This window comes from Triturus cristatus, chromosome 7 (genome assembly GCF_964204655.1).
Source record: "Triturus cristatus chromosome 7, aTriCri1.1, whole genome shotgun sequence".
NCBI lineage: Eukaryota > Metazoa > Chordata > Amphibia > Caudata > Salamandridae > Triturus > Triturus cristatus.
In genome coordinates this window covers 650,266,819-650,410,997 of record NC_140590.1, presented here as the reverse complement: position 1 = coordinate 650,410,997, position 144,179 = coordinate 650,266,819, and positions in this window count along the sequence as shown.

Below are 144,179 nucleotides of genomic sequence, written 5' to 3'. Positions count from 1 at the left end.
GTCCCGCAACAAGTATAGACAGTATGTTGTAAAGGGAAGTTAGTATAGTTGCCAATAAGAGTGAATTAACGGAAAGGCGCTTGTGCCTGGGAATCGTGGCAACACAGTCTGGTCTTATGACAGGGGTGACTCCAACTGATCCAGTTGCCTCCCCTTCTACTCCTAGCGCGCAGTCTACTACTTTGAGTACCCTACTGCCTTCTGCTGCCTCAGGACTCAGCTTTAATAATGAGTACTTATCTAATGCACCTTGTAATGGAGAAAGTACTGTTGATCCCCATTAAATTCGGATCCAACTACAATTTCTGCAGCCCTATGGGCCAAACGCAAAAGGAAGATGGCCAAACCCACTTGTTCAAAAAGGAAACAACCTCCTCGTGCTAACTTACCTCCAACTGCCCTGAGCTCGTGGATACAGGGCCCCCCATTCCCCTTAAATACAGATATTGTCGAGTCTACTGTGGAGCCTGCTCCTACCAAGGCATCAAACCGAATTTTTTTCACTCAGACGGATGTTGTAATGTGGAATAAGTCAGCTATGGAGGAGCAAGCATACGTCCCGCTACCACACGGAAGGTGATTCCGTGTGGTAGCAGGACGTATGCTTACTCCTCCGTAGCTGACTTATTCCACATTTCAACATAGATCTCAGCCATTCATATGCCAAGGGCCTTGCTGAATCTCCCGCCAGGTGCCACTTAGAGGTGCACACAGCCAGAATTAGGTCTGGTCCAGACTAGGCTGTTACCTAATATACACCCCCCACCCCCCCCCCCCGCACACCAAGTCCTGATGAAGACCCGTAGTGACTACCGAAGGGAGCACATTGTGGGTTGAAACGTCGACGATACAACAAGGCTCAGACTGACCAAGGCCCTGCATACCAAAAGGAGCATTAATAGCAACCAGGGCTCATGGTTACGAGTCTGGCCATCAAAAACCTTGTTCTTTCCCTTGTATATAAATCCTGAACCACCTTGTATATACTGCACAAATTGTTTTTGCACTTAGGCACATATGTCACATGAGCACTCTTTATTTCACCTATTGCGAACAGCCGTTTTTTGTACCTTTGAAAAGATGAATACATTTGAATGAATTAATTCAGATTAAATGCAAAGTTGATATGCACAGAACGTGTTATTGTGATTATTCGTGATAACGTTGTACATGTGTTTAGGCGTGTGTGATTTCCAGGGCCTATGAACGGTTGGGCTATGCGACAATTAGTGCGCTGAGGAAATAGCTTTTGAAAACCCGACAGAACCAATTTTTGTTGATTCATCAAAGTTTGGGCAATAAAGCTCCTGGCCCTGATGGGCTCCCTATTGATCTCATCAAACATAAACCGGAGTTTTTGGCGCTCCTTTTATTAAATGTTTTTAATAATTTAATCAATGCCACGATTCCGAGCACATGGTCTACCAGCATTATCATCCCAATTTTTTAAAAAGGCGATAGATCCAACCCAAGTTGTTATAGACCGTTCTCCCTGATTGATAACACCTTGAAAATCCTTGGGAGAATCCTGTTTAACAAGATTAGGTTATGGACCGAGGAAGAACACATTTTAAATTCCTGTCAGTTAGGTGTTAGAAGTAAAATAGGTAGAGTTGAACAGTGCCTAAACCTCAACTTGATCATTGGCAAATATACCATAGCCCAGAAATCTCCTATTTATTTGGCTTTTATGGATCTTACCCCGACCTTTGACTATGTTAACAGGTCACGCTTATGGTCGATTCTTTTAAAATATGAGTTGGATGAGGTTTTAGTTAATTTTTTAGCTTATTTACGTAGGGAGCTGAAAGCTCGGGTGAGGATCAGTAAAGGCAGGGAGGTTTCAAAGGACATCAATCTTGGTAGAGGGGTCAGGCAAGGGTGTGTCCTGGCCCCTCTCCTTTTCATTTTATACATTAATGACCTTCATAACTCATTCATTAAACTTACTAATGATGTTCCCAGAATTAATGGCAACATACTTCCCGCCCTACTGTACGCTGATGATGCGGTCCTAATGGGTCTCACACTCAATGCATTACGCACTTTAGTTCGGGACTTTGTAGATTTTATGACCGGCTTAGATCTTTGTACCAATTTTAAAAAATCGTTTTTAATGGCTTGTGGTCCGAAAAAGCATCTTGTCAATACAATCTCTGTAGGTTCTGAATGTTTACATCGCACCTGCACTTTTCCTATCTGGGGTTGGTATTCGCAGACAATAGTTCTGGGGTTGATCATGTGGCACACAGTAGGAGCAAGTTTTCAAAAGCCATCAACTCAATCCTCTGCCTCTCGCAACTCAAAAAGGCAGAGGTGGTTTTAGCTATTACCAACAGTGTATCCCCTCTGCAACATACGGTGCTGAAGTGTGGGGCTTCACAAAGTGTAGTTGCATTTAGGGTGAGGAAAATAGATTTTGCCGCAAACCCCTGGGGGCCCCGATTTCTTCTTCACAGTATGTTTGCCACAAGGAATTGAAACTGCCATACTTTGAGGACTATATCAGGGCTCGTCCAGCTACATTCTGGCTCGTAATCTGGAAAAACCCGGCAGCGACTCTCACCAGAGATGTAATAATAGACTGCCTCAAATGTGAAAAGGGCAGGGACATACCCTGGCTTGCCGCTGTAAGGGATAGCCTAAACAGCGTGAATCTTGAACATATCTTTTTAAACCCAACTGATATAGAGCACATAAATAAAAAATCCCTTCAGGAGGCTTTATACGCACTGTATGGTAACGCAAGATATGAAAAGGAGGCTCTTAAAACCTCCGTCACCAGGTATATGTCCTTAGTTGACGCATCACACTTGTCATCACACTTACCATCAAGTTACCTTTTAAGACCATAGGTCGTTGGGAGAGAGGATTGCTTTTTCACTAAAGGGCAGGTAATTTGAAATGTTTACTTTGTTTCCCTTTAGGGTGCAATGCCAACCTCGATCGATCAATTGCCATGTCCCTGCGATGATCGTAGTACCCAATCTATGTTACATTTTCTATTTTTCTGTAACTTTTATCAAAACTTTTATCAAAAGTTAGGCAGCCTACATGAAAATCCTTGAGCTGGAAGAGGATGATTTAATTTTTCGTGTGGGATCTTTTCTGATGGCAGCAGTTTGTGTGCGTGCCTCAATCAGTACCCACTGAAGGCTGTTTTCATTAAATGCACTGATTTGTAATTTATGATCATGGTTAAAACATCTGGATTGTCGTCCTAAAATGTTAACTATTACATTTGTTGAGACAGTATTAATGTGCATCTTATAATTCCTTTTTTGGTACTGTATTATGTAGTTGGACTGTCATTTATTTGATTGCACCTTTATAGTCCAATGTATTCTTTGCTGGTATTTGATCTGTGTCCACAGGTCCCTATTGAGAATCTTTAACCTCTTTATGACGCTGTTGCTTTTTCATCCTAAATGTATTTTTATAGTCTAATGTATTTCTTGCTGTTACTTGACCTGTGCTTTTATGGATATATTTCTATCTGAATAAAGATTTAATTGATTGATCGAGTACTGGAATATTTTATGAGTGTCCTGTCCGAGCCCATGGCTTCAGCAAATTGATGTGGAAATCATGCTTTAAAATACTTTATTCGATCAGAATGTATTTAAAAGATTTCTCTGGGGAGAGCCTGTCTAGAATAGGCCTGGGCGAAAATTTCGTTCCGTTCGCGGAAATTGCGATAATTTGACATTTTCGCGTTCCGCGGTGAGCACGAAAATGTCAAAATTTCCGGTTTCCGCAGCTTGGCGATAATTTGCTTCTTGCTCGCGCTGTAAATTAATACCTTCTCGCGCGATCGCCTTACCTGAATCCCTGCGTTCGCCGACAAGTTTTCTTGATCCGGTCGCGTTCTCCATGAGATGTTGTATTGTTTTTAGCCATTTGCGCTGTCTCGCGACAGTTCGCGCCCGCAGTGACGTCATGTGTCGCGCGATCACGTCTTTCTTCTCGCGATCATGCACCGCGAGACAACTCAAAACAAGCAGCCACATGGGTAAGTTGGCGACCCGCAACCATGCAGAAAATCTCGCGAACATGCCGGAAAAAAACTTCCGCATCTTCGCGATATTTCCGCTTGTTTGCGATAATTTTAAACATTTTCGCGATAATTTGCGAAAGTTAATTTCGCAAATTCCGCCCACCCCTAGTCTAGAAGAAGTCTGGCTGCCTTGTTTCCATCACTCACTAGAATTCAGGGCAAGAATTACACCCCACCACTTTCAGAACTAGTGATCAGAATTCCCAAAGAATCGCAATGTGCACTTCGTGAGCCACAAATCCATCTGGTATTTTAGTAGATTAATGACGGAGAGTTTGCCAATTAGCACAGAGCATTATTTCCACGCGCAAAAACCCTTGTACAAGTTGTCCATAGATATGTGTTATCAGCCAGTGGGCTAAACGCGCAAAAAAATGCTTCAAGTCGCTCGATGGAACCAAATCTTCGCCTCAAAAGAGAAAGGGATCTGTAATTACGTTTTCTTCGCTACTAACTTCCGGGGGAAACAACTTCAATATTTTACACCGTGGTAACGTGTGTAGTTGATGTCAGTAGTGTTTTTCTTTACGTTGCGGAAACGTTGCAGTAAAATGGCTGTCGTTTGTTTCACCGGGGAAGGGGTGATGGGGGACCGGAAGTTGAGAGCTCTCCTCTCCCAACAGTAGACAGTAGGGCTGTGGAAGAGGCAATCATAGGCAATCGCTGGTTTTCTGACTGACTCTGTCCCAGCCCTACCGTCTTTTAAGAGACACTGTCCTGTCAGGCTACCCCCCTTAGAGCCCAGTCTACCTATGTCCCCCTGCTTTCTACCTCAATAGCCCAAGTCATTTCCCTCCTCAAGCGCTTGTGAGCTTCAAAGTCCAAACTCTAAATGGGTCCAGGGAGGCCTATTGTCCAGGGAGCTTCATTAAGCCTGGGCCCTGGAGGAATCACAGTGCCAGCCAACTGGGGTCACGGAGGTCACGCAATGTGACCTCTTTTGTCTCAGCATCCTTCAGGACACAATAATGTGATGAGCACTTAGGAAAATCAGAGGTATTGTTAAATTAGGTACAAGGCACTAGACGACTGCAGCAGCAACCCACATCTGCTCTGAATGTGCCTCTGGTGACTTGGGGTGAGACCCCCCCAATGTTATGTGACATTTAAAGACAATGACTCTAGCTGACAATCATTTGCCTCAGGGGTGCCCACTGTAGGTGCAAGAGGGCTGACTCCATGTCAGATTTCCAGGATCCCTATTAACCTGGCAAATAAGTTCTATTTAGATTCACTATGTGCAAATACATTTTCTCTGGATATTCTGAGCACCTGACATGCATCTGACCCTCCTGGGCCAAACATGGACACTCCTGACTTACAAATCCCCGATTATGGCGGGTATTCAACAGTCAAACGCCTGTGTCGCCTTTCGAACTGAAGTGGGGAAGTTGAACATGATTTGATAATAACGAACGGACGAAAAGAAGAAATAGCGAGAAAAAATCGTAGCCCACTGTGGGGAAAAATAAGAAATCACCCCTCCTTAAAGTAACCAACACTAGATCATAACACATCCTCTTCCAAGTGCTTCGAATGTCTCATTTATTCCTTCAAAAATTATGTCTGCCCCTCTTAAAGGAAATGAAGGGATTTGTTCCAGATTCTGGGTGTTGCCCCCAAAAAGGACAGGTTGAATGTGTTTTGACGCCGTGTGTGTTAATCTTTAGCCCCTGGGCTTGGTATTGATAACGGATGGCAAGTTTGGGGTGTAGGTGCACGAATGAAACCGAACCCCATGGTCGGATTGGGAAGGCGGGCACTGGGGCAATGGTCGGTATCTGAGGTGCAGCTCAGCTTTTAGAACGGCGTGGTTGCAGATTTGAGCTGTGTCTGTGCTGGTCTGATGCTGCCAGGGGCCCAATGGGGCCCCGAGAGGCCTTTCCGGAGGCAGATGGGCCTCTGTTACCTCCCCTTTTACAAAAGGGTGGAGGGGTTTGAGCAGGGCAGGGGGCCTGAGCAGAAGGGGCCTCACTTATATTCAGGTGTGTTTCACCATTGTGAACTGATCCGTGCATAGAGTCCTGGCAACATTTGCATTTTATTTTATCTCAGTGAAGTTAAGAAAACCTGCCTCTTTTAGAGGAACCTCTCTCCTTCTTTTCATAATACTTAAAACACTGATGCAGTGTTTTGCGAAAATGTGCAATCTGTAAATGTGGGGCACGTTTATTTTTTTAGGGTGCATGGTCCTATTTTTGATTTCAATCCAACCCTGTGAATCCCCGAATGACTGCTTGTTATAACAGGAGATGCCTATCTCTCTCCTCACGCTACAGACGTTGTGATGAGGAAATCTCCCACCCCCACGAACCCTCCCATCCGCATCCGTCCCGTCCCGCTGCCTCTGTGTAAATGCACCCCGCTCGGATCTCGGTCCCCAGATCTCATCATAAAGTCCAGGCTATTACAAATACCGGTTTCTGTCACCTAATGCACTTGGTTTGAGTTTTTTCACAATTATGTCGTTTTGTCTACCAAATTGAAAAGCACTCTAATGTCGACTTAATAACGGCTGGAGTAGTGCCATAAAAAACCTCTAATAGGTGGATGAAAAAAGCACTGTATGTGCTCCGATGAGGGCCTTGAAGGAGCCCCAGCCAGCAGGCGGCGCTACAACGAGGCATTCAGTCCATGCATTGGTGCGGACGCTGGCTTCAATTCGCTTCGCACAGGGGAGGGCGGGGGCGGGCCCTGTGCAGCACAGCTCTTTATCCACCGCTCTCCTATCGAAGGTGGGGTCAGATATCTGGATGGGCGATGCCCCTTTGCTGGGATACTGATAACGCACTAAAGCCTGTTGGCGGGTGGGTGGGGACTGAAGGGGTATTGTTGTAAGGCTGATATCTGCTCGCTGAAGGGTCAGCCATTACAGTCGATGGACATCCTTCCTTATTTTGTCATTGTATTTATAGAGCGCTGTACACCCCTGTCCTTAGCTAATACCTTTTGATTTTAGGGAAACAGACAGGGAGGCAGGCAGATCGATATGTAGATAGACAGACAGACCAGACAGAATAGATAGATAGATAGACCCAAAAAATGTTTTTGCCTTTAGTCAATGTGTTTTTGTGTTGGTGACAGCACAGCAGCCCCCCCCCCCCCCCCCACACCCCCTCCAACAATAGAAAACCCATAACAAACCTCAGAAGTATTGAGAACGCCAAAAGGCTGTCAGTCAGTCCCATGCCTATTGGCCTTGCTGATGCTTGATGGAAGTTGTTTCCGTTTTGCCGGGAGAGCACTGCCATTGGAATCAACAGGGGTTCATCATTATGCAAGGAGGATGCTGGTTTAAGGCGAGCAGCCCCCTAGAAGTGGCTGTGGTTAGCCATGTTTACAAGAGTGATGTGTGCAGTGAGGACAGCCCCCTAGAAGTGGATGGTGGTGAGCCATGTTTACAAGAGTGATGTCTGCAGTGAGGACAGCCCCCTAGAAGTGGATGGTGGTGAGCCATGTTTACAAGAGTGATGTCTGCAGTGAGGACAGCCCCCTAGAAGTGGATGGTGGTGAGCCATGTTTACAAGAGTGATGTCTGCAGTGAGGACAGCCCCCTAGAAGTGGATGGTGGTGAGCCATGTTATAAGGGTGATGTCTGCAGTGAGGACAGCCCCCTAGAAGTGGATGGTGGTGAGCCATGTTTACAAGAGTGATGTCTGCAGTGAGGACAGCCCCCTAGAAGTGGATGGTGGTGAGCCATGTTTTAAGGGTAATGTCTGCAGTGAGGACAGCCCCCTAGAAGTGGATGGTGGTGAGCCATGTTTACAAGAGTGATGTCTGCAGTGAGGACAGCCCCCTAGAAGTGGATGGTGGTGAGCCATGTTTTAAGGGTAATGTCTGCAGTGAGGACAGCCCCCTAGAAGTGGATGGTGGTGAGCCATGTTTTAAGGGTGATGTCTGCAGTGAGGACAGCCCCCTAGAAGTGGATGGTGGTGAGCCATGTTTTAAGGGTGATGTCTGCAGTGAGGACAGCCCCCTAGAAGTGGATGGTGGTGAGCCATGTTTACAAGAGGGATGTCTGCAGTGAGGACAGCCCCCTAGAAGTGGATGGTGGTGAGCCATGTTTTAAGGGTGATGTCTGCAGTGAGGACAGCCCCCTAGAAGTGGATGGTGGTGAGCCATGTTTACAAGAGTGATGTCTGCAGTGAGGACAGCCCCCTAGAAGTGGATGTTGTGAGCCATGTTTTAAGGGTGATGTCTGCAGTGAGGACAGCCCCCTAGAAGTGGATGGTGGTGAGCCATGTTTACAAGAGTGATGTCTGCAGTGAGGACAGCCCCCTAGAAGTGGATGGTGGTGAGCCATGTTTACAAGAGTGATGTCTGCAGTGAGGGCAGCCCCCTAGAAGTGGATGGTGGTGAGCCATGTTTACAAGAGTGATGTCTGCAGTGAGGACAGCCCCCTAGAAGTGGATGGTGGTGAGCCATGTTTTAAGGGTGATGTCTGCAGTGAGGGCAGCCCCCTAGAAGTGGATGGTGGTGAGCCATGTTTACAAGAGTAATGTCTGCAGTGAGGACAGCCCCCTAGAAGTGGATGGTGGTGAGCCATGTTTACAAGAGTAATGTCTGCAGTGAGGACAGCCCCCTAGAAGTGGATGGTGGTGAGCCATGTTTACAAGAGTGATGTCTGCAGCGAGGACAGGCCCATAGAAGTTGAAGAAGGTGAGCCATGTTTACAAGAGTGATGTCTGCAGCGAGGACAGGCCCCTAGAAGTGGATGGTGGTGAGCCATGTTTACAAGAGTGATGTCTGCAGCGAGGACAGGCCCATAGAAGTTGAAGAAGGTGAGCCATGTTTACAAGAGTGATGTCTGCAGCGAGGACAGGCCCCTAGAAGTGGATGGTGGTGAGCCATGTTTACAAGAGTGATGTCTGCAGCGAGGACAGGCCCATAGAAGTTGGAGAAGGTGAGCCATGTTTACAAGAGTGATGTCTGCAGTGAGGACAGCCCCCTAGAAGTGGATGGTGGTGAGCCATGTTTACAAGAGTAATGTCTGCAGTGAGGACAGCCCCCTAGAAGTGGATGGTGGTGAGCCATGTTTACAAGAGTGATGTCTGCAGTGAGGACAGCCCCCTAGAAGTGGATGTGGTGAGCCATGTTTACAAGAGTGATGTGTGCAGGAGGACAGCCCCCTAGAAGTGGATGGTGGTGAGCCATGTTTACAAGAGTGATGTCTGCAGTGAGGACAGCCCCCTAGAAGTGGATGTGGTGAGCCATGTTTACAAGAGTGATGTCTGCAGCGAGGACAGGCCCATAGAAGTTGGAGAAGCTGAGTCATGTTTTAAGGGTGATGTCTCTAGGGAAGAAAGCCCCATAGAAGTCGTTGGATGTGAGCCATGTTTATAAGCGTGACTTCTGCAGAGAGGACAACCCTATAGATGCCAATGGAGGCGAAGCATGTCCTTAAGGGGGACTTCTGCAGCGAAGACAACCCCATAGAAGTCGAGGGAGGTGATCCCCGTTCATAAGGGCAAGGTCTGCAGCGAGGGTACCCCAGTAGAAGTCAATGGAGTGAGCCATGTCTGTGCTCTGTGCTACGAGGCCAACCCACAGGAGTCGATGAGGTGAGCCATGTCTTTAAGGGAGACAGACGTCTGGACCGCGGGCACCCCCATCGAAGTGAAACGGGCGAGCCTTGTCTATAAGTATGCCATCTGCCGCGAAGACAGCCTTGTGTCGGTCAATGGAGGTTAGCCATGACAGACCCCGGAAGTCCCGTGCGAGTCAGGCGCGCTGTTTGAAGCAGTGACGTCTGCTCGAGCAACGACGATCCTATTGAAGTGTATGGAGGTATATTACTTTTGGGAAAGAGGTGTGGGTTTTAGGAGGGTCACCACGATGGGTGTGTCGCCAACCCGCAACAATGTTCACTGACTCGGGCCAGGCAGGCATGTGTCCCAAAAAACCCATTCACTTAGGTAATACAACGTAGCAGGGTAGTACAATGGAGAGCCCAGTGTCGGTGTTCAAGCCCCTCGAAGCTTCAAAGAGACATGACTGGAACATGGTAGTCGTGACACCAGGGCCTCCCACCAGAGCTAGCCGTTCACTGGCCAGGCAGGCGGACACCAAACAGGAAAACTATTGTATCACACATCAAAGCCTGCACCGAGTGTCTGGGAACAAGAAGGCCTAGTGTAACAACAAGTAGGTGTGATTTGTGATGGGATTTTAAACCCCCCAATTTCGCAAGAAGAAAACTAAAAGGGTCTCAATGCTGCCTGGAAAACTTTGGATGTTGACATTGTGGAGGGCGCGGCAAGTGTGCTTCGCTGCTGGTTTCACGGTGCTGCTCTATAAACCCTAGTGTCTCTCCCCCACTCCATGCGCCCCAGCCATCACAGCGCCCAAGGCCCACGCCCAGGGCGTGCCCTAGCACCCCGACACCCCGGTCCATGATCAGTCTGGCACTTTAAACAGCAGAGGGGCCCCTCCCGCTGGGAGCCGGGCTGCAGGCGAACCATGATGCGCAGGTCCGGACCATGCCAGGCAGTCGTGCAATGTATGGGCGCTATAGGGAAAAGAAAAGCAGTGCTCTCACATCAAAGGTCATTGCGTTGTTTAGACCATAGATCTAAATAAACATTTCTTTGATTGACTGACTGACTCTCAAATCAAATATTCTTGCCAAACAAGAAAGATAGCTCAGCAGGTTAGCATTCGAGACTGAGTGAGGCAGGGGCTGCCTTTTGAGTCACAGGCTCGAATGAGAGAAGAACTAGTTCAGCCTTTCATTCTTCAAATGTTTAGAAGTCGACCCACCACCAAAGCACAGTGGAGCAGTACAATTCGCACCCCTCGACTCCGACTTCACACCGGTTTTACGATCGGTGCCTGTGCCCTGACTTCATCAACGCCTAACTCCAAACAAGAAGACGCTGGTACGACTACGGCACTCCTTTCATCCACCCGGAAGGGAGACAGCTTTGGGGAACAGGACAGGCCGCGCCTCTTAATACAAAGCAGCTGAGGGATAGCCCAGTGGGTGCAGTTCCTGCTGAAAAGCTTTGCTGTGTGATGTGCAGATCTGGGCTCGAACAGCTGACTCTGGTGACAACTGACGTACTGGTGGCCACAACAATGACGCTGGAAAGAGAAGCGCCACTTCAGCGCCAGCGCCAGCGAGCAATGCAACTGCCTGCGATCATTTTGTACAGAAGACGTGGTCTTTTTATGTATTCTTTTATTGTATTTATTTTGTATAGTGCCCACAGACTTCAGAGCCTCTAGCTCTTAGGGTAATGGCTGCTTGCATTATAATACGTGTCTGTTCCACAGGCTGCAGGCGATGTAATTCGCAGTGTCACACATGATCTAACCCCACAAAATAATAAAACAAGCTATTTAAAAATAAAAAATCTGCCTTTGCCACTTAGTGGTGCCCCACGAGGCTCTCGGGACTGAAAGGCAATTCTGCCTGTCACGTGTTGTTTGTTGCACATTTGGAGTGTCACCTATCTCTAGAGTCCCCAGAGCCCCACCCCCTCCACAAAACGTTAATAATAAAAGTACAGCCATCTGAGAGCCGCGTCTCCCTTTCAAAGCGAGGCTGCCCGCGCGGGCTATTACCCTCAATTACCAGTTGCTGTCCACTCTTCCTAGCTGCAGGGTTAAACTGTGAGCACTTCCCTTTGAAGTCACGATCCTTTTATCTGTGGCTGGACTCAGGAATTTAAGAAGAACCGTCATAAACGGGGCGGACACCAAATAAAAGGTGTGATCCCCTTAAAAGGGTCCCTCGGCGGGGGGGGGGGGGGGGGGGGGGGCGCCGTTTCCTGTCACAGCGCTCCCGAAAAGCCGCCAGCCATTTCCAAATAATCACTAAAAAATAAAGCAAATGTGATAGTTTAGGGAAGAAAGGAGAGGGTGGGAGCGCAGCATCAAAGCCGGGGGTTAAAGGAGGGGGGGGGGGCATAATGAAGCAAAAAAGATACAAGTGGATTGCGCTCTATAATCACTCCTTTGATGTCCGACATGGTACGTAACACTGTTAAGGGGCTTCGGGTTTTCATTCACTTCAATGGGTGAGAAATGGCTGGTTAAGGGAAGGCCCGCCCCTCACAGGCTGCTTCGCGGAAGGGAAAGTTTAATTTCGCTTTCCTCCTATCAGTGAAGTTAAATTGGCCCTCCTGTGTTTTTTTTTCTCTGCTTTTGAAGCCTGGGATTTTTGGCAGAGCGGATTTCGTGGCTCTGCCCTGGAAATCTGGGAGAGGGGTTGCAGGCAGAAGGGAGACTGCTGGGTGAACCTAAAGTGCTTCTTTGCTAGACTTTTTAATCCAATTTTTAACGCCTGTCCGAGAAGAAGATTAAAATGTCGGGAGGGTGTTTGGTCACAACAAAAGAGCCTCCAAAAATGTCTAATAGAATCGAGTGAGGAGACAGAGCAGCTCCCAAAACTGCGAGAAACACAGCAGACTTAAAGGGACAGTTGCAGTGTGGCACCAGCTATCGGACAGAAGGGTCGCCTTCACCCAGACCTGGTCTGAGCGCCAACCATCACCCACACGATAAGCCGTGCAGTCCATTGGTACAAGCCTAGATGGGTGGAGGTGATGTTAATGACGTAGGGCAGTGGGCAATGGCAAAGTGCGCCTTTATTAATGCAGTCGAGCTATTGTCCGTGAAAAGGAAAATAGTTAAATGGGTTGATGCACCCGTTGCGTTCAATCTGCAGTTCACATGGAGGAGAAATGGCCTCCGTTCTGAGCTGCCGACTTTGGAACAGAGGAACTGCAACATCCTTTGACTCGGAACAGATCACTTAATCTCTGCGTAAAGAAAAAAAAGTGACCTTCTGTACTGTAATATGGTGCTCATGTAAAGCGCTATAATGTCTTCGGGTCATGTTTGCGCTATATAAAACAGCAAAAAAATACTGGGTGGGATTACTCAGCCATTCATCACACAGTGGTTAAAATATCGAGTACTAATGAGGTGGGTGATAGGAAGAGCAAAAAAAGTGCAATCAAGCATTTTATATATATATATATGATAAAGTACCCCTGCTGTACATTATAAGGGTATTGCATGTCAACGAGGAGTTCCATTACCATATAAAGGAACAAGACTGAACGCTGAATTCCTTAATAAGATTAAGAAACTCCAAGGTGACTTTCAAAGTTTTTATCAAGTACAGCAGGGGGTGCTTTATTCCATATAACACTTGGTCACACCATCACCTTTCCAACAAACCACTTAAATCCTTGGTACGGTGCACTTTCATATGAAAAAGAGAGAATGTTTGGAAATACAAAGTATATAAATGGAATCTCTAGTGCAAAATTAAACACAGCAACAAGTTGTTAGATATTTGTTGCACAAAGATATTAGAATCAGTTTAATGTAAGTATTTTTTACAAAAAGACACAGTAGCATGCAGTGTCATCTTAAATATTTATCGGGGCCCGGGCAAGACATATGTTGGGGCCCTCTGTTCGTAACAGCTTTACATTTTATAACCAACGTTTCTGCTAATTGTAGCCAGCATAATGCCAAACAAAATGTGTTTCAGACAAAAACAGTAGCAATATGTCTTTTTGAAGACCTCAAAAATTGTTACATGACACTGGGCACAGTGAGACACAGGTAAAGATATGCCGAGAAGAAGAAAATAGGTTTAGATATACAAATAGACATAGGTGAAAATGAGACATATAAAGTTTAATCTCAAAATATGGCCCATTGGAAGGTGGGGCCCCTGGGCAATTGACCACTTTACTCATGCCTTACAACAACTCTGGTAGCACAGAATGTGTGGAAACATGCAGATAATATTATAACCCTTCTATAATCAGCTAAGGAGTGCCAAAAATAAACATGTATATCTCTGTTCTGCTTGTCACCGTACAGCTAGAAAAACAGATTTGAAGAAAGAAAAGTAATATGTACTTTAAACAGCTACTTTAATTATGTGCCATGCCCTGACCTGCCTTGCCCCATGGCTGCTGACTCTAGCAGGAGGCATTTTGATAACTGAACTCATCAGCATGAACTTATTATGGTTGAGTGGCTGCGTCATTTCTTTACAATAGGCAAGTCGCTGATTATAAAGAAATTAGAGACAGGATTTTTTATACAGAGATTGCAGAATCCCATGTATTATAAAGAAATTAGAGATGGGCTTTAGACTAGAGATTTCAGAATCCTAGGTATTATAGGTACATGCTTCCTGTGCTCTTTTGTGGAATCCATATATAACCCGTAAAGTACTGCTGGTACTCATGGTGCCACTCCCAAGGTGCCCCTATTGAATAGGAGGGCTAAATATGGGCATACATTAGCCTTGGCATGGACCTTGGGGCGAGGGGAAGTCTTGAATGGAGACGACTTGTGCTAGAAATACCACGTCCCACGTGTCATTTTGGGGTGTGTACCTCTTGCTTCTTCCACAGGTGGAGTAGCCCAAACCCAGTTTATTTCATCTGTACCCTCACACTGCTTGTCTCTCTTGACAGCCTGCATTAGAACCTTTGCCACTGACCCCTGAGGTCAGAGGTAGCAAAGGCAGTGCCAAGGGCACCGATGGGCAGGCTAGAGGCGGCAGCTGCTACTCCTGGCCGACCTTAATCGACACCATGCCCCTCTTGTCCATCACTCTAGACAACACCGCTGTTCATCTGTGCACGCCCTGCTGCTCGCTCCATGAAGTACCACAAGTGTGTTAGATGGCATACACATTTATTTGTTTATTAGTGGTGGGAACTTGTCTTGCACAAACGCTGTACACTAGGACGGGAACAGTACATAATAGATTGGCTGGTAAACAAAGACTAGAGTAAGCGATGGCGGCACGTCTCATAGACGCTGTTGGGTAACCAGATTTACAGTCCAGACAAATGATCATCAACATTCATAACTATATTTAACAAGAAACAAATACTGGAATGTACAGAATTACAGTGGCTAGATCAGTGGCATTCACTTATTCTTTTATAATTAGGGCTCCCAGTTTTCAGTTTTTACTGCTTTTCACTGATTAATACAGACAGAATACTATCTGTTTTCTGTCTGCATTTATTTTTAAATATGGAAAAATACAGAAAATAGGTCTTCTTTGAATGATTCTCACTACTGTCAATCACAGTGCCAGGTCAGAAGGCGTGAAGCTTGACAGGTAGGGCAGTCAGAAACAAAGAAATACAAATCTTAATGGAGCTTAATTAAGTGCAGATATAAAGCTGTTGACACTGTTCTACAATGCAAATGTTTTCAGGGTATTGTAATGTACTGTATCAGCCTCATCCCGCTGGACATTCAAATATGAGTCTAAATGTATCAATTAAATAAATATGGGAATACACAAACCGCAGCTTCATTTATACACTGCACACAAATTAAACATTGATAAATACAGATAAAATGAGCAAACAATTATTATGGATAAATACAGATGGAAATGTCACAAAAAATAAATACCATAAAGCCAGGATCCCAATTAATAATTTACAGATCATGTGGACGCCAGGAAGCTTTATGGCGCCGAGGAGGATGAATGATAACGTCCAAATGAAAAAAACAGAAGAGGAGGGATTCAGGGCTAAAACATTCTCAGTCCTTTTCAATTCCAAATCAAAGTCATTCCACAACTTGAATCGAAACAGTGCAATAATCTCCATAGACTCTTCCATGCCTTACACTACATGCCAGCAACCAAAAAGTATGCCATTGTAATATCATTGGATATGCAGCAAGCATTTGATTCCATAGACAGAAGCTATCTCTTTTACACCCTGTAATCGGTGGGCATTGACGAGGTGTTTGCATGCTGGTCAAGCTTCTGTATAGATCTCCTACTGCGCACATTAAATCAGGCAGTCTAATTTCACATTACTGCAATGTGTGAAGTACCATAGCCAGGCTAGCATCCACATTGCCACAGTGTGTAAAGTACTATCTATTGTCAGCCCAGTTTTCACATTCCTGCAGTATGTGCAGTACCAAAGCCAAGCCAGCATCCATATTGCCACTGTGTGTATAGCACGGCTTAAATCCACATTGCCACAGTGTGTATAGCCAAGCCAACATCCACATTGCCAGAGTGTGTAAAGTACTATCTATATTCAGCCCAGGCTTCACATTGCTGCAGTATGTGAAGTATCAAAGCCAAGCCAGAATCCACAATGCCACCGTGTGTATAGCACGGCCCGGATCCACATTGCCACAGTGTGTATAGCCAAGCCAGCATCCACATTGCCACAGTGTGTAAAGTACTATCTATTGACAGCCAAGTTTTCATATTGCTGCAGTATGTGAAGTACCATGTCCAAGCTATCATCCACATTGCCACAGAGTATATAGCCAAGCCAGCATCCACTTTGCTACAGTGTGTATAGCCAAGCCAGCATCCACATTGTCACCGTACGTATAGCCAAGCCAGCATCCACATTGTCACCGTGCGTATAGCCAAGCCAGCATCCACATTGCCACAGTGTGTATAGCCAAGCCAGCATCCGCAATGCCACAGTATGTAAAGTACTATTTGTTGTGAGCCCAGTTTTCACATTGCTGTATTATGTGAAGTACCATAACCAAGCCTGCATCCACATTGCCACAGTGTGTATAGCCTTGCCAGCATCCACATTGCCACAGTGTATAAAGTACTATCTATCATCAGCCCAGTTTTCACATTGCTGCAGTATGTGAAGTATCAAAGCCAAGCCAGCTGTAGAACCGGCTTTTGGAGACCCCTCCCGACTGGAGGGTCAAAGCCAGCGGTGCAGGGGACACCTAGAATCTACGGGTTCACCTTGATTACTCGTGCATTACCAAAGAGACCAGGACAACTTAGCTGTGGAGGAAATTTAATTTAATTTATTAGCTCGAGCTAAGGACAGGGTCCCAGAATGGTACAAAGACAATTCTACGTAGACTGCTGCTTCACCCCGCAGCGCACACATAATTATAGCACTAGCCACACCCTTTACACATCCAACAAGTTCCTCATCAGTCTCAGGTGGCGTAATCGTGGCCAGAGAGCGTCGGTCTCTGATTGCACAATATACACAGCCTCTTGCTTCAGCGCCCAGACGGCGTGGTCACGGAGCACAGCTGATGGTGTAAGAGGCTGAGTTACCAACAGTGGACAGGATGTGGCTAAGTCTCTGGCACAACTGGGGGGGGGGGCGAAGTACACAAGCAGCTTCTGGAATCGGAACAACTGCAAGGAGCGAGGAGGGTTAAGCAAGTTCTAACAGGGACATAGAAAGCAATCCTTCATCAGGTTGCAGAGAACATGGCAACACGAAATGGAGTCTCGGTGGCCATTTTAAGCATAGTTCAACACAGCATCCACATTGCCACCGTGTGTATAGCAAGGCCTTGATCCACATTGCCACAGTGTGTATAGCCAAGCCAGCATTCACATTGCCACTGTGTGTATAGCAAAGCCAGCATCCACATTGCCACAGTGTGTATAGCCAAGCCAGCATCCACATTGCCATAGTGTGTAAAGTACTATCTATTGTCAGCCAAGTTTTCATATTGCTGCAGTATGTGAAGTACCATATCCAAGCAAGCATCCACATTGCCACAGTGTATATAGCCAAGCCAGCATCCACATTGCCACAGTGTGTATAGCCAAGCCAGCATCCACTTTACCACCGTGTGTATAGCAAAGCCTGCATCCACATTGCCACAGTGTGTATAGCCAAGCCAGCATCCACATTGCCTCAGTGTGTAAAGTACTATCAATTGTCAGCCCAGTTTTCACATTGCTGCATTATGTGAAGTACCATAGCCAAGCCAGCATCCACATTGCCACAGTGTGTAACGTACTATCTATTGTGAGCCCAGTTTTCACATTGCTGCATTATGTAAAGTACCATAGCCAAGCCAGCATCCACATTGCCACAGTGTGTATAGACAGGTCAGCCTCCACATTGCCACAGTGTGTAAAGTACTATCTATTGTCAGCCCAGTTTTCACATTGCTGCATTATGTGAAGTACCATAGCCAAGCCAGCATACACATTTTCACAGTGTGTATAGCCAAGCTAGCATCGACATTGCCATTGTGTAAAGTAATATTTTTTTTTGTTAGCCCAGTTTTCACATTGCTACAGTATGCAAAGTACCATATCCAAGCTGGCATCCACATTACCACAATGTATATAGCCAAGCCAGCATCCACATTGCCCCAGCGTGTATAGCCTAGCCAGCATCCACATTGCCACAGTGTGTATAGCCAAGCCAGCATCCACATTGCCACAGTGTGTAAAGTACACTGTCAGCCCAGTATCCTCATAGTGTCAGTGTAAGGTGCAGATACCAGGAGAGGCAACCCCGCTGTGCCATGTATTTGGCTAGCCATGATATTCTCTGTTGTCTGTGCGTGCCAGTTGCCACATCATTTCTCGTACGTTTTAATCAGGGCCGGACTGGCCGTAGCGGGCACCGGGCAATCCCCCGGTGCGCCGCACGGGTGGGGGCCAGTTTTGGGCCCCTGGGGGCCGTTTTCGTTACAGGGCCGTTTTTTTTGCAAAATCGGCCCTGTAACAAAATCGGCCGCAAACCGGCCCTGGCAACAAGCTCAGCGGCCCCCCCCCCCTCCCCTCCGAGGGGGGCCAGCCGAGCACTTTGCCAGGGCCGGTTGTGGTTCCCAGTCCAGCCCTGGTTTTAATACATTTTTCCTATAGCACCTCACACGACCTTAAAGGACATACCTGACACTTCTAGCCATTAAAGACGTGGAGGTGCACGTACAGACAGATGCAGCCTGTCACACGGAGCAGGAGCGCAAAATGGCTGAATAGAGAGCGACCTCAGAGAGGGCTGAGGGGATGTAGGAAGGGGAATATCTTCATGTGTTGGTAATCAATGTCCCGAGTTCGAAAATCGATTACGATTTGGAATGCGGGCAGTTTATATAAATACATTAACGCCCCCCGCGCCATAAATCACCGGTTCTCACGAAACGGAGAAGGAAACACCCGGCCCTTGTTTAATCCTTGCTTCTCCAATAATAGCGCGTGCCCTGCTGGGAGCTGAACTTTAACCCCCCAGGCTACCGAGCATTGCGAGCGTTAATGGCAGACGCCACAGACAAGGAGCTCCCTGCGATACTTAGGTTAACCCAATGCTAGCAAAAAAAGACGAAGATTATTTCAAAATGTCCGGTTTATAGCTCTAAAATGTAATCGAGAATTGAGAATTATATTCAAACTCTTCCTTCTGTGTGGGGTGAAGAGTAGAGCCACCTTTGATATGTTTTCGTGCATTTAATTTGTATCACAGAGGAGCACCCTAAAGACAATATTTGTACTACAGCAGAGGTACACCAAAAACAGATTTATAGGTGAGTGTCTGTGTATGAAAAGGTTGGATGGCAGTAATTAGGCTGTGGTGGAAAGAGGCGTGGGGAACGTAGATGGTATATCACTTGACTACACTGTTGCTTTTTACATGTTCACTTACACAGTTGTATATTTGCTCAAAATCACACTTCTCGTTCAGATGCTGGGATTATCACCCATTTCTTGCGGCATCAATCTTCACCATTTAGTCACTTGAACACATTCACATCAAGGCAGTCTTAGCAGTGGTGACCAAGGCCCGGCTAGCAGATGTGTCGGGGGTAAGCACTCGCCTGTCTTCAGATTTGGTGAGTCAGGGAGCAGTGGAGGGTGGTAGGTATTTTTTTTCTCTGACATGCTCCTTTGTACTCCCTCATAAAAGCACTTTTGCTTATTTTTCTTTTTCATACTACACCCCCATCTCTGCTCATTCTCATAGCTCTGAAAGTTTCCTTTTCCCCTCTTCCTCCAAGCCAGGGCCACAGCTATCAATGGTGCCGCAGGTGCAGTGGCACCGGTGCCCAGGGACCCACATAACCCAAATGATTGCCATATTTCATTCCTCAGCCAGTGTTCGGGGGTCAATTTTCTTTGCTTGCTCTAGGGCCCATTGTATGTTTGCTACTCCACTGCTCCAGGTCATATTCCGCTCCACAGACACGCCACAGACTGCACTGCTCCACCTCCTTATGGTTATAGGGTGGAAACTCTGATACAGTAAACACATTAATAGTACGCAATAAACTAGATTGTGCAGTCTGCTCTATTTGCTTCTGTAAGACTTTTTAGCCACTCCAGATGTAACAGTTCTGTAAGTGGTCAGCAGTTAAATCATATGCCACCCTATGTAGGGTGTTACTGACTTTCTCTAACAGACTAGTCTTACACACAGCTTGCAGTAACTCCAAGGGCAAAGGTACAGGGGCAGTATTGGGGCAGCCTAAGAGGCATGTGCCTACTTTGGAATCTGAGAAAGGTCAGTGGCTCTGCCGCATTTGTAGCATTTGTTATAGTAACTTGTCTCTTTCAGTTGGGGGTGTGGTCTGTAGAGGTCGGAGAACACAGGATCTCAGTAAAGTCTTTTTTCGTCTGCCCCTTTAATCTGTGCACAGGGTGGGTCAAGTAACCCTGCAGACAATTTACCAAGGGAATGCAGACCACCGAAGTACGGCAATCCTTCATTTTTTTGCAGTTCTTGTTTTTTTGTTATGTAGCACGCAATTGCAGCTCCTCCTCCGTGTCCTGCTGTATTACGGGTGGGCGGGGCTGGTCTCGAAGCAGGGAAGGGGTGGTTCACCCACTCCTAAGTGCGCAAGGACTGTTTGGTCGGTCCTCTCTGGCTGCCCAAACCAGTCATGCGCACTTTCCCCGTTATTCATTCAGGCTGCAGCGGCGGGAAAATGGAGGCGAAAACAACTAGGCTATAAAAAAAATATATCATTAGCCAATTTCAAGTGGGATTTAGAGAACATATATGTACAGTCGATCAAACATTCCGATTCCTTTCATTTAATTGGAAGACAGTGGATCTTCAAGGGGGTAGTCTTTATATTGCCTTTGTAGACCTTTGAGAAGCTTGTGATATGGTTCTTAGGAATAAGTTGTGGGAAGTACTCCGAGACCTAGAAGTTCCATTAGATTTCTTAGGATCTACTAAGGCAGCTGCATTCTGATAACTATACCCAGGTCATATGGGAACCCAATGGGGAAATTACCCCTAGAATTGCGGTAAAGAAGAGGGTTCAATTCCGACTTCACCACCGCCATCCAAAAACAGCGAGAGATATTCCACAGAGTAAAATGACACTTACGCACACTGAACCTTAAATACGCTTAGTTTTTTCCAGCAAAACTGCAGCTTAGCGTAGGTGGCGAGGCACACATTTTCACACAGCTGGTGACATCTGGGAGTGGCTGGAGTGGAGGGGTTACTGCCTCCCGGACTAAGGTGTGCAACCTACAGAGTGCCCGAGGAAGAAATCGAGATGGATATGACGTGGGGCCCAACAGCATCTCCAATGAGATCCCAGGCAGAGACAAAACGAGCCAGGGTAGTAGCGGACATCCTAAAAGGCAGATCCTGGTGGTCACATAACCAATCAGCTTTGTTAAAGGATTCAGAAGAGAATACCAGTGACTCTGGGAGCTCTTTAGAAGGCCAGGAGGAGACTGATAGGCCAGTGGTCACTCCAATGACAGCGAACATGATTATTTTAATTCAGCTATTGCTCAGGTTGACCGATGGTCGACTGCCCAGCAGCCTCTGACATTACAAAGAATGTGGGCTGGTAAGACAACAAGACTAGCTATCCCTGGGCCCACCTGTTCCCACTACCCTTTGGACTCAGCTTCTTGAGCACAGAATTGTAAGTCAAATACGCAATGTTGTCAATGTTGATGTTGGGGAGGGGCTACAGACATCCCTGCAATTGAGGGGGTTGGGTAGTTTTGAATCCACAGTGCAAGTAGAATGGGTAAGGGGTGGGGGCGTTCAGAGGATGGTTAGAGGTGCATCAAGGTGCCGACAGGACAGACAGATATGGGCCCAAACCCGATAACCCGGACAATGGCCACATATCACCTAGTACACCTGGGTCTCGCCCTTAAGGTGCTATCCTTGAACATAATTAGACTGGGATGCAAATTGAAGCTGGAGCAATGTGGAAGTACTTGACATGACAGAACCCAGATATTATTCTCCTTCAGGAGACACATCTCACGGGGAGCACTTGTAAAATACTACACCACGGCAGGTACACCCTACTGGTACATGCAGGCTACTCACCGGGTTCGAGAGGGGTGGCATTCTGGCTCACCAATCGCTTTCCCTGAGGGTGACCCACACATGGACACACGAGATGGGCTTTCAGAATGCAGTATGTGGTCAGTGGAATAGGTTGAGCCTGACTCTGCCCACTTGGTACCTCCTCCCAGTTCTGTTGATCGGGGGAACCTTAATCTACCTCATCGTGGCAAAATCATGGGACAGTTCTGTTGATCGGGGGACCTTAATCTACCTAATCGTGGCAAAATCAGGGGACGACAAGATGGGACACATGCCAAGAGCTCAATAACTAAATATATCCGAAAGATACCAGCTACATCAAAAGGGGCCCAGGGGAAAATTATTTATAGACCACTAGGTTTCTAACCCCCTATTTCTAAATGTATTATAACTACAAAAAAGAAACCTATGGTCAAACTATGAAAAAAATCGAGAAGCACGTGAGTACCATTACTAGTGGAAATGAATCCCATCAGCCACCTGGGTAGCAACCCACATCATCTGGGATCCAGTGGCCCTTGCTGTGCCATCAAGATTGAACAAGGCAACAGCTTGAACGGGAAACTAGACTCTCACTCACGGTTTAGGATATAGTATCTATCGTAGTATAAAAAGATGTGGTATAATCGTTAGTGGTGGTGAGGAAAAGCAGTGCAGTGAAAAATGTGAATGTTAAAATCATCTACTGAAACAGATATAAAGCTTTAATGGTTCTGTTTGAGTGATGAAATAAAACCAGTGCAAGAGCTGCTTTGAAAAAATAACTGCTCACGTCCAGTTGGAAAGGAGGTCTACATGTTTCAGCCTATGGATTGTGTGGAAATCCGGCTTTCGTCAGGACCTTGGAGTATTTGCTACTGCTATATGATAATGTGTATTAACCCATTTGTGAAAAAACATCAAATGTGAAAAAAACACAATTAATGGAAGTTGTACAACCTACTTTGGTTGTGGAGTATACTATTCAACACTCTTTTCTGATTTTTTCAGGAGTGTTCATCCATTTCCTAAAAGTAAAAATTAAAAAGAAAATAGGTGCCAATCATAGTACAATCACCTGCTTCATTGATATTAACTGTGTTTATAGGGTACTTTCTCAACTCTTAGCATGATAATGCAATTCGCAATACACATTATGAGCCACCCCCAAAAAACATCAACCTGCTTACCCGTCACAGTACGGGCGCACTCTCCTCCTCACCAGGCATCCGCTCTGGAAAATGAGGCCCGCTCTGAATAAACATAAACGGGTGTAAAGTTTGTTGTAACAAATCACACATGTGTGTAGGATCAACTCTAATGAACACAAACACACCCTTTGTCAAACCTCAAAACAAGGGAAAGTAATAATGATGCAGCCCCAAGTCACTGCCTCTTTTGTTAACAATCGCAACGCGTAGTAAAAAAGACGGACAAGACCGTCAGTTGCGAAAGTTCAAAGAAAAATATTGATGATATCAAACAATGGTTAATTGTCCAAGAACACCCCCATAGTTCAATATTCTCTTGTTAAAAAGGGGCTCTACTAGCTATTGTCAGTTAAGAGCTCGTTGTTGAATACACGATAGCGAAACATGCTTTCAGTCACTGACTCTTCCATCGTCTGATGTTAAAGACGAATGTAGAGTTGGCAAAGCGTCAATAGATTGCGACGCCCGGTCAATAATTCCTGTCTGTAGAGCTGTATAGTAGACTAACCTGTCCGTCGGTACCCCGGTCTTGAATCGAGCCGGAAGGGGAGGCGACGGTACGTGTATGTTAATGGTTTAAATAAACCGGTTTGCTGGCGCCAACCTTCCGCATCAGAGTTGCGCGCCGGTATCAAAGCCTCATGGGAATTGTAGTTGTTACATGAAGAGACTCCGCCAATTAATCAGGAAATGCTACGAGAAAGTGCCTTTTCCACGGGATCGAAACGTGAGTCCCTTTTCATAAACGACTAGATGCACGCGGAAAAGGCCAGGTGCTCATAAACCATTGTGAACAACTGTATACACAAAACAGTTATTAGGACTGCACTGCTTTTCCTCACCACCACTAACGATTATACCACATCTTTTTATACTACGGTAGATACTATATCCTAAACCGTGAGTGAGAGTCTAGTTTCCCGTTCAAGCTGTTGCCTTGTTCAATCTTGATGGCACAGCAAGGGCCACTGGATCCCAGATGATGTGGGTTGCTACCCAGGTGGCTGATGGGATTCATTTCCACTAGTAATGGTACTCACGTGCTTCTCGATTTTTTTTTTTTCATAGTTTGACCATAGGTTTCTTTTTTGTAGTTATAACACATGCCAAGAGACCTTCCTGGGGGCCATGGGACTAGCAGACCTGTGACCGGAGGAACACCCAGAAATCCGGCAATACACCTATAATTACAACCAGATGCTGTCCATGTCTAAATTGGACTACTTCCTCACTCCAAAACACCAATTAGGCTGCTTCCAATATTCAAAGATGCATGCTCTGGGCATATCCTACAATTCAATTCACCACGGGCCGTTCTTCTGCAGACAGACATTCAGAGGTCAAAGGGGGAGTGGAACATAGACCCCTGGAACTTAACCTGGGAGACTATGAGAACATGACCCAATCTTTGCGGGAGAACTCAGGAACTGTAGACTTGGAGGTCACACTATGTGAGGCATACAAGACTGTCCTGGAGGGCTGCCTTATTGCACATATTACTAGAAAACAAAAAGAGAGGGACAAAGTAGTGGTGGCTCTTTAGGTGCAGTTGGGTCAGTTGGAGACAGATTATATACAGGACTCCACCCCATGTAGGGCAGGCCTGATTGAGACTGGGACATCAAGAAGCAAGGGCAATCTAAAGGACAAAACAAGGCAAGCGAAACAAAGTGGGTAATAAGGCCGGCAGGCTTTTGGCATGTCTAGCCAGGAAGGAAAAGGACCAGAGATGGATAGCAGAAATCCAGGGGAATCTTGGGACCAAGGCAGCGACAAGTCTTTGCAACAGATTTGGAAAGCTTATATCAGGCTAGAGGGGGCCCTCCTACGGACCCTTAATGACTCTGTGGATGAGGAGCAGGTGCCTACGTTACAGAGAGACTTGAATGAAACCATAGATGCAGAACTGTCTGAGAGGTTATTGGCCTAGGAATCAGCCAAATGAAAAGCAGAAAGCCTCTGGGACAAACCGGTTCCCAGCAGAATTGTTAAAGTGCACAAAACACACATAACCGGCCCGCTCCGGTTGATGTACACAAGAGCTCTGGGGGAGGGGACCCTGCCAGGACCTCCATAGAGCAACAATTGTGCTAATTCATAAACATGGGAAACCCAGAGTGGACTGTGGCTCCTATCGACCCATATCCCTCCTGAATTTAGAGGCAAAAATTATAGCGAAAGCGCTGGCTAATCGCCTCTTAAAAGTGATTGACACACTGGTGGCCCCTGATTAGTTGGGCTTCATGCTCTATAGGGTAACTAGGCACACCTCCATTGGCTGGTGAGCTGCCTGGTGTGCTGTAACCGTAATGCTAAGCCAACGCTCCTTCTCTCCTTAGATGCTAAGATGGTGTTTGACTGCGTAGAAAGGCCATATCTCATGGCTGTCCTCCAAAGAATGGTGATTGGTAAGAGGTTCTTGTCATGGATGAGGCTACTGTACAGAGACCCAGTCGCCAGGGCCAAAGTAAATGGAGCCTTCTATAGAGAGTTCTCTGTTGGCAGAGGTACCAGGCAGGAATTCGCACTCTAACCCCTACTGTTCGTGCTGGCGACGAACCCTTGGCATGCTGGTTGCGAACAGATGAGCTGCTGTGGGACCCCGATTGGAAAGATGTTGTTGCCCTAAACGCGTGTGATATACTGCTTTATCCCACAGACCCAGATCAGTCAGTCCCAATGGTATTGGAAATCCTGGAGGTGTTAGGTCCTTTTCAGGGCTGGGAATCAATTCGAACAAATGTATTGCGTTTCTGCTATCAGTGAAACCGACGGATGTGGACTGGCGGCGATTCCTTACATGGCAATATCGTGGGTTTAAATACCTGGGCATCTCTATAACAGAAGGTTGATACAAATTCCGGGAAGTAAACCAGAGGGAAATCCTGGACTCATACAGAAGCACAGCAGACCATTGGAAGATGCTCCCACTCTCACTCATGGGTAGAGCAGCTCTCTACAAGATGATCTACCTTCTGAAGTTTCTGTATGTACTACAGAACACTCCATTCTCAGGCCTGTTATTGGGAATGGAACCCTGACAATAGCATGAACATCCCTTATGTGGAAATCATTAGATGGAGGCATAGCCCTCTCTGACCTCAGACTATATTACTGGGCGACCCAATTATAGACAATCAACAATTGAAATTTTGCATCCCAACAGGAGTCCTCAGTTTTGGGACCTTGCACCTCCATCTGAAAATTCTACTGAAAAGTGTGATTGCTCCCAAATAAGTACTGTCCCCAAGAAGGCAGAGGAGTAGAAAGGGAGACGGCTTCCCTCCCTTTTCTTCCACTGTTTTGAGTCTCTATGAGCAAGGTACTCCCTGCCCACACCATCTTCCTGTGAACAGGAGAAGATAAATATTGTGTCTGTAGAAACTACAGTCCCTGCCTGGAAATAGAGTATGAGAAGAAGACTGAAACCCCAAATCAGTGTCCCACGAGCTTTCACTGACTAGTGTAGATTTACCTCGGTCTAGAGCGGGCAGCTTTCCAGTCTCGTAAGGAGAAATCACCTGGAAAGTTTGCAACATTCCACTGCAGGAGCTTAGGATAGTGCATTGGATGAGGAGAGGGCCAAGAGGGAGGCACGGAGGTGGCCCTGCATAAAAAGACTAACCAGAGGAGAGCCCAGCAGTAGCTACTGAGTGGAAGACTACCCAGAGAAGAGAACTTGTCAAGAAGCTATGAGTGAGATCACCACTGCAGCGCCAGCGGGAGACTGGCACTCTAAAAGACTGTGTCAACACATGTGCCCTGCCCAAGGTGTGCATGTACCCAGATGCACCCCCAGTCCCAACGTGGTGTTATACCCCCCCTCCCCCCCCCCCGTCCTGGGAAAATAAGTGGGGTTACCATTGTGGAACGCTTTTTACGGCCCCTAAATTGTGATGACCAACCACAGGTAAGCCCTTAACTACCCTAGAAAGGGGTTAGGACGGCTCAAGGGTCCCTTCCAGAGAGGGGCTCGACAGAGGGGAGGATACTTCTATGTCCTTTGTCTAGTTTCGTGCTGGAGCGGGTAGCCAAGGACTCACTGAACTGGCTCAAACTGGAATATTCAAGGAGGGCACCAAATGTGCCCTTCAAAGCAGTCTGTTGGTGCAGGCAAGCGTCCCCAGCCCATTTCACTAAGTCCTGTCTGGGAGGTGGTCACACCTCCCTGTGACAGGAAACCTATTTTTCTACCTTTCCCAGTACGGGCTCAGCTCAACAGCAGGAGGGCCGAATCATGTCTCTGGTCGGCAGCAGCACTAGCTTGCTGGCAGACCCTGGAAGGGTGTTACCGAGAGTACTGGGGGCTTCCTGGAGGAGCCCTCCAGTGCATGGATTCTTACAGGAGAAAAACAGGAGTGCTTGCTTTTGCCGTTTGGTGATGGCAAAACCTTGGTGGAATAGCGTATGTTGGAGGATTAGTGCACGGACTCATTCTCATGTGCTGTATGGAGCATATGTTAAAAGAGAATGATAAAGAGGGACAGGTCAATAAGCAGGTGCTACTTAAGTATGCCAGTTGTAAAGATATATTAGTCGCCACAGAATCAGTGTGGTTACACGAGCCCTGGGCAGATAATACTGTCATGAGAACAGGCATCGATCAGGATACTGGCGCTAACCTCAGAGATGGAGAGCAACAACCAGATGCAGATAAAAGTTTCCCATCGACACATAACACAGATAATCAGGGACACGCTCATAAGGGTTTCTATATAAGGACTAAGGTGAGGGGAAAAAAGGGCAAAAAAGATCAATGAAGCCCAAATTAGTTATGTAGGATGGAGCAGTTTCTTTAAAATTATTTACATTGACGAAGCCTCTTCCATACCTCTCTCTCCATCATAGGGCAACAACAGTCGGAGCAGATGGGATTTCTCACATTTACCTTTGCAATGCTTTATAAGAAAACCTGCCTAGAGCTCTCGTGCACACACTTCAGATGGTTCAAAGCACCTTCATGCCTCTTTGGTCAAAGGAAAAAAGGTCTTTTCTCTGAGACAAAGAACCTTTTACACTGGTGCCCTTCATAAGCCCAAATTACTTTCAAAGTTGCCTGTTTTATATTCAGATTTCATCAAGCTCTCATACCCAACTACTTAATATCCACGATCACTCCTTACATCACCTCAAAGTCTTTATGGAGTGATTTTAACCACCTCATTAGCGCTCCTAAATGTAAACTATGTTTCAAAGCCAAAAGCACTCCCCCCCAAAAAAATTATTAATTATCTGGAGCAAGCTCCCTAATGTTATTCAGACACTAATGTGCTCCCTGCCTTAAAATACCCACTCAAGGCACATCTGTCTGAGGTGGCATTGGTCACCAGCGCCAAATGACCCTATCGGAGGTGTTAGCGCCCTTATTATCAGTAATAATAGGGCCTTGCTATAAACAGTATAAAACATTTAGGCCAAGCTATAATTACGATTTTACTTATTTACAAGCTGAAATGCTTGTGGTATCAATTTAATACCATGTTCATAACATTTGTCTGGTCCTTAAGGTCTTTCTCGCCTGACTCTGTGGTACTGTGCTTGTTGACTTACATACTACAAACTGCAATTCACTAACTTTGTGTGTGTTTTTCACCTTCGAATTACCTATATTACGTGTGCAGAGTTTCAGCACACATAAGTATAGGTTTTAGTAGTAAATGTGGGAGGGACACAGGAGAGTGACTTGAAGAACGGTCAGATTTACTACAAGGGGATGGGATTAGGGAGGAATAAGAGGGGCTTAGAGAGGGTTAGGGAGGGGTTTAGGGAGATACGTCACTGACCCATGCACGAGTAATCAAATATGAATTCCCAGAGGTTGGAGACATGTAATTTACACTTTTGTAGTAGTTTACACACAGTTTGTGGATACCTAAAGTAGTAAACCTAATCCAAAATTTAAAGTGTAAATTTACTCAAAAGTGTAGGTTACCTATGTGAATCAGGCCTTAATTGTAGCCATCATTGCTTTGGAGAGAGCCAAATGTACTTACGGAGCTTTTGGCCTACCTTTGTTTCTTGGTTGCTGGATTATTGTATTATGCATGGTCAGCTAGGGTGAATTAGGCTTTTCATCGCTCTTCATTGTCCAGCAGTGACTACCTTGCTATTTTGGATGGTGGTCCAAAGACGACTTCCTTGCACTCTTGGGAGACTACCTTCTTTCAAGTTGCAGAGTGTTAAGGGAATCCTGAGAAGGTGTTTTTCAGATGTGCACAGGGAGCATGCAGGGGTGTAGATATCCAGGCACTCATGAGAAATCAACATTGTTATTTCGGTTTCATGGCGATGCAATGCCGAACTTCTTTCTGGCTACGAGCCTTGCTGCAGTGTTCTGTACCACTTGGAAAAAGGTGATTACTTGCTTTGACAAACAGGCGGCAGGAGTTGGTGGTAGTTGCTAAGACTTCAGAAAAGTCCTGAGGATGGATGAAAGGTAAGACACTTTGGAGTAGGCAATTCTAGTACTGGAAGCACTAACAACAAATCTGGTCTGGACATCCAAGCTCATTTTTGAGTAGGGATGACTTCCAGGCCTTTGACCTTGGCGCTGGGATAACCAACTGACTTGAAATGAGCTGCAATTTTATGTGCGGGATTAGCACAGAACAGGGTTGGACTGGGAACCCAAAGCAACCCTGGCAAATGTTGTCAGACCAGCCCTCATACAGTGCACAGTGAGTGACTTTGACCACTATAAGGGGGGGTTCTCCCTTCAAGAAAAATTGGGGGGAAAACGACAAAAATTTTGCATTCTTCAAAACATTTTTTATTATATATTCAATTGCATTCGTTTTTAAAGCATAGTAAATTATGTCCTTACAGTGCACCAGGACACGGCAATCTTTATTGTGGCTCTTCAATGATTCCCTCACTATACCTCTACACAGTGCCTCTCATCTCTCCATAGCCCCTCTCTCGCATGTATTTCATTTGTTTTACAGTGCCTCTTATACCAGTGTAGGGTTTCAGAACATTTTGCATACCACACACCTACAGAGACAATAAATCATTTGTGTGTAAATCAGTGTAAAGAAATGGCACATAAGAGAAAGGGGACTGAAAGGTGTAGGATTCACATGCCATCCATACTGGTATGCATTTGTTTAGAGTGCTTGGTGTGGAGAAGCACAAACTCAGGATTCAGAACGTAACACAGTGGGTAGGGTTGACTTTAGACGTTAGAATTTATTTCTACCCAAACAAACCCTTTTGGAGAAAATTAGGATGATAAAAGACTGGGAAAAAGCATAACTTTCTAACCTAGATTACGATTGCAATTTATGAACTTCCCAGTAACAAAAGAATCTCTATGGAAAAAGCAGTAACCGACTGAGCTATGCACATAAAATACTGTTATGTGATCTGCATAGTACACGCTCTTTGAGGCAGGCAAATTAACTCACTTCACTACCTTAGGTAAGTCAAAGTTGCCACTAGACAAAACTCTGATCAGCAGGTACATTAATAACCATAGTTATCTACGCACTTTTATGGTTGTCTGAAAACTGCTGGATATACAAGGAACTCTGCACTGCTTTTAAAACTGCTGCACTTCCACAAACCTCCCCCTTCCAGCTTTCCAGGGAAATGCCTGACGCCCGGTACTGCCAGTTCATCCTTGGCATAGAAGAATATTAGAGTTATAGGTTTCAGAAACAATATGCCATCCATGAAAAATCCATGACTTGATGTCACACCGGAACTTATCCCATATCTTAGACCTGATCTTCGCTTCTTCGATGGTAGCGCATGGGCAGAGTTGAGTGACGCTAATGTGGGTGCAGTAGAGGAACTTTGATCTTCAGGAGACGTTGAAGAGCACTGGTGGCTCATCAAGTCTCAGCACTTGTTGAATATGACGGATCCAATCTAAGTGATTTAGATCAGATGGATCATAAGTTTGAGATTATAATACCTGGAAAGCGAAGCAGATGTGTGTGGTCTTCATTGTTGGATTCCACATTGAATTCCACAATTTGTGAACAGAGATTAGTAGTAGTAATAGTAGTAGTAGTATTAGCAGTAGTAATAGTAGTAACAGTAGTGGTAAACATGGCACTTTTTACATTTTTAAGCATTGTAAAGAGATGTCATTTGGTAGTCAATGGTGCCCCTTTCCCTGGCAATTGCGCAATGATCTTGAAATAGATAGTATGTCAGACACAGAAGCTTGAGTGGAATTGTGGAGTAAGTTTTTTGTAGCACATTTGTGAAAGCACAACTATCGAGGCCGAAATGTTGTGTGCGCAAGGGCTGCCTAAAACCGCCCCCTGGACTATAACAGACATTTTTAAATAAAGAGTCTAAACTCATCTTTGCATTGAAAGACCAGAACAATGCAATTACTTCAATAAACACCAGCAAATGCAGCTGTTCTATAAAATTATAACATAACGTAGAAGAGGAGAAAATAAAGCCCTTGGTAAACATCTCCTATTGCGAGTTTATGGTGGAAAAAAATAGGAATTACACAAGGAATCGATTTTTACTATTCCTTTTTGCAAATGGATCACACTTTTAAGCACATTTTCCTGGAATAAATGTTCCGAACTTTGATGTGGGAAACTCTGTCGGTAAAATTGAGCGGTTGTAGTCAGTGCCTTATCTTGCTTAGATTCAAGCCTGTGGCCTGCAGATTACACTTACAGGTCAGCAGCAGGCGCTTAACTCTCAGAAGTATTTTAACTCCAAATCTCCACCACTTATTTAATCTCTACACATGGAAGAGATGTCCAGATACATAGGTGCGTTTTTTTGCTACGTGACATAACTTTCTGTAACTTTTCTGATAGGAGAAAAAGTTCACAGACACTTTAAAAGCAAAGTAATGTAAAAAAAAAAAAAGTGTCAGTTCTCCTTTTGCCATGCAGGGGAATACAGAGCAGGCCGCAGTTCTGACTGGCGTTGTCAGGAATCTGTGGCCCCCATAATGCATTCCTACATCGCAAGTCGAATTACGTTCCTGCTGTACTTTCACGTTTGGTTACAGATCTGTGGAATACACAAACACCACTGGCTCGCATCCACAACAAGCTCCTTTCGCACATATTCTTGGCAGCCATCTTTGGAAGCGGTTCAACATGCTTCATCATTTAAGCCAAAGTTCAAACGATTCGCTTTCGCACACACCAAAGGCAAAATGCACGCAATCTTTCGAAGATTATATCTTTTATTGGGCTAAACAAATATGTTGCTTGGGTACTAGGTATGAAAACGACAGAGCTCGTTTGTTGTAGCAATTAATCAAACTTTTCGTTGTATCTGACCGTTACAGAATTCCCTCTATTTTTAGGTCGAGCCAACCCGACTGAGCAAGCTGTCTGTGTTCAAAAGACATCCTGTGGACATCCTAAGATTATACAGGGCCTTGCAGGCCACACATTGCTTACCATTGGTTGGCTTTACTGCTTCTTTTATTTGCTTCCTTCTATTCAATGGCTTTTCTTGTTTCAGCCCATCCATCTTGCGGTTGTCCCTCAAGTGGAGCACAGCCTCTTTACCGTCTTTTTGACTGGCAGACTTCAATGCTTCCTTTACTTGCTTTTAGGCAACTAATTTGTACTTTCAGTTTAAGCCCTCCATGAGAATGCACGTGTTTTCCAGCTGTCTCCCTCGTGGGCTTTTCTCACACCCATGTTGGTCTCTCTCGCCCCTGTACGTCTCTCCTCAATAGCCCTTGTGTTGCTTCTTTGCGCCCATGTACTTCTCCACCCTTCAATCCACCTTGTTCTCTTTCACCCATGTGTTTTTCCCCCTGTGCACTGTGTTATTTCCCTAGCATTGCTACCAAGGACGGCTTTAGGGTGGTGCAACCGGTGCAGCTGCACTAGGCGCTGACCTCTGGGGGACACTGTATTTTTACAATAACTTAAGATTTAAAAGCACCTGCACCATAATTCCTTGTACCTTCAGCTTTCAGGCAGCAATAAAAATGTTAAGATAACTCTTGTGATTAATGTTCCTGCTAGGGAGCGAGAATGGAGTTTTGTCTACTGGCTGTTTTGACTCACCATAAAGTAGCACAGAGGGTTAATATCCCTGCCTCAAACAACAGCTCTGTATTTTATATGGATAGCTGAGTGGATTAATAAAGCCAACCTTTACCAGCGCTTTAAAACAAATGAAAGTGAGAGAGGGGCTATGGAGTGATGATGGGCTCTTGTACCGGTTGGTAGTGAGGGAAGCAGAGGAGGAGGTAATCGGGGGTGGGGGAGAAGCACCGAAAAAGATTTCCACACAGGGTGCCACCAGTACCAAAGCCGCCCCTGATTGCTGCTCCATCAGCCGTGGTGCTTCTCTCTCTACTGGTAGTGTTTCTTCACCCCTCCCCAACCTGCTCCCGCAACCTGCTCATGCGCTTTAGCTTTTTTTCCCAAAACAATCTTTTGCATTACTGTAGAACAAAGCAAGCAGTTTTTATTTATCGATCCAACTCTGGTCAGTAGAGCTGTGTCCGTTTGTAGGTGAGCGCCTGCATGTTGAACGCCTTCACACACCTACAAAATGATACAGCAGCCCAGTCATCGTGAGCTTTATGATTTTTTAAGCGGTAATGCTGTACACCATGGCTAAAAAACATTGGCAAAGACAATAGGTCTCATAGGCGTGAACCACTGGCTTCGCCAGTATTAATATTTTTGTTGTATTTTCCTCTTGCCAAAATGCCCCATTTACATAACACGAAAGGGAGAAAAACAATTAGATAATTGTGACACACCCTGATTTTTAATGGTTAAGAATAACGTTTGCAGTAAGGTGCATGGTATGTGGACTTGCTCTGTGTTTATTTTACTAACAGACATTTCACTGCCTGAAATACAGCGCCAGTAGCAGATGTTATGGGATAGGGGAGGGGGCTGCAAAAAAAAAAAACACACTTACCTCTGCACGCCGCCGTCTCTCGTTCATCGTCTCTCCTCCCTGAAGCAGGAAGCTCACAGGCCAATCACGACACTGCTGTCACCGGCATGACAGCAGGTCAGTGATTGGTCTGAACACCATAGTTCATCACACAGACGGGGACTGGCGCCCTGTGGATGTTCTCCACCCAGGTTGTGCAATACGGCGGGGTGGAGAACATGCTAAATGTGCATAACTGTCCAAGAAGGCCGGTCAAACCATCATGGTACTGAAGTGCACATATTTCCTCCTCCTCCTGCTAGCTGTGACGACAGCCAAGCACTGCCCACCCCAAAACAGGCTTTAATATGGAAGAATAAAACGATAATAACAACGTGCTGTTATCATGTTATTTTTTCCTTTTTTGCACTGCTGAAAAGCAGTTGGGCGAAGCTTCTCCGACGCAGAGTTGGAGTCGCCAATGGCTGCAGTTGGAGGTGGCAAAATGCTTATAGGCCTGATGGGGTGGGTAGTGGGGGCACAGGGAAGGTGCGCTCCTGTAAAAAAATAGAAAGCAATAATCACCACACGGCAAACATTGGCTTCAACAGTAGCAGCTGCCTACTATAGAGAGTGTTAAGGCGGGCAAATAGGAGGTGGGTGGGCGGACAAATGAGAGTTAGGTGCCGCTGCATGCGGGCAGATTACAGCAACAAAATTGCCAACATGCATTACATTATTGTAACTTTAAAATGGTAATGTAATGTATGTCAGCAATTAAATAAAAGAAAAAAATCAGAGTTTTATATAGCACAAACTTGACCCGAAGGTATCAGACCACTTTACATGAGCACCAGTTGCGTTACAGAAGCATTTCATTTCGTTGGGCACTGGAAGATTAAGTGATTTGCCCAGAATCACAGGATGTTGAGCGTCCCTGTCGGGACTCGAACCCGGTTATCCAGCTTCAAGGTCTACTGCTCTAGCCGTTAGACCACATTGTCTCCCCATTCAAAACATTAACATCAAAACATTAACAAAAGAAAAGAAAACTTACCTTGCGGGCACGTCCATGCTCCCATCCGGCGTCCTTCACTCCTTCAATGCAGGCCCCAGGCAACTTCCCTAACTAATCCTGGCACCGCTCTCATGCAGCATGAGAGCAGCACCAGGATTGGATGGAGCAGGCTCTCTCAGCGCTCCAAAGAGCACTGGAGGCCTTTGCTCGGTCTCATCCAGCTGTCCAAGACAGCTGGTTTGAGAGGTTTAAAGTGTGCATGTCTGGCTGGCCATCGCAAGACTGCAGGCCAAAGGGACATGCGCACTTTAAACATAAGTACTGTGCCCATGACTTCTTTCTCCTGCTGCCAGTCAACAGCTGCCTCGCCCCAGTCCTGATGCCCGGCTCGGGATCGGGCTATCGAAAAAAAAAAAAATGGTAATACATTAACTGAGTAACCATTTTATTTTTCATCTCTGGGACATGGGTGTCATTTCAATTAGTCGGGCGAGAGTGCGTCTATGTTTGCCCCGCAGTGAGATGTCCACAAATCAAGGTATATTAAGGTGCACTGGTCACAACTTGATTGCCTATTTTCTACACTTTGCTTCCTGGTCTCTGATTGGGTGGTTATATTCCTCCATTTGCCAAATCCTTATTTCAGTTTGTAAACTCCCCCCCCCCCCTTTCGGAATAAAAGGGGCGTCACTTTCAAGTGGATGAAAATAGAGGGGATTAACATCTTTCACTTGACTATGGGATGGGGAGGACAACCAAAAATGTCCCGCCATCTCAAGCTGAAAATTGATTGATATGGATTGCTATCAATCCAAGCCTGATTGCCGAGCAAGAAACACCTGAAAATGAATTAATGAGGCTGGCCATCAAACACCACAGCGAATAGGGGTTGGTGTGGATGGATGCTCCACCTTTTAACCTAGCGCCTGAAGTCCGACAGCCCTGGATCCTGTCATCACACAAACTTTGACAGACTCACTAGTGCTGTGCAGGTGGTCCATTTTAATTTTACCCTAAGAGGTTCAAATGTATTGTGCTCTACTGAACGAACATCTGTTGTCACCCTAGAATGTTTAACCAGGCAAACAAGATTTGAACAAGTATGAAGGTGTAGGATGTATTAAGAGATGAGGGCTTTCAACTTAGGCGAATCATCTGCCTCTGTACTTTCCTTAAGTAAAAACTCGAAAGAAGAATGTTTTTCAGCTGTCACTCAATATTATACAGAATCGCCCTAGTGGGCTGATTTAAAAGCCGACTTTTCACAGTATGCAATTTGTTCCTAAATAAAGTGTTCTAAACTATCCATGTTTTTTTTCTTTAAAAAAATATAACGCTCAGAGGCAACGTCGTGGGAAAAATGCAAAAACGATACAATTTTATCTGCCAAAATCAGGGGTTTTAATAGGTGTCACAGTTGCATCATATCAAATAATTTGATGACAGGAACAAATGTTGACAGGCAAAATAGAGGAAGGGACTCCAAGTTCCCAATTAACAACCTGCTCACACATGCAAATATACATTTGGGGTACTTGTAAAAGTGTCCATGTGGGCTAATTACATTGGAGGAAGTAAGCACCACTGAGCATGGTCATGTGCTAGCCATGGTGAGATGTCAGGGCACTTAAATGGTGAAGGGAGACCAGTAGGCTCCTTACTTCCAAAAGACATCAACACACTTTTAGGGGGAGATTTACTAAGATTTTGTCCTTTGTTTGCATCACAAAAATGGCGCAAATCGGTGCGAAATCTTTTTTTTCCAATTTACTTTCCAGCGCAAAACTTGTTAAGTGCTGGAAATAGCGGAAAAGTAACACGAAGCAGGGCATAGCGTTGCTTTGCATTACTTTGCGCCATGGGGGTTACCAAGGGTGGAGCATGGGCGTTCCCATGCAACCACCGAAAGTTTCTCACGCTAAACCCAATTTACTAAGTAAAGTATATTGTGTTTAGTGTCAGAAAACTGTGCCTAGGCACAAAGAAGGAGAAATGCTTTCATTTCTCCTTTCATTTCCGACTTTGCATGTGTGCTGCACTGTACAGCACGCATACAAAGAGGGAAAATGGTTGAAGTGAGTCTGTGCATAGTATGTTGCACTGGAAGGATTCCTTCCAGTACAAAACCTATGCTAGACTCACGGAGACACCCGGGCACCATTGCGCAAAGGTGTCTCCGTGGCGCACAGCAGCTGATTTCAGCGCTAGTGAGAGGGGAGGAAAGTGCCTTATTTTAGTAAATATGGCACTCTTGTCCTCTCTCTTTTTCACGAAGCGCAGCGCAGCATTTGCAGCTGCTGCAGTGCGCTACATAAAAAGTAGGTAAATCTCCCCCTTCGTGTTGATGTAACTAGAAACAACTATCCAACTGAATGTGGATGCTGCCTTATATCCAAGAGCCCGGTGACACTGATCATCGTACCCCACCATTCGGGGCACGGACAAGGGGCTCAGAAAAATGAGGCAAGAAACAAGGACCAGGTGCACGAGTCTCACCTACTCAACGAGCTTTAAGTGTTTTTAGTGTTCGAAACTCTACAGAATCTCAGGTTCTGGTAAACATTTTCAGAGGTCAGGAGACAGGACTGACAAGTAAAGGGGCTCAAGCAACAATGAGGCATGCAGAAGATTTCCCCCAAAAAACCCAAGAGTTGGAAGCTGGGTATAATGAGGGAGAGAGGTCTGCAGATAATGATGTATCACATTGGCGTTGCATTTATAGGCCAAGCAGCAAAGTTTTAAAAATATTTAGTTTGTAGGACAGGAAATTGTGAAGCCTTCCGAATTCAGAGAAACGCCCTCTTCTGTCCATAAGTATGTCTTAACGCAGCATTTTGACCCAGGCACAGTCTGTGTAGAAGATTAGCAGGTAGGTCAGCATGTAAAACAATAATCCGGGCTTGGGGTGACTGGTGCTGCAATCACAGGGACCAGGGAATTGGGAATTACCAAGGGCAAGTAGGAGAGGGATATTTAATCTGGGAGAAACAGGTCTTGGTGACATTCCTATTTGGCGGGTGATGATTATTCCATAGTCTAACACTACTCCGGAGCTAGCATTGCTCCAAGCTGAATCCACTCCACAAGAAGGAGGCGAGGCTGAAAATCACGGAAAACAATTCTTTTAGGCCTAAAAATGATAGCCGAGGGCAGTTGTTATTAATCCATAACAAATGCTATTCTTGGTTAATTTTTATATAAATTTGGTGTCATCTGCAATCTACTTCATGCTGAGCTTAACAGCTGCCTAACTTAATAAACAGAGGGGCATATTATCAAGGAAACGCGATAAATATCGCATTTCCTGCTTTGCGCAATTCTGTTTAACGCCGCATATCGCAGGATTTAATCGCTGAGATATCGCGTTATTATCAACGCATATCTCCACAGTGATCAAATCCTGCGATAGTGGCGTCAAACAGAATCGTGCAAATCGGGAAATGCGATAATTATCGCGTTTCCTTGATAATATGCCCCGTTGCCTCAGCCGTACAATCCACCTACCATGATAAGTATGGCTAAGTCAGTTTCAAAGCAGGCGTTGCAAACCCGCGATAACCGCGGTTAGCGCGGTTTATTTTATCTCTTTGCGGGTTTGCTCGAGGCTTGCTAATATTGCGCTGCCGTGTCAGCACGTATTTCCACTGAGAGATGTAAGGGAAAGCCTACTTTGCATGTCGTTAGCGATATTCATCGCTGACATGCAAAGCGGCAAAAAAACGGGCGCTATTGCCAGTAAACTGATGCTAACAGCTGTTAGCGACAGCTTGCTAATAGGGCGATAAAAATATCGCCGCTTTAAGCGGCGATATTGCCCTTGATAATATGACCCAAAGAAGTTAAATATATACTGAAATTGACAAGGGAAGTAGGAGATCCTTGGAGCACATTTGGGTACAATAGGCCAGACTTATCTGCAGGTGGCAGTTTAATAGAACAGATGTGCACCAAGCAGTGGTGGTGGTCAAGGCATTTGCTACTGTAAGCAGCCTGTCCAGTGAATGGATTAAAGGCCCGGCTGCATTGATCATATACAGGAGTACAGACATTTTTATATATTTCCATCCAGAACTGTTATGAGTTCTAAAAGGCTCCCTCTGAAGGAGATGTTCTTTTGCTGAAGTTGACCTAAAACACCAGTGACAGCCTCTTAGGAAACAGAAGCAAACTCCCAGAGAAAAATGGAACGTTTAGGCGAGTGGACACGTTCGGCAGAGGAAACCACGGCACCGCATTTGACAGGGGCCCTTTATCATTCCCAGTCAGCACTTGTCATCTAATGGAAATGAATCCAGGATAGAAAGCATGAAGCTTGTTACAAAATTGCTTGTGAGGAAACCCTCCCCAGAGGACACTGGAGAAAGCTGAAGCTAGAAGGCCACACTCTGGCTCTGCTGCTTACTTGATAATTCAGGACCCTTTTGTCATAGTATGCGGCCTTGGACAGATGTATGCAGCCGTCAATTGCTTTATTCTCAGCGCAGTGTTGTTTACACCATTTTCATAGAGATGAACGATATTGCCCCTATCCCATGCCCCCCCCCCCAAAAAAGGAAGGGTTGAACCATGGGGCATTATGTTCTTGAATTAAAAATGTAAAATGTTGATAAATGAATTCTTTTTGAGAGCTGTGGTGCTGTGGACCAATACTTGGGGCAGAGGGCTAGCCTTAGTAGAGAGGCAGAGAGTGAGTCAGGCGCATGCTTAGCTAGTACATTACGCTCCAGTACCAAAGTGCAATAATAGCACGGGTTCTAGATGCCCATTCTCATCTCCTTACCGAATAAAAGTGTCCAAAAAAGAAGCTCACCCTCCTTAGATATGGTGACCTCAAAACATGCATGCGGCCGGCGGTACTGACCGTGGATCCCTGGCGCCTTGTGGATCTGACAGTTCTGGTGCTGGTGGGAAGTGTGCGCCAGCTGGGGTATGGATTCTACAGAAGGTATAGAGGGATAATAAGGCCTTGATTCCTGTCTGTTCAAGGCTCTGATTTCATGTGCCGGAGCCCAGGTGCAGCAGTGACAAGGCCAGGGCCACAACAGGCAAGTCAGGTGTAGCAGCAACTAACCCCTATTTCCATAAGCATATGTGCAGAACCCAAAGATTCCACCTCGAGGTGGGAGCCACACACGCAGCAAGCATACTGCAATAACAGCACACTCAGAAAATGGGCTCTGACAAGGTTACCTTCCAACATGGTAGAGGTCACTCAAAGGTCACTCAAAATGTAAAGTGCTCTGAAGGACTTGACCCTGGACTTATAGACTTTTACATAAATAAAACTAGTACATCATATACCAGCTGGCTGTATGGAAGACCAAATGGTAGAACATGCCATCTAATAATGCTCAACAGAACCGTACAAAATATAAATGAACAACAGCCACTAATTTAAATCACCTTTTCATCGTCACTCTCTTAATTAAAACAATCATAAGATTTTTTGTTTCTAAACGCGTCAGCAAATAGCAGTCAATTACCATTTCTAAACTATATGAATTCCATGATGATTCCTTGTATTTCTTTTCAAAGGCATCTCCAAGGAGACCAATTAAACAATTTCAAATCTCATTATTCTTTCAGCTCAACGGGGAATTCGAAGCAGCCAAATACTTTTTAAGCATTGCTTTAAAAACAATGCCTGTGACAGTTTCTTCCTAATGCACGAGGAATGAAAGAGGAAACTGTAATAGGATAGGAAGCACAATTACTTTATCTCTGTGGAACAATATTTCAACCAGCATCAATCTATAGTTTGAAGTTAGCCAAATTGAAATCCAATTTTTGATGAGTGCTCTCCCTTATATTCTCTCTGTTATGACACTCCACGATAATACGTGGCCTTTTAGTCATTAGACATATTTCTGGCCCCAGCAGGACACAGATTTGTTATTCTTTTTATATCTAGGTATTTGTACTTCAAAAACGCCCTTTGTGGATAATTTGTGGCCCTATTTTGGCTACTAAAATTGTGGATTCACGGCCGCTACACACTTATGAGATGGCTTATGTCATTGAAATGAGGTATAACCATTAGAGCTCGGACTTCGGAACTCGGGGGAAAAGCTTGAATTCCACCTTAGCTCACCTTTGTGTGATTCTGGGCAAATTACTTTAGGCCAGATGTACGACCGTTTTTAGCGGTCGCAAATGGAAAATCAATCCCTTTGCGACAGGTAACAAGGGTTGCAGCATGTACAAACCTGATTTTGCGAGTCAGTAACCTATCACCGACTCGCAAAATAGGGTTTGTGAGTTGCTATTAGGTAGGGCATGCCAAGGGCGTACCTTCCTAATAGTGACTCGCAGGGGGATGTATGATTGTTATGCGACCGCAAATGCGGTCGCATAACAATCGCAGTTACAACCAGTTTCAAATTGGTAGTACGCCAGTCACAAACGGGAAAGAGTCCAGAGGAGACCCGTTCCCCTATGTGTTTGGCAGCGAAAAATATTTTGTAAGAGCAGACAGTGGTTGAACAGAAGGAAAATGGGCTGCATTTGAAACAAAAAGTTGCCTTATTTGAAAAGCAAATACAGATATGGTAGTCTGCTTTCCCCAGCAGGCCACCATCCCTGTCGTTGTAGCCCATTCCCAATGAGTCGCAAATTGCAACCTACCTCATGAATATTGATGAGACAGGTCATTTGTGACCCATTGGAAATTGCTAAAAGTGTCTAAGACACATTAGTACATTCCGTTTTGCGAATCGCAAATTGTGAGTCACAAAAATCGCAATTTGCAACCCGCAAAACGGAATGGTCGTACATCTGGCCCTTTGTCTCTTGTGTCTAAAAAAATGTGTAACCTAATCTGGTTTTCTTCTATAGTACTTTAATTACCCTTGGTCCAAGTTTACAATAGATTTCATAAAAATAACTGTAAATAAATGATGTCCAGATGGTGTCTCCTTCTAAATCCAGAGTATGCATTCACCTCTGGAGCCAATTGTCCTACTAGAAGTCTTTACCTTTTGCCTTTTATCTCTGTTGAGGGCAGGAATATATATTCAAACTCCAGTTTTTGCTGTGCTCCAAGTTCTAACCACATTGCATTGAGATGGCTTACTGAACTTCATCAAAAGTGGTGGTGGGCCAAATTTATTTACACCTGCTTAGCTGATGACATTTTAGGCCAGATTTACCAGTTTATCATGCAGCGCAGTGCAGCAGCCGCAAATGCTGTGCTGCAGTGCATGAAAAGGATAGAGCAGGAGAGCGCCATATTTACAGAAAAATGGCACTCTCCTCCCCTCTCCCTAACACCAGCACAGAAATGTACGGCTGTGCGCCACGGACACACCTTTGCATCATAGTGCGAAGGGATCTGTGTGAGTCTAGCATAGGTTTCGTACAGGGAGGATTACCTTCCAGAATACAATATTATGCTTAGACTAACTTTAAACCTTTTCCCACTTTGTATGTGTGCTGTACAGTGCAGTACACATGCAAAGTCTGAAAAGAAAGGAGTAATAAAAGCATATCTCCTTCATAGCGCCTATCTGAAATGGGCGCTACTTTCTGATGCTAAACCTTGTCTACTTTTTTAAGTAAATAGGGCTTAGCGTCAGAAACCTTGGGTGGTTGCATGGGAATGCTCATGCACCACCCTTGGTACGCCCCCTTGCTTTCAAGGCATTTTCCAGCGTAAACCAGGTTTTACGTTGGAACGTAAATAGGTGAAGAAATATTTTGTGTCATTTTGTGTCACTTTTGTGATGCAAACATGGCATTACATTTTATTAAATAGACCCCTTTGTGTACAAAAAGGGCACATGCTTCATGGGTGGGACGCCAGCGTTTGCAGTCCCGTTCTTGCCCCTTGGCCAGATTTGCCTTGAGAGTCAATCTTCACTGTTGACGTTTTAGTCAAAAACGTGATTTCAAAGCTGACATTAACTAGCGGATGTTGTTAAACTTTATAAACTGCATGGACTTAGAGGGTTCTGGGTAGAGCATTCCAACACTCCCAAGAAAGGCAGCCCTTCAGGGCCTACAGAACCCCGTCATTAGCGCTTTCAGATAGTGAGCTCTGGAGAATAGAGTCCAGGGGTCCTTGCCCGCTGATGCTCTGGCTGTGGGGCCTGGTCAGGGCTTCCCATCCCTCCCCAGGAGGGAAAGCCTCCTTGGGCTTGTGGACGTTTGTGCCACTTAGACCAACGGAGCATGGGAAGCCCACGCTAGACCTGCACCAATAGAGGGTACCTGGAGCCCAGGGCCTCAGCCCTGGCACACCTCTGGCTGGAAATCCTGTCAGAGCTTTTCACACTGCAGAGGCTGGGATAGCCTCACTCGGCCTACAGGACACTGCGCTGGGCACTTAAGGTGCCAAATGGAGATCTAGCCCCCCAGAGCTCTTGCTGGGGCCCAGTCAGAGCTTTCAGCCCTGCTCGAGCAGGGAAAGGGATCCATGCCAGCAGGAGTATCGCGGGACACAAAGGGTCAGTGCCTGCAGTCCCAGGCCAAAGAATACACAAAGGGCTTCTCCAAGCTCTCCATGGGACTTGCTCGAGTTTGATGCCATGGAGCAGCCAGCGCCTTGAGAGTTGGCTAAAGCCAGGCCTTAAAAGAAGTAATCTCTGCTCCATGGCCCGAATAGCAAAAGAGTTCCCCCTCCATTCCAGTCCCCCCCACTCAGATCTTGCACCACTCTGCCATGAGTAGGGACTGACACTCCAGTCCACCAGCCAAGGTGCCTTCCAACTTCCTGGAGACTGGGCCTTGGTAGCCGAAGAGGCTTAAGCCCACTACCAACAGCCTTCCTCGGGGCTGTCCCAGAAGCTATTTGTCCTTGACTATTAATCCTGGTGCTTATGGAACTCAGAGAGAAGACACAATTCATAGTTAGCTGTGCCGGCCGGCCCTCCAGCTATCTGGTTGGCCATCTACTAACCAACTGGCCTGGACCAACCAGCGACAAGATGGCCTGGGCTGACGACTGATGCAAGAGTGCCCTGCCCACTGGAGCAGCTGACCAGAGCGGCTGAGATAGGGGAACACTTGAACAAATGTATATGACCACATGGAGCCCTAGGTGAGATTGAACCTCCAAATGAGCACACAATTGGGACTTCCAGGGCAGCTCAGAATTCTGAACACTAAGTCACGTGTCTTGTTTGTTCGTTTATTTTTCCATGCAAAACTTCATCAGTGACGATGGTAGGACAAGTTTCGCACTCATCGGGCATGATAAATGTTGCCCAGGTGCAATTTTGCAGTTACAGAGGCATAATTGTGCACACCTATAATCAAAAGGCCCTCTCAAGTTTTTCATTCTTCTTAGGAAAGAAAGGTGGCATTTGACTTGGTGATATATGAGATTTCCAGGAGGACTAAAAGGTGTTAAGTTGACTTGACTTGTTTTGATTTCATTACCCTTTGATCAAAAGATATAGGGCTAGTAGAAAACACAGGTAGCACACATTCTGCATATTGATTATATGTAAAACATTGTTATTGCTTATTTTTCATACCTTGAGAGGTTTATTTCATCCCTTAAATTTATATACATTTTAAGAAGAATGTTGGTAATATATTGAAGATTTGAGTCAACTTTGTTCTCATGTGGGGTATTTATTGCAATTATATTGATTCCAGGGACTGGTTGGATAGTATACCTCCATAAAAACTAAGCATTGCAAGTTTCTTTTTGAAAATATGTGTGTTGGAACATTGGTACAAAAGAGAACAATGCAGGACAATAAAGTTTACATTTGAAACCCTGCCTAGTAGACCACAAGTGACCGTTTGGCTCTGTTTGGCTTCCAGTACGTGGCTAATGTTGGCCAAATTTGTATTGTATTTTAATTATATTTATATAGCCCTTACTACCCCTGACGAGACATTGAAGCGCTTTTTGGTGAACAGCACGCTATTCCGGAACCCAAAGAGGAATAGTGGTAGATTAGTAAACAGAAATAAGAGTTAATTGTGAGCGGTAAACATGAGAATCTGTTAGTTGGATTCAATAGGATGAAAAAAACGTCAGGAAGAGAGATGGCGAGGGGAGGTAAAAAACAAAAAAGACAACAAATAAGAGCAGATACAACAAATAAAGGAATCGGGTAAAAGCACAAAATGACACAAAATGAGAGCAATACGGTGGTAAGAGCAGGCGGGAAGAGGAAAAAACAGCGGCAAAGACAACAAATAACAACAGATACAACAAATAACAAAGGAATCGGGTACAAACAACAGAAAATGACACAAAATCAGAGCAATGCAACGGAAAGAGAACGGGCGGTGGGTGGGAGGCAAAAGTAGCAGCAAAGATAACAAATTACAGCAAAAACAACAAAAAACAAAATAATTAGGCAAACAGGATGTGATCAAAACTAAGCAATATAACAAAGAGACAAGTAGACCAGCAGCAGTATCAGGGAAGCAAAACTAGGCAGGCAGCAAGGAGGTAGAGAGCGATGCAAAATCTAAAAATTGTCAAATTCAAGGTGATAGAAGAACTGTGCAAAGGATGGTATTGGTGCACCCAACATTGCGCCTGTGCAAGAATAACTTATAGCAATCAAAATGGCTTTACACCGTGGAAAGGGTCAGAAAGGTCTGCATAACCCCACCAGCCCCAGAGAAAAATAGCTAACCAGACGATCAATGAAGTGGGCACATAAAAAGGTATCATATCACCAGGTCAACTGTGAAGCGCACAAGCCAAGAAGCAAGGTAAAAAAAGAATTACCTAGGTACATTTTAATGCAATGTGGTAGCAGTATATAAGACTGTACACTTCCATTATCTCTCACTAAGCACTGTTTCCTGAACAATTTAAGTGCACATGAGGGACGCCGCTCTCCTAAACCCTAGAAGACAGATTAAACTTGTGGAATCCCTTCACTCCCAAACTAGAGAATAGCCCAGCCCTAAAATGGCCTACACTTGCAGGGAAAAGCTTGTGCAACCTATCTGAAATGGCCGCCATGTTACATACACGAGCTGTGATGGCCACCAGCAGCTAGACTGTATAACTGTGGCATCCATAATGGAGTGGGAAGTCTAGCCATAGATAACAATATTGAACATGGAGCAAACTTTACACTCCAAGAGTCCTATAACCGCGCCCAGTGGACCTGAAAACTGGTGTGCCCAGTGTAAACAGGGAAAATGCACCCCATTACATCGAACGTGCACTGCCCCCAGGGCACCGCATTCAGGTGAAAAATGGAGCGGCTTTGAAGCAGCCGCTCCGTGTATCACTGTGCAGGCGTCAGCCCGCCTTCACTTTTAAAGGGGATAGAGATCCCTTTGCAGGCGGGCGCAGTGAGTTACTGCACCTGCCTGCAAGGGGATGTCTGAGGGGGATGTCGGGGAGGGTCCATAGGACCCCCCTTCCTCCCTCCTGAGGGATGCTATCAGGGGGTGCACTGACAGCGCGCCATCTTTTAGCTGTTAGCGCGCCCTCAACAGCTTCTTTGCCTCTGTGTCCGCTACGGCGCAGAGGCTAAGGGATTCCCCTATTTGCATGGGGCCATGCCCCCATACAAATGAGGAAACACCCTTTTGAGAAAGACAGGATCAATAGCTTTGAAATGGAACCTTAAACCAACCTTCTACTTGGATTCCTTTATAAATCTCCCACTAATTTCACAAATTCAGGTGCTTTCTAGAACGTGTGGAGCTAAATTAGTATCAAATCCTGACTTTTCATTTCATAGCTTTGTGAAGTTTTATAAAATTCGGGTTACTTAAAAGCTTAGACAGCTCAAGCTTGTAATTTGATTGTACGTATTGTATTGTATTGTAATTGCATGTATAGAGCGCTTACTACCCCTGACGAGGCGCTCTTTCGGCGAGTAGCACGCTACTCCAGAACCCACAGAGAATTAGTGTTGAATTAGTATAACGAAATATGAAAGTAATTTGAGTGGTTGATAGGTTAGTCAGTTATTTGGATTCTGAAGGATAGCGGTAGGATAGAAGAGGAAAGAAAGTTTTGTATGTATATAGCGCTTGTTACCCCTGATGGGGTGTTGAAGCACTGTTTTGGCGAGTAACACGCTACTCCTGAACCCATAAAGGATTAGTGTTGAATTAATATAGTGAAATATGAAAATAATTTGAGTGGTGGATATGTTAGTCAATTATTTGGATTGAGAAGGGTAGGGGAGGGATAGAAGAGGGAAAAAGGTTTGCGGAATTATATCAATCGAATTAGTGCAATTCGATCAATTGCTGCGCCAATTCAAGGATCCTTCCTGACTCTCGGAGTAATTACGTAAACATCTACACTATTTGTCATCAGATGCCCCTCAAAACCTTCCTAAACGGAGACAATAACACTCAAATTATAATGAAATACAAATTGAAAAGATAAAAATATAAAAAATCAGGCCTGGCCAGACCTTCTAACACCAGTACATTAAGGCCGATGCCATAAAATGGCATGACATTGTATATGTTGGAACACACAGTACACCCAATGTGTCATCACAGATGTATTTATCATTGCAGCACTATTAACTGCATTAATGTTCAATTTTGCTAATTATTTAACTAATGGACCTTCCTCCGAGGGACAATACATGGTGTTCTTCAATTAGCGAATGAAATTGGCAATGTTTCTCTGTCCCTCTCAATATTCAATTGTCTCTTGTGAGAAAGCCTCAGGTAAGGAAGGGCCTGAGCCAGTAATTATGTTGTCCATTTAGTACAATTTAGTTGGCTTTCGCCGCTCTCACTGTTTCAGTGAATGTGATAACATTAATTTTGCTCACATTAATACTTAAGTGTTTATTAACTTATAATTTCTTTTTTCATTCATAACTGTATTTACGGGTGGGATTGGGAGTGTTTATGTTGCTTTCTCTGTTGGTGGGAGGGATGTCCATTTGGTGAAAAGTATGGGGTAACACTTGTGGTGTACGTGGTGAGGAGAATCACTGTGGTGCAAGAGGACAAGGGGGTGGTTATAATGGTAAACAGCCCTCACAACGAAGCCGTCACCCCGCATACAATTACAACGTAGTCGTTACAACGACCGCGTTGTAACAACCCATACCATTACCCCGCAAGTCAAAACAACGACTTGCAGATGGGGGAGAAGGTGTTGAATTTAAAATCCAACACCTTCCCTACTGTCTGCACAGACTGGAGTTGGAATAGTAAATTATACTAATACAACCTCCAGCGCCCCCCTCGACAAGTCGTTGTTCCGACTTGCAGGGTAGTGGTATGCGTTGTTACAACGCAGTCGTTGTAACGACCGCATTGTAATTGCATGCGGGGTGATGGCATGCGTGAAAAGGAGGCATATTAGTTTATAATGCTATAAAAGGTGGTGTTTTTGAAGAAGCAACTTTGTTACACAAATATATGTGTATTCTGTATCAGGCTACTTGTGAAACAGGGCTGCTTCTTCTACAGACCTGAGGCAGACATCTTTGGTACAGGCAGTGCATTTAAAAGATTTGGCTTATTTGTGCATGAGTCCAGTGGTGTGAACTGTGCAGTGGCTTGAGCAAAGGAGCCTATTGTGGCGGATTATCAGTGAGAGGGTAACAGGCTAGGGTGTGGATTTTGTCATGGTAATATGGCAACTTACATACAGGGACAACATGAGTTCTGACACAGCAATGGTGATTTACACACCTTGGCAATGAGGATTGAAGAATGGCTGAGGTACTTTACATGCTAGGGCTCTGTAGATGTTAGCATGGATATGTTGCTTTACAAACCCAACCAATTTGAACAGCAATTACCTTTTTGATCTTGGTGATAATTCCTAACATGCTACTATATTAGGCTGAACTATGGCATATGTGAATATAGCTCCCTGGCAGGGTGCCATATTGAGCACCTACAATTAGCGCACTCTAGAATACTGGACCAAGACCCTAAAATAATTGTCAATACCTGAAAATATTTCAGTAACATTCAATTTTATAATTCCCAGTGGTAGCTGGTGTTGTGTGAAATTGGTGAGTAATAGTCACCCCAAATGTCATATAATAAGCAAAGGGCATGAATCTGACATCCTCCTGGTTAGGTGAGATCATTTTGAAAAAAAAGTAGCCTTATGGTCCAATTTACAACACAATTTTCACAAGAATTTTATAACAGGCCAAAGGTTCTCAATGCGCTCACGGAATATTCTAAACTTTTATCGAGGGCAATAAATTCAGACCTTACCCAGGGGCATTGAGGTTTAATAAAAGGATGCGTTGTTCTGCATAATTTCTGTACAATATATCTGTAACCTATAGGTGAAAAAGACAGCTCAAACAATGAACTTTCATATGGCCTATAGTATATAGGATATTTCTTCTCTTACATATTTCCCTTCCTTTCATATTTTCAAGAACAATCATTTGTTACCACTGAAAATCTCCCTGGAAGGGACTGGGTGAAAAAATAAAAACAACTATCTCACAATCCCATTGATAGACAGGAATGCTATACAGACTTTACAGAGCCTTACATAATTGCTTTCAGTCAGGTTATAGACACCTGACTTGGAGAACATAGAGGTTACTCCAATCACATAGGCTAGAATTTTAGGTAGAAGTTGTAACTATTACTAAAATATCACCCTTATCTACGTGTTTTAAAATCCAATAATTTTGGCAACAAATGTAGGCATTCCAGTATATGAAAATCTACATATTTTATTATGAAATATAGAAATTTTATTTGGGAAGAATACACACGATTAGGAGTGTGGCACTTCCATGAAGAATACAAATTGGAACTAAAATACAAGAAGTTCATATTTAGTAAATAAGTTTGGTGCCCAAACGTCAATCTGTGATAGCCATCAAGTACTCAAGTGCAATACTGCCACACACAGAAACCATCTAACCTGCATGATCAAGTATCACAATCTCACCCCGTGGATGTGCACAGTATGCCAAGAATTATCACCACTATGCCAGTGCCAACATTATAATGATGGTGTGCAACATCATGTCAGGGATGCCCACAACGTGCCAAGAAATACTACCATTATGTCAGGCCTAGCATTACACCAGGATGGCCACCATCATGCCATGGAGACCCAGAATAAACCAGGAATCATTGTACTATTATACTAGAGAAAGGTGCCATCAAAGGGTGGGTGTAGGTTTTTGGTTGGCAATGGTATTTTTAGGGTTTAGCGTGGGTATGAGTTTTTGGTTGGCAAGGTTATTGTTGGGATATAGGGTGGGTATGTGATTATGGTTAGCAAGGGAATTTTGTGGGGTTTAGGGGGGTATGGGATTTTGTCTGGCAAGGGAATTTTTAGGGTTTAGGGTGGGTATGGATTTTTAGTTGGCAAGGGTATTGTTTGGATTTAGGGTGGCTATGGGATTTTGGTTGGCAAGGGAATGGTTTATAGTGGGTATGGGATTTTGTCTGGCAAGACATTTTTTAGGGTTTTGGGTGGGTGTGGGGTTTTGGTTGGTAAGGTTATTTTTAAGAGTTATGGTGGGTGTAGGTTTTTGGTTGGCAGGGGTATTTTTAGGATTTAGGGTGGGTATGGGTTGGGAATTATATTATTGGAATTTAGGGTGGGTATGGGACTTTGGTTGGCAAGGGAATTTGTAGGATTTAGGATGGGGATAGGATTCTGGCTAGCAAGGGAATTTTTAGGCTTTAGGGTGGGAATGGGATTTTGGGTGACAAGGGAATTTTTAGGGTTTAATTCGCCAGTAGGTTGTTATAGTTAAGTTTCTGTGGGAAAAGAGTTTTTTGTTTTGCCAATAACTTTGCTGTCGTTTGAAGAATCTTCATGAAATTTTCAAATACCTTCCCATTTTAGGTTAAGGTGCTGTGTTGAAGGTTTCAGGGTGAACCGTCAAGCAGGGGCCGAGAAAAAATGAAGTTCCCAAAATTCATTTTCCGATGTTATGTCTAAAGGGATTTTTCCATCTTTGACCATGACTACTGCCCGAACTGCTGAACGGCATGACACTAAATGTGGCAGAAAGTTTCAGATGTTGGAAAGTGTGCTTTTGTCATTAGGTGTAAATCCATTCAGTAGTTTCAGAGATATTAAAGTTTTGAAAATATAGATATCTGGGGATGCGAGTCCTTGCAGTGGACTCGCGGATCCTGCTAAAATTTGATTGGCTGACAATACTTCAACCAGGAAGTGTTGGCAGCCATCTTGAGACTTGGCTTGAGGCATGTTTGCAGAGTGGTGGAGAAAGGGGCGTGGCCTCTGACAAGCAATCTAGCAATGCAGCTGTGTGGGTCTTACTGGAGGTAACAGGAGGAGTAGTTGGCCCCCAAGGACCCTCAAAAGCCAAGGGGGCTTTATCCCCCAACTAGAAGCGCACCACAAGGTGCATTTGCAGAGTGGTGAAGAAAGGGGGTGTGACCTTGGGAGCCAACTCCCCTTCCTGTTACCTCCCGTAAGTCCCACACAGCAGGATTGCTGAGAGGTTGTCGGAGGCCACGTCCCCTTTCTCCACCACTCGGCAAATGCGCCTCCTGGTGCACTATTAGTAGGAGGATGAAGTCCTCTTTACTCCTGAGTGACCTTGGGGTCCAAAAAGCCCTCCTGGTACTTCTGTAAGTCCAACACAGCAGGATTCCAGAGAGCTGGTCGGAGGCCCAGCCCCCTTTCTCTACCACCCTGCAAACACTAAACGCTAGATACAAAACCTTAGAAATTCACTGAAAGAAACAAAGGTTACAGGGAAGGTAAAGTTAGGAATTAACATTTAAAAACCTTAGAAATTCACTGTAAAAAACAAAGGTTACAGGGATATTATAGTTAGGTTTAGATTTCACTCATACAAAACCAGTGAAATTCAGCAGTAATTGTTAGCTGAGCTAACTGTAACTCGTGCCCCCGCAATGCACTGCTTATGACCTCACATATTACATCACTCATGAAATGGTCATTTTTGTTCCTGTTTGTTCGATATTCCAGTCTTTGCTCCACTTTGTCCTCTCCAGTTCTTGATTTTAATCTTCTGTGAAAGGACACTGTGGTTCTTTCTCAAGCCTTCTCTGCTCTGCGCTGCTTAGCTCTCTTTAGAGGCCTGGTAACTGTCTCCAGTCTCATCATTGACAACAGAGGTGTTCTATGTCTTTTGAGCTCTATTCCCCAATAGGTGACTCTTCTATGAGGGCACTTGCATGTTTACATTGGCAACTCCGTGAAGTGACGTAGTGGCTTCCAGAAGTGGTCGCCCTTAGTTAGGGGCCTCAAAGAAAGAAGATAAGAGAGCCTACAATGTACAGTCCTTGTCAATGATGTTCTATCACACTACACTTAGGCCAGGTGTCTTGTAGCATCCTGTATAGTAACGGGAAAAAACAACACTCAACAAATGAAAATCAGACAACGTAAGGCATAAAGGTGGAAAATAAAATGTATCATTAAACAAAAGAGGAAACAGGAATCCCTTCTTAAGGGGGAATCGAGAGGACAATGAAGATGACATAAATGTGATGGCTGTTTGTGAAATATGTGCTGTATAGGCTTTTGGGGTAAAACAAATACATTAAATAAAAATAAAACAGCTTCGGTATGACATGCTGCCACTCAGGGTCCTGGTGGTGACATTTATCTAACCACATGCACATTTGTTTTTTATTGGGTGATTAGGTTGGCACTTCAACAGTTGGAAAGTGTTCTATTCTTGGCGTCCATATTAAATTACAAAAGGCTGTTTTTTTCTGCGAAACCCTCCAAGACCAGAGCACTGTAAAGTTTTTGGAAGGTTGCCTTTCCTGCACCCTACACCCACTGAGTGCCTTTATGACTGCCACACTCCAACAGTTAGTCCTTCTTGTGTTTACAAATTCTGATGACACACAATCACTGGTCCTTTCATCTCTCTCAACCATGGCATGGGCTTGTTTTTGAGGGATTCCTGGGTTCCTATTTCTGAGTTTTAATCTTCAAGTATGTTCAATGTGTCTTAGATGTCTTGCAGTGGGAGGTCTCTCTACTCCTGTGTGCTCTTTTTACTTCTGGTCAGGAGTTCACCATTTGTTTCATGTGTTAGTGTGTTCGGAGAAATCACCTGTCTCACACAATAGAAATTGTTGAAATTAATTAATGCTTTCCCTGGGGGTGCAGAGTGGGGCTGAGGGTCCTTTGGTAGTGTTGTTACTGCTATGGCTATGGAGAGTGTTAAGATAGTTTGCTTTGCATGCATGTCTGAGGGTAAGTTTCTTCTTTTGTGATAGGTCAAAGTTGACTGTTTTCCTCAGGTAGATTTCAGGCTTCCAGAACTTAGTTATCCTCACCTGTCACCCCTGAATACATTTGCACCTTCTGAGAGAGAGGAGGTGGGGCCTTGGAGGAGGTGAGGCTTGTAGAAGGATGGGGCTTTGAGCCCATCACGGTCTAAGCAGCCATAAAGGGGCTTGGAAGAGTTGAGTTGATGCCCCTGAGGTAGTCTTTGGGCTGTTTCACTGGCAACGCAACTACTCCTACCGCCACGCCCGGGGAGAACTGCAGCTGTGCAAAGCCTCCACACATAGAACCTAGACACCTGCTCTGCGTAGGAGTTTCCAGATTCCTCTGTGTTCATCGTGTAATGTCTGATTTCCACCAGTCAACCATGTGAGACGCAGGACCACAGTGTGAATTAGCAGAACTGGGGCTTATGTAGAGTTACCCTGTGGCACGGTTCTGCTTTCAGCATGGAGGAGGAAACTTAGTGGGAATGGAACCTAATTTGGGACCAGATGTATTAGCAAACCGTTTTGCGATTCCCTAATTGCGAATTCTTGCAATTCACAATTAGGAAATCGCAAAACGGCATGTATGAAAGTGAGTTGAACACTTTCTGCGATTGCTAGTGGGTCACAAATGACCTACCTCATGAATATTAATGAGGTAGGTTGCAATTTGTGACCCAGTAGAAATCGCAGAAATCACAGTAATGGTGGCCTGCTGAGGTCAGCAGACCACCATCTCTGCGATTGCTTTTAAATAAAGCAATCTTTTTTTTGTAAAGCATCCTGTTTTCCTTAAAGGAAAATGGGATGTTTTACAAAAAAGGAAAAAGAAAAGATTTCCTTGGATTTTTTAAGAGCAGGCAGTGGTCCTACCACTGTCTGATCTTAAAAAATGTTTTTGCATTCATTCACAAAAGGGGAAGGAGTCCCTTCGGGACCCCTACCTGTTTGCGAATGGGTTACCACCGACTTGAAGTCTGTGGTAAAATTCGAATTTTTGCGAACGCATTCACGGTCACAAAACATTCATATATACCGTTACGATTCGGTATTTGAAAGGGGCGCCCTGAACACGCCCCTTCCAAATACCGAACCGCAAATCCATTTTGTGATTCAGTAACAGCTAACTGCGAATCTGCCTGTTTACTAACGCAAAATTGCTTGATACATGTGGCCGCTAATCCCTTTATAACCTCCCCACATACTTAATCATCCCCAGTACTTTCCCTCTTCCAAATGCTTATGACTCTTCCCCCTTTACAGCTTTACTTTCCCACGGGCCGAATGTGAATGCTGGAAAAGTATCTCCATATAGGAGTTCATTTCAAGGATACAAACTGAAAACATCCATGATGGACTGTGAGCTTTCTCCCTGCAAGTCAGGGACATTTTCAAGCCTTCTTGGGACAGTTTGGCATGGCTTGCAAGACAGACTACGTCAGAGGTGACACTGCCGGAAGTGTTGCCGGCCACTCACCCTAAATTGTGAGGCCAATCCCATACCATTTTTGACAGTGTTATTGCTTCCCCTATGCACAGTTCCTGTAGCAGGCCCAACATTGGCTCTGCCATTGGGAACACCATATCAATTATTAGCACCACTAAGTGAGGCAGCAGTATGGAGAGAATAGTGGATGGAACATCTAGTTATTATTTAAGTAGATGTTCCCCTTAGTTCCCTCTGTTCAGCAAAGCCTTTAATCTCTTTTTTATGCACAATATTTACTTTTAGTGTTATTTCTCCTGTCACGGAATTTTAAATAGCTTCATTGTAACAGTTTGGTGCTGCTTCTCCTATGGCACAAATATTTACAGTCGGTGCAACATTGTTTGACAGCCTTCTTACAGGCAATCTGATGCTACGGAAACATAGAGCATTAGGGGAGGGCCATCCTTGAAGTATTAGACAGTGTGCCTGGTTCCCCTTTCATCACTATGCAGGCAATATGCATGTAAGTGGTATTTCTATAGCACAAACCTGGCCAAAGGGAAGCAGAGCGCTGAACAGAGTGCACTACATGGAAACCCTTGAACTTTTTCAGCCAAAATATTTGAGAAATTGTGATATAACACTTATCGTTTGGACAAATTATTTTTCAAAACATTTTGGGTACAAGGGGTCACCTGAGGCTCTCTAGAGTAACTCACATACTTAGTGCATATCCAGCACTGGTATTTAAATATTTTCTAAAGCTGGTTTTGGTTCCCAGTCTGGTGCTGAATATGACATCAGACTAGTTTTCCAATACCTGGGTTTGTGTCACCAACTTACCCAAACCTGGTGTAAAGTGCAAGGGTGGGATTTGTTGTCCAACGAAAATCAGAATTTGCATTGGATAGTATCCCAAAGTAATAAAGTAATACAAAGTTGCGCTATGCGCTGCTTTGCATCAGGTGGGCGTTCCATGGGTGGTGCATGGGTATTCGCATGCAATCACCCATAGGTTTTGACACAAATCCTTATCTACAAACATTGGTTGGCGTATCGAGGAGAAATGTTTTCATTTCTCCACGTTTTTCTAACTTTGCATGTGTGCTGCATCCATGTAAAGTAGGAAAAGTCTTAAAGCTTTCCAATACAAAACCCATGTTTCAGAGAACGCACACACTCTTGATCTGTGATGTGTGCATTGGTGTGTTGTTGCCAAAAGTGCGCCTGCACTTGGTGGGAAAAAAAGGCACCGTCTGTTAGCAGATATCACACATTTTTCTCTCTCTCTCCTTTTGACTCAAGGCAACCCAGCAACTTTGGCTGCTGTACCACTTTGAGTCAAATGTTGGTAAATCTGGGCCGAAGTACCTTAAGCTGTGCTCTGTGGAACGTAGTATCCTTTCAGGGGAGTTGGAAGGATTTGGGAAATAAAGCTGAGAGGGGTGGCTTCCTCTGTCTGCAAGAATAAGCACATATTTTCGTCTGCCACATGACCCTAAATTGACAACACAACTCAGCCCAGTGTAACTTGTTCTGGTTCTATTGCAAAGCACTTTAATGCCCTCGGACCAGGCTTTCGCTATAAAAAATGCAGATTAACGACTGCAATGGACAATTTTTCGCTGTTGTGATATGAGAAAAAACACAATTCCTACGTTTTGCTCTGATACAAAGGCGAAGATGTATTAGGTGTTCATTTAACTTGTCTCTAAGGTTTGCTTGCTCACTGACGCCACCCCTTGCACGCATTTCAATTTCGTTTTATTGCGTTTCCTTTCACCACACCACACCCAGTGCACCATTAGCGCAGTGGCACCGGAGACCAGAGCCCTGAAGGGCCCATAGAAACTTGATTAATATATTTCATTTCCAGAAGGCTGTCAAAGGCGACTTTCCTTGCACCAGGCCCCGTGGCATCCTTGCTACACCACTGACCACATACTGCTTGGTTTTTTTTGCCTCCTACAGAAAACAAGCATCAGAAATGCAATAGGTCTCGCATTTGTTCGAGTTGGAGCGATTGGTATTGTAAATGTCAAAGTTTTTTACCTATGCAACAGATATGCCCTCCTCACCTTAATAAAATAAAGAACTCAGTTGTGTATGTTTTTATGCACTATTAACATAGCTATAAAAAAATTTTTTTAAATGTCCTTTCCATAATAAAACACTAGCCAATCCTGATTGGCAGATTAAAGTAATTAAAATCTCTTCCTGGCATAAAACGCAGCCCATAACACACTTGACATATTACAACATATGTTGTTTTGTTTCACTTATTGTATTGTATTGTATTGTATAAACTCTTATATAGCGCTATCTGCCACCCTACGGGTATCCTGGCGCTAAGAGACTGTAGTAACCAGGGACAGTAAGAAACGAAAGCCGATGGAACAAGAATGATGCGTTCTATTCTCTGCCAAAAAGCCACGTTTTAAGATCCTTCCTAAAACTCAGCAGCGTTTTGGCTTGACGCAATTTTTGGGGATCTGATTCCAGAGGCGGGCTGCCGCCGTACCGAAGGCCCTACCTCCCATCTTGGTAAGTTTTACTCTGGCAACAACTGCCAGACTTTGGTTGGAGGACCGGAGAAGTCTCTTTGGTTCGTACCAAGAGAATCTATCACACAGAGGTAGCGGACCAATATTATGAAGGGCTTTGTAAACTGTAACCAGTGACTTAAACTCGATCCTTTTATTAACAGGGAGCCAGTGAAGGTCCCTCGGTGCCAGCGTTGCCGAAGAGTCACGTTGTCTCCCCAGGGCCAGTAAAGCTGCAGTAGACTGTATTCTTTGCAACCCCTGTACAATATACAGGGGAGCACCCAAGTACAGTGAGTTACAATAATCCAGTCTACTCAGGATCACACTCTGGACCACCAGGGGTCTTGCTTCATTTGGGAGAAGCGGAAGAATTTGACGAAGAGCTCTAAGTAGGGCAATGCAGGTTCCAATAGTCTTATTCGCCTGGGATTGCAACTGGAGATCTTCGTCCATCATAACCCCCAGGTTACGGACTGTTTTTACTGCCGCTATCGGGGCGTCTTCCGGTAAAAGCCGGAACTCGCCCAGAAGATGTTTAGGCATTCTAGCTGCACAGCAGTGCAGTAAATCTGTTTTTCCGGCATTCAGCTGTAGTGAATTGGCTTTCAACCAGTCCGAGACTTTCCTCATGCATGCCTGGAAAGAACTCAGAGGGATTGCATGCTCTCCTTCCATGGAGAACATTAGCTGAATGTCATCTGCATAATTAACCACCTCGATCCCGTAGGATTTTATTAAAGGGATCAGGGGCCCCAAGTAAGCATTAAAGAGTATAAAAAAAAATTTTAAAAAAGTTTTTAAAATTAAATTTTTTTTTTTTTTAAATTCATGTCCAGCAGCACCAACATAGAGGAGCAGCCACTGTCGGCTCGCATTCGAAGTTTGTCCAGAACGGTTATCAGCGCAGTCTCCGTCCCATGTCCAGGCCGAAAGCCAAACTGGTCCCTGTCTAGGATCAGATGTTCTTCCAAAAAGTTGGACAGGGACTTACTAACCAGTTTTTCCAAGATTTTAACTGGAAAAGGTAAAAGGGAAATTGGGCGGAAATTGGCTGGCAGGGATGGGTCAAGCGAAGGTTTTTTCAAAAGTGGAGTGACTATCGCTTGCTTCCACCTGCTTGGTACAATACCTTCGCTCAGGGATTGACAGCAGATCTGCCACAGGTCCGGAAATAAATCGGATCCAAGCTCCTTCCAGACCTTATGAGGAAGGGGGTCAAGAGGCGACCCTGAAGATATCTCCCACGCTATCTCATTAAAGGAGTCCTCCGTAGGGGGTTTGAAGTGGCTCAGAGAGAGATCTCTCCTGATATCTGCAATGGTTGAGGAGGACTCTATAGTATTCTGATCGAACCCACCCACGATATTGTTGACCTTGTCAACAAAGAACGTAGCAATTTCATTGCACAGATTTTGTGATGGCTGGACATTGCTAGCCAGGCAACCCGGATTACTAAGGTCTCTAACGATGTTGAAGAGCGCCCTGGTTCCGTAGGATGCCTGCAGAATGGAGCTAGCATAGAATTGCGACTTGGCCTCCCTGATAGCTGCCTTGTATTGATGTTGTATGATTTTTGGAGCTATTCTATCTACTTCCAGGTACTGCCTACGCCAGCTTCTTTCGGTCTGTCTGCGCGTTAGGCGTAGCGCTTTTAGCTCCTCACTGAACCAGGGGGCTGATGGAGTACTGCGCACTCTGAGTTTTTTTTTTACTTATTGAATATGTTTTCGTTGTTGTTAATACTAGAATACTTGTATCCAATGTATATAGTGCTGATATGCCAAGACATCAGCTTCAAAGCACGTACATAGAACAAGTAGCAATAAATACAAAGTAGACAAGGGTAAAACAAAGGAGGACAGCAGAGTATAACAACACGTTCAGGTGTGTAACGGCCCCATTTTGTTTGTATTGTTGTGTTTTCAGCTCCTCGATGTTTCATATGTTTAATAGTAGTTATTGTAACAGATATTGTTCTCAGTAAAGCGCTCTCACCCACCGCCTGGGCCTTTTATGTGCTACAAAAAAAGTGTCAATAAACATAGATGCACACAAAGACTCACACAAAAGTGCAGGCACAGATTCACAGAAACACGTATACACACACAAATGCATACACAGACATGCCCACATTCAGGAACACAGCCAGCGACAGCCTCATACACAGATACATGCAGACACACAAGCAAACATACACACACACTCATGCACACACATTTGCAGGCACCAGCACATACATACAAATAGACACACGTGCACATAGACATACACTTAAGCAAGCAAGCACATACATATACAACATTACCAAGGGGAAATACATCGACACACACACAAATGCACGCATACAAGCACATACACACACTCCTACATACCTGTGCACACTCTGACACACATGTGCAGGCATTCACGCACACACACAATTATCGTGTCATCAGGTTTGTTGGGACATGATATGACACCAGACTAACTGTTGTGTTTGGATTTTCAGGGGAGCTCTGCGGCTAGCTTTCATTTTTAAAGCAAAACAGATCAGTTTCAGGGAGTAAGTGGCCTTTTCTTGTACAGTTCAGGGTCTGCGGAAGATTAGTTGAAGACAGCAGCCTTGCAGCTTTGTTGCTGCCAGCAGGCCTGAATTCTCCTGGCTCTGGCTTTGCCATCTTGTTCAAGCATGGACATACATATGCGCACACTCACTCACATATATACGCATGCGCCCACGCAGTTCTACATAGTAACCTACAGATGCACACTCATACACACACACACACCAAAGCCCAATCACACACGCATGTAAACATGCAAGCACACGTACAGACACACAGACAAGCATGCACATATATATATACACACATACGAACACATAAGCACAAACATGCTCATCAACTGACAACATTCACGTGCATACAGAGGATCAGACATGTATGTTGGTTTTTATGGCATCTTTCTTTTGCCTAAACCGGTTTTCCTGAACGTTGTAGGTGAGATTAACGTTTATTCTTTATAGGTGATGTTTCATCTTGATGCTAAATAAGTCTTGTCTAGTAATCTGGCCAGGCCGCCTGTGAAGAGTTGAAATTGATGACAGCGTCTGTAAAAGCGATCACTAACTACTGGATTAATGGACGGGTGGGAGGACTGACATATGGAGATCTTGAACACTGGAGATGGGCATGGTGTGGGCGCTGGTCTGCTTCCCACAATACAACAAGAGTAATCAAAAAGAAATCATTGTTTACTCTTATCTGAACTGGGAAAGGGGGGGAGGCATCTTATTAACCCAGGTGGAGGCCTTGGGAATATGGCAGGCTAACATTATTACATGCTCACTGAGGTGGGTGGGATGTGTGGAGGGCATACAGGTTATAGAACCAGGCACCTGTCAAAAGGTGGTTGAAAGCAAGGTGGGTACCCACTGCAGTAGTTACACAGGTTATCAGTTTGGACGAATTTGGTCATTTGAGGACTGACCTGGCACAGTAAAACCAAGGGTGGGAGTTAGCACGTTTTAGTTATTATCGGTGATGGCGTTCACTGTCTCATTTAAACCCCGCTTCCCAGTGAAGTTTCAAAACATTGGAGCACTTGCACGAAGGAGGGTTTTATTTGCATTTGTTCGCTTTGACAAAGACACATTTTCACACCTATGATGAGATACTGGCTGGGACTCTTCCCCGAGGGGAACTCACCAACCTCTTCTGGAAGAGAACGGCCCACATGTCAGCAAAAGAAGATGCTCATATGAAGGACAAAATGGGAACGGTCTCAATTCGCTGGTCCAAATACAGGCAAGATGCAGCTCTATTAGAAATTCCCATCCAGATGTATGCCTCCAAGAAACGCACCGCATAAGGAAGGACCAGAACAGGATGAAACCTTATTACAATATTGCCTATTACTTATCCAGTGCATATACTCAGTATGGGGCCTCCATTTAACGCAGACTCCTTTTTAACTACACAAGACACCAAAATAGACAAGGGAAGAAGATAAGTCATACTATGGAGCAGAGTAGGAAGGAAGGGCACTCGCTATAGCTTTGGTGTATTCCCCTAATAGGGCACCAGACTAGTTTCTGATTAAATTCCTCAAAACACTGGAGGAATGGGCCAATGGACCTATTGTCGTCACTGCAGATTTCCATTTGATGTGGGACATATCCCAAGAATTTGGGGGTGGGGGTATGCGAGAGGAACTTCATCCTTTAGGAAAGACAATACTCTTTTGCACATCCACCGCATGTATTCCCTCAGATTTACATTTAGAAAGTAACCCTCTAATGTATTCACTCTAAGTGTGAAGATGGGTACACTGGGTTTTTCGAAAACAAACACAAACAAACAAGCGGCCGTGTGGCCACGAAAGTTAAAGTGATCGCGAACGCTATCAAAGCGGCCGTGCGGCCGCTAAAGTGAAAGTAATCTCGGTAAAGTGTGGCGCGCGCGGCCGCGCACATGCACTGTCTCTCTAGGCTGGCCTGGTAGCACTTTTTGGAGCCCTCTCAATAAGTCTCGCCAGACCAGCGCATGCGTCAGGCGAGACCTAAATATAATGTCAAAACAAGCTATACGCAAATCAATAAGTAGAATGCCAAACACTAACAGCACGGTACATTTTCATATTCACATTCACATTAGAACACCTTTATTGGGTAAAACCATGTTTTGGTTTGTTTTGCCGCCTTCCAAGGAAAACTGCTAGTGCCGTCTTTAAAGGGACAGAGCCATTTCTGTTTATTGAACCTTATACGAACAAAGGTCGCTGACTTTAAGAATTCCAGAATGTTCCGTTGTTTGTTGAGTCTAGTTTGGAGCATGTGACATTATTCACCAGGGGCTCGTGCACCGATTGACACAGGTGCACCGGCTGCATGCAGATGGCATAGCGGACCGGAGGGAGAACAATGACGTGCCTCGAGAACAATCGCAGCTCCGCGGGAGGGCGGACTTCAAAGGGGGCTGTGCGTGCCCTCGTCGCCAGCTGGGTGTGGGTTCAAGCTGCACTCACATCAGAGCTCGGGGAGGAGCGGACATCTTTCTTCTCCGTGATTTGTGTCATCAAAGTGTGACTGGGGGCACCTTCCTGTGAGGAAATGGGGCAATAAGAACACGCAAGAGTGTGTGCAGTTGTAGGGTAGCAGCCTGCTGCATTCAAAGGAGAACCTTAGACCAGGCCTGCAGGCTGTACCAGGTGCCTTCCTCCAGCACCCTCACACGGGACTCTGGTCCCAGAGAAAAAACCGAGCCATGTTCGACATGTGTCAATGAGATGCCCTTTAGTTGCTAAGCTTTTAACTAGGAATCATAAGACCTGAGTTTTAGGGCTCTAGTTGTGTTATCCCCAGCAAGTTATTTACCTCCCTATGTCTCTGTTCCACAATCTTTCAGAATCACGTATAAACTGTCTAAATACTGACGTACTTTACATGAGCATTAGGTAAATTGTAGAAGGACAGATTTGCGTGCGCGGAAATCTCATAAAATTATATAAACAGCTCCACCATGAAACTTACTAAGATAGTAGGGGCCTCATGTAGGAAGCCAAATACCGGTCGGTAACGGCCGATTTTCGGTAATTATACCGTTACCGACCGGTATTTTGGCTTTTGAGATGTAGGGGGAGAATTTCATGATTCGGTATTTACCGAATCGGTAATATTACCGATTCGGTAAATACCGAATCATGAAATGAGATGTAGGGGGAGTGTGTGGTGGGTGTGGGGATTCGTTATTTACCACCAACTAAAGGTTGGTGGTAAATGACGAATAGGTGACAAAAAGCATTTTTGTGCACGTTTAAGTGTGCAAAGTGGCAGACATAAATGCCCTTAGGGCATGTATGTGCGCCACATGTGCACACATGGCCGAATCAGGGGTGCAACAGGGTGTCAATGTGACACCCTGCCACCCTTGCATGTGCTCCCCAATTACCGAATCGGTATTTACCGATTCGGTAATGAGGCATACCTTCCCATCAATGGGAAGGTATGCCTCATTACCGAATCGGTAAATACCGATTCGGTAATTACCGAATTTTTCCGAATCGGTAATATTTACCGACTCATTACCTACATTGCATTTACCACTTCATAAATACCGAATCGGTATGATTCGGTATTTATGAAGTGGTAAATGCAAGCCCACCTACATAAGGCCCTAAGTCTCTAATTTCCACGCCAATTTCTTCTTCAGGTCGATGAATCTTTCCCACAGTGTTTGAATGGAGCACAACCCAAATGCATTTTTAAATCAATCACCAGCTTGTAAAGTTCTAATATTCAGTCAATGATGAGAGGTTTGATAACGTTTTAAAAGTTGTATATTCTCATTAATAGATTAGTCTGTATTTTTGTCTTTTTCTTCAGGTTAGTCAGATAAATCCCTTTACAGAAATATCGAGACCATTTTGGCTAGACTGAAGTTACAAAATAACTGCGAGTTCCATAAAGAATTAGTCCCTCTCGTAATCTAAAGGACCTAGCCTATCCTAACAAGAACCCATAAAGAGTTCTTTGGAAAAGAGCAAGAAAAATTTGTAGCAACAGGTTAATAGCTATGAAATGTCGAACTCCCCATAAACAGTAGTTCTGGAAACTCAGCCGAGTTCCCTAACAGCTGCAGTAGCAACCGTTAAAAAAGGCAGAAGGAAATAATCATAGCAGTAGCTATGAATAGCATAGAGCAAGTCACCTAAGAACTATCAGAAAAACAGAAAATCACTGCTCGCAGTAGCTTACAGCAGTTAAGGCAAGAATACCTAGCGATGCAATGCAATGAATGACTCTCTAAATAGCAAGCACAAAACATGTTGCAAACTCCGAATGTTGGATCATTTCTAGTCAATAGGAAAGGCTCTTCCGATGGCCCGTCGTCTTCTCTCTCGATTACCACGGTAAACGTCCATATTGACATGGTATTTGAATGCGACTACAGCGTATTACAAAAAGATACATCTAGGAAGGTTCTCATGAGAACGTTTTCAAGCCTATTCTGTTAGCTGTTCAGTGTCCCATTGTGTAAGAATGAGCGGCTCTATGAAATGAAACATTAATATCTAGAATGTCCTGGTTAGATCATGAAGTTCAAGTCTATAGCAGGCATTTTCTTTCTTCAGTGTGCTTATACTTTATAAGCATGTGGCAGGGGAAACTATCTAAAATACGATGAAGTCATATGGTGTGAGGAAACAAAGAAATACATTTCACAGCGAACAGCACATTCAATGAGGATGTCAAGTTCTGCTGTTCAATTATAACGTTAAATCAGCATTTACAAAAGGGAATTTATTTTATTAAAGGGAAAGGAAAGACTCAAGAAGAATATTGAGGCCTAGCAGTGAAAGAACAATAGAAATGGGAGCTTTCTGGAGAAATAAGCAGCATTTTTCTCTTTTGGCACGTTTAATAAAGGCAGATTTTCTTTAACCACTATATTGACACACATTTAACACTAAGGCATATTTCTACATTCTTATGAGGTAAATTTACGTAAACAATTTCAACTTCCACACATTTAATTTTTGATGTTTTTAGGCATGGGTAGATTAATTGATTTTCTGAGAATCACAGGATGTTAAGCAAATGCCGAGACTCAAACCTGGTTCCAAAGTTCGCAGCCTCAGGGCTGCTATTCCTCTACTGGAGCGTGAGGATCATTGACCCCCCCATCCTCAAGATGCTACATAACAACATATTTATAATCTAAATGACATTGAAGCCATACTTTAAATAAAAAATTATTTACCCTACCCCTAAACCCTTACGCCTGATTGCAGCGCTCTTTCCGTTGTGCTGCGAGCGTCAGGTGCCTTAAAGGGTGTGGCCAATCCTTGCATGAAAGACAGTGAGAGTAATCACTCACATAATGGGAGGATGAAGACAGTGTAGTGCGCATGTCAGGTTGGACGGGTGTCTTGTTCTGTCCATCACTAAATGCGCACTTAAAACGTCCTGGATATGTGCTGTATTAGGGAGCTGGGGAAATACAGACGCAGCCCTAGTCTCCCATGGAGCGCTGAATTTCCCTGCTCCAACCAATCCTGAAGTTCTTCTTATTCTGCTTTCTTTAGCAGACAGTCTGGATTCGTTCTAGTGGCTTACCTGTAGACCCGTAGGCAAGAGCACACAAGGCTGTATGGGGGCAGGAGAATGACATTAGTGGCCATTCAATGCGTGGCTTTATTTTGAAGCTACACAGTGATTAGCCATGTGTCAGCGACAGACTTTCTAGCAGTTTGTAGTTTTTTACCTTAACACAGCAATGGCCAACTACACTGCACAAGGACAAGGTAGGTGAGAGCACTGCCAATATTTGCTGTTAAATGCACAATTTTAGCCTCCATTTTCCACGTTTTTCTTGGCAAGAGCCTCCATTATCCCTTTATTGACATTTGTACTTTTACGCCCAGCCTCAGCACTTTCAAAAGTCACCAGCCACGACTGTCGACAGCTCTGGCCTTTACACCATACCCTAAATCAGAGACTGACAGCCATCCTCTCTGGGGTCTAAAATGCACCTTGGAGTTTCCTCCTTTGCCGCAGAAACAGCGATAGGTCCGTGCAGGTAAGCTTGGTGCAGCGAGGGTGAGGTAGGAAAGGAGATGGGGAAGTCAACAGACAACAGAATAGGGAAAAATAAATGAATAAATCCTATGCCGTCGTCTGTCGACATCCCCCCGCTCAACTGTGCGTAACTGCACGGACCACTGATGCCCAGAAAGTGTGGCCTGTGCTTTGTATGTAGTTATTTGTGTGGTATTTGTATAACGCAAACCTAGTCGAAAGACAGCAAAGCAATGTACAGAGTCAATGGCAAAGATGCAATCAATGTGTGACTGGAGGGGTAGCTGTGTTGTAATTGACGCGGACTGTGACTAAGCCACGAAGTTGTGTTCTCCAAGTCTTACTTATTGATGGCAATCATTCATTTATTTAATGCAGTCAGTTAATTTGTTTTCAGTCAACTCTCTCTGAAGAGACATTAAAAATCGTGTAGAGAGATGCATGCCAAATGTATCTCAAGTACCTCGCGAACGCAGCTGTGATCATACATTTTCTTCCATTAGTGCTAGATTATGTTAAAATGCTCACACATTAGAGAGTCAAATCAGATGTAGTGAGGCCCCCGAGTTGACCTACCCTAAAGTAAATGGGGAAAAAATGTATGTCGTTTACAGTGGCAGTCTGTCTGGCCAAATAATTGAACTGAATTAAATGACGCACTAAATCCAAGAATTCAAAACAAAAAACAAATACAAAAATAAGAATTAAACAATTGTGGTGTCAAGTGCATGGTTTGTCAAGGAACCCATGTGGTGGTAGCTAGTGTATGGCTGCCCCTGGAGATTGCATATGTTATCAAGCATATTGTGCATATTCCACCACTGGTATGGCTTTGTAGTGCTTTCAGCATAGTCCAGACCACCTTCCAACATGAGGCTGAGGTTTTCATTGCAAGCTGGACTCTGGCTCAGTTTGTGATGATGTGTTTCAGGTATTGTGTTCTAGTCTGTTTCGCTGTTATTCAATCTTCATTGATTTGTGGGTATAGGATTTTGAAGTTTGATGGTCAGGGCTGAGATCAGATCTTATCAAGTGTAGTTGAGGAAACTTAACATTTCCTTTTCTCATATACACCAGCATAGACCTCCAAAGGTTCACTGGAAACGTGCAGCTACCAAGCTGAATAGATAATCTGAAACTTGATTTTTTTTTCTCCAGTTCTGCATCGCTGTCTGTGGTGCCAAGAGGAGAAATCACTTTCTAGGCAACTCAGAGTAAGCCCAAGCATCCCAGATGGGTGGTGGGTATAAGGCTCGATTTCTTTGTCCAAAATGCCATGACAACTGGCGCTATCACTGTGACCCACCGCCTTACTGACATTTTATCACATCCTCAGATAGATTAGAGTTGTCTGCTTACTTCTTTCTTGGCAGCCATCTTCCTGCCAACTCCCCACTGCTTTTTTCCACAATAGTCCAGCTTCAGGAAAACCAGTAGATGTCACAAGTTGTCTTTAGTGCCAGTAGGACATGAAATCAGCAAGCCTCAATTCAGTGATGAGGAGTCAATTTAGGGTAGTGGTGTGAGGGCTGTGCCAGGTATCTGTCGTGTGGTGACATAAGTGAGTGGTGACTGACTGGGAGGTTCCTTTAGAGATTTCTTTGTGTGTATTAGCTTATTTATTGTTAGTAGGCATTGAACAGCAAGAGGCAAACGAGGCCTCTTTGCGTGTATTCGCTCGTTTGTTGTTAGTAGGCATTGAACAGCAAGTCATAGAAAGGCAAAGGTGGCCTAAACCTAATTGTCAGGAGCCGAACCACAGCCAATTAGTGAGAGTGGAGATAAAACCATTTGGTTATCATAGTTCTGTAGTAGTGTTATTGTTATTGTGTTGTTTGGAATTTATGTGAAGTACAATCGGACATAAGTATGATATTACATCACTTATCGAAAGTCCTGGGGTGACTTTTCCAAAATAATTTAGCAGTTTCCATTACAGACTGAAGTCTAATTCAGTTTATGGAGATGTGTGGTCAAAGGTGAGTGAGATTGCTGCTCCATTGAGTACATGCTTCAGAACTGATGTGGTGTGAGTTTGATGGGTAAGGCCAAAGGGTATTACCAAACATATGTTAAATAAGGGCATTTTATAATAGCTCGGTTCACAATTTAAACTTGTTTGGTACAGACTAGTAGGCATAACTCAAGAGTTCAGCATCACACACTTTAAGCTTTGTCACCTTGCTGTAGTCGTGGTCCATATATTTATTTTTTTGGGAGTTCTTTAACCAAGTAAATGTAACATTTCATTATTTCAGAGCGCCCAACGAGACAAGAGCACTGTGCAATCTGAGCAAAAGTGAGGTAGTGGGCTAAGGTTGACTAGCTCAGTTTTCAGGAGCTTCCTGGATATCGTGTGATTCTGTATGGAGCTCAGTGTGAGGCTGCAGGCATTCCCCAGTCTTAGACATAGTACTACCAGGGGTATTCATTTTTCTTCTGCTTGAAAGACAGCTGATGAATCAGGTCAGTAAATGAAGAGCAGGGATTTCTGGCTTGAGTGTAGTGTCGCTAGAGCTAGATTTTGAAAATATTTGAATCATTTTTCTGTACTGTGCTTTGTGAATAGTGCAGAGAGCAGTGAATGTAACCCTGGCTTTGGTTGGGGGGCAATGGAGTGATTTCATAGAAGGCTTGGTGTGTTTGCACTTACATATGTTAAGGCATATTTTCAAAGCCTGATTGTTTGTGGTCTTATTTGCCTGGTAATGCATGTTTGGGGAGGGCACTCTAAAGGATGTTGTAGTAAATCCGATGGACATGACAAGGACTCTGGTTACATCTCCCACTGGTGAGTTCGGAGTAGTGGGAGTATTTTGCGGAGTAGAGAGAGCTGTATATTGATCCCGTTGACCAATGTATTCACTTATTAAATGAATGATAATTCTGAGCCAAAGAGCATCATGGGGTGTCCTGGACTGAGGAGTGGTGAAAGATAGGCCCAAGACAAGGCAGCCGGTCACAGGATAGTGAGACAGGCTTACTTTACTCATTATGTTCTTCTCAGTAAAGTTCCGTTCATCACACAGGAAACTCTCGGTCAACCAGTGGAGGATGTGATCCAAGCAAGAGTTGATCTTGATGGTGTTGTTTGGGTTGTTGTCGGATATTTATTTAGGTGCAATCAGGGTAGACTTAGAAGTTTATTTGATTCTGTTAGAGAAGCTGTGCATACAGGCTTACATGAGTAAGAGCTAGTAAAGGAATGCGCCTTGGAGGATGCATCGAGGTGCCTTGTGAGTTGTCAATTCAGTTATTCGATCCTGATTTTTTTACTACGGTTGGAGAAAAACTACTGGACCCAGCATTGCACAGTACCTGCTGTTCCTGACCCTTTTTCTAGCCTGTCCAATGAAATTGTGTGGTCAAAATTGTCACATGCTGAGGACAGGTCGAAGATTATGAGGGCTGTTTTCTTATCTTTGCCCACTGAGAGGAGTTCCTCGCTTATGTTGGCCATGTTGTGTTCGGTGCCCTTCACAGGTCTGCCTTGTTTGGTGTTGTGAGACTTGGCTAATATTTTCAGAGTTCATCTTTGCTCAACAAGTGTCCACGGGAGATGCGATATCCCTTGAGCACCATTAGTCCCGGTTTCTGAACAGTTAGATCATTCGGTGAATTACATATGCCCGGGCCTTCTCATTACCTGCTGTTCAGATGCCACTTACTCCACAAGAGATACATTGTGATATTCATCATCACCATGGCACATTGCTGAGTCTCAGGAGCCCATTCATAACTGTCCTGACGATGATCCTGAAGTACATAGGATTGAAACATCATTTACATTGCATGCAGACCCTCTTTCCTTTTATTAAAATTGATTGGGCTGCATTGTTATTATTCAGATTATGGCATAAACAATACATTTTAAGTCACATTTTTCACTCTTGTTTTTCTGAGCACACCCACTATTATGGATGTTGATGCAAAGTTATTTGTACATTTGTATATCAATATATTGTGTCAAATATAAACCTCTTTTTGTCATTCAACACTAATTCTTTATCAGTTAGGGACCCCTGTTTCCTAAATCCATGAGATTGGACAAAGGGGCCCACACCCCCTCGCAGGGCCCCGAAGACAGGTGCCGGCTGGTATCGACCGGTTCATGGCAGCGGCCCAACGGTGGTCGCAAGTTCGAATTTTCGCAGGCAGGTTTCCCGTGGGAACTCTAATTGGTTGCCTGGGGGGCAGCGGGGGTAACTGGGCGACTTGCAGGGGCGGCAGGACAGCTTAAAAGGCTGTAGTCCAGCCTGATGAGCACCTTTGCTCCCTGCCTGCCCCTGAGGTTTCCCGGAGCAGGCTGCCGTACCACAAAGACGTGGGGATTTGACTGGAGCAAGAGCACATAGGGAAGCAGAAATATTGCATTTTAGTTTGATCAGTAGGTATCTTGGGTTGGTGATGTAGGGTTGATATACATTAGTTCAGACTTCTATAGGGATGTTTGTGAAGTGTCTAATGATTGAGGGTGTTGTTAGAATTGCAGGTGCTAGATGTGTAAATACAAGTAGTCGAGGTAGGTGTAGATGAAGGAATAGTCGGTTTGAGGTTTCAATGTGTTATGTGAAGATCAGGTCAAGTGTATCCTCAGCTTAACAATGTGTTTGAAACTAAGCGCTTGGATGTTCTCTGTGAGATCTGCTGCAGATATAAATCTAGTCTGTTGTAGTTCCCATAACCATGATTTTATTGGCTTTGGAATGAAGGGATATTGTCAGCTCCGGGAACTCTTCCATTAAGTTGTGGTTGTGGCCTCAGGTGGTAGATTAGAAAACTATAAGATAGTAGTGGAGATTGATGAATAGTTGGCAGCTGTGTCTTCAAATGTGGAAAAGGTAGTCTTGGGGAGACGCTCACAAGTCAGTTCAGTGTCATGGGAAAAGCCACCCCTTCTCTCACTCACCCTCTCTATTCTTTAGTGCAGTTTTGTATCCCGGGGAAAGATCGCCATGAGAGGTATTAGAGCTCTCTTCAAAACATATCTTGTTGAGGCAAGTCAGAGGCAATCGTAAGTGAACAGTAGGTTCTGGGCAGCCACAGTGTCTTTTAGGGTTGAGCAAGTGTTCCTGAGAGCGTTCTTTGCAAAGAGGTGATTTTAGCTCTCACTAAGACCCTGGCACTGGTGTGTTTCACCCAGTGACCCACCTGCAGCAGCGGAGGAAGAGTTTTTAGAGCCTCGCCGAATAGAAGGAGGTATGCCGTATGATAACTGCAACCTGTTGAGTGTTGAGCATTGGGCCTGATCACAGTCTAGTATCTAGTCATGGGTATACTGACCTTGAACATGGGACTATCACAGGAATTTCACTTTTTGACTCATTATGGCAAAGCTAATTCTGCTGTACACAGAATTAGATACGCTACAGTGCTCTGGGCTGTTTGTCACACCAACATTAAAAGTGTATGGCCAACACCCTAGACCAGCCTACCATCTATCGTGCCTGGCTTCATGCCTGGCTACTGGGGTACCGCCCAAATGTCTGTCATTTCATTTTCCGAGAACATAACAAAAACAACCTACCTCATTGGGCAGCCATACGCCTTAAACAACAACGCGGTCTCTGTTACAACGTGGCATGGATCACCTGTCTGTCACTCATTTCCATGCTTTGTTTCTCGCTTTATACCCGATTTAAAGTGATTGAAAATATTATAGAGTTCTTTACAAACACCATAAAGGACGAATTAAGTAAAACCATTATAAATGTGACAGAGTACGCGCTTTCCTTAGATTGTAAGCACTTTAAACTTTATAAGGGGTAGTAAGAGATATATAAAGGCCAATACAGTACACTAACGATATTGAAGTCCCCAAGCAGTACTGTGACCATACAGAGGAACAATGCTGAAAACCAAGTCCATGTATAAAGTGCCAAAACTAGGTGCAGACATACACTACCATTGTAACATATGGTAGGGGTATGAAAGTCCTTATTGTACCTGGTCACAGTGTTCCCCTTCCATCATCCCGCTACTCATTCTCATCACAATGCATCACCTCTGTTCATTCTGTGTTCACGTTAATGTGTGCTATCCATCCATCCTCTCTGATATCATGCTGCGTACCACCATTGTCCTTTGGTTAAAACGATGTATGTTATAAACCAAATAAATACATAGAGATACTGCCATGAATGTCATTTTGGCTAATGACTGAACATTTTAAGAGGAAAATAGACCACCCCAAGGAGCTAAAAAGCCAGTAACCATTGAATTAGTTTAATGAGATTATTTTCTGTAATTGTGATCAGCAAGGGGTCAGTGGCCAGGAGCAATGCTCAGCCTCAAGGTATTGTGTAATGCCACCGGACACAGAGGGGACTGGCAGTGTCTGCCTCACACACAGCGGTGGGGGTTTCTTTCAGTACAGCGCACGGTCACAGCGCGAGCCTTCCTGACAAAAGCCCCCATTAAATCCTTGGTCTTTGGCTGCTCCTCATCAAAAGATCCCCAATCTATAATAAATGTGAGTCTACGTTGTGAATATCAGCCACCAATAAGCGCCCTGTCGTTTCTTGCAAACACTCTATTAAGCAATCTTATTTAGGTCTGTGTCATGGATTCACGGTCTCGGAGGTTGAAGCTCATTACTGCAATAACGAAAGAAATGGTCGCCTCGTCGCCCAATGCATGTGTGTTTTCAGGTTAGAAACTTGAGAAGGGCTCGAGCTGGGCAGCTGGGTGTCCCTTTAACTCTCTGAGGGGCAATAAAGTTTCTGGTTAGGGGGGTGCCTTCCTCGGAGTCCGCTGCCCCTGGCAGAGGCATAACTCATCTGTAATAAACTATTCACCGACACACTTGTTTTTCATTGTAGGAAAGACAAAAGGCTATGCGGACCTGGTGGCAGCAGGTGCTTTAACCCACGGAGCTATCTCCTGGCCTTAATCTCATCCAGGCCTAACCCTGAGACGAGCACGGGCCTCGGTGCTGCGCCGCATCACTATCCGAGGTGTCACCTGGGCAGGGCGCAGTGTGACAATGACACCTCGCACCGCAGGCCTCTATCAGCCCGATAAGGACCTGAAAGGGATCAAAGGCAGACCCGGCTTATCCCACACAGCTCCTTATCTGGCCCACAGGGGCCCTGCTATCTAGGCGCAGATGAGCATTTTAAAACCGCATATTATGTTGAATGATTTGATAACGCGCTTAGCCTGGGCATGCAAACGCCAGCTGGCACACCCGGGCGCTGCCGCTTTTACACCATGGCCCGGGCCACTGGCTGCTTTCAGCGGAGTAACCCAAATCCTGACAGGCTGGTGATTTTCACAGGCTGGGATGGTTGGGAAAGAGTCAGTCACACGCCATCTGTTCATCAGACGCCACCCCACCAGTCTCTTAGAAACAACCGACCTAGACACAGCCCTGCCAGGCTTTTCAAGGACGCGACCCTTATCTGTGACTAACGAGGTCCCAGCCCCACTGGCCTTTTAGTGGCCGCCGGCGATCATGGCATGTACAGGGCTCTGGCCCAGCTCTACTGTCTCTCCGAAGCAGAGTGGGTCAGTGTTTACAGCTCAGCCATCGAATGAACACTAAGTAATGCATCCTCAGACGTTTTACAGGCACTCAACCCACTGTGCTACTATGATACCCCCTAAAACGGAACAGTAGCAGGGGAAAACATCACGCCTACCATTTCCCCTCACGTGTTGACCCTTTTCACAGTTTTTCTGTAGTGCTACGTTTCTTACTACTTATTAGCTCTGGTGACAGGGTGGGATTGGGATTCAAATTCGGCCTGGGCACACTAAAAAAAGTGGCCCACATTTGCATACAAAACAACGCACCTGAAAACAAGCGAGGCCACTTCTGCTCAGGCCCCCGGCCCCGCTAGGTATGCATACATTAAAGGCCCGGCCCTGAGAGAGAAAGCACGTGACACCTCTGCCTGTTGCTAAACGTGAGGTAAGGAGCGCCCATCTGCCTCCAGAAAGGCCACTCAGACACCCACTGGGCCACTGGCTGTAACGGAACAACAGCGACACCGCCCAAATCTGCCCCTCAGACTGCCCCAAAAAGCAGCCAACAGCTGGAACTCGGCACCGGCCCCTCGGGCATTGCCCGAGTGCCCGCGTTACCAGTCCGACGCTGTCTGGTGAGTTTTGGCACTGGGTCTCTGTAGATTGTTTAGTGATGCCAGCTGTTAAATCCCAAAGTGTGCCATTAAATAACAACTATGATATACGTTTTAAATTTGCATTTTTTCATTTCTTTTTTTATTAACTGACAAACACCCCTACTGTTCCTTAACTCTAGAGACCCTCCCCAGGTGATTATTATATGCCTGATGCTGACACAGGCCTCATATCTAGCGGAAAGGGAGTGAGTGAATCTAAACTGATACAAAATGTGTCTCCACAACTCCAGTCAGACGAGCTAAAATGGAAGCCAACATGAATGAATAACACTATTGAACTGTAAAGCACTTTGAATTCTAGTTAATACCACAACGGTGTGCAGGAGAGACGGCATCCAACGCAGTCCATCTCAGCGGACCTCACAACTCTTTCTCCTATTTTTAGGTCTCACCTCAGACACGGCATGTGCTGTCTCTCGCAAGACATTTTGTCAGCTTACTATGGTCCTAGAGAGTACCCCATTGCTTACCATTAGTTGGCTTCATTGTCACTCTCATTTGCAAGATCCACATTGGTGAGTGCATATGGACTTGACTTAAGCTTCCTGTGTCTCTCCCCTGGAGCAAAGACGCATTACTTGTGTCCTTCCAATGTTCCCTTTTGGGGCGTTACTTTTTATTTTTATTTAAGGACTCGAGTTTCCCTCGTGTACTTTTTCCCGCGCAACACTCGTGTTGCTGTTGCTCTGCCCGTGTGCTTCTCTCCTACGTTCTCGTACTTATTATTCTGCCGTAAAACTTTTGAGTGTGGTTCTCTCTCCAGTTCCATGTTGCGCACTCTTACCTGCTTTGACCCACCCACGCCCTCCGTCTTCCTTCCCATGTAGTCTCCATGTTACATGTCCCCAACTGCACCCTCAGTGTTGATTCCCCTACCCGTGCCCTCTGTGTTGCTTGCTCCAACCCAGTGTTGCTTGTTCCACTCCATACCTCCCCTCTCCGTGTTGTTTGTGTTTCCATCCTCCGTGTCCCTTCTCCTCCGACCCGCCCTTTGTATTGCTTCCCCTCCTTGGTGTTGTCCCCCAGCTGACCTACCCTCTTTTCTATTTGTTTACCGATTCAACTTGGATCAGCAAACAAAAGGAAAAAACACTCATGTCATTTTGTAGGCTCACACGCCCTTCAGGCTTTGTTTTTTTTATGAAAGCCATGCTGCACAGCATTGGGGATACTGTGCAGCATGGCTACAACCATTGGCAAAGCCAACAGGACCCAAAGCCGAGTCCTCTTGGCTTTGCTAATGCTTGTTTTTGCACTTTTAATGCGTGCATACATGGCCCAAGAGCATTAGAGTGCTTTACATGAGCACAAGATTACATTAAACTTTTTTGGAGGCATGGGAGGTTGAGTGATTGGCCCAGAATCACAGGATGTTGAACCGAGGCCGGTAATCGAACCTGCGCTGCCATTGCGAAAGCCGGCAACTCGGACCACGAGGCTACCGCTCCATAATGGTGGCCTCCAACTAATGCAATTAGCACAGTACAGGGTTGTTGGCTCATGGTTACACAAATTAAAAGAAACTTTCATGGGGGCCCTAAATGATTTCTGATAGCAAATGACCCAAGTAAACTGCCCACACTCTACCGCTCAATATTTTCCTGCCTCTACAATTAAAACACCAGAACCCAAGACAGGCTAAGAGCACCAGTCTGGTAACTGATGCACGACACCAAAACACTTCCACCACAGACCACACTGCAAATACAACCTCCTTCCACCCAAGCAGTTTCTTGCTGTGTAGCATGCTACTCTCCGTCTATGTGCTTCAGCGTCTCGCAAGTGGTATGAAGCGCTATAGAACTCGATTATAAATATAAATAGGTAATTAACTTTCTTTGGCGTCCCTGAAATTATATTTTTCAGATTTAAGGCACTAATTAAAATCATCAAACATGTAAAGCAAAAATAAGTAAACAAATGCCCCATTCAACCAACACTTCTGAGGACACCTACTTACCAATAACAAGAAACAAAAGACAGTTGAAGGCAGGCCTTGGCAGAGAGCGCCCAATTCCTGTATCCAGTGTCCTGTAAACCGGGTTAAACTGGCCCTCGGGCTGACACGGCGCCATAATGAAGGCTCCTTGTGTGTCTGTGTGTCTGAGCTGCTCCCTCACTTCGAGGTCGGCCCTTCTCAGCTTTCTGGTTTAAATTCCTGCTTTTTTGTGCACAGAGCTGGGTCAAGATTTCCAAAGTTGCTCCAAATGTCCGCAGCAGCGCCACGTGATTGTTTGCTCTGTCTTTGATAGTTGAAGCGTTTGAACAGTTTACAGAGTGGAAAAATAGGACGTGGGAGTCATAGCAATTGGTAAAATCTGGTTTTCAAGTGTAAGTCTTGCGAAAAAAACTCATATTCAGACACCGCCTAATTGCTACTGAAATGAGGGCCAAGTGGGCCGAGCATGTATCTCTCGCCAGATTTCAGAATTTCAAATATTAAGTCAGGCAGGCTTTTATAGGTAATGGGAAGTACATGTAAAAGCAAGGCCGCTACTCCACTGGTACTTCCATCTCTGCACCAGCGCTATTGAGGAATCCAGTATTATTCATGATAGCGTTCTAGGATAGCACTTGCAGCTTCGGAGCGCTTTGCAAGGCGAGTAGGGGCATGTGAATTACAACTAGCCGGTAAAAGACAGCAGAATGACAGCCCAGTGGTAGTAGTCCAACTATAGTCCATGCGCGTGGCAGAAGGCTTTCATGGCCTTCCAGCTAGTTCCTGAAATCCACCTCAAGTCGAAGGGACATGAAGAAGGAATACCCAAGGATGCTTCCCAGTGACTGCAAGCTCCCTAACTACCCAAGCCATTTGAATCTTGCCAGGTGAAAGAAGGGTCGATTATGTAAGTTTGCCCAAATCACATATAAGCATCAGCTTGGAGAACTAGGGAGGCCGTGCGACCCTGAGGGATGTACTGGTATTTCTTTTTCATCTCTGGCTATGTAAAGAGCGGCACTTTCTTTTCTGTGGTCGTTTCAAGTAGTGGTACTTTCATCTTTAGACTGGCTCCCTACGGAGTGCTAATTCCTACTCCATGGTACCGCAAGCAGTGGTGCTGCCGTTACTTCTATGCCATGAACCATTTTAAGATCATTTCACCGAAGGCTGAATGAATTCAAGCAATGGAGGCAGACCCTCCTCAGGCTGCAGGTCCCTGTGTTCCTGAGACATTGAGCTCAGTTAACAACAATGACAGCTTGCACCTCCCAGATTGAGGAAATGTTATGTGGTAATAATAGAGAGATGCATGCGGGTCGAAGGGGTGCTCTAGACTTGTGAGTGGCTCAGCAAGGAGTCATGGTGGATGGGTGGGAGATGAGGCTCTGGTGCTAGCCATGTGTAAAGTTACAAAGTTAAACGACTCGCAACCTCACAAAAAACTAGGACCTTGAGAAGTGGGAAGCTTGCAGTGCTACATTTTATTCTTATTTAACCAGTCACCAATTTTTACACCGCTTTCTTTTTTCAATGTTGCACTGCTACTCTAGATGATTTTTCGAAGGCAAGACCAAGTCCAAAGAAAGTAAATAGAAGATGTATTGCTTGCAAAATATCCCTAACCTGTGATATAACCTCACCCTGAAATGATTCCACTATCTCAGAGGATAAAAAAACGCATGCACTAAGGTACCCTATCCCTGAAAGTATCATCTTTCCTAAGACTGAGAGGACTCGAAATTGTTGGCGTCAGTGACGTTTTGAACAGACATATTCTGTCTAATTTCCACTGAGGTACTGGGAGGATTTAATATTACTTTAAAATGGGTCTTGATGTCAAAATAACCATCAGTTTTTAGACCTTCAAACACTGCCTCTGGATCTCTAGTACCATCAGGAGACAGATGAAGCAGTGTGAGTTTTCAAAATGTAAACCTCTTTCTTCAATGAAATACATATTTTAATAAGCAAACTAAATATCAACGGTGGTATGTATTAGCGAATCTCTAACTTCTCAGGGACAAAGCCATCACTAGGAAGGGAACCAGTTGGTTAATTTATTGTTGGCCTCCTCTTAGAGACTTTCCTAGTATCACATAGGTGTGCTCAAGGCAGACACTGAAACATTTGCCTCAAATGAGAACTTGAAGAATTTCTTGTGAAATATAGTGAACCTAAAATGACATTTGAGTGTTAGCCATGCCAGTTTGTGGCATTTTGTAAACCAGTTTAAGATAGTGTGCCTTCAAGAATCACACGAATGTTGAACGCTCCATCTACCCATTGTTTTTCTCCATATAAGAGTAAACGTAAAGGCACGTTGAATAACAATGGCTGCCACGATTGTAAGCCTGCACATAGACAAACCAAATCTGACTACATTCTAGTTATTTGGAATCATTTGTATGCTGAAGTAGCGTGCTACCCACTGAAAAGCTCTGTAACACCTCATCAGGGGTAGTAAGCGCTATATAAATACAATTACTATTACAATTACGCTAGCTGTGTGTCCAAGGAAGGAACGTATGTTTTAAATATTTATTTTCCTTATTTATAGGTTTAGAATGCTCAGAATGTAGATGGCTCTTCAAGAGCTTACTGATTGATTAATTCATATATGGCTAATACTATTGCCATCACAAGATCATTTAATGCATTCTTATTCATTGAAGGCAAATCACAAAATGACATAGCTACTAAAAATACATGTGTGGGATAAGGGAGCATATATGTCAATCTCAAAGAAAATCCAGGGGGTTGGAGGGAAAGACATTAGTCACTGTAACCGGCTGTGGATTTATTAGTCTTAATAGTTGCTTTGACATTGATTCTCCTGCTCATTAAACGCACAGGTCATTTGGTGAGAGCATGTCACTTGATTATTCCTTCATCCATTTGCCTGATTTTTAGCATTTTACAGAGCAAAAAATGATAGATCAACGTGAAAATGATCATATTGGTTTTCTTTGGAGATAAATAACCATGACAACCCCTGATTAATAAGAAAACCTGTGTGTGAAATAAGGGGAAATGTTCAAATGAGAAGGAATACCTCATGAAATGAAAATTCTGCAGAAAGCCAACATCTATACAAAATACATTTGAACTTAATTTTATAACTGTTAATATGTTGGTTTTATTGCTGTGTTTTATGTCTGAAGACCTGTGGAGGTGTGTGGCAGATGCGGTTGCAACTTGAATCTCCATCTTTTTTTTATTAAGCTTCAAAAACATAAAATCTGTGAAAATGGTACCGCAAGGTGTAGCTATCTCAGGTTGTCTTGCTCGTGTGCAAGCAGCTTCTCACCCACAATGTGTTTCGCGCCTTCTTTTTGGTAACTACAGAAATTCCTTTATAATGGCAAAGCAGATAGTACAAGTACTAGAACTATAATAATATACAAGCATTGTCAAAGCCTAAAAAAGTCTGTCCTTGGTAAACTAGGGCAATTTTTATATTTGTTTCTTTATTGCAAGCGTATGCCACAAAAAGAAAAAAAACATGCTGTCACCTAAACATGGCTGTAACATCCTCCCAATAAAAATTTGACATTTAAAAAACAATCATTGATTTGACAGTTTTACTAGCAATGTTTTTAAATGACAAGCCTTTCAGTTGTGCCTTGCGTTTTATGACTATTTTTACTCAAATTGCAGACAGCTACAATGTTGCAAATTCACCTACACACTTAGGAGATGGAAATTAAATTACTATTTAGCTGGGCACCCGAACTGCAGACAAATTAAATAACAGTTATTTAAAGATAAAAAATAAAAAAGGCAATTTTAAACCACCTCTGTCACTGAAGAGAAACAAACTGTTTTTAGGTGGATGTGAACAGTGTGCACAGGTTTTGTGCAGTCACTCTAAGTGATAGGTCCCAAAGGGAGAAGTGTGCTTACCCACTGGACCATGTTTTGTTTTGTGCAGGTTTTTTTCCTCGCACAAACTAAACCCGAAAGTATTGGAGCACTTACGTGAGCACCAGTTACATTACACAAGGTTAGGCACTGAGAGACTATGTGATTTGCCTACAATCACATGAAGTTGAACCAAGGCCAAGACTGGAACCTGGTTCCCCATTTTCAAATTCAGCAGCTCTGGTCCTAACGCCACATCCTTGTATGCTTTGGTGGGTGGGAGCAAAATGTGAATGGCAACTTAATAGAGAATGGGTAGAACTCACTAACCAAAAGCTCTTCTATAGTTTTTGACTTGAGGTCTCTGCAGGTGACCCTTCATGTGTTAGTGCATGAAGGGCTGTGGAATTGTTCTGTCACCTTGTAATGATCCTCCCTCCCGCTGGTTTCCATGACAATGGTCTAATTGCCCGAGATGTCCCTTTGATGATAGTCACAAAGTTCGAATCCAGCATCTTTGAGGGGAGGGAAGGGCCGATGACACTACAGCAAAAAACCCCACAAGTGTCCCTCAGGGCGAGCGGCCCGTGCTGTAAACACAGCATCAAAGGCCCACGGGAAGGAACCATCTTAAACTTGATTGAAAGGTAAACACCCCCGCTCCTGCCCTTTGGGCGAGTGCTCCTTCAAAAAACCTATTAGCAGGCCATTCTGTAGGCATGAAACAGTCAAGTAGCACAAAAAACACGAGGTTATGTAAATTGAAAGTCTATCTATGGTGTAGTGAGTGAGCCACCCGGCCACACCACGCCTTGCTGATGTCACACGCATCCCGAGTGCTGGGCGCAGCCCGCGGAAATAAATAAAGGGGCACCTGACCGCTCGAGGTCAGAGTGCACCAGTACCCAAAGCACCGGTGTGGGTGCTGTCTGTGGGGTACCGCCGTATCCTGAGAGCGTATTTAGGGAGTTGCAGTGACCTGAACTGGCACACCTCAAAATAAAGATTCAAGTTTGGAAAGCCCAGAGCTGGAAAGCGCCTCGGTGAAACGGAATCATCCGGTGAACTTGCAGTGTTTGATCCCACGTAGGAAATTGGCCCCATTGCGTTCTGTTGCAAGTTATACAGGGCAAAGCCAGCACTGGAAGAGGTTATTAAGTTTTGCAGAACTTCTGGAGGAAGAGGAGAACAATAAAGAGTAAACGCATGTGTTTCAGTTCCCTTTTCTGTCAAATTAACACTGCCTTGAAATATTGGATACGGAAGTTACTCCGTGGGAACCGCGGAGAACGTGAAACTAGGAAGTGAAACACAAGAGAATAGCAGGATCAAGTATATTGTCATCTCCAACATCTGTCCAATAGGGACAGCTCCACACCATATTTTCAGGATATCTCCACGTGATAAAGGGCATATAGTAAAGCTAGAGCTCTCCTCAGGAGTGGCCCGTTGGGGTACATTATATACCAACCAGATAAAATGCAATATCCCGAACTCTGGTATTTATTAATTTTGATAAAGGACACCAATCGAGGGTTTCCCCTATTTAAATATGGAATAATATGCAGTTTTTAGTGTCTGCTGCAAGAAAACAATCAAGAATAACAAGGGAGTTACCCCAATGTGGCACTCACAAAGGGACGGGGTATCCACGTTCAGCAAAACAAAAATGTCCCTATCAGAAAAAGACCTACGGGATTGTCCTCAGTCAAGTGTCTAATATTCACAAATTCTATTGGTTATCTCATAGACAAGGTTTCGTCATAAGGTCTATATACAGTAACTTGTTTATGCACTATATAAAATCTATTAAAAAAACTTATTCAATAAAATCAACATTATTTATTATTTATAAGCAACAAGCTAAAATGAATTGCATAAAATATCTTTCCCTCCCAAAATGGGTTACAATCTTTAATGAATTCAATTAGTCACAATAAAAATTAGTCTTTGTGAATACATGACATGTATTCACAAAGACTAATTTTTATTGTGACTAATTGAATTCATTAAAGATTGTAACCCATTTTGGGAGGGAAAGATATTTTATGCAATTCATTTTAGCTTGTTGCTTATAAATAAATAATTTTGATTTTATTGAATACGTTTTTTTAATAGATTTTTTTAAATAGATTTTATTTAGTGCATATATAAGTTACTGTATATAGACCTTATGACGAAACCTTGTCTATGAGATAACCAATAGAATTTGTGAATATTAGACACTTGACTGAGGACAATCCCGTAGGCCTTTTTCTGATAGGGACATTTTTGTTTTGCTGAATGCTGCAAGAAAACCCCTGCGTGTACCGTTATCAGCTTTCGTGCATGCTGAGTAACTCATCCATAAGATGTTTTTTTAGTTGCATGCTGGGACTTGTAGTCCTGTTTAATCAGTGATAAAAAGGAGCCCTATGCCTCCCAGAAAGCAAAGAAAACTCCTGGACAGGATGAACTAATCATGCATTCAACTAGAAAACTTGTGAGTTTTACAGTTAGGCATTTCCCCCGTTAAATTTCAGGACGATTTGGCCAGCGAATTTCACCTGGAGAAAATAGTGGGGGGTGGATAAAATTCCTGATATTAGCAAATCACTCCTATTTTGTCTTTGAAACAAATTATACTTATCATAACATGTCGTTGATTTACAATGTTCTGCTATTCCAAGCAACCTAACTAACAAGTAAATCAATGTAATGGTACTTAATTTACCAACTTCAGAAAGGTGGAAGGCTGGGTGAACCTTGTAAAGATTCAAGCTAATGACCTGCAAATCAAGCTATGCCTCTTCCTGAGCCATCTTTCTGGCTAATGGAAAAACTTAAACAAATGTGTACTAAGAAATGCAAAGCTATTTTTTCCCCTATTCCTCTTTTATAGTTTAATTACAATTCATTCTATATACCCACGAATTAAGTGTGTGAGGCCAATAAATCACCTTTTACATTATGACGGACTTAGCCCAAACTAACGCTGTTTATTTTTTAATTCAAGATCCATTTTTATCTGCTTCAACCTTTGCTTTGTTAAACTTACAAAATGCATGTATTTTACCCACAAACATCTTTTTCAATTTCTATTAATAAAAATGTTTTCTGCCTGTTTTTGTTTAGCAACAATGTTCAGTTACGTGACTTATTTTATATGGTGAAATGTTATTGAATCCCTAACTTCTTGGCGCTTAAATTGTCCTGGGTATACTAATATCTATAAATGTAGGTTTACCAATGGTGGGTCTCCACAAGGCTTTGTTGGGGGTGTGAGTGGTATTCAAACTTCCCCTGGCCTGAAATAGTGTGGGTGATGTGGTTTGTAAAAACAGGATTCTATACTTACGGTGGCTCACCTCAATTCCACTAAAAGTCCAAAAGTCCCACACAAGTGTCCATACCCTGGGAGAAACTGCCAAGGTGTATGAGCTATGTGGGGTGATAGGCCTAAAGCTAGTCTCTCAAGATCCCACCCAGAGAGCACTGGGAGGGGTCAGCAAGATCTCAGGGTTGTTCCAGAGCACCCATCCATGATGGGATAAAAGAATGTCTGGGCACCATAACCCCCGCCTGAGGGTTAGAGCATAGGGTAGTGGTGCCCTGGGAGTAATTCCTTGGCTGTAGTCTGGTGCAAGAGCATTCTGCAAAAGGTAACATGAGGGATAGGGCCATGGCCCCCCTCCCTGCCCCACCGTGCTTACCTGCATGGACCGCTGCGCTGCTGGGAGCGCTGGCCTCATGTAAGAGCCTGGGCAGGATTAGTTCAGATCTCCTACCCCGGGCACTTGAGGACTAGGAGTTTTCACTACTGTGAGGCACAAGGTAGCAGTGTTGCATGGGTATGCAGATGGTGGTTTCTGTCGATTAGTCCATTCCAATTACCAGGCTTCTCCAACAGCGGGGTAAATGTTGGGCATATGGATCTCTGGGGGGCTGTCTATTTGTATGGGAAAGTATCAAGCAGGTAAAGCATCTGCTGCAGTGTGTTAGAATTCTAGAAAAGTCAAGAGATGTGTCTGCAAGTTTTGATTTTACTCTCAGTGCACATGACAATCATACATTTTAAATGACAGCCTCCCAGGTAAAAGGCATGCAAACCCTCATTGTGGCCCTAGTGCACAATACCCAGCCTCTTTTGAGAGTGCCTTATGTTGTTGCTCTGAGATGAGAGGCATTGGCAGTATCAAATGCCTAAAACTGGAGGGATAGGCCCTAAATTCCTGTCACCTTCACCGAAGAGATGCTACTGGCCTCTTCTAGAAAATGGGTGTCCAGTCGCCCACAAATGGGTCCTTCACTCCATCTGTGTGGGTCGTGGATGGAGAGTGCATGTTTAGAATGTATTTGGAGTGTGGGTGTTGTGCTTCCAAGACTCCATCTTGGAAGTCCTGTAAGTGGGTGAATCTAAAGATGGAGGATAGAGGTGAGGTTTCTCAAGTCCTTTTGTGGATTAGAACTTGAAAAATTCCACAGTCTCGCTTTTGGAATGAGCCAGGTGACAGTCGCTGGAGAGTGGGGGGTGAAGTGCAAACATGGCTCTTGCTTCCCCTCTCCCTGACAATGTCACTGCAGACAGGTATGTGTTGAGTACAGTGATAATGCCTCTCCCTCCTATGTGCCTTTTATTCCAGCGACTGTCAGGGAACACCCAACTCCACCACCTCGTTCTGCTGATTATTCAACAGAAAGACTGCAGCTGAAGTAGCTTCTGGGAAACTTTCGAAAGCCCAAAAACAAGACGTGACTCAAAACAAACAAGATCCTAGATTCACATCTGCATCTTCCAGCAGGGGATACAACCTAGGTAGAAAGCCCAGGTCAGTTTGCAAAGAGTCCTCACAGAACATTGTCCATCTTCAACACATCACTGTGGGGAGAAGATGCTAGAGTTTCAGTGTTATTGTCTTTCACAGTCAGCTCCCTTGGCAGGTTGGGAACAGTAGCTGATGTACAAAACCCTGCAGAGAGAGCTGAAGCCTGCCTGGAAACTGAAGGAACTGCCTGTTGGATCCCCTGAGAGATGTACATGCTTAATGGATGCATCAGCTTAGTGACCTAGTGACTAGAATCTGCGCATGGACCTTGTGGTCATGAGCTCAGCTAGAGCAGATGCCTGACTCGGTCTTCAAGGACAAAGCCAACTGCTGTAGCTTGGGGTACTAGGAGTGTACCCCCTGCAGGAGGATAAACTTTCTAGAAGAGGTCCTAACAGTCCCGTGGCCTGCTGTTTAAGAAGGTATGCAGCGGAACAAAGGCACAATCGCTAAAGCATTGGGGGCTTGGCTTAGAGGTTATTTAAAACCTTTGTGAAAGCCAGTAAGTCAGAGATCTGATTATTCCGTAAAGCATACACTACACTGATTGTTTCTTCATATTTGTTTATTATTTCCAGTTCTAGACTTTACTAGAAAAAATTACGTTTTTTTTAAGTAAAAGCATTAGCTGGATACGTACATCTGTGGTTCCTCCACAGGAGCGGAGGAGTAAAACACACACACACACTGATGCAGACAGAGTGAAAAAAAAATGGTAATAAAAGATTTTATATTTTACTCTCTGCCGAATGGAGTGTGGCGGCGGGGCCAATGTGTCATTGCTGCTGATTGACAGCAATGAGGAGTGGCCCCTTCGGTTTGAAGTGTGCATGAAGGTTTGGCGGGCTATCTTACTACAGCCAGCCTGACATGCGCAATTCAAACCTCTTCAACCCAGCAGTCTTAGACAGCTGGGTTGGAGAGCAGGCAGAGGCATCCAGTGCCTTTCGAAGCACTGAGGGAGCCTGTTCCAGCCAATCCAGATGCTACACTCATGCTACTTCACAGAGTGAGAGTAGCATCTGGATTCAATAAGGTTGTTGGCTCTGTCACGTCTCTTCGCTCTCTGAGAAATTTGGACCTAGGCACTGGGGAGCTTCAAGGTCGTGCTGCAGGATAAGGTAAGTCACTTTTTATTTTATTTCTTTATTGATTTTGTTGAGAAGAACAACTTAAAGAAGTAAACAATACCACTTCACAGTAATGACATTGCAGGTAGACCAGTCGAACATTGTGACAAATGCTGTTACACCCATGAGGAGGATGACCATAGACCCAAGTGCCCAGATGTGTGAGGCTGCAACCTCTGAGTAGACCTGTACGTTGGGGGTGAGAGGGAATATCTCATGTCCTATCCCCAGTCCCCTCAGTGCATGGCTCGATATCCGCGTCGTCCGCGGCAGGGTGTTCAAGGAGATAGGATTGGAGGGGGGACCAAATGTCCTGTGGGCAGGAAGAAGTCGGCAGAAGGTCAGCGTATGTGGTCACTTGTTCCTGGCAATATAGGAGGTCCCGCAGCCACTCTTTAAATTTAGGAGCTCTTCCCCTGCCCCATCTGCAAGCAATCCATCTCTTTGCTAGTAGAAGTTCCAGGGAGGTGTAGCGCCACACTGAATCAGCTAGTGTTGCGATGTAACCCAGACATTTTGAAGAAGTGCCGACTAGGAGCGTAGGGGATGTTAGTGAATAGGTAGAGCAGTTTAGGCAAGATGACCATTTTGATTAAGGAGGTCCGTCCTGCTAAGGAGATGGGCATGGCGATCCATCTTGTAATCTTGTCGGTGAGGAGGTCGAGTACGCAGCCATAGTTAGCTATCATCATATCGTTCCGATTACGGGTGATGACTATACCGAGGTATTTAACTGTGTCGTCACACCACGTGAGAGGGTAGTCTGGGATGTACCGCCGAATAGCGTCCATAAGTGGAAACAGCTGGGACTTCCCCCAATTAATATTGACCCCGAAGAGGTCACCAAAGGAGATAAGCAGCCGTAAGATAGGGTTGAGGCTCTCTTCTGGATTGCGGAGGTAGAGGGTGAGGTCGTCGGCATATAAGGAGACAAGGACTTGCCTATTAGTGTATATAAGGGCATGATCCCGATAGTGTTGGCGTATATTAGCAGCTAGGGGCTCGATAGCCAGGGCAAAGAGGAGGGGTGAGAGGGGACACCCCTGTTTGGTGCCTCTGGCGATTGCAAAGGGAGAGGATCTAGTGCCATTGACAAGGCTGCTGGCCTGTAGGCCCGTATAAAGCAAGTTTATGCATGCCAGAAAGGGGACAGGAAATCCCATACGCTGGAGGACGTACTCCAGATAATACCACTCTAGGGTGTCAAATGCTTTGGTGGCGTCTAGGAAGACAGCCACAGCATTTGTGTCAGGGTCAATGTCCCGCAGGACGGCGAAGAGGGTGCGCAGGTTGTGAGATGTGCCTCTGCTTGCTACAAACCCAGACTGGTCAGGGAGAACCAGAGCGGTCATAAAGGGACTAATCCGGTTCGCAATCAGCTTGGCTAGTATCTTGGCATCAACATTTATAAGTGAGAGGGGTCTGTATGAGTCGCATTGTGTCGTTGGTTTCCCTGGCTTCGGGATAGAGATTATGAGTGCCTCCCGCATTGTCTGAGGCAGTATACCTGTCTCACAAGCTTCTTCAAAGACCTGCCTCAGTATTGGGATAAGTAAGTGGCGATAGGTTTTGTAAAATTTGGCAGGTAGGCCGTCAGGGCAAGGGGCTTTCCACGATTGCAGCTGCATTATAGCCGCTACAATCTCTTCGTCTTCATGGTGTGCAAGGCGGAATTCACGTTGCGTGTCCCCCCAGCCAAGCAATTGCGGTGTCGTCGAAAAAGGGGGTAAAGCCGGCGGGGAGTGTCCTGCGCGATGTGTATAAGGTTTTGTAAAAGGTTCGAAAGGTTGCCGCAATCTCAGGGGTATCCCGGTGAATTTGACTGTCTGCATCCTCAGTCTCAAGGACAGTGTTAGAGAATCTGGGTGGGCGAATTAGAGCTGCAAGCGCTTTTCCCGATCTCTCCCCTTCTCCATATCTGCACGCCTGGTGATATTTTCCCCTAAATTTACACTCTCGGTCCGCCGTCTCTTGATATTCAGAGAGAGAATAAGGTAAGTAACTTTTCTATTTTCTTTCTTAGATGTTTAATCCATGTTTCAAATGTAATTCTTTAATGTCTTTGTGTTTTCAATGTATGTAGTGCCCCACTGTGTTTCTATGTCACGAACCGCCACTTAGCACTATTACGATGCATAACAGCATCAGCAAAAAGAAAAAAAAATGCTTTGTTGCTGGTGCTGAACAGCATCAGCAAAAAAGATCTAAAATGCCCACCTCAGCTTGATGACATAATGCAGGAGTGTGTATGTACATATGCCATAATGCTGTAGAAGCCATTTTGCCCTTTTTTATTTTCCAAGCCAAGATGGCCTACGCCCCTCTTGGAGCAGTAAATTAAGAATAAAACAATTAAAACAAAAGATGGGCAAAATCACATTCTAAAGAAAGGAGCGACCCTGTGGCAAAATGGCACTACTGGATCCTCCCAAAAGAAAAACATTTATATATTTTTTTTAAGTGACAGGGAGGGGTGGGGCAGGGCAGCCATCAGAGAGGGGAGGAGAGGGGTCATGTTACTGCAGCTGAACAGTAGGAGCAGGCATAGGGCGGTGCAGGCGAGCAGCCGAGGAGCTGGGACAGGAGGTTTGAAAAAAGCTGAGTTGGAAGGGGCGTGGGAAGGAACGGATGAGCTTAGAGGTGAGAGAGCAACATAGAGCGTGGATAGGGATGTGAGGAAGAAAGCAGCACACTGGGAGAGAAGAATAAAATACACACACTCACATGGACTTCTCAAACAAAAAGAAAAAAGTAGTTGATTGAATGCAAGCAATGAAGGGATGGTGGAGAAGGTATGTTCTAAGGAAGAGATAAAACCGTAAGAAGAAGAAGGAAAGCCATTTAAGAGGAAGCAAGCGCATGAGACCGACATGAAAGTCAACCAATGATAAGCAATGGATTCACCCAGGACCCACTGTGAGGACTGATATGTACACACGAGGTCAGTCGACAACAGACAGCTAAAGCTGTCTATACGCTAGACCTAAAACATGGGAGTGGATTTGGGGAACTCTATCCAGTTGCAGAAAGGCGGCCAGTACCATCGCCGAAGGGGGGAGGGGGGGAACAACGGCCTCCTCAGCCATTGTTGAAATTTGTGCGGTCCGGTCGGCAGTGACCAGCCGACCTGCAGCACCTTCTGGTCTGCCGATGTTTCTGGAAAGGGATTCGTTTTTAAATACATCCCTGTCCGCTATTATACATAATCAGTGGTACTCTTTACCAACCGCAGCAGGTGCATGATACCCCCGAGCTATCAACACAACCGATTGCCGTTTCTCCAGTTTACAAAGATCGTCATTTCCGGTGTGTTTTTCCCCTTTTGATTCTCGGTGGCATCGGTGCCAAAAAGCAATCTGGAAAACAACATTCCGCGTAATCACCAGCATTTCACTTACGGGAAAAGGGGTTATGCTCATTGTGTGCTGTCACGTGACGAGTGGGAAGGGAGGCGGCTGTCGCGGCATTCTAAGGAAAGCGCATCTGCCGGGCATGCCCGTAGGAACCCGGGGGTGAAAAATGGGATAGCCATACAGGCCCTTTGAAGTGGCGGGCTATTAAAAGACATCAAAAGTATTCGTCACCCAAAATGATATCAGGAAGAGAACTGACTAACACTGGAAAACACAGCTGCACTCTTTAACCCCCTCCCGCCTGAGTTTGACTTCATCCTGTGTTCAGACTGAAGTCTAGAAACAGCAAGTGATTTAGAGAACTGATTTTTGAGTTGAATGGGCGACAATGTCAGACAGGTGGTTCTCTTCAAAGCTTGAGAAATTATTTTGTCTGTTCCCAAAGGATCATGCATTGAAAGGAGGATTAAGCTAAACAATTGGTTAAAAAAACGAATTAGAAACTTTGAGTTTGAAATTTTTTTTAGAGAGAAAGCATTTATTTCGAATAAAATATTGCTCATCTGCTATGGACGATTACCACACATTATCTCCCGCTTGACCTGGCCCCAGTGTCTATTGGCAAGGAATGGAATTATGGTCATCAATCTGCCCAGTCTAAGTAGGGCAAGGCCAAGTAAATACAGACTACAAAGACAGGTGATGACGCTGCCAGTCTCCCCCCAACAATAGTATGTATGCCTCTTTTAGTGCTCTCTATGGTCCCCTGGACAGGTTGTTCTCTATGGGTCCTGAGGGCAAGACATTCTGCTTGACTTGCCCATGTCTAAGTTACTTTCCACCTCAAACCGAAGGAGAAATATCTCAGGGCTCCCAAATTGCAGCCACTTGTGCAAAATAAGCATCGTTCATGCCAAGCCTACATCACACGCTTAAACAACAGTAGGGAATAAGGTGACCATGTAGGCTTTTCCATATATTTGTTGGCAGGTTGAGCTCTCTACAGTCCACCCTGGTTCTGGGCTCTCTTTCAGGGACCGTACATAACAAGACCTCATTGGTCCTGTTGGGGAAACAACCTTTACAACGCAACTATTACATCGCACTACACTTACAACGCAGGCATTACAACGGAACATCCTTTACAACGCATGACACTACAACACATACCATTACAACGCATACCATTGCAACGCAGACACTACATCGCATGTCACTACAACGCAGGCATTACAACGCATACCATTACAACGCATACCATTACAATGCATACCATTGGAGTTAGAATAGTAATTTTTAACCCCTACACTATCCAACACTACCCTACTGTTGCACCCCCTGGAGTTAGAATAGTAATTGTTACCCCTATACTATCCAACACTTACCCTACTGTTGCACCCCTTGGAGTTAGAATAGTAATTTTTACCCCTATACTATCCAACACTTACCATACTGTTGCACCCCCTGGAGTTAGAATAGTAATTTTTAACCCCTACACTATCCAACACTTACCCTACTGTTGCACCCCCTGGAGTTAGAATAGTAATTTTTAACCCCTACACTATCCAACACTTACCCTACTGTTGCACCCCCTGGAGTTAGAATAGTAATTTTTAACCCCTACACTATCCAACACTTACCCTACTGTTGCATCCCCTGGAGTTAGAATAGTATTTTTTACCCCTATACTATCCAACACTTACCCTACTGTTGCACCTCCTGGAGTTAGAATAGTAATTTTTACCCCTATACTATCCAACACTTACCCTACTGTTGCACCCCCTGGAGTAAGAATAGTAATTTTTACCCCTATACTATCCAATACTTACCTTAAATGCAATGTAACAGTATGCGTTGTAATGGTATGCGTTGTAAAGGTAGTATGCGATGTAATGGAATGCGTTGTAAAGGTAGTTTTTAAAAATGCATTGTAGTGTCATGCGATGTAATGGAATGCGTTGTAGTGGATGTTGCAATGTAAAAATTGCGTTGTAAGTGCATGCATTGTAAAAGTATGCGTTGTAACGTCATACATCCTCCTGTTGTAACTCTGCAAAATGGGCCGAGCTGCCGTGATATTACAGAGCTCTCGAGCGAGGAAGGAATGGAGGTGAATACAGTGGTGGTGGATGAGGGAATTATTTAGCCCCACTGTGTGACGTTGGAGTATAACATTAGAAATGATCTTCCCTCCTTGAGGCCATGGTGGAAGCTCCTGAAGTTGTAAACTCTCAGCGCCCCACCACTGCTGCTTACCTTGGAGGTGATGGGGAGTAGAGGGCTGGAGTCCCCTGGATGGATTTCTGAACCCGAAAAGCATCAGCTTGAAAGGACACTTTCTCTCTGGCGCCAGAGTTCAACAGGACCTTGAGAAAGTCGAATGAGTGAAAGTTTGAACGACTCAAAAAGTTGCGCTGCAGAAGTCTTGGTTGCTGTTACTTCATTTTAGATGCGATTCTCCTTGGCAGAGACTGAAGTGTCACAACCTTTGTAGATTTGTGTTGGAACCACAATTATCTGAGCAGGGGAAAAAACTGAAAAAGATCAGGACAGGTCGTTCATACACCCTGTCCTGCACAATGCAGCATTAGATTTAAGATGTTGACCCTCAAACAAAGATTAAAATGTCTTGGACCACAACGGTACTCACACTGCCAGCTGCCTCAAAATGTGCACTATGCTGCTCGCTTCCTGGACACGCTAAAAAATATAACCTTTTTCTAAAACAACACATCCAGCAAAAGAGAAGGAAGAAGCTGGTCTGATGTGAAGGCAACATCTATCCATGACTAACCGGGGATAGCTTTTACCATTAGAGCAAACCATTCAGATGAGGTCCCTGAATTCAGTGACACCTCCAGTCTTCAACCTATTTACAGCAGGAACAACCCTATGCAGACTCCGATCACGCACAAACAAGGTCAGCTTGGAGGTCGATCCTGGAGCTCCATCTAGCTAAATATCCAGGACCAGATTCAATAAAAAGTCACGCAAGATAACTTCCTGTGCTGCGTTGCATGACAGGGAGAGGGCAGTAATGTGCCATATTTACTATTATATGGCGCATTCCTGGTCTCTCTCTGTGCTGGTGCACTGATTGCTGCCTAGCGCCAACGCAGGCGCCCTTGCCCCGCGGTGCCTGCGTTACACTCAGGATTATTTTCTGAGGCTTTTTCCTTCTTCTAAGTGTTCTGCAGAACCCAGCACATTTAGAAAGAGGAAAAAACGGGGAGAAATAAAGATAATTCTCCTAATTTCGCCTCCCCTGGGAAGGCATACCATGTTGACGCATTCTCAGGTTTACTAGTGTTAGCAAATCTGGAAATGCGCCAAAATAAATGGGTGGCTGCGTGGAAACACCCAACCTCCACCCATGTAACGCCTTCTAGACAAAGAGTTAATCAAAGCAGTGACTTGCGCTTCGTTGCATTATTCCAGATTTACTATGCCATGCAGATCCACGCAAGGTGGCTCTGCGTGGCACAGTAAATCTCATTTAAAGCTTGCATTGCCCTTGCGTCACCTTGCTTGACGCTTGATGGCCCCCAATCTTGTAGTTTGACCAGGGGCTCCTCGTTGACTAGAGCTGTATAGTAAAAGGAACCGAGGAAGAGCTGCGTCTCTTTGTGAAATCCACCATGGCAGTCCACCACATTATCTTCATACTTCCAAAGCTGTCCCAGGAGGATCAACCTCTCACCAGAGGCTTCAGAGGAAACCACGTCTACTTTCCTGTTGCAAATGATGTTGAGCTGACAGAGGCTCGAACCCGGTTCCAAGGTCAGCAGCTCTAGCCGTAAAGCTACATCCTCTCCCCAATGCAGAATGCAGTCAGGGACGGTACTGATCCAGGTGATTCTTGTCTGTTTATGTGAAATCGGTGACCTGGTACAGGTGGAAGCGAATTTGTTCCTCTCTAAGACCTCGTCTGCACCCCAGTGCAAAAAAAAATGCACTTGCAGCTAGCTGGCGGGTGTGTTTCTGCTACCCAGACAGCTTCGTGTCCGTCCTTGAATACTTGCCAGTGTTCCCCTGGGTATAATTTCCTTTACACCGGTATAATCGTGTGTTATTTCAGTAATCCTGGGTTAAATTTATTACGCGAAAATCTCGAAACGATGCAATTGTTTCACGTTTAACCCCTTCAGTGCCCCGCCCTTTCCCCGCCCTGTGCCGGGCGTTGCATTAGCGGGCGGGGTTCATGACGAGATAGTCTCGTCATGGGCACAGCGCAACCACGCTCCATGACGAGACCATCTCGTCATGGGCACTGAAGGAGTTAATAATTACACGCTGTTCACTGCAACATTTTAGCACGTGCGTACAGTAACAACCAGGGCTTTAAGTGGGATGCAAAAAGTGGGGGGTTCTAATAGCGGCATGGCCTATATAATTAAGGACGTGGCTTTTCCACACTACCTAAATGATCATGATCCATACAGCGTGCCACCTGACCCGTGTTTTTGGGTTAAGACTAGGTAAACCATGTGCCAGTAAAGATTGGGCCATGAATATAGGGCCCGATAGGGAACCGTTTCAATGTCCGTTTTTTAGGTCTCGCCTGACCCAGCGCATGCGCTGGTCTGGCGAGACTTATTGAGAGGGCTCCAAAAAGTGCTACCAGGCCAGCCTAGAGCTACAGTGTATGTGCGCGGGCGCGCGCGCCACGCTTTACTACGATTACTTTCACTTTCGCGGCGGCGCGGCCGCTTTGATGTGTGATCGTAATGTAATGTAATGTAATGTAAATGTGCATTTGTAAAGCGCAAACTGTCACTCCGCAAGGAGCCTCCTGGCGCTGAGGGAACAAGGTAGGAGAAGCTAGAAGGAAGAGAACAAGAAGACGGAAAAAATTAGATTAGTGCTAAACAGCGCTCGTCCGGGAGGTTATAGATCCAAGTTTTTAGTGCTTTCCTGAAAAGTGATTCAGATTCCTGCATGCGTAGGGCAATAGGGAGCACGTTCCATGCCTTCGAACCGAGGCAGGCCACGGTTTTTCCTCCTTTAGAGGAGAGTTTGAAATGCGGTATTTTTAAAAGATGGGCTGAGGAAGATCTAAGAGTCCTGGTGGTGGAATAGAGAGAGAAGCGTGCTGAAAGGTACCTGGGTCCTGCATTACGTGTGGCCTTGTGGGTGATCAGTAGGATCTTAAAAAGGATACGTTTATGAATGGGAAGCCAATGTAGGGTATTGAGTGCCGAAGAGGCAGAGGATCTGCGTGGAAGCCTTAAGACCAGACGGGCTGCCGCATTTTGAGCCACTTGCATTCTTTTTATTGTGGACTTGTTAGACCCTGCCAGAAGGCTGTTGCAGTAGTCCAAACGCGATAGGACCAGAGCAACTGTAACTGATTTCTTGGCCGCCAGCGGGATGAGCTCGAAGAATTTCTTCAGAGATCTCAATAAGCTAAAGCAGGTACCTGCCGTGGCAAGAGCATGGGGGTGGAAAGATAGGGCGGAGTCAAACTTGACCCCTAAGTTTCTAGTTACTTTAACCGTTTCTGGTGGCTGAGGGGTGCCTTCCGGCCACCATCTATTAGGGATGAAGGTTACATTTGTACCGATGGGTAGAATTTCGGTTTTGTCGGTGTTGCATTGCAGATGGTTGGTCTTCATCCAATGTAAGATTTGGGAAAGACAAGTTTTGAAGTTGGTTTCAGCCTCTATGTTATTTTTGGCCAGGGAGACGATCATTTGAGTATCGTCAGCGTAAGAGGTGACTTCAATTCCAAAAGATTTTATAAGGAAGATGAGAGGGGCCATGTAAATGTTAAATAACAGGGGGCTCAGGGAGGAGCCCTGAGGGACCCCTGTAGTGATGGCCTTCTCTGTTGAGAGGAAGGGGCCAAGCGAGACGGTTTGTCTGCGGTTGGTAAGAAAGGATCTGATCCATGCTAGGGCGTTGCCTGTGATGCCACCGCGTTCGAGCCTGGCCAAAAGGATGTCATGAGAAATGGTATCGAACGCGGCGGAAAGGTCCAGGAGGATCAGAACCGCTTTCCTTCCTGAGTCGGCGAGTGTTTTGAGCACCTCTGTGATCTCTAGGAGGAATTGACTATTTGGTTGATGACTGGATTAATTATGTCGATAAGTTTGTGTAGAATCATGGGGGGACAGGCATCTAATGGGGAACCTGATTTACAGGTCACTATGGCCCTGAAGGTAGAGTCAAGAGGGACGGGTGTAAAGGCAGAAAAACCCAGGGAGGCTGGACCGAGCATGGTGGTATCAGTCTCAATGTTGGAAGAGGTGGGCGGGAAGTTTTTCTGTATATTGGAAATCTTTTCTTCAAAGTAGTTAGAAATATTATTGCATAAGGATTGTGAGGGGGGTAGGTCCGTCTGCAGACCCTTGGGATTCATGAAGGATTTGACTATTTTGAAGATTGATTTCTGGTCGAGTTTAGACTCCAGAATAACTTTTGAGTAATATAATTTTTTTGTGGATTTGATAAGGGCATGATGAGATCTTCTGCAAGTTTTATAAGCTAGCTTATCCTCATGCGCATAGGACTTTCTCCATTTACGCTCTTTTTATTTACAGTGGTATTGTTCTTTGGATAACTCAGGAGTAAACCATGGTGGTCTCTGAGTTTTAAGTTTCCTCCTTCCTTTCTTATCATGAAGCTCTAGGGGCGCTAGATCATTGCAGATGGTGGATAGCCATGTGTGAAAGAGGCCTGAGTCTTGGTTCGGATTGCCTGTGAGGGTGGGCCTGTAAGTCTGGGCGAGAGGCATAAGCCTAGAGTTGTTCATAAGATTGGACCATTTGCGACAGGGTTTAGCGTTGAGGGGGGTGTAAACCGGACAGCCTAGCGTCGAGTACTCCAGGTTAAGCGGGATTAAGTAGTGGTCTGTCCAGATTAATGGAATAGGAGGATTCACCGTGAGGGCAGAAAAATTGGAACAAATCCCATCTAAAATGTGACCAGCCTGGTGGGTCGGATACTCGACCAGTTGTTTTAAAGTGAAAAAATCAATAGTTTGTAGAAAGTTGTCGGTAACCGTCATCGCCATCGCGATCACTTTCACTTTCGCGGCCGCAGGGCCGCTTTGCATAGCCAATAGGTCTCGCTTTTGAGACCTTATAAGTATTTAGTTATGCAACTGTTGCATGGATAAACACTTATAAGGTCCCAAAGGCGAGACCTATTGGCTATGCCAATGCTTGTTCTAATTACTAAGCGGTTGGAGACCTGGAAGGACCCGGCCCACCTAAAGCCCTCGGAACAACGCAAACAACCTCAATGCAAGTGGCAGCTGTCAGCGACGCGTGTGTCTTCTGTGCTGTTTTAGCTTGAGAAGTATCCTCGTGTCGAAAATGTATGCGAGGACGCATTTGACTCTAAATTATGGCTCCAAATGTCAGTTTTGCATTTCATATAATTCCGTGCATTTTTTCTGAAAGTTTGCTTAATTATGCAAAAGCAAATTACACGGAATTCACACATCCCTCTACTTCTGCTACAGCATTTCAATGTTCCATACGTTACAGCAAACCGCACTATTATCAGTGACGTACAAACTATTCAGAATGGGAATGCCAGATGAATGGCAGAAGAATTCAAGCCCATACTCAATCGTTTATAAATAAGCATGCAATGGCTGCCAGTGAAGAACATGCATGAATCCAAGACCCATGAAACCCTCAACAACACATTCTCCAGCACCGTCCACTAAGGTCCCACTTCTGTTCTCACTGAGGGCCGAGGCACCGCTTCCAGTACACTGATCGTGCTCACATGTCAAACATTCCCACAGGGTAAGATCAGCGAGAGAAACTCGACCATAAACATGGAACACAATCGGAAAAATATTAGAATGGAGAAAAAACACTACAAAGCTCGAAAACAGCCTAAAGCTCCCTCTTTTTTAAAATATATTTTATAGGCATTTTTAATAGCAGCTTTACATCCATCTGTAAATGACATCATGTTAGTTACATTCACGTTTTTCATGGCTCATACATATCTGTTATCAATAAACATACCCAACAACTTCAAGATGAACCACCCTAAAGCTCCTGGCTCGTATAAGAAATGCATTGTTAGGTGTGACTGCGGATGCCCTCTGCCCTGTGAACTTTGAATCAAATGTCAAGGTCCCTACAATTCACGGTCAGCTCACCCTGGAGCACTGTGTGAAATCCAGGCAGCATATCCTAGCAGGGCTTGACATTCATCACAAAGGACACAGCCACCTCCAGAGCCTGTGCACAGCACCGTGTACACATGTGAAGGTGCTTCTTTCTCCATGTCATTTGGCGCGTCTAGAACCTCACACATCTAGTACATGTGCATCTGATTTGCAGGTCTTTTATATCTTCGAATGTGTGTACTAGTTTAGTTGTCCCTTCCTTTTCTCTGGATTTCTCTGCTTGATGTCCGGTCTTTTTCCTCTGTCCTTATTCCACTGAGCGAGTGCTCCACGGCTTCAACCTTTTTAAATGAGCAAAAACGCTCACCTGTAGATAGAAGATAGCTCGGAGTGCCCCCGCAACCCTTTCACCACACCTGGTCCTGACTTGGAGACCCCAGCTATATTTATCTGCTCCTGTGTTGAAACAAGACTCGTCTAATGCTCACTGCAGTTTCCCATCTCTAGATCATCTGAACCACCAGAGGAGAAGAAATGTCCCTCTTCTCATGCTGCTGCAAAACGGGCATCGATGCACCACCCATCACATGCTGGATGACAGCATCCCTCGCTGGACGTGTTATTACTCTGGAATATCACGCAGCCCCCTCTCAAGGCAGAGTTTTCTCACACTAGATGTCTGCTGACCTCTCTGAGATTCTTAACTGATCCAACCTTCCGTTAATGACCTTCACAACCACCGGATGTCTCCCTGCACCTTTAAGTATCATTTGGGCGGGAAACAGAATGGCTCGGGGGAGACCTGGAAAAGGCGCATTCCTCCAGAACGCTAAGTTCTTCCTGTCTGAAATGCAACACCGTGCATGAGCAGCCCCCCCCCCCGCCCCCCTTCCTATGAAAGCCTGAGCTTCAAATGATGGAAAGGAAGCATATAGGACATTTTATGTCTTCACATTATCAGGCAGAGAAACGAATAGAAAATATCTTATTTTGTGGCCAGGGAACAGAAAGATTGTAAGACATGTAACTATCCTTGTTCCCAAATCCCAGTTCATGCGTCTCGTCCCTCCATCTGTCTCTCTCTAACTCTGCCCTCAGCTTCTTCTTCTGTCCCTCTCCTGTCCCCTCCCCTACCTCCGTCCCACTGTTGGGCATTACTTAGGTATTGCCACAGGAGGCTCTTGGAGGTGGGAAACTTCTCAAGCTGTGTGTTTTTTTAATAGTTTTCCACATAATGTACACATTTTCAGCAGTACCTCCCTTCTCCTACACATGAGTGTGTCTCTTTGAGTGGCTTAATTTACATTATTGCGTGTTGGCTTTAACTATGTTTCCACTGTGAAATCATGGGCTTAACACTACTACTGTCAAAATAAGCACCTGTCTAGTTGAACCACTGCCAAAGGGGGCCTCATAACTTCTATTCTTAACCTAAAATATTCTGACTGGCTAGCATCTCAGTGCCAGGTTATGTTTCTGCTTGACAATGGCAAACCAACGGGGTGAGCGCTAAAGTAAGAGCTCCAGTGGTGAGCAGGTGACATTATTTATTGATGGTAAGTATGGTCTCAAAGCCAGGGCGCCAACGTCGGTGAGATGAGGTGGGATGAAGGGGGAATCCATCCAAAGGTGCACTTTTGTGCCATCAGGATGGCTTAGTGATTTGAATGACCCCGTTTAAAGATGTAGTGATCCACAGCCCAGGAGATCAAAACACAGATAAACTAGCTCAGCCTTCCATCCTTCCAAGATGGGTAAAGTGAGTGCCATTAAATTTGGTCATAATAACATCTGTTGTCTACATCGCTTTGAAACGAAGAAGTGAAGTTTGAAACGATCCAAAAACCAGTTATTTACCTCGGAACAAGATTTACACTGGAAATAAAGGAACAATGATGACATGCTTACTGAAGTAGGGTGGTGTAAAGATCAATATGCAGCTGTCCTGCAGTGGCATAATTATGTATATATATTATTATTTTTTTAAAATGTGCATTGCACCTTCCCAGTCAGTCCGGAGTGCTTTTCCAAGAAGTGGGAAAGTGCAAGGAAAGTCTCCACGAGCAAAAGGGTGCTTCTACAGTGGATCGCATGAAGCTGACATTGCGATTCCTTGGGTACCTCCTTGCGTTTGGTGATAAAAACCTTATTTCTCCTAAGCATTGGCAGGTGCTGAGAACCAGTCTTGAAGCGTCTGTTGATGATGGTGGCAGCGGACGAACATCAAACGAGGTGGTAACCCATTCACAAAAGGGAAGGGAAAAAGAGTTTCAGCACAACATTGCATGTCCATGGGCTGAGTGTAACATATGTTTTCAAGCTTATTCTGAATTTTAGGATATCCTTCTCAAATCATGGGAGACAGGTGAATTTTATTCCGAATGCTAGCCGCTGGAGAAGCAGAAACCTTATGCTGAATCTTTTGCATCTGGGTGTGTTGGAGATCAATAACTTTAAGGAATCTAATCTCCAGTGTCTGGAAGTCTGGTAGAATGGGATAACCTGGACACACACCATAGATTTGTTTCTGCATTGCCTTGAGGACCTTGTAGAGTTGTTACTCACATAACACCAATTTATTCCACTTGCAGTAATTCCAAGCAGCTATCATTTTACCCAGTGCCCAGTTATCTAACTTGTGCAAGTCTTACAAAATAACCGTCTCCAAAGATGTGATGTCAGTTTCTATCACCATATTATCCACCTTCTCCACATCAAACATACGTTCTCATGCATGCAGGGCCTTATTTAGTGTATGGACGAGCAGCATATCTGCAAGAAAAAGGTGTATATCCTGTCTGCACTATTTAGGGAGCCAGAGGCCTCTGTATTTAAAATATGGCAAATGGAACACCCAGCCCACTTGGATTATCATTGTCATGCTGGTAGCAATCTTGGATCAGATGTACTAAGCACTTCGATGGTTGCAAGTGCTTCCGATCCTTAAAATGCTTTTTCTTATTTACTAATCTCATTGTAAGAGTCGTAGAAGTTTTTCAACTCTAATATGGGATTCTGAATAGATACCGATTCAGTATCTGGTGTGCCTACGAAATACTGAATCAGTATTTAATGTATCAATGTTTTGCAAACAAAATCTGGTCAACAAACATTGCTTTTTTACTGACACCTCCAAATGTATTGCAACCCATTAATAAAAGGGAAGAGTTCTCCATGAAAGCTGTTCCCTTTATGAATGTAAAAAAAGGTTTGTTTAAGAGGAGGCAGCGATCCAAGGGACCAAAGAACCCCTGCTTCAGACCTATTAGTACATGGATTGGTTCTTAAAATTCTTCACTGGTAGCAAAATACTGGTCGCAAATTGAGACCAATGTATAGCACATATGGCCTCAAGCTTTCGTATCATTTGTGTACTGTTCTATTTGGCATTTTTGGTGGACATTAATCTGTGTTAGAGGAATAGTATAATTCTGCAATTTGTTGTGGTGCACATGCTTGGTTAATATTGAGTATAGATTTATTTTTGAGCGGGCAGCTACGATACTGAAGTTTTCAAATATTTAGCCATGAAATATTTATTTGTGGTTCATGCATAGTCATACATGCTGGGGATTTTTAACATCTGGTTTGTAAACATCCTTCAGATGGCGGATTGTTTAAAAATGAAGCTTAGCTGCAGAGGTTTTTTGATTGTAGCTTTAAGAGTTAGATTGTCTTTTTGAAAAAAAGAGGGCTCTATGCTTTCTCAATTAGGAGTGACGTGGAATGGTGATTGTGGCCTGTTGTTGCCAGTGTATTCAGATGTGGAACAGACAGGGCTTTACCATCTTATGCAATCCCAGGTGGTTATTGATGTCTCATAAACGTGCTGGAGTTAGTTCTATAACTTAGCAACTTGGACTGAAAAATATGTGCCACAGATGCTATTTTTGCGATCTGGAACGATTAGTTGGGAAATACTTTGAAGCTCAGTGTCCTTTCTGAGAGTTGTGTCTGTTCTTGAGTTTCCTCTGTAAGGAAATTGGACCCTTGCCTTTTATTACTTTGTGTGTGATGTAAAGTATTTTGGAAGTAGATCACCTGGCAATGGGGAGCCAATTATGGGCTTTCATTACAGGAGAGATATGATCTTGGAACTTTACATGCAGAAGTTGTCTTGACATAGCATTTTGAATTCCTTGGATGCATTCCATACCTGAAATTGCTACTCTCTGCTATAGACCACTGATGTAAAACAGCCATGATAAATTTCGAGAATTAATTGGTTGCCTGGATTTTGTGTGAGAATCCCACATGCGGGAAAATGTGTTGTAGTGTCTGCGGGGTGTGAAATGTGGATCTGTTTGCTAGGTTAACCAGGGGTTTACAGAGAGGGCTGAGTCCATGCTCAATCTTAATTTTCATACTTTGTCAACAGCTCTGAGGGAATCAGTTAGTATTGAAACTAAAAGATCATTAGGATCTTCCAGTTTGAGGATAATCTGGGCATCGTCTGTTCAGTTATCACATGTGAATTAAAAATATTGGAGGCGTTCAGGGATTTAGTACATGTGAAAAAGGAGTGGAAATAATTAAGCCTTGATGTAGATCTGAAGTAGAAGTACTCAGATAATACTTAATCTGTTCAAGAGACAGGCAGAGACCAATTTAAGGTTGGTTCCTTCAATGCCAATTTATTTTATTGTATGTAATAGAGTTTCATGATGGACAGTGTCAAAAGCTGCTGACAGGTCGAGGAGCAGTAGTGCTGCGACCCCGTTTTTGTCCACAAGTGTTTTTAAAGTATCCTGTATGGAGATCAAGGCTGATTCAGTACTCCTTCCAAGACGGAAGCTCATTTGCTAGTCAGACAGGAGCATGTTCACCTCCAGGAAATTTGATATGTAGTTGAAAACTGCTCTCTATTAGTTCATGAGTGATGGACCATTTGAGATTGGTCTGAAGTTGTTTGGAACAGTAGGTTTGTCAAACATAGGGGTAGATTTTCAAACATTTTGCGCCGGGTTAGCAGCAGAAAAGTGATGCTAACCAGCACAAAATGTTTTTTTACCAATTTAATTTCCAGGGCGAAACTTGTTTTGCATTGGAAAGACCCCTACAAGAAACTTTGCGTTACTTAGCACCAAGAGGGGTTACATAGGTGGTACTTGGGAGTTCCTATGCAACCAGCCATGCCTTTTGATGCAAAATCCTATCTACAAACAATTGTAGACAGGGTTTAGCGTCAAAAGTTAATGCCATCAGAAAGGCGGCGTTAGGAGGAGAGACGTTTTCATGTCTCCTTTCTTTTCCCACTTTGCATGCGTGCACTGTGCAGCACACATACAAAGTAGGAAAAGTGTTTGAACTTGTCTAGGCATAGTATTTCCTTCCTGTACAAAACCTATGTTAGACTCAGGCACGTACCTTAGCGCTATGGCTGAAATCAGTGCCGGCGCTAGTGAGAGGGGGGGAGAGAGCCACATCTCTGTAGATATGGCGCACTCTTGCTCCCTCCTTGTCACTCTACGCAGTGCAACATTTTTGGCTGCTGCACTGCTTTGCGTGACTTCTTTGAAAATCTGCCCCATAATGTCTTGAGTTCTGCTGGAAAAATGCCTGAGCTTAACAAGATACTGATTATGCGAATTACTGGAATTGTGACTGAAGTTCATAGCAATATTTAATGTTTGAGTGGGACACTGGAATTTACTGGGTTGTTTAATTCCATAAGGGTCAATTGCAGTACGGCTGGTGTAAGGGAAATGTGGTAGGTCAGCGCAGGGGAGTGGCAGCGCGGGAGGAGCAGAGCGAGGGGGCTGAAAAAATAAATAAAACGTACCTGCCGGTCTTCTTATCTGGGCACAGGCTGAAGCTCCCAGTTTACCCTGCGTCCAATCCGGAGCCTGCTCTCACCATGAGCGCATTGTGGGATTGGGCGGAACGGGCTTGTTTTGCACTCCATCGGGAGCCTGTGTCTGCTGATCTCTCCACCCAGCAACACAGCTGGGTTGGAGAGATGTCAGTGCGCATGACGGTTTGGCCGTCCTAAGACAGACAGCCAAACCGTCATGCGCACTGATAGCAGGGCTCACCACTCCTCCTCGCCCTGCTGCAGTGCTGAGGCACCACCCCCAAGACTCAGCCACAGGTCGAAAACGTAAATGATCTGCATTAAGATAATTTTATTTTTCGTTTGCCTCTGCGGGCAGTGGGGCGATGCTCCTCGGCCATAGCGGAAAAGCCGCCCCTGGAATTGTTTGAAGGAGGTTAGAGAGGTGAACTTTTCTCTTTAGAGCAATTCCTTTATACTGCTGTTCAAGGGGGATGCTATTTGTTTACTAGGTATGTAGATATCTACATATCGGGTGATCTCATTGATTTGTACCATTGTTGTGGTAGAGTGCGCATTTGTGTTTTTATATTTTTTAGCTAATCATTCATCCATTGTGTTTTGTGTTTCCTTTTTTGTTGGCTAGAGATTTTCAAGGAGATTATTCTGTTGAATGCTGTGTTTATCCAGTCATACAATTCTTCCACCATATTAATCTCAGCTAGGTGTATGCTTGCTGCAAGGTGAGATTTAAGTTCTTCCAAGGCCAGTTTGTTCCATTATCTAGGTTGCCAGGTGCAAAAAAGGACTGTTTGAATATCTAGATCAGATAGCTTAGCCGAAAGAGATGAGGTGATCGCCGCTACAAGGAACAGGGTTAATTCCTCTTATGGCGACTGATTCTTGTTTACAGAATACAACATCTATAGTCTGCTCTACTGTATGGGTAGGTCTTGAGAAAAATTGATGGAGATTTTGAGGTTCTCTACTGGTTATGATGCAGATTGGTTGTGACATTTTTGGTTTATCAAACAAGATGTTCAAGCCACTGAGAATGTGTAGGTTACGGTGTTTTCTTCATATATCCAATATGGCATCTAGGAAGGTGTATGTGAAAGCTCCACTATTTGGAGGTGGTATTGATAGTAGTATAAATGTGCAGGAGAAAGTGGCACTAGGGTTGTATCTGATCTGTTGTGACTCTCAGCCTGATAGTTGCATATATCTTTATGTTTGGTGACCACAGTTTATTACTTGATTATTACTGCTATTTCTCCTCCAGTTTTGCCTTGGTGACTTTGTTTATGAATTCAGTATCTGAGAGCTATTGCTTCATTGACAACTGGTTCCATACCATCGCCAAGCCATATTCTGGTGATAGAAAATAGGCCTGGTCATATGTCTCTTATTTCGTCATAGATAATTTGTCTCTTGTTACATAACGATCATACATTATAAGGTAGCCCTCGACCTTCTAGGTCTTGCACGCCGCAGCTCATAGCCTAGAGGTACCATCTTGGTCCTCGAGGTCACCTCGAACCAGTGTTTGAGTGATGGTCTCTCCCGCATTGTTGGTATTGTCTTCACTTGTAACTGTCTTCACCTGGTAATTTTTGTGCCCGCATTGTAAGTACTGCTCTGCATTATTTCTTCACCCGTTACTGCATTTTGTAACTGTTGTTCATTTTTGGCAATATTGTCTCCTGGGCTGTTTCCGCTGTTTCCACCCCATCCCTCCCACCTCCCAGCCAGCCCCTCCCACCTCCCAGGGCCACTTATGGAGGCTGCTGAGTAGCCCATGACCTTCTAGTCCCTGCACGCAGTTATCCTGCTGCCACTCCTCATAGCCTAGAGGCACCGTCTCGGCCCTCGCACTCATTTTGAATCGCTGTTTGAGTGATGGTCACTCCTGTATTGTTGGTATTGTCTTCACGTGTAAATGTTTTCACTCAGTATTTTATGTGCCCGCATTGTAAGTACTGCTCTGCAGCATTTCTTGTGGAGGAGTGTGGCTCAATGGTTAGAGCGGCAGACCCTGAAGCAGAGTTCTGGCCAGGGACCAGGGTTCGATTCCCGCCTCGGCGGGGCTCGGGCTCAATTTCCTCGGACCTGTCTATTCTCGCCTCGGTGTCTATTCTAATCACGGGCCCCAGGCTGCAACTCTGGGCAATAGCTTGCTTAGCCTCCACACCGGCCCCAACAGCGCTAAGGATGCCTGGCTTCACCCTGGGGGTGCCCAGGAGTGGACACTTCACAGGGAAAGCCAGGAGGGGTTCCACAGCGGTATGAGTATCAGCGCCAGGAAACCGCAAAGGCGACACCGCAAGGTGGCCGTCTGGTGACAGTGCGCTCTATAAGTACCTTGACATTTACATTTACATTTCTTTATCCCCACTGCATTTTATTTTTGTTTAAGGATAATCTGGGCATTTTTGGTAATTTTTTCTCCTACTGTATTTTTGCCCCTTGCCCTTCTGACTCCTGGCCAGCTCCTCCCACCTCCCAGGATTACTTATGGAGGCCACTGCACTGCCAATGGCACGCCAAAGGCAAGCCCATCTGTGCCTGTCTGCACCTGAACCGTGGCCCAGTGCCAGAAGCCGTACCCCCCCAGACTCCCACAGGTACTCCACCACAAATCTCCGTGCCCTGGACCCCGGACGCAACAGCAACTGCTGCCTCGCATCTCCTCGCTCCACAGCAAGACCCTTCACCTGCCTCCACTGCCGTTACACCGCCATCCCTGGACCAACCAACCCATCTAAGAACCTTGACGCACCCAACCCGCTGGTCTGCACCTCCTTGGAACCTCTCTAGAGACTCCTGATCAACGCCAAATCGCTTTGCAAATACACAACCGAGGACTGGGACACCATCTCCACCATCACCACCCTCACCCCCGATATGAACTTCATCACAGAGTCCTGGCTTACCACCTCTTCGACTCCGGACATCGCCACTGAAAAACTAAACAGCTACAAGATGAAACACTGAGACCATACCAACAGACATGGACAAGTCATTGCCATCTTACACAAGGAATCAATTTGCAACACCACTGAAGACGAAACCAAGCCGTGCATGAAACACCTGAGCTTCCATCTCCACACAGGCGACAAATCACCATCAAAGGGGGGCGTGGCTAGCAGCCGAGCGGAATGGCCGCGTTCTGAAGCGGCTCCGCCATCCTCGCCGTATTTCTTCCAATTATCCTGTTGTGAAATCGACTATCATCCCCTCAAAGTGAGGGGCACAGATCCAGAGGACACCAGCGAGGCTCACATCGGGCGCCCAAAGCCCGATTAGCGGTGAGCATCAGCGAAGACACAGCACCCCTGATACCTCCCTGGCAGTGACATGGCGGCCCGCTGCGGAGATCTTCATTGCTGAGGTGGAGGTGCCTCACATTGGCCTGTGGGGACGTCCGGGGGGCTCGGAGACGACCCCTGGCAGAATCGGAGCCTGCCGTGGGCCGTGTAAGTCCTGTCTGGATAGCTGGAGGTGACGCGGGTGAGTGAAAGGCGTTGCACGTCCCTCCCCTTCGGCCTACTTATAAACTTATAAATCGAGGCTCCGGCTCGGGGCCTAATTGCGGGTGGAAGTCCCCGTGACCACCTTCGGATCTCCGCCGGCCCATAACGTCATCCTGCTGGACCAAGTAACAAGGAACAAGCCTACAAGCCGACAGCACTGCTGCTTCGCTGAGGGCCTGAACAGCTGGGTGATACCACGGAGGTGCTGCTGAGGGCAGCGTGGCGACCTGCGGTGGCGCTCCCCTTTGACCTGCTTATAAATCGAGGCCCCGGCTTGGGGCCTGCTTGCGGTTGGAAGTCCCCTTGATCACCTTCAGATCCCCGCCGGCCCAGAGCGCCATCCATTATTCCTACTTTGTATGTGGGCCAGAAATAAGCATTGCTGCTTCACGGTGGGCCTGAATGACTGGGAGATGCCTCGGAGGTGCTGCTGGGGGCAGCGTGGCGGCCTACGGCGGCGCTCCTGACTGAGGCGGTGAGTGGCGCTTGATATAGAGACAAGGGTTTGCCTGGAGGGCCCGGAAGCGGCCCACCACTCATTGAAGATCTACCTGAAGCCGCACACATCGTAGGGGCGGAGGGGGGGACGCTTATAGGTGGCACGTGCTCCCCCCCATCTGGCCCCCTCTACTAATTGAGGCCCCGGTCTGAGGCCTGGTGGCACTGGGGACACCCCCGGTGTCCCGGGACTTTCACGGTCTCAAGCTATCACCTCACGGAGCCACGTTGTCAGGCTGTTGCTTTACGGCGTCGCTGAAGACCTGAATGTTGGCTGATAGCCCACGCTGAAGGTGGCCCTGAGAATTACGGACACAGGCCTATAGGGGCGCACCAAGGAGTAGCGTGCAGGAGACTATCAGAGTTCCCCTTCGACCAGACCTACTTCAACGTACTTCAAGAGTGTACCAAACGTCGCTTGCAGACTACATCACACCCTCCCTCCCTTGATTAATAGATCTCGAGAAGCTCCAGAGCACAACTTCAGTGGCCTCACCGACCGGACTTTGTCATTGTTTAATCAATCGGGAAAACCAACAGGCCGACGGGGAGAGACGCAGTAATTCCCCCTTTCCTGGGCAAGCGGCGGCGAGTACCGACACAGGATCTACATAGTGAGCGTTCACACCCCACAATGGCCAGTGGCAGAGGACCTAAAACACAGGCCCAAAAGACACTTGCTAAATTTGCATGGGGGAAAACAGGTGATGAGTCCGATACAGCTGCCAACGGTGGGACGAACGACCCTCATCCCAAGTCTCCTCAAGCAGATCCCACCCTCCAGGATGTCATGGAGGCAATCACAGGAGTCCGGACATCTCTCGAGACTCGGATCGATACCGTCAATATAGAGATCTCCCTCATCAGAGCGGACCTACGCAAAATGGATGGTAGAGTAAAAGATGTGGAAGACGCCACTGTGATATTAACGTCAGACACGGACCTCCTTAAACAACACGTAGCCCAACTCCGAGACCAGCAGGTGAAAATGGAAGGCCTCCTTGACGATTATGAAGGAAGGGCGCGCAGAAACAACATACGCATACTGGGGTTCCCGGAGCGAGCGGAGGGACCAGCAGCAGATCTCTTTGTAGAGGACCTGGTGACAAGGAGGCTCCAGCCAAAATGCCTTTCCGATTATTTCTCCATTGAACGGGCCCATCGAGTCCCCGGGGGACGGCCCAAACCTGGAGCTCCCCCAAGACCTATCATAGCAAGAGTCTTCAATTTTCGGGACCGTGATGTGATCCTTCAGACGGCTCGAGCCAAACCGCCCTTACAAATAGATAACAGTACAATCACATTCTTCCCAGACTTCACAACCAACGCAGCTTTTTGGCGGTTAAGAAGGCGTTACGAGACAAGGAACTCAAGTATTCTATGCTCTTCCCAGCGAAACTCCAGGTTGAATCGGAGGGCAAGACTTGGTTCTTTTCATCCCCAGAAGACACTTGGGACTGGCTGGAAGGATGGCGAAGGGTGGGGAATCTGAACAATGGCAGACACGACAGGACCAGAAACGGCCCACTGACCAACGGGGCGGAACATCATGAGGACCTGGCTCGTGGGTAGAACACCTCGGACTCGAAGGGGTGAGAGGGTAGGAGGTAGAACAACGCTCCTTGTTGTGACCTGAAGGACACTTGGGACCCTTGTGAGCACATGAAGGTATGGTGGGACGGGGGATATGTGACGGAGGCCCCTGATTGACTAAAAAAGGGAGACTAGCATAGTTAAATTGGGTGGTATCACTGGCACTCGGAGATATGTTCAAAGGAAATCGCTGGGGGGGTTCATGGGAAGTTTTCTGCATGTTGTGTAACATGTATCCATCCTTCAGTCACGGCGAGGGTGGGAAGGTTGTACACCAAGCACCCGCGTATGGGAGGGGGGCGACAGGCACTCTGCCTTGTTGGGGGGTGGGTAGTTTGAAATCCACTGGTAGGGGGGCAGGGCGGGGGGAGGGGGAGAGGGGTGAATGGAGAGTTGAGGTTTTTGTTATTGTTAACTGTCATGATGCAGTGAGAACTTTATCTGGCTTGGTAGGCTGTGACCAATCACAAGTGATAAATCAACAAAAGAGAGAGGGGGACCAGGAGCTATTTATGGTCCAATGTCCGTGCTCCACTAATGACAGTGGGTAGGTGCTGATTGAGCCGGCCCCCGACGCAACCCAAATAGGGCGCAGGCAGCCACGGCAATACCTATGAAGCCGACAGTAACACTTATTATGGTATACTTATGTTCGGTACGCCTCGTTGAGATCATTTCTTGACTCACACTGCGATCTTGGTCACTGTACCTCGCCGCTCTGTACCTTACACTACCTTCTTTTGACGCGGGTTACCCTTTTAATCCCTGGATCTCCCGTCTGTATCGTGCACACCCTTTCACTCAACTAGGTCCTGAAGAAACGCCACTGACCTTCCCAGGCTTCTTGGGCGTGAAACATGTCGACCTCTTTTTGAGTCACACTAGCACCTTGCGCTTTTTGGTGACTCCCCGACCTACCGGTCTTTTTAACTTTGCCAGGGGTCCCGCCACATTAAAATATCGTCTTTTAGGATACCCCTAGGTAATTTTATCCACACACTTTGCACGCACGTAACCACCTACCTCTTGGATCCACCACCATTTTTTATCCCACACACTCGCACTCACCTATCGGCTTTTCTCTTTAAAAGACCTCCGACAAAGAGACCCTTCGGTGGACCGTCGGGCATTGCAGCGCCGGCCCGACGAGGAGCAATAACAAGCCCGATGATGAAGCAAGACATCCTTCGGGGTGTGTGAGGGCCATCAAGCGGCCATACCGAGTCCTCCCCTTCGGGATTGGATCCTTGATACTGGGGATAGTTCTCTCTGCCTCTTTTCACCTTCACCCCTACCTCTCTTGTCCTCCCCTCTCTCCCCCCCTTCTACACTCTCTTTCTCTCCTCTCTGCCTTTTCACTCTTCCCTTTGTTGAGCAGGTGTGCACTTTTTTCACCGCCAACATGGAACAATGTCCTCTTTGATTTAATAATCACAAGTGATGTCATTTACGAGATATGCTGTTGTTCGATCCCCCACAAAAGGTATCCAGCCCCCACTGAAACATATATCTACCCTGGCTGACCTGGTCCCCTTCCCCCACAGAGAGGGATACCGACTGCGCCCCTTTGATAACGCCACTACTCCACACCGACTACTATCATTGATATTAAGCTGTCCGCCCTGACATGGAATGTCAACGGGCTATTAGACAAAATAAAGAGTGGTGTCGTGTCACAGTATTTAAAGAGACTCGCACCAGATATAGTCTTGCTGCAAGAAACCCATCTTATAGGTAATAGTTGCAAGGCCCTCAGCAGGTGGGGATATAAGTTATTGGTACACGCAGGATTTACCTCTGGCTCTAGGGGGACTGGTATCCTAGTTCGCAAGAGCATAGCTCTTGCACCCACACGTACCTGGGCAGACCCACAGGGCAGGTTTGCGGTTCTGGAGGCCACCTGGGAGGGGAAGTGTTGAATGTTATCTTGGTGTATCTCCCTCCTGCGTTGGGAAAGGAAGCGCTTAGCGACTTAGGTAAAATAGTGTTGGATTTGCCGGATGGCATCTTGATAATGGGGGGTGACTTTAATTTGACTATGGATGATAGGATAGATAGATATCCCCAGCGAACGACTACTAGACCAAACACTCTCATGGCTGAATTCACTGAGGCCATGGGACTTACGGACATATGGCGCTCATTGTAACCACAAATGACTTACTATACCCACTATTCCAATGCACATAAGAGCATGTCTCGAATAGATAACTTCCTTACACTCCTGACGGACGTAGGCCACTTTCAAAATCCCCGAGGGCTGCCGCGTGGGATCTCACACCATTCCCCGGTGTGGGTCAAACTTACCTTCCACTGCCCAAAACAACATAGCTCCATAGAGATAAACCCGTGGCTTCTTAAGATACCTGACATCAAGGAGCAACTAACTGAACAGACTGACCACTATTTCGCAGAAAACCTTGGGTCGGTGGAATCAGCACAGACAATCTGGGAGGCATATAAGACAGTGTTGAGGGGCCACGCGTTAGCACTCAAAATGGGTCATATTCGGCGTCACAACGAGCACATACACGAAATTGAGAATGACCTACAGCGACTAGAGTCACTCCATAACTTCTCGCCCAGCAAATCCACAGCGCACCGTCTAACTACTAAACGTCATGAATATAAAGCCCTTGTGCGAGAAAAGGCGAGAGCGCGACTATTGTCCACAAGACATAGAGTGTATGAGATAGGGAGAGAGCGGGTAGGATGCTGGCTTGCCTCGAGCGTCGGGAACAGGAACATAGATGGGTGCCCGTATTATCCACCGACACGGGGGCGAAAATATCTGACCTACAGGAAATTGCAGACACGTTTGTAGACCACTTGGAGAGGGTGTATACGCCCTCTACCACTTACACGTCGGAAGACTCCCGGCAACTACTGAGGGATAGTAATCTGCCCTCCCTGTGGGAAACGGAAAAGGCGGACCTGGAGGCTGATATCACGGACGAGGAACTCTGCAAAGCTATTTATAGTGTTCAATCAGGAAAAGCGATGGGGCCTAACGGTATCCCGATAGAGTTCCTCAAATCCATGGCGGTGAAAATAGCCCCCCACCTTAACCATATGTACTCGGAAAGCCTGGAGAAAGGCATATTGCCACCGGATCAGAGACTAGCATCCATAGTAGTCATACGGAAACCCGGGAAGGCATCGGATTGTTGTGGATCGTATAGGTCAATCTCATTAATAAATGCAGAGGCCAAGATCCTTGCGAAATTATGGGCCTCCCGTCTAAATGCTGTGTTGCCCTCCCTGGTCCATGCGGACCAATCTGGTTTCGTGACCGGTAGAAACACAGCACTGAATATTCGTAGGGTAAATAATGTGCTTGCGAGGCAACCCTACTTGGAAGAAAACGCAGTGATTATGTCCTTAGATGCCTCCATGGCATTTGATTCCATAGAATGGCCATATCTTTTCGAAGTGCTCGCACGTTTTGGCTTTGGCCCCAAGTTCATAGCCTGGGTTTGCTTATTGTATACTGACCTACGGGGGCAGGTGCAGGTTAACAATCATACCTCGAGGGAATTTAAGCTACGCAGGGGAATTAGGCAGGGATGACCCTTATCCCCTCTGCTGTTCGCGCTGGTCCTTGAGCCACTAGCGGCATTGGTGAGGTGGGACGTCACTTTACGAGGGCTAAAATGGGATGAAGACACTGAGAATAGAATTTCACTATACGCTGATGATATCCTGGTCTAGTTAGCTCCCCCATATGCCTTAATTCACAATCTACTCAATATTTTTACTAATTTCGGCAAATACTCCGGCTATGCAATTAACTGGGCAAAATCAATACTTTACGTTCTCCATGGCCCCACGCCTAGACTACCCAAGTGATGTAATGTAAAGGTGACCAGGGATGGCTTCACCTACTTGGGGATCTTCATCACCCCAGACCCTAAATCCTTTTATGAAAACAACCTCGACGCCCCCCTGCAGAGATTTAAGGAGGATGTCAGACATTGGAGATCATTGCCACTGTCGCTACTAGGCCGTGCAGCCCTATTTAAAATGCTAGCACTACCAAGGTTCCACTATTCAATTCAAAATTGCCCCTATCCTATCCCGGACTCATATTTTGTTAGTGTGGAGACGGAGGTTTGTACACTGTTGTGGGATGGAGAAACGCCACGTATCGCCTTAGGGAAATTGACGAAGAGCTGGTATGACGGAGGCATTGCACTCCCAGACCTACGCCTTTATTATTGGGCATCACAACTAGTGGCAACTACCCATTGGTTCTATAGTCCCCCATCGAACCCGGCATACCACCTAGAGAGATATCAGACTGGAAGGGAGGGATATTTAGGAGCCTTGTATACCAAACCCCGCAAGGGGAGTACCCTTGGCCTGATGGCTCATACGATCTCCGTCAGGCAGATAGCTAACAAACGCTTGGGTTGGCAGAGGAGGTTGACAAAGGCTATGCCTCTATGGTCCTCTAAACAACTGGGATTATTATGCTATCAAGCAGGGTTCGACAGGAGGGATATGATAGGGATCTCCACAGTGGGGGACCTCCTAAAAAAGGGACATTACTCACATTTAAAGAACTACAAGTGAAACATGAACTGGCACCCAATGAGATTTTCCGATATTTGCAAATCCGACATGCGCTTAATATAGCTCTAACAGACCTGACGGATGTACCGGGCTCGTCCCCCCTGGAAGACCGACTTCTGTCTTAGCCCCTCCTTACCAAGGCCATTTCCCTTACCTATCGCAAGCTATGTAATAACTACCAGATCCCTTCCTTACTCTTAGAGACAGATGGCAATCAGACTTAGGACAACTTGATGATGAGGACTGGCAGACCGCCCTGATGTCCCCCAGGGAAGCAGCTATTAACCAACGCTTTAGACTGATTCAACTGAAGATCCTACATAGGACATATCTTACTGGGGTGACATTAGCCCAGATAGGGACTCGGCAAGACGCGCTTTTGCTTGCGTGGCTGTAACCAAGTTGCCACATTTTATCACATTTATGGGACTGCCCCTACATACGGCACATCTGGGAGTGGGCTACAGACAAGATGCAGGACGCACTGGAAAAATCACTCGCGCTGAAACCCCCACTGGGAGTCCTGAACATTTGGAAAGCAAATGACCTTACAGATATAGAACAACAATTCACCACCCTGGGATACACCCTGGTTAAAAGAGCCATTGCTATGCAATGGAGGGGCTGCAGACAAGCCGTTGCTGATTGGTCGGGTGGAGGAAATGGACAAATGTATGGTAGCCGAAAAGGAAGTCTACAAAACAAGAGGATGCCCTAAGAAGTGGCATAAAAAATGGGGGGCCTGGAATGCCTATCGGGGGGAACTATGCATCTCACCAACTGTAGAACTTGAAATGACACAAAGGAAATTCATGAAACTGTAATACCTGATTGTATTGTTGCATATTATACAGCATTTCTCCTTTTTCAATGACAAATTGTATATCACAATTCTGTACATGACGAATGTTCTAATTATCAATAAAAAAAATTGCAAGAAAAGCACCATCAAAGGAACCCTTGCATACAGACCCCCAGAGCCGTGAACCAGCCTCAGCGAAGCGAAGCCATCACAGAATTCATCTCCCAGCTCGCCATCAAATCCAAACATGACATCTTCCTGGGAGACCTCAACTTCCACCCGGATGACCCCACAGACCACCTCCTCCTGGAATAAACGGACAACATTGGCCTCATGCAGCTGGTATCAGACCCCATGCACAGCACAGGACACACCCTAGACCCTATCCTTATGTCCAGCAACAGAGTCAGTTATAGCTACACCACGGAACTCACCTGGTCCGACCAATCCATCATACACTTCACTTCACCATCCCCAAACCTCCCTGCACCACCCCAACCAACACAGTGCCCCCTTTCACAGCTGGATCAAGTCACTTAGCAAAAATGGACTATCATTCTCAGCATCCCCCAGCCTGAAGCATCCACCAACCTGAATCGGGCAGTAGAGGACTTCAATGCCTGAATCACCAGTGCCACTGCCCGAGTCGCCCCCACCAAACCAGCCAAAACGCATAGACCCACCAAACAAGCCAGCTGGTACACCCCAGAACTCAGCATGAAGAAACACAGATGCAAATACCTTGAAAGAAGATGGCACACCAGCAGAAACAACACTAATCGAACCACTTTCAAGTCTGTCATAAACACCTACCACCACCAATTCAGAGATGCAAAAAAAGAGGCCCTGGCAAACCAAGTCAAGGCCAGCGCCAATCAGACAAAGGAACTGCTCATCAGCCACCAAAAACTCGAACCCTGCCTCACAGTAACTGTGCGAAGTTCCAGTAGACCACTTCCACAACAGGATAACCACCATATAAAGAAACTTTGATCCCCAACCCACCGACCTCCTCAGCCTCCTCACTTCCACAAAGACAGCCATCAACGACCCGCTCACCGCATGGGAACAGCTCAGGACCCAGATCACCGCGGCCGTGATGAACTTCATCCACTCCGGACCACCCTTCGACCTGTGCCCTAATCAAGTCCTCAAACTCGGAAGTGACGATATCAATGACCAGCTCACCACCATCCTCAATGCCTCCATCACCATAGCCACCTTTCCCAATGCCTGGAAACACACAGAGGGTTGACTCCTCCTCAAGAAACCCACCGCAGGCCCCAGCGATCTCCAGAATTCCTTCCCTATCTCGCTGATTCCATTTCCCCCCAAAGTCCTGGAGAAGACCATCAACCTCCAACTCACTGAACACCCAGAGAGAAACAACCTTCTAGACTCTTCTCAATCAGGATTCAGGCCCATCCACAGCACAGAGACGGCCCTGATTGCCACGACAGATGACATCCGCACCCCACTCGAGGAGAATCATTCACCCTGATCCTTCTCGACCTCTCCGCAGCCTTCGACACCATCTCTCACCATACACTCATCCAATGCCTACACCAGATCAGAATCAAAGATGACGCCCTTAGATTGATGGCATCATTTCTCACAGGGGACATCCTGAGAATAGGTCTCCCACCTTTCACCTCACAAACCAAGTGCACCATCTGTGGTGTTCCCCAAAGTTCATCCCTCAGTCCCACCCTCATCATCTACATGACGCTGCTAACAGACATTGAACCCACGACCTCAACATCATTTACTACACCGACGACACCCAGCTTGTCCTCTCGCTCTCATCGGGCCCCACCACTACGCTGTCCAACTTCTCGAACTGCATGAAAATTGTATCTGTCTGGATGAAGGACAACTGCCTTAAGCTCCACACGGACAAAACCGAAGTGCTGTTTTCCAGCAGCCACACCTCCCCCTGAAACACCACCTGGTGGCCAGCGAAACTTGGACTCACCCGCTCCCAAAGACCACACTCTTAACCTTGGCATCACCCTGAACAGTGAACTCTCCATGAAACAACAGGCCAGTGCCATCTCCAAAGACTGGTTCCACACTCTCCGCATGTTCTGCAGAATTTGTAAATGGGTTCCCATCAGCAACAGAAAAACAATGACACAGGCCCTCATTACCAGTCATCTGGACTACGGCAATGTACTCTATGCAGGCACCACCAGCGAGCTCATGAGAAGACTCCAGACAATACAGAACGCAGCTGTCAGACTGACCCTTAACCTACCAAAAAAGGACCCACATCACCCAGCAGAGAGAGACCTCCACTGGCTCCCCATCCAGGAAAGATGCCAGTTCAAACTACTGGCCCACACCTAAAAAGTTCTTAATGACCAAGTATGCATGAACCAAGCCTGAACTTCCACCAACCATCCATAAAACTCCACTCCACCCATGTGCCCTCGCACAGACACTGCACATCTGCTGCTCCGGAGGATGCTCCTTCTCCCACCTCGCCGCCAAGTCCCGGAACGCACTCCACCTCAGAACCTCAACATCGCTTACAGACTTCAGGAAGAGACTCAAGACCTGGCTTTTCAAATTAAACCAGCACCCCAGTGCCCGGATACTCTCACGGTGTGACAAGTTGCACAATAAAAGTACCGATTGATTAACTGACATTGATTGGCAGACAGTTTGCCTATGGCAGCTGTGGAGAGAATGAAAGAAGGGATGTTGAGACATAGTTCGGGGTTGATATGGTTGAGCAATGAAGTTGTAGATTGGTACAATAGGGGTTGTATCCAACTCTCAGAGAGTGAGTGATACCTGTGAGAGATGGATAGTATTGTGTTCATTGTTGCCATGATAATCATTTTCTTGTGAAAGGAGAATTAGAAGAGATTTGGTAGGGTTTGGTTAAGTGAGGAGAATGTAGTGTATCTAGTTGCGGGGAATAAATATTTTGGTGGTAGGTTGGACTGTACTTTGTGGTTGTTTCTTTGTTGTGGTGAAGCAAGTGATGAAGAGAAGGATTCAGTCTGGTGGACACTGGACCTTGTTTCCTTATGAGTCTTTTAAAGTGAATAGCTGGGGTGTGTGTTAGTGGTGGTGGAATGGAGTTAGGGCAAGGTAAGAAACTTTAGCAGATGTTAGTCGTGTGTTGTGTTCTGTGTTGTATGATGGCTTTTGGATGTAGCTCAAGGATGTAGACTGTGGAGTGAAATGTTTAGTGGACGGTTGATATTTGTGTGCTTTCCAGTGAATGTTTGAGATGTTCTACCTCACATAAGGAGAAGTTGTAGTTGGTTTGGATGCAGTTGTGTGGATAAGGGTCAAGTTATTTGGTGATTAAGTGATGTTTGTAATATGGTTATCTTCATCTTTGAAGGAGAGGGTGAGAGAGGATTCGTACCCGATGGGGAGATAGGTAAGAGGGGTGAGGTTGCGGGAGTTGGTGGTAGGGTGCTTGTTGAAGGATGGTTGTGTGGTGATGAAGTCTGATCGTGAGGTAAGCGCTGGGAGGAGGTCTTGATATGTGTTGGATGGGGGTAAGTTTAAGTCATGTTTTTATGCTTTAAGAGGGACAAAAATGGGGCTGAGGGCAGATAGAGGAGGGGGAGAATAGACAATTGCAATAGAATGCAAATTGCTATGTTTACTAACTGAAGCTATCCTCTGTGAGAGGATTTACTCAACTATGCCATTTATTTATTTATAAAGTTATATATAGCGCAAACATGACCCTGGCGGGTATCAGATAATTAGGGTAGGTGGGGTATAGAAGCGGGAAAGGACAAGCATTACTTGAATATGCATAACATGAACAAGATCAGAGTGTATCACAATTAGGGTAGGATGGATAAAGTACAGGGAGAAGAACATTCGATACATATATGAGCTTAGCAGGCGAATGCTGGAATTCACAGGTGCATACCAATCTAGTAGTCAATCAAGGGGCAGTAAATAAGCAGTGGGGGCAGAGCCGTTTAAGGCAAAAACTTAGTCATTATGATTTTTTTCACTTCCTTTTTGGAAGAACTTTGTCAGACTTCCAAGGGAAGAGAGTTCCAAGTCTTCGGGGCAGCCCTGAGAAGACTCTGTGATTCGTTCTCATTTTGTAGAAGAACTGTAGTTTCAGAAGCAATGAACTTGCACTTCTGACTGTCTGCAACCTCCAAATAGTTCTAATTTTTGAGCCAGATAAATAGGAGTCTTGAGATGGAGGGCTTTGCGGGTCATGCAGGCTCTCTTTAACTGTATTCTTGCTTTATAGAGCAGCCGGTTTAGGGATTTGAGGGCTTGGGGGATGTTTCTTTTTGTACCCGTAATCAGTCTGGCTGCGGCATTAATTGAGACTCTTAGTGGGACCAACTTACATTTGGGAAGTACACAGAGCGTGGAACTACAATAGTCTAGCCTAGGCAGTACAAGAGCTTGTACTGCCATCTTGAAGTCCTGCTGTGGAAGGAATGGTTTGAGATTCCTTAGTATTCTCAGCTGGTGTTTAGCACCCTTGCTTACATTGTTAATATGGTTCTGCATGTTCAAGTGCTTATCTAGTGGGATTCCGAGGGATTTCCCAGATTCAATAATGTGGGGAATGCAGTTGAAGGCCGTAAGGTATTTCAACCAGTGGTCGATCTTCGGTGTGTGATTAGTCAGAGCATTGTGAAGGAATTCCATGTAGGAGGTGCTGTGCATGAGGTGGCTATCAGTTAGCCAGTTTTGAGTATTTGTCAAGGTAGAGTTGAATGAAATTAAAACTTCAGGGGGGATGATTTTCAAATAAAGTTGAGTGTCATCCGCATACATATGGAAGAGAATGTTCATGGAGTTCAGTGCATTTGCCAACAGTTCCAGGAATAAATTGAAGAGTATCGGAGATAGGGCAGACCCCTGTGGAACCCCCATAGATACTGAAAAGGGCTGGGATAGGGATTGATTCAGCTTGACTTTGTGTTCTATTGTGGAAGAAGGAAGTAAACCATTGCAATACCGGACCCGAAAAGCCCATCCTGTGCTCTAGAATGCATTAGAGGTTGTCATGGTTAACAGTGTCAAAAGCTGAAGAAAGGTCAGGAGGCATGATTCGTTTTGGTCTAGCATTTTTTAAATGTCATCCATAATGTGAGTGAGAGCAGATTCCGTGCTGTGACCTCTCTGAAAACCAGATTGATGTTGGTCCAGAATTTGCAAATACTCCATGTGTGCACAAAGTTGCGTCTGCATTCATTTTTCAAGCAGTTTAGCCAGCGTGGGGATGTTGGAGATAGGACGGAAGTTATTAAGATCAGGTTTGTCTGCATTAGGTTTTTTAGAATGGGGTAGACCTGCACTGCTTTTAGGCAGTCGGTGATCGTGCCTTGCAACAGCGAGGCGTTGTTAATCATTTTCCATAGGGGGGTGATGGTATCCTTGATATCTTTGAAGATGGGCAATGGTAGCGGGTCGCTGAAGTGATTAGATGGGTTGATCACAAGCAGAGTGTTGTAGATATCTCTTTCGCTGAGGGGAGTAAAGGAGTTCCATGAGGCATCGTTCATGGTGCTAACTCTGGAGGGAATGAGCTGCTCATGGCGTGCTGGAAGAGCAGCCCTCCTGGAGGTTGGGAAAAGTGCCATCTTTGATTCCAGGTTGATACTGATGCTTTTTGTTTTCTCAGTGAAGAAGGCAGCCAATCGTCGTAGGATGAAAGGTTGTCACCAGGGTCAGAGCGGTTGGGTGTCTTGACTGATTGTTGTTTAACAATTTCAAACAGTTTCTAGAGGCAGTTTTTAGCTTGATTAAGTTGGGTTCTGAAGAAGTCAGAATTGGCACTCTTGATATTTTTGTTGTAAGAGTTCCTAACAGAGCTAAGATGAATTAGATGTTTTGTGGAGGGTATGGATCTTCAGGATTTTTCAGCTACCCTTAGGTTGTGGCGTTCCAAGTTTAGGTTGTCATTGAACCGAGGTTTGGAGCATTTTGGAGGAGGCATTTTTTTGTTGCAGAGGGGCTATATCGTCCAAGGATACCAGAGATGGTGGAATTAAAAAAATCAGTGAGGACATGAACATCTAACATGTCTGATTGGGGAGTCAAGGCCTTTCTACAACGGATTGCTAATTCTTCTGAGTTAATATTTCTAAGGTTCCTTTTCCATTGCTTTGTTTTCTGAGGTTGGACCCTCTTTGGGGACACTTCCTTGTTAATAAGGTAGAAGATGATGTAATGGTCAGACCAATCACAAGGGATAATGGAATCCATTAAGATTTCTTTTTTCTTTTTAGTGTTTTACACAGCACGAACGTGACACGTTAGGGTATCAGAGCGCTTTACAGGGATAGCACGCTGTATACAAGTATGAAATAGTCAAAGAAAAAAAATACCATAAGTAGGAGTAGAAGGAGGTGAAACATTTGGGGAATAACAGGGTGTATACATTTGTCGGAGTACAAGGTCAGTACAAGATGGATAGCAGCCAGTCAGTCCAAACACTAGCGGCAACAAAAATAAGCAAAGCCACTGAGTGGTGTGTGCAGTACATGATCTATCGGAGAAACTTGCCCATTAGGAAGGTTTTGGCTTCCTTTTTAAATATTGACAGACAGGGATTTTTTTTTATGAAAGCTGGCAGCCAGTTCTAGATTCTTGGTGCAGCCCCAGAGAATGCACAATTGTAAGTTTTTTCCTTTCGGAAGCGGGGTGGCTGGAGCACAAAATCTCTGGCGGACCTGGAGTTTCTGGCTCCTCCAGAAATCATGATTTTCTGGGCGAGCTATGCTGGGTACTTCGTGTGTAGTGCTTTGTGGGTGATTCAAGGAAAAAGAAAAAGCTAGAAGCAGGTGTACAATAATCTGAACATTCTAAATTTCAGGACATTACAATGATTATGCATGAAAACATTGTGCATTATTGTAGATTAAGGACCATGACCATATTTGATTATTTGTTATCAAAAAACTTTTTATTTTTATTTTGTTTTATTTATTATATCTGTGTATCAAACATTATTTGTGATAATTAAATTTGTCAATACATACAGAATGATACAACATAATCATGTATTCATGAGAAAACAATACAATTAGTTTGTACATGTGACTGAACAGTTTGTTTAGATGCACTTTTGTATATAGAAGGGAGATTCAGATAGTTCATAAACAATGGGAAGGCTGGCGGTAGATGGAAGCTACGCGAGTTTCGGCTGAGGTGCCTTCATCAGGGGACCGTCTCAATTTCTCTAATTCTGTATCGGCAAAAAGCTTATTAATTAATAATAAGCAAACAATTTATATTTTCTGCAGTTTGTTTAATTCGCTTGGTGTGTATGATTCGGTTAAACCTGTGACATGAACAAAAAGTCCAAATTTAGTGCAGCAAGAGAAGATTCATGAACTTCTACACATTTTTCTTAAAAGCACTATGAAGTGCTTAGTGTTCAAAGTCCTTATTTTGTTGTTTTTCCTCTCTCTTAATTGATGCCTGTTTATGCAGAGGGTCCCAATCTTGTGTGAGGCAGGGTCCTTTTTATCTTTTATATATTTTTCTCTTTACACTTCAAAGTGTTTAATTTTTTGGGGTCCTTGATATATTATGTTTCTCTTAATTCATTCCTACATAGGATCTTTTAAGGCACTTTAGCAAATGTTAAGATGGCATATGGTAAGGTTATTTCAATCTTCAAGTGCGGTTCCTAGTTATTTGTGCCGCGCTTAGTCTCTATCCTTATACCCAGGTAACCGATCTGCTTTGTGGATGATACATGCCAGTTTGAGTTGGATTGTGGCTTAAAGAGGAAGCCAGTTCAGCGCCTTCAGATGTGGTGAGATGTGATCGAATTCTTTTGAGCCTGTTCAGCGTCTGGTTGCAACATTGAGGCCATCTTTCAGGGGGGCCGTGGAGATCTTGGGCAGGCCTGAAAGGGTTGAGCATCTGTATTCGATTCTGGAGATAACTAATACCTGGACTGCCATTATTAGGTCTGAGGCATCAAGGAAAGGTTTTAGTTTCCTCAGGTAGCTCAGGCGAAACCTGGCAGTTTTAGCCATTGAGTTGATGTGGTCTCGCATGTTCAGGTTGCTGTCTAGGATTATTCCGAGAGATTTGGCAGATTCCAGTATGGTCGGTGTGCAGTTTAGTGCTGTGATCGACTTGGTCCATTCCTGGATGTCATTGTTACTTTTAGGGGGGGAGATTAGAAGGAATTCCATTTTTTGAGCATTTAGTTTGAGCTGGTTGCAGGCGAGCCATTGAACAGTCAGCTTTAGGGCCTCATTCAAAGAGTAGATCTCCTCTAGAGATGAGATTTTGATGTAGATCTGGGTATTATCAGCATACATGTGGAAGGAGATGTTGGCGGTACGTAGTAATTCAGCTAACGGGTCAAGGTAGAGCTTGAAGAGGGTTGGGGAAAGAGTTGATCCTGGGGAACAGTCTGGCTGATGACGGCTGATTAGCCAGAAACTGGTCTCAGGATGCTTGTTTCCGGTCCAGGGAAGACATGGTTTGGCATTTCGGGCTGGACTGTTCCCATGAGGCACAGACTCAGACTGATTTGCATATGGCCATGTCTGAACTGGGGTGACGGAGTGACCTAAAGAATGATGATGGATTAAACCCAGATCAGTTGACTGGGGGTGAGTGCTTGCAATGTTCAACACTCCCTCCATCATCCCCTTTGGTTTTGCTTTGTTCACCCTAAGTTGGCAGGGTATGCCCAGACGTGGGTCCCTTGCTCACTTTGCCACTGGATTCAAGCTAGCCTGGCTGATGACGGCTGATTAGCCAGAAACCGGTACCAGGATGCTTGTTTCCGGTCCAGGGAAGACATGGCTTGGCAGTTCGGTCTGGACTGTTCCCATGAGGCATAGGGTCAGACTGATTTGCATATGGCCATGTCTAAACTGGGGTGGCGGAGTGAGCTAAAGAATGATGATGGATTAAACCCAGATCAGTTGACTGGGAGTGAGTGCTTGCAATGTTCAACACTCCGTCCATCATCCCCTTTGGTTGTATTAATGGGATGGTTTAGACAGGGATGATTGGACTTGGAGATCACCTCTTTTTTTTTGGGTAGGGAAGATAGTATCGATCTTAGCTAAATTGTCATTGGAGGCTTGAATTAGAATAATACCGTTGTTGTAGAGGGTGATGATTTACTCTTATTGACACAAAAATAAACGTCTGAGATTAATATTTCGGGTTCGGTTGTGAGTAACCAGTGTTTATGTTTTTTGGACACATTTTTAGAGAGGTTAGGTTAAACAGTGAAGGAGTTGGGACCAGCGGGGTCAAGACTTATATCCCTTATGTGAGAGGCCAAGGTGAATCCTTATGAGAGGGGGACCAAATTTACAAGTTCATAATAGTGATTTTTATAAAAATATAAAGCAGACAAATTGGTGAAGAACCTAAGCGGAGAGTCAAGTAGTATATTGGTGATAGATATTTCTTTTTTAAGTAAAGAGTAGACAAATTGGCGATGGATCTAATGGCTAAACAAAACAGCAGGTGGTATGTAAGGGGTCAGAGAAAAACAATCAAGCCAATAAACGCAATTGTACAAAGTCCTCCTTTATTTTCAATGTCAGACTGTGATGATACTCCTATGACTGTTCCTATGAGCTGGGAACTGTAGCCATCTTGGATCTGAGGTTTTATGAAAACAAATGGACTCACCAGTGTGAGACAGGACCCCGGCCATGACTGACCTCCAGTCGCCGCTGTCGACCAGACCGGAGCCAGGCCCTCCCCGCTGACACCCCTGGCGCTCGTCACAATTAGGGAACAGGAGCTCTGGTGAACAACAGGGGTAGAGATGGGAGATCCGGACTGGACCACCAGCAGCCAGACTAAGCGAGACCCCAGACCATGCAGGCGGACTCCAACGGGTGGATGGGGCGTCGACAAGGGCTGTTGTCTGGTGCAAAGGTGGTGGGCTCCTTGCACCGAGTATCGGGCCGCATGACCCCCTTGCTCAGATCTTGCCAATAAACGAGCAAAAAAAACTAATTCGTCTGACATCGCCCTTGCATAGGAAGTACAGACTACTGGGCCAAGTCCAAAGAATACAGGACAATGTCCCCAGAATACAGGACATTTTCAGGCCTCTTTTGATGTAATGTGAGTCTCTATCTATTCTATCCCTGTCAGGCCATGTGCTTGGGCAAGGGGCACAGAGCAGGCATGAGCTACTGAGCCCTAACCTTGGTTGTTGAGGTAATATGCCACAGGTGTCCTGGGGGTAGTGTCACCATGGCTCTGTAAACTGGGCCAAGTACAGTCTTCCCCGCTTGGCTCTCAGGGTAGCGAATGAGAGCAATCACAGACTTGTCTTGGAGGTACTGTGGGGGGCACAAGCTCGGAACTCAATAATTAACCAACAGACAAAATAATTTCTATGTCCAATTCAGCGCTCATCTTTTGTAAAAAAGAGAGTGCTTTTTAATTACACAGTACTCCGCACAACAGAGTTCAATCCAGCATACAGGTTGGTACCCCTGGTCACAATCCTCAGGTGATTAGATCTGTCCCCCAGCAGAAATATTAGTAGAAACATGACTAAGTCTCAGGCGCAGTTTACGTTTCCTCACAAGTCAGATGCACAGTCTGTCAGTTTTTATTCAGGTTCTTACCCCCAGTGTCATAGTTGGCAGGATGTCAGTCTCTAGTCCTTAGCACTTCCTTCAGGGTGAGGCCAGTTGCTCAGTTCTGCCATAGGCAGAGGCCTGAGGTGATCCCTTGAGAGAGAGTCAGGCATGGTACTTTTCTTCTTCGAGCACAGCTGCCCTGGATAGTCTGGAGCCGCTCAGTGAGCCCTGGAACCACTGTGTGGTTGCTCCTGGCAGCTATAGTCTGCTTCTTGGCTGACACACATGCTCATCACAGTAGTTATGGTTCCAAACCAGGCCAATGGACACATCAAAGCAGTTGCATCCTACTCCAAGCTGGGACATATGCAGTCCGGAAGTCCGGATGTTGCAGCCTGACATTGCCCAGTAGACATGGCATGGCAGATGCAGCCTCACTCTCAGCCGATACTAATGGCAAGGTAGATGCAGCCGTCCTAAGGCTGATGTGCAGATGCACATAGGCTTTTGAAATTCTCACCAGGAACTATGGAGAGAAAGCTTAATCATGGCTTCTCCTACCGAGCGATCCCTCCTCCTTCAGGGCAGTCCCTCCTCCTTCCCTCTCTCAGCAGGCTGTCGTGGTCAGGTATAATCGAGTGCCACTAACCTGACAGCCGGATACAGCAGGAACGATGCTAGGTAATCTCCTCCCCTCAGAAGTGACACCTGCGCGCAGCGTATATATATGCGGCACAGATAACACTCCTACCGGGGAAGGGAAAAAAAGGGACAAAGGAAACAAAAAATAGATTTGTCGCCTGCACTGCGGACGCACTTGGCGGGAAGGATGAGGTCTTGCTTCAGCTCCTCCCTCTAGTCTCTGAAATGAGAGCACAACATACATTCAGCAGGTTCTACAATCCAGCGTTTCCCAACCTCCTCCCACCTCTTTAGACTGTAGCTCACAATGTGTATCCGCAAGGAAGCAGTCGTAGAAACAGGCGAATTCTTAAGATCAATAATGCAGCTCTAGACTTATACAACAGTCTTGAATAAGGAAGTTGCAGGATACTTATCCAATCACGCCAAGATCGGCAAGTCTGGCACCGACGTTGATTTTCTTCCAGCTGAAATCCAGCGCTATCATAAGCGCACCATGTGAAGAACAGTCCCTCCTGTACCAAGGTTAACAGCACTCTGGCAAGGGGGACGCTGACAACCAGGGACTCTTGCGGGGGAGGAGCGCGACTCCGTGGCAGTGTCGCGTTGGGAGAGTCTCCGGCAGGAAAGTTCAATCCTCCCAGGGCATCGTCACCGGTATGCCAGTAAAGAATAAAGTGTGGGGACACAGGTTGGAGTTCACCCAGCTTCCGTCTGAAGTTAGGGCGGTGTAGGTAGCGGAGTAATGACTGGTGCGGGGAGCATGCGCAGCGCTCTCCTACTGTTCGAAGAGCCTGCTGCGAGTCCCGCAGGGGAGAGAGTGTTTCTCTGCGTCCCGTCGGGTCAAGGGTGCGCGGAGGCCAACCGCCTTCCAGGGACAGTGTGGCGGATCGGCAGGGTTCAGGTATCGCGGTTCTCCCGCGCTGCGGGAGAGTCTCTGTGGTGCGAAGCAGGTGCGGGTGATAGCAGGCTTCCGTGCTGCGGTTCCTTCCTTGTTGGCTCGAGGTAAACAGCGTTACGTGAAGCGAAGCTTCACGGCATAGATTCGGAACTTGAGTGTCAAGCACCGCCTTGCGTGGGGGCGGGGCTTATATACTGACGGCAGTGGTTCCCAGTGCACTGTGGGAGTTGTAGTGTACCGGCCCCTCAGTCATACGCATTCACGCCCTTCCTGCTCTACGGCGCCCCCTCTGCTGGGCCATGACAGTACCCCCTCTCAATGTCCGCCGTCTCGGTGGACCTCCTGGCTTAGAGGGATGTTGGTTATGGAAACGTCTCACTAACCCGGGGCAATGTATGTTTTTCTTGGGTTCCCAGGACCTGTCTTCTTGCCCATAACCCTTCCACTCTATGAGATAGTGGATCTGACCTCGTAGGATCTTGGAATCTAGAATAGCCTGCACCTCATATTCATCCTCCCCGTCTACTTCTATAGCAGGAGGCCTATCGGGAAGTCGTGTGCTGGCACGGCAGGGTTTCAGAAGGGACACATGAATTACGGGGTGGATATGCCATGAGGAGGGCAGAGTGAGTTTCATGGCCACAGGATTGATGATTTTGCTGATAGGGTACGGACCTATGTATTTGGGAGCTAGTCTACTATTACCCTTGAGTCTCAGATGTTTTGTGCTCAACCAGACCTTATCTCCGACAGTGTATGCGGGTTCAAGTGTCCGTTTTTTATCAGCCTGCGATTTATCTCGTATCCGGGCTTCCTCGAGATGTGCCTTAGCTGTGTCCAACACGGTTTTGAGGTGTGCGTGATGTTCTTGAATGGAAGGGAGTCTGGAGATGACGGGATTGACGAAAGGTAACATGTTGGGATGGAAGCCAAAAAGACAAAAGAACGGAGAGCATCCTAAGGAGGAATGGGTGGCATTATTGTAGGCAAACTCCGCTGTCCATAGGAGTGTACTCCATTCCTCTGCGTGTATCAAGGTGAAGCATCTGAGATATTGCTCTAAGGTTTGATTGAGCCTTTCTGTTTTCCCATCCGTTTGGGGGTGATAACTAGAAGATAGTCTGGCGTCTACTTTCAGTATGGCACACAGTTCTTTCCAGAATTTGGAAGTGAATTGGGTCCCTCGGTCCGTGATGATGACAGCAGGTATTCCATGTAGTTTAATCACTTGTTGGAGGAAGACGAAGGCCACTTCTGCTGCCGTGGGTAACTTGGGGAGGGCAATGAAGTGCCCCATCTTGGTGAGATGGTCTACAATCACCAGGATGGTATTGTTGTTACAGCTGGGCGGCATTTCCACTATAAAATCCATGGATATGGTGTGCCAAGGAGCCGGGGGCGTGGGAATAGGTCTCAGAAGACCGCTGGGTCTTTGGTGAGATGCCTTTGCCTGGGTGCACACGGCACAGTCTGCCACATAGGTGGCGGTGTCTTGGTGTAATGTCTCCCACCAGAAATAGCGTGACACCGCTTGTTCTGTTTTTTGTCTTCCGACATGACCGGCTAAAATAGTGTCGTGGACCCAGTGTAAGGCTTGTTCTCGCAACGACTTACTGGGAACATACAGTTTATCGTCTTGAAATAGTAGACCATCCATGTCTTTTCTCAGATGAGGCCCTTTCTGGACCCAGGCGGCTCTATCCATAGCCCTCACCTGTCTTTTTACTTCGGTAAGGAAGAGCTGGGTAGAGAGAGCAGCCGTGGACATCGTCGGGAATGACGCCTTGTGTAAAATGATAGGAGGCTCTTCTACAGTCTTAGGTACTGAAGGACCCTCGAGCACGGGCCTCGACAGGGCATCTGCCTTTCCATTTTGTGGTCCTGGTCGGTATTTAATGAGGAAATCGAAATCCGCGAAAAACAGGGACCATCGTAGCTGTCGAGGGGTCAAAGCCCTAGCACTCTTCAAAAACAATAGGTTTCTGTGATCCGTATAGATTTCAACGGTGTGCTTAGCCCCTAGCAGATAGTGTCTCCACTCCTCACAGGCGCGTTTTATGGCCAACAGCTCCTTATCAGTGGTGCTGTAATTGATTTCACAGCTTGTCAATTTCTTCGAAAAGAAGGCAACAGGGTGAAGTTGCCCGGTGTCCGGATGTCTTTGAGACAGGATTCCTCCTAACGCGTAATAGGACGCGTCTGTTTCCAGTATGAAGGGCAGTTGGGCATCCGGATGTCTCAGAATCGGGGCCCTGGAAAAACATCTTTTTAGGTCTTGGAAGGCTTCTTCTGCTTCAGCTGTCCACTTGAAGGAAGCTCCTTTCTTCAGTAGATAGGTCATGGGTTGGATGCGGGTAGAGAAGTTCTGTATGAACCTTCTATAGAAGTTCGCAAACCCCAAGAAACTCTGTAAGGCCTTAACGCTAGAAGGGGAATTCCACTCTTGGATGGCCTGCGTTTTCTTTGTATCCATGCACACCCCATTGGGCCCAATGACATAACCCAAGAATTCCACCTCCTGAGTGTGAAAGAAGCATTTTTCTAGTTTGGCATACAGTGAGGAATTCTGGAGCCTCTCCAATACCGCTGCTACGTGGCGCTTGTGCTCCTCTAATGAAGTTGAGTAGATGAGGATATCATCAATGTAGACGATACAGGATACATCTAAGAGGCCCCTCAATACCTCATCCATGAAGTATTGGAAGGCGGCAGGGGCATTACAAAGACCAAAGGGCATGACTTGGTACTCATATAGGCCAAACTTTGTTCTGAATGCCGTCTTCCATTCATCCCCCTGCCGCACTCTGACCAGATGATACGCTCCCCTGAGGTCCAGTTTCGTAAAGAATTTGGCTCCTTTTAATTGATCCAGAAGTACCGGAATGAGGGGAAGGGGATACCTGTTCTTCTTGGTAATCCTGTTTAGGGCTCTATAGTCTATACAGGCCCGCAATCCTCCTTCACGCTTCGGAATGAAAAATAAAGGAGATGACGCAGGGGAGGAGGAATGTCTGATAAATCCGTTGGCCAGTAACGAATTCAGATATTGCTGTAGATAGGTGGTTTCCGCTTCCGTCAGAGCGTAAATGCGGCTACACGGGATACTGGCCCCTGGTTCCAAGTCAATGACGCAATCATAGGCCCTGTGCGGAGGTAGTTTGTTGGCTTCTTGCTCATCGAACACGTCTTGATACTTGTGGTATTCTGGGGGTACCTGTGACGTACAGCCTATATTGGGGGAGCTACTTCCACTAGCCAGGAATGCTGCAGGGTTGTCTTTCTTTGCCGGTCCTTCCTTTTGACAGAGAGTGCAGTGTTCTTTGCAATACGATGAATTCAGAGATACTGTGCGTGCGGCCCATTGAATGAGAGGGTCATGGAGGGTTAACCAGGGCATCCCTAATATCAAGGTAAACTGAGGGGCGTCGATCAAATCAAATTGAATGTCTTCACGATGGTTCCCACCTATGGTCATCGCGAGAGTTTGTGTGTGATACTCCACTGGTCCAGAGGTTAACTCTGTGCCGTCCACGGCTTTTACCATCTCGGGGATAGACTTTTTTACAGTTCGAAACCCTGTTTCTTTTGCGTATGTCTGATCCATAAAGTTACCGGTTGCACCGGAATCAAGTAAGGCGTGAACTGAGACCACTCCGACCTCCGTAGCTGCTAATTCCACGCATACATTCATGTGAGCTACTGCACTTTGTATAGTATTGGCAAGGGCAGGACAGACCTCTCTCTCTCCGGGCCTCAAACAAGGGGTCTGGTTCTTGTCTGAGCTGGCTAGTTTTCCGACGGTTCAAACAGGGTGTCTGTGGTGTTCACTTTTTGTGGGCTTTTTACGTCTTTGTAAGGGGCCCGGGTTCTGGCCTTGCATTCCTTTATGAAATGCCCGGATTTTCCACAATAAAGGCACAGACGTAGCTTCCGCCGTCTCTCCCTTTCTTCTTGATTTAGAGGGCCACGAATACCACTGATTTGCATGGGTTCTACCCCGTCCATGACCGGGGTAGGAGCGGTGCTAATAGGTCGAGGTCGCGGGGTAGTATAACGGGTTTCCATGCGGGTTTTATCCCCTCGCCGTTCTTGTAAGCGATGATCTAATTGGACTGTGAGATCGATGAGTTCATCACATGAAGTGGGGAGATGCACCACCTGCGCGAGGACATCTTTCAATTCGCCTCGTAACCCCTGATAGTATAAGGATGTGCGCTTCTCCTGAGGCCAATCTGTTTCGGAAACCAGTCTATTAAACGAGGTAATGTAAGTCAATAGTTCTTGATTCCCCTGTTTCAGGGTGATTAGTTCTCGGTCTAGTGAGAGGGCATGGGCCTTCCGATCAAACAATTTGCGCATTTCCTCGCAGAAGGAGTCAAAATCTCTCAGAGCCGGGTCATTTCTTTCTATGAGCGGGAAGGACCAGCTGGCCGCGTCTCCTCCTAGATAGGACATTACAAAGGCGGTTTTGGTCTGGTCATCTGGAAATACAGCAGGTTTGCACATGAAATGGAGTTTGCACTGCCCCATGAAATTACCAAATTTCTTAGGGTCCCCAAAGAAACGTTCAGGGGGGGCTAAAGGCAAGTGGGCGACCTGAATAACCTGGATGGTAGCCGGACCTCCTGCACCCCCGTCTGTCTGTGAGGCATGCCCTGCATGGGAACTGCTAGTGTGAGGCGGAGGTAGGGTCCATTGCCTAATGTACTGCGCTCCTCTCTGCGTGCTGGGACCTGGGCGAGATAGCCCCGCAACCTCCCTTCGCATCGTGCTCATCTCACTACGCAGTTCTAGCGCATCCCCCCGAAACGCATCTACTTCCATCCTGAGGGCGGTCATGGTCTCTAATACTGACGTGAGGACGGTGTTAGTGTCCATCGTTCGGGCTGTATGTATCCGTGGGCTTGACACTCTGTCGTGGTCAGGTATAATCGAGTGCCACTAACCTGACAGCCGGATACAGCAGGAACGATGCTAGGTAATCTCCTCCCCTCAGAAGTGACACCTGCGCGCAGCGTATATATATGCGGCACAGATAACACTCCTACCGGGGAAGGGAAAAAAAGGGACAAAGGAAACAAAAAATAGATTTGTCGCCTGCACTGCGGACGCACTTGGCGGGAAGGATGAGGTCTTGCTTCAGCTCCTCACTCTAGTCTCTGAAATGAGAGCACAACATACATTCAGCAGGTTCTACAATCCAGCGTTTCCCAACCTCCTCCCACCTCTTTAGACTGTAGCTCACAATGTGTATCCGCAAGGAAGCAGTCGTAGAAACAGGCGAATTCTTAAGATCAATAATGCAGCTCTAGACTTATACAACAGTCTTGAATAAGGAAGTTGCAGGATACTTATCCAATCACGCCAAGATCGGCAAGTCTGGCACCGACGTTGATTTTCTTCCAGCTGAAATCCAGCGCTATCATAAGCGCACCATGTGAAGAACAGTCCCTCCTGTACCAAGGTTAACAGCACTCTGGCAAGGGGGACGCTGACAACCAGGGACTCTTGCGGGGGAGGAGCGCGACTCCGTGGCAGTGTCGCGTTGGGAGAGTCTCCGGCAGGAAAGTTCAATCCTCCCAGGGCATCGTCACCGGTATGCCAGTAAAGAATAAAGTGTGGGGACACAGGTTGGAGTTCACCCAGCTTCCGTCTGAAGTTAGGGCGGTGTAGGTAGCGGAGTAATGACTGGTGCGGGGAGCATGCGCAGCGCTCTCCTACTGTTCGAAGAGCCTGCTGCGAGTCCCGCAGGGGAGAGAGTGTTTCTCTGCGTCCCGTCGGGTCAAGGGTGCGCGGAGGCCAACCGCCTTCCAGGGACAGTGTGGCGGATCGGCAGGGTTCAGGTATCGCGGTTCTCCCGCGCTGCGGGAGAGTCTCTGTGGTGCGAAGCAGGTGCGGGTGATAGCAGGCTTCCGTGCTGCGGTTCCTTCCTTGTTGGCTCGAGGTAAACAGCGTTACGTGAAGCGAAGCTTCACGGCATAGATTCGGAACTTGAGTGTCAAGCACCGCCTTGCGTGGGGGCGGGGCTTATATACTGACGGCAGTGGTTCCCAGTGCACTGTGGGAGTTGTAGTGTACCGGCCCCTCAGTCATACGCATTCACGCCCTTCCTGCTCTACGGCGCCCCCTCTGCTGGGCCATGACACAGGCAAACACTCAGCAATTCCATCAGAAAGTGCAGACTTCAGTTATGTTCCCACACTTTTGGAATAGTAGCTGTCAATCAATCAATCAATCAGTGCAGATTTGTGAGCACTGCTAATAACCTGTGACGGTGTCCAGGCACTGGGGTTTTTTGCTGCTGGGAGGGGTCAGTCGAACAGCCATGTCTTCAGCTCCTTCCGCTGTCAGGCTGAAACCAGTGCTGGACACATAGCAGTCCTTCAAGTACTCCGAGAAGCACTCTCTTTCTTGGCTGTGAAGTGGGGTGGTTTGGTCCCACTTTTCTAACACAATTTCTATACAGGGAATGTGCATCTGCTCTAAAAAATCTCAGAATATGTTTGGGTGGTTCCTTCTCAGGCTGCTGTCCAGACACAGCCTTTGTGTAAACTGATGCTTCCCACATCTCACAGTAGGTAGTACTGAGGATGTCACCCAACTGCAGCAGCCTCAACATGGGTACAATAAAGTGTTACGTTTCTGCACTTTGAAGTAGCGGCTGCTACCGGACGGGGGGGTGAAGCGGGGATGGAAAAAAAGAAAAAAGGACCTTTATTTTTTATATAACGCAAACGCTTTACATGAGCAACAGTTTCCTTAAATGAATTTATTTTTGTATTTTTTTTTTGTTAGGCACGGGGAGATTAAGTGATTTGCCCAGAATCACAGGATGATGAGCGTCGTTGCCGAGACTCGAACCCGGTTCCCCAGCTTCGAGGTTGACCGCTCTAGCCCTAAGGCTAAATCCTCCCTTTAACAGCCGGCCGCCGCCTCTCCTTCATCCTCATCATCTTCTGTCTTCCTGCAGTCCCGGCCGGCTGCAGGCAGCACCTGGGCACACAGGCTCCCCTGAGCCAATAACAATGCTGCAATGCAGCATTGTGATTGGTTATGAGCACGTGGTTCTTCGCTCAGACGGGGACAGGGAGCCTGTGCATATTCTTCACAAGACTGTGTAATACAGCCTGGTGGGCAACATACAAAGTGCACATGAACTGTTTGGCCAGCCCAAGAGGACCGGCCAAACAGTGGATGCTCCCTTAGGAAGTGCAAACCACTCCTTCCCTGCTCTGGGCAACCCTGCCCTGCCACTGACTGCAACAGGAAAAATAAAATGATAATAACAATAGGTGATTATCATTTTATTTTTCCTTTTGAGCAGTGGGGCGACGCTCCTCTGCCTTAGCTGAAGAGCCGCCACTGCACGTAGGGCCGCATTACACATGCGGCGCATTTTCATTCATTGCACGAGACGCACCGCACAAAGGTGTGCCAGGCGCAATGAAGGAAAATGCGCTGCATTATGGGGAATGCCTTGCCCTCAGGGCAGCCGCGGACTCATGCTGCCCTGGGGGCAGGGCTTTCACGTGAAATACAGAGCGGCTGCTTTGAAGCCGCCTGCACTTTTAAAGGGGAACAGAGATCCCCTTGCAGGGGGGTGCAGTCAGTGACTGCACCAGCCTGCAAGGGGATGTCTGGGGGGTCCAAAGGACCCCCTCCTCCCCTCAAGAAGCGCACTGACAGGGTGCCACCTTTTAGGTGCGCCTCTTGAGGGCTTCTTTGCCTCTGTGCCCACGTTGGTAATACGGCGTGGGCGCAGAGGCAAAGGGACTCCCTTGTTTGCATGGGACACACCCCCATGCAAATGAGGGAACGCCCCCTTGAAGATAGAGCTAGTGCTTTATGTGCGCCAGCGCTATTTGTATTACAGAAGGTGGGGCACAAGCATCTGAGGCCCCTTCTGTAATACTAAAGTGCCCCGGGAGCGTGAAAAGCGGGCGCAAACGCCCATTGTGCCCCCGGGGCACTTTATGTAATACAGCCCCAGGTTGTCATCGGAATCTCTGAAGTATTATTCTGGGATAGACAAAATGGGAGGCCTGACCTAGAATCTTCCTCACCTTGCACAACAGAAAATTCAGTTCTACCCTTTTCTCCCAGCATTAAACATATGATAGTGCTCACAGTAGCTAATAAGCTACCCCTTACTAAGAAGGGATTCCTAGAATTTCTAAAGGCAGCGCTCTCTCCATCCTCCACACGACAGTGTCTTAATCTCCACCCACCCTCACTCACAGGAATGCAGGCAATATACTTCCTCTATTTGGGGAAGTTGTTCACATATTCTATCTTGGGCCATGATAAATCAGGGGTATAGAAAATGGATCACACTGGTCTCAGTACACAGACTTATTCACATACAGATTCCTACTAATAAATATGTGTTACATGCATACCACACAAACACAGAGAAATTAGCCCAAGGCTCTGGTTCTTTATATAAGAGCAGAACTTTACATGAGAGAGGCCAGTAGGTCACATTCGCAATGACACAGATAACAAGTTCTGATTAATTATATGAGATCACAAAACAAGGCATACTGCCACCACTTTCTTATGTACTAAACCCAAGACAGGGAGAGTAGTCCTGTGTCTAATTCTAGGGTAATCTTGGTGTGTCCTCCAGATCACAGGATAGGGCCTGTACCTCACATTTTCAGGGGCCGTCTTAGGGACACGCCTAGGTCTCTTTGCACATGCAAGATTAGCATGATACAAGGGCCAAAAATTACTGACAGGATACCGGATACACACACAAAAGGGCACTCAGGGCAAGGATACGTGCCTGTATACCATGCAGGGAACATTCCCAGCCCAAAAATCACCATATGCAAGACAGGATTATTCAGTCTTTGAATTCTGTTCCCGGGCCTCAAGCTACTTCTTACCATTCATTCGGCTATGTCTGTTCTCCAGTTAAACCCTGTCGGCCATTGACGCACAGTGGTGGGAGCGCTGGTAAATTCGAAGGTTCATTACAAGAACTTCATATGTGCTGGCCTACCTTAGTGCCTTCTCAATGAGCTTCAGTAAGATATAGGTACAGCCACTTAACTGATGTATAACATTAAAGAAGCAGGCCATTAGGTCTGGCCTTGGTAAGTGTGCAATTTGTATTATTTCGTTTTGCAAATATATTCAATAGAAATGTAAAGTTTAAAAGTAAATAAAATAGTACATTAAAGAAATAAATTAGAGGAGAGATTGGATGACCAGCCCCTAGCAATAAAGTGTACTACGTTTTAGGCAAATGTGCACAGGTGATCAGGCAAAAATGCTGTTACGCAGAGTGCAAGAGACCTAATGGCTGAAGGGCTGACCCACTGCTCTATTCTGTAAGCAGTGGTGGGTGTAAGCAAAATGTTAATGACCTGTTAACAGACCAATAAATGAAGAGGTCTCGCTAAAACATTTTCTTAAATACATTAGGATGGTAAGACAGGGCAAGCTGTCTCTAGGCCAGACCTAAACATGGGCCATGTTTCGACCTCCAGATACCCCCTGCATTGGTTACAGATGACAGCTGGAGTAAAAGTTGAAATACAATACCTTGTCTGCAAGGCTTCCTATGACAACCTACACCTTTATCTTGCTCATAACGTTATTCAATAGCTTTCCTCAAGCAAATTTGCTTGTAAGGGCACTGCATGCTTGTGGTCCCATAACGTTAGGGAAAGACTTTAATGTCTGGAGATCTCAACGCTGAAATACTCTACAGAGGAGGCGACGCAGTGAGCAAACCATATCACATTTAGAAAGTTCCCTAACCCCTTTTTTGAACTTTGTGTGGATGTGCTGGCCACACAAGGAGGTGACTGCCACAAGATGGTTAAGTACATAGTGTGCTTACAAATTATCACACTCCCTCGCATTACCCAAAGAGGCTGAAATACACCTGGGACTTACTGGTATGATATGAAGAGTGGACATGGCCTGGGCCTGATGGTTTAGAGATGACGTCTCACTTGGGGTAAGGACAGACAGATTCAAATATGTATGGCGTTCGGTCATAACTGTTGTAGTACCAGATCCGTACATTCATACAGTGCTGGATCTCAGTTCTGGTAGCTATTTCTGGGCTGGATCAGGGATCTGGCTGACACAAGAACACATGCTGAATTTGTCCTGGTGTCATTTTCCGAAACTGGGACATTATTCAGCTATGCCCGCATGTTGTCTGTCCTCCGTTCGGTGCAGCAACCTGCATGGGTAAAGGAGGTTTTTTTATTTTCACCTGCAGTAAGACCAAAAACAAAGGCCTGATTTAAAGGGCCATCAGCCCTACTTTTGTTCAAGTATCATACTGCTGGGGATTATCTGGAGCCTATTACATAGATGTCACTGCAATGGAAGGTAACAAAGGCACACAGCTTATCACTTCACAAGTACTTTAGAGAAACTATGGCATGGAGGAATGTTTTTTACATTTGTCCAATCTACTATGTAAGAGAGGTGCATGCATTATAAAAACGCAAGATTGTGTGTGCGTGTGTGAGCCATTACAAATATAATGATTTAAATGACACTTGATAATTTATTTTTATTAAATCTTTTACAGCACTAATCATCCCATTGTAGGGCGTCCAAGCACTTTACATCACCCTCAGAGAGGCAATCAATCATGCAACTGTGTAAATCAATGCACAGGAAATATTGCTTAAAACAATATGGATTATAAGGGTTAGGAACCACATACCAGCCATACTTGTAGTGATTATATGTTTAGACTGAATGGTCAAGAGAACAGATTGTCAGGCTTTAAAACATAATGCAGTGATTGTGATTGTCTTTACTCAAAAGAATTTATTACTTCCCAAACTATCCCTTCTTTGCAATCTTAGAATAACAACAGGTTGAGAAAAAAACAATAAGGATCTAAATCCATGTCTTACAGTTTGTATGCAGCTTATTGATGCTGGTAAATAGAAAACTATGCTCTATTAAAGGGATTGCAACTTATGAACTGGAAGTAACAAAATCATCTCAGAGTCAAAAGCAGTAGCCATCCTACTAATTTACTTAAATACAAATCTGTGATCTGCATGTTACACGATGTGCTTTGCAGCAGGCATATTAACACGTTATGCTATTTTAAGAGTTAAGATTGTGACAAAACAGAGAACTCTCCCAGTACTGTGTTAACCACTAGAGTTATCTTACCACTATTATAATTCCCTCAAAATTGATGAGCACAAAAAGATCTCTGCAGCATGCAGGTTATTTTAAAATGCAGCTTCTTTGAGGCTAATTAAGTAAACTAGAACAGAGTTACTGTAACATATGCCCTTTGCTTATTGCCAATTGTTGACATTGACTGTCAGACACAGCTTTTCAAGCTCTGTTTCGTGTGACCTTGTCTATCCTCTGCAGCGGCGGCTACTTTGTAATGGCAGAGGAGCGTCGCCCAACTACTAAAAGCCAGCAGATGAAAAAATAAAATGATGATAAAACAATTTATTATCATTTTAATTTTCCCTGGCTAAACCGGATCTGCCGAGTGGTACGAGTCTAAGGCGGAGCGTGGCCATCCTCTAGGGACAGCAGCAGGGAGGAGGAGTGGTAGGCGCACTGTAAGTGCGCATGTTGGTTTGGCCGGCCGTCTTAGGATGGCTAAACCAACATGCACACTAACATTTCTCCAACCCACCTGTGTTGTACAGCAGGGTGGAGAAGAGGCCCAACTCACTGAGCGAGCATCAGACCAGCCTGTTTAAACCAATCCAGGCGCTTCTCTCGTGCTGGGTAATAACATGAGAGCAGCGTCAGGATTGGGTGTGGAGTCTGGGAGATGTGAGCACACGTGGAAGAAGCTGGATCTCAGCAGCATCAGGTAAGTCCTTTTTAAAAAATATTTTTCACCCCTCGCCCCTTCCCCGCTGCCTCACCACTTATTATTGGAAGCAGCCACCACTGACCCTATGCCACACCATGATCCACAATTTAAGGGTTCTCGAAGTAAAATTTTTCCCATTCCAACACTGCAACACATAATCAAGCATTCCCATTTCAATAGCGTTATATTATTTGGGGTGCTCTTGTAGAAATACGTGTCTGCCTGCTCCCTGAGATCACACGTGTTCTTCTTTTGAACACAGAGCTTTTGGCTAGGAGCCCGGAATTCTCACCGGTAAATGTACAATGTGTCTGTTGCTCCTGAATGTAATTCTGAAGTATTGGTATGTGCACTTGTTATTTATATATTGTGGAACTAGCTGCAGAGCAAGAGAGCGGTGTACAAAAGAACAGGTGTGAGACTATTCAAAACTTTGCAGGGCAGGTCCTCCGCAATGGCAGAGGAGCGTCGCCCCACTGGCTCAAAGTCAGCAGCAAAAAAATAATAGTTAATTTCAGTATTGATTTATTTTTAAGCCGCTGATCAGCCAGCGTGTGCAGGGAGGGGCAGGGCTGAGGCATGGGAGGTGGGAGGAGGAGTGCTAGTTCACTCCCTAAGTGCTCATGTGTGTTTGGCCGGCCGTCTCAGGCTGAGCAAACTCACATGAACACTTAGGATGCTTTAACATGGCTGTATTGAACAGCCGTGTTAGAGAAACCCCACAGACTCCCTGACCTGAGCAGTGTGTCTTTCTAGCCCGCTCAGGCCAATCCCCGCACTACTGTGCAGCACAGGAATTGCACAGAGGGTCTGTGACTAGTCTACAGTGTCTGCTGGGACAAGGATGTCGGGAGGCGGCTGGCAGCAGGTAAGTTTAACTTTTTTTTAATGTTCAATTATTATAATTCTTATTATATCTCCCCCTCCCCTGTGCCCCCTCCCCTGCCCTTCCACTATGTGTATGTGGCAGCCACCACTGAAACTTTGTACATGAAGTAGGGTTTTTAAGCATTTGAACATCACATTCCTATGCTACTTTTCCAATTTGTAGGCAAAAGGAGATTAAGAGGGTCATTAAGATAATGGCGGGTGGTCTACTGGCCAGCTAGAATGTTAGAGGCTCTACTTCCAAAACCCAACCAAGGCCCTATCCCACCCCCCAGGCCACAACGTTAGTAACTTCCCATTCTTGCAGGGCATTTATGACATAAATCCTTTTACTGAATCAGTGGGAGCTCTTTTTTCAGAAAAGAGGAGTAGACCACCATGTCTAGGTAGCCCACTCAGCAAATATTTTTGTTTCACAGAAACCGGCTCCCAAAACAGAGGGTTCTTTCCGTGAATAAAACACTAATGCCTCCGACGTGCAAATAGTCTTCTTTTTGAACATCAGACATATTGTTTTCTCCTTAGATGTCAGGCATTTTTGAATTCTTTTTTCCGTGCAGTCACAGGCAGAAAAAGCAACATTAGAAGGTCAGTCCTTAATAGGAAGGGCCAGTTGAAGTTCAGAAACTGGCAATCTTGTGGCGTGTGGGCCACTAGGTATAAGCTTCCGATGGAAGAGGTAGGTGAGGTGCCGCTGTTAGCTGGCAGTTCCCTCAAAACTCAGTTCAGAGTGAGTCTCCCACTCTGCCTAACCCTAAACAACTCCCAAGGCGATTTATCCACAATCACATGCTTATTGGTCAAGAGCTGAAGCTGGGATAACAAACCAAGTTCCAAACCGGGCTACCAGACCAAATTTCCTGCCTAATCAATTGATCCACATTTCAACTCTACATCATTGGGCCACATTTCCTCCCAATACCACTATTCAACATTTCTTTAGTTCACCAAGGTCCAACAACTCATCAGACTTTAGGTTTGGTGACACAGAGGTCCAGTAAAGATCCATCAAGACACTATTTCAAGATATTTTCCAAGAAAACCATACCAGCTTGTTTCGACCTCCACTATCTCTTCCTGACCCTCAAACACTGGTCCAACTTAAACAGGCTCAGAGTAATCAGAAACTCATGGTTAACAGAGCCATATGACTGAACACTTTTGTTATATCTAGTGTATTGTGTTGTGCATCTTCCCTGCTTCTTCGGTCCTTGCTGCTCAACCATTATGGATGTGCTGTGTGGAATGTTGGAGCGGCTGGGATGCAATGGAATGTTTGGGCGCCTGTGGGTTGGGAGTGTCAGTTGGAGTATGGGCTGAGCAGCAAGGAGGCTGCTCCTGGTGGGGCTTATTATAGAGCTATGCTATTGACCAAACCAAGAGCTTAATAGTATAATCTTCACCTAAGATCAATAAATCCATCTATAATCTACACATCGGCTACTGCACCTCTCATTCTAACATAACATATTTTGGTGAAGATTTTAAGGAAGAAACTACGTGTGCAAGGTGTTTTAAAGAAGTTAACTTATAGAGAGAAACTGAGAAACTAAGACTAGAAGGAAAAGCTTCAAGAGAACTGTTCTGAAATTAAGAAGTTTCAAGGTACTGGAGCCTGCAGAAATCTACGATGCCCTGGAGATCGCCCACCAGTGTTATTCTACATCTAACAGCCTTCACTCCAGGGTATTGATACAGATGTCCACATGGTTGACTCTCTTGGCACCTACACTAGCAGTTCGTGCACCAGTTTTCTTGTCAGCTGCCTGTGTGGAGTTGCTGGCAGCGCAGTGCTTAATGGCAGAAGAGACCTGCAGTGGCATCTACTTTATTACTAAAATCAGGAACCGGCTAAGGGACAACCCATGTTTTAAACTATTCCTCCACTGTTCCAGATTGGGGAGTTGCGCTGGTGGAATTTGTCGGGTTTGATCTGCGACCCATTTTTCTGTGACGAGATGCGGCATTGAAATGGGCCGAGTGGTTGTACCGTACAGTGGCACTTGAATGGGTCATGAAATGGTGTGGTAGGTGGCTCGCACACCCCTTACCATGCCCATGGGGTTGCGTGAAGATGCATGAAGTTGCTGCGGAGAGTTTGGCGGCATCTTCATTGTTTCCAGGAGCGCAGCATGTTTTGTTGCATGTACGTGCCTGTAGCTACCCGGGAAGTATTTTTTCTACGTGCTGCCATCTTGTTGTTCTTCCTATTCTTCTTCTCAGATGTCATGGCCAGTAAGCGGGAGGGGGGTCCCGCACTATTGTTATGTTATGTTATGCTAAAATTATTTATAAAGCGCTCTTACACCCAGAAGTTTCATGGCGCTTCAGAGAAGTCATCGTGGGAGCACTTCTTAAATTCAATGACGGTCACAAGATCTTTATCATTTTTAGCTTACAGGTGCACAACATCGGCTTCTATTTCGACTACTGGATGTCATTGGCAGTTTGGGTGAGAGGCTCATCTCTTTAAAGCAATGTGTCAAGGCGTCTATTATCTTTATGGAAATATTTTACTTCTGGGACACACTGCTGCTACTAAAGGAGAGGTTAAGTTCACCATCATGGTGTCGAGTTTGGACGAGGAATTCAGTTTAACACTGTCGTAGGGTATTTCAGATTTTTCTCAGTGTTCCCCGATCTGCTTGAGGGTATACAGTGAATCCTCTCAAGCTACTAGATATTTCGGGTGAGGAGTCGCTCACTGGAGTGAAGCAATGGCCTCCAGTGTGAGACTGAAGTTTGTAGTGCTGATTCGATTTGAAATGTTCAATGATGTACAGTTGGGTTATGCCTTTTATTGCTGCATTTTTCTCCTGGCGTGCATTTGTAGAGCTCTTTGATTATTTATCCATGTTGTCATCAGGGGATGTTGTACTTGACAACTGGTCTGTTATTGTTGGTACACTAGTTTCCTGTGTGTGGGAATTATTACTGTGATTCTGCTATGTTAAAGGGTTTCCTGTGACAGTGTGAATTCCTACTTGTGCGCAAGTTCTGGTGCATTGAATCATCATCTTTATTATTGTCATGTTGGTTTGATTCCTCTGTTATTGGTATGCACATTTTGCTGTGAGTGGGAATTTTTACTGTGTTTTTGCTATATTATAAGGCTTCCTGTGGCAGTGTGAATTCCTACCTGTGCTCAAGTTCTTGTGCGTGGAATCATCACCTTTATTATTGTCATGTTGGTTTGATTTTTTCTGTTATTGGTATGCAAGTTTTTCCTATGTGTGGGAATTTTTAATGTGTTTTTGCTATGTTATGGCTTTCTGTGACAGTGTATATTCCTTCCTGTGTGCAAGTTTCTGGCACGTGGAATTGTACTTGCGTTACTGTCATGTCATTTATTGCTTTTACACTAGATGCCCTAGTTTGAGGGATGATGTGTGGGGTGGAAGTCACCCACTGCTTACTGTTTCTTGAGATGCCCATTGCTTGAGGTAAGGTGTGGGGCATCACACTAGATGCCCTGGTTGAAGGGATGACATGTGGGGTGGAAGCCGCCTATTGATTACTGTTTCTTGAGATGCCCTTTGCTTCAGTTAAGGTGCGTGGCATGGAAGTCACCCTTTGCTTGTATGTTGCAATTACACTAGATGCCCTGGTTGGAGGGATGACGTGTGGGGTGTATTCACCCATTTTTTCTGTGGGAGGTTAGTGTTCTTCTTTTGGGTGCAGGAGAGGTTTTTGTTGTCTAATGTTTCCGAGAGTGCTTTGGTGGTGTTTGTGTGGTGTCGCTGGGGATTTGGTGTGCCGTGCCTCTTTGTTGTTGGTTTCTGTGTTATTTGCCAGTTCATGCTGGTCTGGCCACCTGGTGTGGTTTGGTGGTTGTAACGGCATTGACATGTTTTTCCCAGTAGGGGTCTGCAAGGGTTGTGTGTGCGTTGTGAGGTTTGTTGGATTTTTCTGTAATGTGCAGTAGCGGTCCGTGGAGGGAGTTCCGTGGGGCGGTGAGGCGGGGCGGGGAATTTGTTTTATTTATTTAAATGTGTACTTACCTCCGTTCATCCATATTCCGGTGTTTACATTTCTCCACCCTGCCCCTCCACCGCCCCGCCTCACCGCCACACGGAACTCCCTCCACGGACCGCTACTGGTAATGTGTGTGTGTGTTGTGGTGTGTACGTGGAGGGGATATACTGTATATATAATAATTGTTCCTTTGTGTTTTAAAGGGGTTGTAGGACTGTTTCCTCTTTCTCGCCTTTTGGTTAGCAATTGTTTTTCTTAAAGAGTATGCGTTCTTTCCACCTCGCTATCGCATTTCTTTGTGTTCGTTAAAGGGGAAGAAGTGTGTTTCATGCAGTTTCCGTGCATTGACCCCAATTTATTGTTACCATATTTTATTTAAGACGTTTCTATCTTTTATTCCGCATTATATATTTACTTTTATTATTACTAGTTTTCAATCATGTTCCTTGAAGTAACGCTTTGTTCCATTCAGTATTTTCAATGTTACATTTTGTGTTTTCCATGCATGCTCTTTTATGTAATATCATATTTTCCATCTAGTATTGCCAATACTTTTGTGTGATGGGTACAGAGGGAAGATGTGTTAAATCTCGTGTATTGTGCTTTGCATCTTCCCTACTTCTTCGGTCCTTGCTGCTCAGCCAGTATGAATGTGCAGTGTGGAATGTTGGAGTGGCTGGAGTGGTTGGAGTGGCTGGGATGCAAGGGACCCTGTGGGTTGGGAGTGTCAGTTGGAGTATGGGCTGAGCAGCAAGGAGGCTGCTCCTGGTGGGGCTTATTATAGAGCTATGCTGTGGACTAAACCAAGTGCTTAAAATGAATATTATAATCTGCACCTAAGATCAATAGACCCATCTATAATCTACACATCGGCTACTGGACCTCTCATTCTAACATAACAACTCTATTCCTATTTCAGCTTAACATAGCAGCTTTCAAAACAAGCATTGGCAAAGCCAATAGGTTTCGCCGTTATGATCTAGTAGCTTTGCCAATTGCTTGTAACCACGTTGCACAGCATCCTGAATGCTGTGCAGTCTGGGTTAAGATTAAAATAAAAAGCTTTTGATGCAAGCTCCCTTGTCATTTTTTAGGCGCAAGCAGTACACATGCATCAACCACCAAAATGTCTTGGGCACTTTTTTTTTTAGTTACTGATCTGAATTGGATCAGTACCTAAGAAAAAAGGTTAAATGTGCAAATGCATTTTTTTTAAAAGCGGGTGGAGATAGAAGCGGAATCAATGGGGGGCCAGAAGGACCACAGTGGAGGGCGGGGTCGCCAATGCAACACAGGGGTTTAAGGAGGGGGGCAGAATCAACATGGGGGATGGGCTAAGCAACATGAAGGGCAGGGGTGGGGAAAGCAGCAAGGGGCAAGAGAGAAGGAAAGCACTGGTGGAGAAGCAATATGGAAGGGGTGGGTTTAGGAAGCATTGAAG